General features: G+C 54.2%; 3 protein-coding genes across 7 annotated transcripts; 2 read left to right on the top strand and 1 right to left on the bottom strand.

Moving 5' to 3' along the window:
* Window positions 1-47,452: 47,452 nt before the first annotated feature.
* On the top strand, window positions 47,453-95,744 carry ACSF3 (acyl-CoA synthetase family member 3). 2 transcript variants are annotated; one of them, XM_070388541.1, is made up of 10 exons: window positions 47,453-47,599; window positions 54,018-54,714; window positions 55,845-56,000; window positions 58,517-58,671; window positions 59,513-59,658; window positions 63,584-63,696; window positions 81,836-81,962; window positions 88,967-89,101; window positions 89,433-89,544; window positions 91,709-95,739. In XM_070388541.1, exons 2-10 carry the CDS (start codon window positions 54,046-54,048, stop codon window positions 91,854-91,856), a joined length of 1,761 nt encoding a protein of 586 aa, XP_070244642.1. In that variant the 5' UTR covers window positions 47,453-47,599; window positions 54,018-54,045; the 3' UTR covers window positions 91,857-95,739. The 2 variants fall into 2 exon arrangements, with proteins under 2 accessions (XP_070244642.1, XP_070244643.1); XM_070388542.1 differs by lacking the exons at window positions 47,453-47,599; window positions 54,018-54,714 and adding an exon at window positions 54,758-55,107 and having other exon boundaries at window positions 91,709-95,744.
* A 6,272-nt stretch (window positions 95,745-102,016) lies between these two features.
* Window positions 102,017-121,053, top strand: CDH15 (cadherin 15). Its single transcript, XM_070388535.1, has 14 exons — window positions 102,017-102,155; window positions 108,218-108,376; window positions 108,542-108,697; window positions 109,740-109,884; window positions 115,237-115,397; window positions 116,077-116,205; window positions 116,597-116,782; window positions 117,662-117,915; window positions 118,546-118,688; window positions 118,849-119,085; window positions 119,309-119,548; window positions 119,716-119,852; window positions 119,971-120,138; window positions 120,436-121,053. Exons 1-14 carry the CDS (start codon window positions 102,114-102,116, stop codon window positions 120,634-120,636), a joined length of 2,358 nt encoding a protein of 785 aa, XP_070244636.1. The 5' UTR covers window positions 102,017-102,113; the 3' UTR covers window positions 120,637-121,053.
* Window positions 121,054-121,200: 147 nt separating this feature from the next.
* On the bottom strand, window positions 121,201-125,770 carry SLC22A31 (solute carrier family 22 member 31). 4 transcript variants are annotated; one of them, XM_070388537.1, is made up of 9 exons: window positions 125,443-125,770; window positions 124,216-124,319; window positions 123,973-124,127; window positions 123,520-123,688; window positions 123,200-123,345; window positions 122,992-123,100; window positions 122,665-122,879; window positions 121,998-122,109; window positions 121,201-121,633 (listed from the first exon to the last, which is right to left on the bottom strand). In XM_070388537.1, the coding sequence occupies exons 1-9, from the start codon at window positions 125,743-125,745 to the stop codon at window positions 121,327-121,329; spliced, it is 1,620 nt and encodes a 539-aa protein (XP_070244638.1). In that variant the 5' UTR covers window positions 125,746-125,770; the 3' UTR covers window positions 121,201-121,326. The 4 variants fall into 4 exon arrangements, with proteins under 4 accessions (XP_070244638.1, XP_070244639.1, XP_070244640.1 ...); XM_070388538.1 differs by lacking the exon at window positions 123,200-123,345 and having other exon boundaries at window positions 122,665-122,896; XM_070388539.1 differs by lacking the exon at window positions 123,200-123,345 and having other exon boundaries at window positions 122,996-123,100.
* Between the last annotated feature and the right edge of the window lie 13,818 nt (window positions 125,771-139,588).

Genomic DNA, 139,588 nt, shown 5'->3' with positions numbered 1-139,588 from the left:
CCCCGCCCTCCAGTCAGATGCCTTCTGTCTCCAGCAAGCAGAAATGGCCTGGGGGTTCCCGCCTCCTTGGGGCCGGGCCACTGGCTTCGTGACGTTCCGGGAGCTGCTTGAGGCTCCCTCGAGAGGGAGGGTTTGGCTGCTGGGACACGGTGGTGAGGGGAGGTGGCAGAGCCAGCAAAGAGGGCTTTCACGGGCTGAAGTGCGAGCTGCTTTGTCCTGAGGGGCTCACGGGCCCTCCGGATGGATGTCTTCGACAGCAGGTTCAGAAACGGGCATGAGATCCTTTAGAGGGAGACTCCTGGGAAACGTGCTTCTGGCTCTTCAGGGAGGTCCTGGGAGGACCACCATCTTTCTATGTGAGTCACCCATGTTTGCATGTGATGCCTGGATTGCCGAGGCTTCTCAGACCAGCCCCAACCACTGTGGGGACCTGCAAAGGGTCTGAGGGTCATCAGTTACTCCACCCTGGTTTCGAAGATGCTGGCAGGACACTAGCATCCTGGACCAGAGCCAGAGGGCTGTGTCACCCACGGCACAGCGGGAGCTGGAGTTTCCTCGCGGCCCTGATTTCCCTCCCTGGACGTGGTGCAGGTAGGTGTTGTGCATGCCGGGGTGCCTTAAGAATGGTGAGCCAAGGAAACCTGAGAGCATCGTGTGGGCTGCAGGTAAATGGGCCTGTTCTTACCTCAGAGAACAAATCACCCTGCCCTCCACTTGGAGGGGTGATTTCTCTGTCAAGGCCGCTTGATGGGCCAAACAGGCATCCTGTTTGATGCCCATGCCCGTAGCTGTGCTGGTGAGATGTGCACATGTGTGCAGGGCCAAGGCAGAGAGGGAATGGGGACTCTGCTACCCAGCCCGTTCGTGGGCTTCCATTTGGGAGGAGACTTTTCCTTATTGTCTCAACGTGTTTCCGCAACCATCAACATCGGCAGGGATCTGATTTTCTCTCCATTCAGTTAGTCTTACCTGCTCTTGACAGTGTGACCTGGGCAAGTAATGAAAACTCTGCTTACCATGCTAAGGGGTGCTTAGAGTCCAGTGGAATTTTGTTGGCAAAAGCATTTAGAAAACTACAGATTGTGTCAGGAGACACGTGAGTGTCTCCATTTCTTCTTTTCCTTCTGGTCAAAGATTGGGATCTGGATTCATTTCCTGGGTGCTTTGTTCCAACAGCTGAGATAAGTGCACAATCAGAGGGAGGAGCCCCTCCTTTCCCGCCATCCCCACTACCCTTGGTAGATGTCTGTCAGAGCAACCCTTGGCCCAGCCAAGGCAGAGGCTGAATGTGGCCGTGCAGGCAGAGAATAAATGTGCTGCCGGAGACTGAACACTGTCTTCCCAGATTCACGTTTTGAGACTCGACCCCTGGTGTGATGGCATTAAGGGGGCCTTTGGGTTGATGAGGTCATGGGGGAGGAGCCCCACATGGGCTCCCTCCCCACTTCCTGCAGGTGAGGGCACGGACAGAAGGTGCTGTCCTCAAGCCAGGAAGGGGCTTTCACCAGACCCGGAGTGGACTTCCAGCCTGCAGAACTGGGGGAGCTCCATGATGGTTGTTTGAGGCCCCCAGTCTGCCGTATTCTTGTCATAGGGGCTAAAACGGGGGATGGGGTGGGGGTGCTGGGTAGGAGAGAAGTGAAGACAATCCTGGGCACATTTGTGTTCACCACTGGCAGGTGATGCAGGGTTTTGCTGAGCAGTGGCAAGAGGGTGAGCCCCGCAGGGCTAACTAGCACTATCTTGGTGGGCACAGCGGCATCCCCAAGGCTTCTGTTTGAGTGTCACCCATTTGCAGATCTTCCTTGTATAGAGTCTGTCTGATCCGTTGCCTCTTTTCCTACTGACGTGTCAGGGTTCTTCATGTATCTGAGGAGACAGCTTATTTCATAGCAATGGGGCAGGAGGCAACACAGGTCACTGTGCACCAGCCTCTCCTACATACGCAGCGAGCAGGGGACCACGCAGAGCTCTTGATCACAAGAGGGGCTCTGACATGTCCTGGGGGAACAGACCGGCTCAGCCGTGCTCCACCCGGTGCTCCGCGCTCTCACTGACCAGCTGTAGGGAATCTGTGAGCGTCCTCAGAAGGCTATGAGGTATGTTCTGAGAAATGAGTGGGAAATGCTGACCCAGCCTGGTCCTACCTGGAGCAGGACTCATGGACAGGCTTATGTGTACGTCACCCACCACACACACAAATACACATGCACACACCACAGACACAGCACGCACACACGCACACACAACACACACACACACACCCACACTGAGCCCTCCAGCGAGCATCCTGGGGCCCCTCCCCAGGGGCTCAGGGCACCCCTCCTCCTCAGCCCCTCCCCCCCCCCGCCTGAGGCTGGCTCTGCCACGCGTCACGTCCCCTGAGCTCCACGACAGCTGGCTGAGCTTAATGAAGCCCCACAGCACGCCAGGGTCCACCTGGCGAGGAATTACCAACAATAACAAAATAGCAGACTCTCGAGGCGGGGTGAGGAGGCCAGGGGTGGAGCCTCCCGAGTAGCCCTCAGGTCCTGGCTGCACTGACCCACTCAGATACCACATGCCAGCCAGGGTGGTGGACCTGGGTCTGCAGGCCTCCCATCCTTCACTGTGCAGGGAGGAGGAGGCTGTGGTGCCCATACCTGGGTGCTGCCCAGGGCACAGGCATGTCCCTAGCTCACAGGGTCCAGGCAGGATGACACGAGAAGACTGAGGCCTATTTCTGGAGGGGGTGGAAGGGGCTCTAGATTTGTCATGAAAGTGGGGGGCCTCCCTCCACGATGTCTTGTCTTTCCACAGGGAGTCAGGGAAAGGTGGTACCAGCAGAAGGGGTCCAGAGTGGGGGCTTGGAGGAGCAGTGAGGTCCCCTGGACAGCTCATGGCCTTGGAGATCCTTTAGCTGACAGATCCTGGGCTCAGCAGAGGGCCTCCAGCGGAGGGTGTGGGGATCCTGAGTGCAGCCTGCAAGGCTGGAGCTCTGTTCACTGCCCCTGATGCACCCGCCAGCCCCCCATGATGGAGAGGAGTCTCTTCCTGGCTTCAGGCACTGTGTTGACTTGAGAGAGGAGGGCACGGGGGGAGACCCACCTGGGAAGGCACTTTGCAGGAGCCTCAGTGCTGGGCAGGGCTGGGCAGTGGAGCTGGAGGGCCACCTGTGCACCCAGGTTGGTTCCTTTAGAAACTGTATTTATGACCTGCACCCCATCTGCTTCCAAAAGGGCTTTGGGGAAACAAGAAAGCGAGAGACTGTGGAGCAGAAGTGGCGGGTTGACACTCGATCGACTTGGGGTCCTGGCATCTAAGGAAAAAGGGCGGCAAGGATGTGGCAGCTACAGAGTCATGTTTGTGATTCAGATTTCCCAGGGAACTGTATGAGATGGAATCGCTTTCAAGGGAAAGCCCTGTAAGGCCTGGAGTGAGAATGACACCGTCCACCTGCTCCCCAGGTGGTGGGTGGGCACAGGGCTGATGGCCAGAAGCTCAGTGAAAGTGGTGACATGGCTGTCACTGCTGTGGTTATTGTGTCCTGTCGGATCCCTGGAGAGCACCTCCTGCTCAGGCTGGTCCTGGTCTGTGCCCGTCGTCCTGAGGTGACCACCAGTGGTGCCCCTTTCACTCTCCAGGAGTCTTGGTCTGGTGGATAAATGATAGGGTTACCATACGTGTGTAGGGCATTTATGTTTCTGCTTTATTACCAGTGCAGTAATAAAACGGAGCCCCTCACCTCCAGGGGCACTTGCTACCAAAGAACCGACAGGACACAAAGTCCAGAGAGCAAGAAGGGGTGTCGCTGTCAGAGGGGCCTCTGTCCTTGGTCTGGAAGTCGAAGGTGAAATGGAAAGATGCAGGAGCCCAGATTCGGCAGCTCCACGCGGCCTCCCTGCCACGGGCACCGGGAGAGCTCTGCCCACGCTGCGTGACTTTGGCAGGAAATGAAATCTCTTTGAGCCTCTTACCTCTCATTGTGAACCCAGGTTGCCGGGAGGGTGAGCAGTGGTGGGTGCATCCCCAGGTGGTGCCCATGGCAGATGCAGGGGGAAAGCCACAGGCATTGGGCTCACACCACCGTCCGTGTATCGACCCTTCCCCTGTGCCTTCCTCAGCAAAACCCAATGACTCACCTTCCTGGCTCCAAACAGCTTCCAATTATGAAAACAAAAAAGTTTTATTTATTGTTTTTTGGCTGCATTGGTCTTGGTTGCTTTTCGGGCTTTTTTCTCTAGTTGTGGCGAATGGGGTGCTGCTCTCCAGTTATGGTTCATGGGCTTCTCATTGTGCTTCTCTTGTTGTGGAGCATGGGCTCTAGAGCACACGGGCTTCGGTAGTTGCAGCATGTGGCCTCAGTAGTCGCGGCTCCTAGAGCACAGATTCAATAGTTGTGGCACAAAGGCCGAGTTGCTCTGTGGCACATGAGATCTTCTCAGACCAAGGATCAAACCTGTGTCCTCTACATTGGCAAGCGGATACTTTACCACTGAGTCACCAGGGAGCTCCAGCCTCCAATTTTTGCCATGTGGAGAGGGGTTCAGTCATGAAATTCATTTTAAAAAATCAGATGTACATCTCTTCAGAGTTTCTGTTTTCTTCTTGTATCAGTTTTAGTAATTTGTGTTTTTGAAGGGGTTTGTCCATTTTCTCTGTGTCAAATTTATTGGCACAAAGTTTATAATATTCCTTTGCTTTATTTTAATGTCTGTACAATCTGTGATGATAGCCTATCTTTAATTCCTAGTATTCATAGTTTGTTTCTCTTCTCTCTGTCTCTGTTCCTCTTCCCTTGAGTAGTACAACTTAAGTGAAAGTGAAAGTCGGTCAGTCATGTCCAACTCTTTGTGACCCCATGGACTGGACAGTCTATGGAATTTTCCAAGCCAGAATACTGGAATGGGTAGCCTTTACCTTCTCCAGGGCATCTTCCCAACCCAGGGATTGAATCCAGGTCTCCCACAATGCAGGAAGATTCTTTACCAGCTGAGCCACCAGGGGAGCTACCAGAGAACCGAACCTTAGATCACTTATTAAAAATCATTCATCTTTTCCAACATAAACATTTAAAGCTGTCAGTTCAGTTCAGTCGTTCAGTCATGTCCGACTCTTTGCAACCCCATGGACTACAGCACAGCAGGCCTCCCTATTCATCACCAACTCCCAGAGCTTGCTCAAACTCATATCCATCGAGTCAATGATGCTATCCAACCATCTCATCCTCTGTCATGCCCTTCTTCTCCTGCCATCAGTTTTTCCCAGCATCATGGTCTTTTCCAATGAGTCAGTTCTTTGCATCAGGTCACCAAAGTATTGGAGCTTCAGCTTCAGCCTCAGTCCTTCCAATGAATATTCAGGACTGATTTCCTTTATTATTGACTGGTTTGATCTCCTTGCAGTCCAAGGGACTCTCAAGAATATTCTCCAACACCAAAGTTCAAAAGCATCAATAGTTTTCACTTTAACCACTGCTTCGGCTCTAGCCTACAAATTTTGATATGTCATGTTTTCATTGTTATTTAGTTCAACATATTTCCCAGTGTCCTTTGTGATGTTTTATTCATGGGTTATTTAGAAGTTTTTAGTTTAATTTCCAAGCATTTGAAGGCATTTTACAAATATCTTTATCTAATTGATTTCCCGCTGTACTAGGCTAGAGTATATTTCATATGATTTTAGTGGGGGGTTTTTTTGGCAATTATTGAGACATATTTTATGGTGAATAATCCATGTTCATTTGGGGAGAAAAGTGTTTGTTCTGCTCTGGCTTGGTGGAATGCCCTATAAATGTCACGTAGATCATTTGGTTGATGCTGTTGCTGAAGTCTTTAAACCCCTTGCTGACTTTCTGTCTCCATGGCTAATCACTAACTGAGAGAGGAATGTTAAAATCCCCAGCTGGAGTTGCAGATTTGTCTCCCTTTAGTCTGTTAGTTTTTGCTTCACAAATTTTCAGGCTTCTAAGTGCATACTCACTTACGATTATGATGAATTGAAAACACACTGTATTTCACCTGCAGTTTTAAGGACTTTTTTGTGCAAGATATAGACTACCAGGCCCACAGATGTCACTTTTTGTACTGTGGACTGCATTATTTTGATGAGGAGTCAACTGTATTTCTCATCCTCGTCTCCTCGTGATATGCTTCTTTTTGAAGTGATCCCTGTATAGTTGGTTTTAGTATATTCCTGGGTATGAGTAGTTGGGTTTTTGTTTTTGTTTATTTTTCTTGGTTTTATTGATTTGTGGGTTGATATTTTTCATCAAATTTGGGAAATTTTTTTTTTTTCTGCTCCACTCTCTTCCCTCTCTTTCTGGCACTTAAATTGTTTATATATTGAACTGCTTGATATTGTCCCATCGGTCACTGGGGGTCTTTGTTGTTTTTTTTTTAAAGGCTTTATTTTTCTCTCAGCTTAAATTTGGATTGTTGTTATTGGACCTGTCTTCAAGTTCACACGTCATTTCTTCTGTAGTCCAATCTGCTATTAGACTCATCCAGTGAATTTTTCATTTCAGACTTTGTGTTTTTCAGGTCTACATTTACCATTAGATTCCCACCATTATAGTTTCCGTTCTGTTGAGAATCTCCCTCTCCACACTCATGTCTTTCTTTTGTTTGAAATCTTTCTTCTGTAATTCCAACATCTGTGTTATCTCTGGATCTGTTCTACTGACTGCTTTTTTTTTTTTTTTTTCTGGTTACATTTTCTTGCTTCTTTGCATATCTAGTAATTTCTTTTTGTGTGCTGGACATTGTGAATCCTATGTCGTTGAGGGTCTGAGTCACACTGTGTTCTTTAAAGAGTGTTAAATTTGTTCTGGCAGAGTTATTTTACTAGCAGCTTGGCCTGATCTGTCAGGGCTTGGCTTGTGGCTTTTTTAGGGCAGGAGCTCAAGCAACCCTTACCCTCAGACTGGAATAGCCCTGCTCCTGAGAACTGTCATTCTGGGATATTCAGCACATTCCCTCCACTCAGCTGTCTGGACTGCTCCGTGCCTCCCGGCACCGCATCAACTCTAGACTCTCCAGTCGACTTGCAGTATAGTGGTTCTCTGCTGGGTCTTGTGCATCCCCTCCCTGCACATCTATGGCTGACTGTTCAAAGACTCAGGGAGCCGTGCAGGCTCCTGGGCCTTCTTTGCACAGCTTCCTCATCTCTGTACTCTGCACGTTGCAGACAGCTCAGAAGCCCCAATTTTACCTCTCTCTCCTCTCCTGTTGAGACATTCAAGTATGTTGGGGCTCTGCTTCAGGAAGCTGGCGTGAATGTGGAGCTATCTATTGTGCAACATCTGGAGACAGTTTCTGCTTGTATTTAGTGCAGTTCAACAGGTACTTATAGCAGGAGTGTAAGCCTGTGCCCATTACGTGTATCATAACCAGAAACAAGAGCCCAAGCTCTACTTTTGCAGCCTGTTGCCTTCCATTTGTATTGGACTTCCCAGAGACACCCCCACCCCAGGCCCAACCAAGCCCTTCTTTTCTCTGGACACCATTCAGATGCTGTGTCATCAGTCACACTTCCCTGAGTCTCATCACATCCTCACAGGCCTCTTGTTGGCTGTTTGCCTACCTTCTTCTGGACCGTGAGCACCTCGAAGGGACCGTGCACTGCACTCTGTAGAAACCATTTGCGGATCCTGGCACAGCACAGCTTCAGTAAATGTGGGGGTTGTATTATTGCTAAAGCAGGGACCCCTCTATCTCTGTTGCTGACCTCTTAGTTGAGCTAGAGTGGATGTGGGAGAGACCAGGGTGACAGTCCTCAAGGACAAGGGACCTGTGTCTTCGATTTCTCTATGACGTATAGGCCCAGAGAAGATTTGTGATGTGTTTCAATGATGTTATTCATTTATTCACCCTTTAACAAAAAGTTTTGGAGCACCAACCATACATGAGGGAGGAGTTTGTGGAGGGGCCAGGGACTTGGCGGGTAGTGTCCAGGGTGCAGGGTGGGCTCACCTGCAATTTGGGGTAAGGGCTTTGTGGCCAGAATAAGGAGGGTGGATATAATCTGTGTGGTGGTGAGGAGCCGTGGGGAGAGGGTGGGCTCAAGGGGGACTGGGAGGTGGATGGGAAGTGCTCGCCAAATGCCAGCTGGATGTCTCCAAGCTGTACCCTGCAGGGTGCCCTGTGTGGACAGATGGGCTCACAGACAGGCGGTGTCTGACCCAGGTCCACGCAGCTGGCCTCCTAATTCCAAGCAAGGGCTTTCTGCACACGCATTCTGGGCATCCACCCCGCACTGCAGGGCTGTGCAGCCACTACTGCACACATGTGCTCACAGGTGCACACCCACATGAGTGTGCACACATTCACTCTGAGTGCAGGTGGAGGGGCGTCAGGGGGTTGCCTGGCCCTAAGCCTAACCCATAAGGTGTGGCCCCTTGTGCACGTTTCAGGCCAGCCTCCTGTCAAGCGATGGCAGGTAACTGTGCCAGGGCACCGGGCCAGCCCTGCACAGAGGTTGGTGAGATGGAGGTCCCACAGCTGCGCCCCACCCTGCGCTCGTGGGAAGACAACTGTTGTGACTGTGCTCCTCAGTCTTTGGTGCCTGGGGCCACATGGCTTGTCCACCAGAGAGGGCCAGGCAGAGCCAGCATGCCTCCTCAGCACATCCTGGTCCCAGGGTGGCTGCACTCTTGGGGTGCAGGGTGTGTCCCCAACCATACACCCCGGTAGGCCCCGCCTCTCCCTCACCCCCAAGTTCCTTCTCTTTCTCCCTCGCCTTATTCTTCCCTGTCTCCCTCCCTGAACACCCTCCCTCTCCTCCTGCAGCAACAAAGAAATCAACTGTCAGCCACCCCCCACCCCACAGTTCACTCCCTCCTGAGATGCTGATGCACAGACCTGGTCATTAACCTGCCATCTCTCTCCCCTCCTGCGGACAGTCCTCTCTCTCTTTCTCTCTCTGTCTCTCTTTCCTTCCATCTCTCTCTGTCTCTCCTCATCCCCCTTCCCCACCTCCCCTCTTGAAAAGCAAGAGCAATGGGAGTCAAGATCTTCTCTTGGTGATAATTGTTGAAAAGTTCAGTGTAGACAGAAGCGATGCTGTGAGGAGGAGAGGAGGGGAGAATATTAAAATGCATGTGCACAGCTTGGCTTTGCAGCAGATGTTGGCATAATTAGAGAGGAAAAATTATGAAATTAATTTGTGGTTCAATGTAAATTTCAGCGATGGGGGAAAGCTGGGCTCCAGTCACCTCATGTGCACGGATAGACACACACACGCATGCACACACACACACGCATGCAACACACCCCAGCTGCCAGGGAAGTGGTAATTGTCAGAACCCATCCAGGGGGAGAAACTGGCATGAAAGCCAGGGAGGGGGCCGAGGGTGGGATTCGTCCTCTTAAAGGCACAGTGGCTCACCGCAGGAGGAGGCTGGAACTGAGCAGGGACCTTCTGGCTAGTTGGGGTCTGAGCTCAGGCCCCGATATCACAACAGCCCGAGGACGACCCTCTGGCCTCAGCTGAGGACAGATACACCACAGGGTGCTGGGCCCTCACCCTGTGGGCATCACTTCTCCCCACATGTGGCCTGTCCTCCAACTGTGGGAGGCGAGGGTGGGTGGTACCGTCACACAGGGCCATTGCCGGATCAGAACAGAGGGTCCCTGCTGGGGGGCAGCAGTCCACCCGGTTCTGTGAGCTCAGGGATCCCTGAGCAGAGGCAGGGGTGCCAGCTGAGACATTGCTGGAGTGGCACGAGGGAGCCAAGGAAAGTTGCTGAGCAGGGGAGGGGTGTGGGAAGTGTGAGGCCCCTCTAGCCAAGCCTCCCAGCCTCTCTCTCTTGTACTCTCTGTCCGCCACCATCCCAGTTCCCTCTCACTTGTCAACTCATCTCTGGGGGCACCCCCCTTCGAGGAGTCGGGGGGGTGCCTAGGGCAGGTGGCAAGGCAGAGACTCACCTCCTGCTGTTCCATGGCCAGGCTGGACCAGCCTTCCCCTCCTCCCCCTACTGTGCTGGGCCAGCTGAGAGACCCTCTGGGCCTTGGTGTCCGTATCAGCCCAGGGAGGGCTGGCCTGGGCTCTCCATCTGCATCCTGGGTGCCGCTGCCCTCTGCCTGGCTGCCACTGCGCCCCCGCCCCCTGCCGTGAAGCCTGCCAGTAATGACAAACGATTGTGAATGTGGCCCCTGCCGCCTGCTCACCACATCCCCACGCTGAGGAAGGACCTTCAGCCCAACCTGGGGGCTCCAGCCAGAGCCTCAGACCCCCCAGGCCTGCATCTCCACCTGCTTGGACCCTGAGCCCTCCTGTCACCCCTCCTCAACTGGGCACATCCCTTCCAGGTGCTCTGGTGCTTGTCCCTAAGGACATCGTGCCCTGTGGCCCTTGTGAGCTGTTCCTGCCTGCAGCGGGCCTCCCCCCTGGGCCCCATCACCCCCCCGCCCCCGCCATCTTATCCTCTGCCACCTTATACACTAACCTGGGTCATTTTGGCCCCTGTGTCCCCCTGGTGAGCCCTCCTCCAGGAAGTCGTCCCTGACCACCCTCTGTAGGCATTGTCAGAGATGTCTGGGCCCCTCCCCTCAGGACCACAAGCCTCTTCAAACAACTCCAGGTACACTGCAGGCCCAGAGTGCCTGCCCACAGGCCCCTAGGGGTGCCCCTATCCTCCTGGGAGCCGTGTCCACACGTCCTAGATTCATCATCAAAGTCACTGACTCTCCTTTGACCCTTCTGGGACCTGAGGAGATGGTTGGCCTCCCAAGCCTCAAGCATTGGTGTTGATGAGGACCTGCCCACGGGCATCTGAGCTGTTTCTGTGGGACATCCAGCAGTGGCTCCACCCCAGTTCCATGGGTGGTCACTGGTCGCAGAGTTGCCCAGTGGCAGCTTCGTCACAGTGCAGGGCAGAGGGGGCCACCAGCCCCAGACAGGTGCAGAGGAGACAGCTGGGTGGCCTAGGGGCCCCGTGGCTTGTCCATAGCCTTCATGGCTGGAACCCACATCCATGTGGACAGAGCACCCGTGTGTCTGCTGCCTTCTCTGGACGGGGACAGACCTTGTGCAGGACTCTGGTCAGAGCCAGAGCCTCTATTGAGAATCCCAGTGAGTCTAGCCCTGCCTGGGACCAGGGCTCAAAACCCTGGGGCCAGGCAGGTCTCTAGCCCTCCTCTCACACCTGGTCAGCTGGTCAGCATCAGGCTGATGCCACCTCCACACTCAGAGCATGAGGAGAGAGAGGCAGACAGACCAACTCCCATGCCGTCCTAGCAGGACCAAACCATGTGGCCCGAGCTGACTGTGCCCCCCAACTGTCTGAGGCCCCCTCGGATCCTGGGAGGCAAAGGGATGATGATGGAGTTGGGCTCCAAGGGCCCAGGTGGAGCAGGTGACTCCCCCTGCCCGACCCCAGCGGGGCTGCCCCCAGTCACAGGCAGGGAGTGCCCAGCCTCCTTGTCGCTCTGTTTCTTTGTTTCAACCTCTAAACTTATATCCTTATTTATAAGATAAGTAAGAAGTGGCAGGGAGGCTGGGGCTTGGTGAGAAATGTCTGTGTCCATTCTGGTGGGATCCTGTAACGTGTGTGCAAGTGGCCGTGGTGGGGGCTGCGTGTAGAGGGTGCTTGTGCAGCAGCCACGGTCTGTGCACCCATCCTGTGCGTCTGTGTCGTGTGTGGACTTGCCTGTTCTGGGGTTACTCCCAGCAACCCCCACCCACTCCACCCCCCATCTCATTAAGGCTCTCCCATTATTCTGACATTTGTGCGCGTCACGTACCGGCAAGAAGTAATTTACTTAGAAGAAATTAAAAGTTCATTTTAATTGAGCGCACACTGCAGTATGCAAATGAGCGCATTATGCACCCCAAGCAGAAGAAATAGATGCAGTGCTTAACCCTCCGCTCGCCAGGCTCCTCAGCTCAAGGCTGGGGTGCTCCCAGCCTTTCCAAGGCCTCCCGTCCCCAGGTGCCCAGGTGGGAGGGGGCCGGCCACACAGGGAGCCATGCGTCCCTCCTGAGCCCTCTAAGAACTTTTTCCAGAGGTAACAGCTGCGTGAGCACCGGCGCCCAGGGGCCACATGAGTTCCAGCACCCTTGGGAGACACCCCAGCTCTGAGCCCATGTGGGCTCAGCCAGGTGCCAGGCTCTCTGGGGCAGGGGCTAGTGTCACCCCAGCTCCAAGAGGCCCCGAAACCAGGCTGAGTGCAGCAGAGTATCCCCAAGACCCGACTGCAGGGGGACCCCAGCATAGGGAGCGATCCTGGCCCCCCCAGATCTGTGACCGGGACTGGTGTCCAGCATGTGCTCCAACCCTGTGAGCTGAGACCCCGAGAGCTGGCACGTCACCACAGCCCAGGGTCTGGTCAGACAGGTCGAGGGCCGGGCCCCCCATGTAGACCCTTCCCCGTGCCCAGGCCAGACGCACACACCTGCCTCCTGCCATTTACAGTTGTGGCCCCCGAGGTTCAAAAGGGACTAGCAGCTTGTCCAGATGATGAAAGAATCTCAGGAAACAGGGCTAGTGTCCATCCTTGGGGCCTGCTTGAGTGCCGTCGCGGCCATGTCACCCAGTTAGGGCACCAGGGACGCCTCTTGTGACCACGGAAAGACACATTGGCTACTTCTCTGGGCCCTGGGGACCCCCCCATGGGTGCCTCTCTTGCACCCAGGAGGGCAGCAGGCCTGGTCTCCAGCACAGGCCTCTACCAGGAGGTCTGGTGGAGGTCGGAGGCGGGTGTCAAGTTCCAGCTGGGTGCCGGTGGCATGGGGCACCTCGTTTGTCAATGGGGTGTGTCAGGCTACCCACCATGGTGTCCAGCATCCCGCAAGGCCTGAAAGTATGGCCTGGGGCTGGTCTCTGCCCCCATGCACGTGCTTTCCTTCTCTATCCCTCCCTCTGCCTTGCTGTCCCCTGTTGTCCAGCCCTAAGGTGGGGATGACAGGTCAACACTTACACAGAAGGGCAGGGGAGGGCAGAACCTCACCCCCGACCCCGGCTTCCAGAGGGGCCTGGCCCCTGCGCCAGGAGCCAGGCTTCTGCTCGAGCTGTGGTTGGTCCCTAGGTGGTTGTTTTTATGTTGGATTTTCCCTACCTGTCAGACTTGGGATTTTTAATGACAGTGAGAGTGAAGCTGGCTCCCGGGTGTGCACTGACAGCAGCTGCAGGAGGCACACAGAGCATCTCCCGACCAGCCCACAACACCCACAGACGCAAACAAAGGTGCCATCATGGCGCACATGGATGCGTGGGCACAGCAGGGCCGAGCAGGCTGTTCCTGCCGTCCCCGGGTGTCTGGCCGACTGGGCACAGTCCCTCGGGGCCACTGACCACCTGGCTGCAGCCCCCTCCTGCCCTGCCACTCCACACGTGGGAGTCTGTGCTCCCCCCAGCAACGGCCACTCACCTCTGCCCCGCCTCCCAGTCCAGAGCTGTTTCATCTCACAGGTTCCTTGAAGAGGGAGGTGCAGGAGTGGGAGGCCGCCACCCCCAGGTGAGGCTCTCAGGCCCTGGGTGGCCAATGACACTGGGAGAACCCCACCAATCAGGCAGGGGGACCCTGGAGGGTGGGGTGGCTTCACAGGGCCTGGGAGTCTGCATTCTGAACATGTGCCTTGGGAGCAGGTGAGGCTCGCCAGGACCACCCCGAGAAGCCCTGTGAGCCGCTGGCCTGGGGTCCATGGCGAGCTCTCCACCAGCTCACCCCTCCAGGTCACCCTGAGGGGTACCCTGGCGGGAGCACAACCAGGAACCCATCAGCACCTTTTCCTGGAGGCTGAGGGAGGGGGCAGTGATCACGGGCCCATGAGAGATTGGGGTCAGCCTTGGGGCACCTTCCTTCTTGTTCTGCCAGACACAGTGCTGAGTCCCAGACCCTCCTGAGTTCTCCGGGCCCCTAGTTGGGAGGGTGGCTGGTTTCTCTGTAGCTGCTGGGTTCCTGGTTGTGCCCCTCGCCAGGGTACCCCTCAGGGTGACCCAGAGGGGCTGGGGGCAGGCAGGCCTGCTGCTCAGGCAGTTCCCGTGCCCCATGTCTCCCAACCCAGAGCGGGGAGCTTGGCTCATGGGGGCCCGTCGTGAGGGGCCAACCCTGGGGCCTGTTCGACTAGGAGACTGAGGACTTATCAGGACCACACCACGTGTGGCCAGCTCCCCCCACTTACTGCAACTGCAGCTCCCAGGCGCCCACGGCTTCCGGCCCATTGGTGCACACCCACCACCTGCCTCCCTTCCCGCAGCCGTGCCCTGTGTCCTCGGGCCCCCCGAGCTGGGCAGTTCCCACCCTGTGTGCATCACTGTGGCCCTTGCACTGCAGCTCCTGGCACCACAACCTTCCCGTGTGGGCGTATTGAGCTGTCCCGAGCGTGTGCAGCGTGCCCTGTGGAGGCATCTCATCTGTGGCCCTGAGGCCTGAGTTCTTGGTCACATGCCTAGCTCAGAGGGGATGGAGGGGATGTGTGGCTGGGGAGCCCCCCCCGGGGCAGAGTGCCGGGCAGACCTCACACCCCTGCAGGTGCATCTGGCCGCTGTGAGGGAGCTTGGTGGGAGCAGGAAGTTTCTCTTCTGTGCTGGCAGCCACGTGGGCTCCCTGATACCTGACGCGGGGCAGAGACTCACCCTGAGGGTCATCCAGGAGCTCATCCAGTCCAGGTGGCCAACAGCTGGCGGGCAGTGACTCCCTGGAATTCCCATGGGTGGTGGGAGAGGCTCTGTGATCGGTTAATGATGTTTGCCCTGACTCAGGAAGGGGCCAGGCCTCTCGTCAGGGACAACATGGCCAGCCTGGCCTGAACTCTCCCTGTGGATGCTGGTCTCTGTCTCTGTGGCCAGCCCTTCGCTCGGGCCTCCCAGGTCTTGTGGTTCACAGGCCAGTCCCGATTCTGAAGACGATGAAGTCCTGCGTGGTCCTGCGTGGTTTGGGTGGTGTCTGCACCCATGATGAGGAACAGCCTGAGGCAGCTGGTTGCCACCAGGCATGTGGCAGGGCCCCTCCAGTCCTGCTCACCATGTGGGTGGGCCGACTGGCCTGTGGTGCACACTGGGCCCCAGGGGTAGGAGGCTGGTGTCCTCGGGCCTTTGCTGTGTGAAGAACTGGCTTCTGTGAGCTGTCACTCCTGGGGAGCCGGAGCTGCTCATGTGGCTCTGGTGCATTTTGCCCTTCTGAGCGGGTATGCTGCTGTCCATCTGAGTGGGAAGTGACCGCAGCGCGGGGCAGGGTCACCTGAAGACACCAGCCGTGCCAGCCGTGCTGGTCGCACTCAGTGTCTCGTTCTGTTCTGTGACAACCTTTGGAATATTACTGTCCCCCACAGATGAGATGGGGCTCAGAGCAAAGCGGGTGGATCCACGCCCCGCTTCGCTTGGTCCATCACTGGGTGCCTGCGTAATCCCTTCTGGCTCTTGAGACCTCAGAACTCAGCTCCCCAAACATCTCCCTCCTATGTGCCCCCTACCCTAGCGCCCTCCACTCACCAGTTCACTCCTACAGGGCCCTCGGCAAACACCACCTCGGCCTGGAAGCCCTCCCACCCCTCTGTGCATACCAGCTTCTTGCTCTAGTTGGGAGGCAGCTGTGGGTACCCTCCATAGTCCTTGGCACTGGGCAAATAAACAGGTGAAGGTGGGGGGGTGGCTCAGGGGCCCCAGGAATCTCCAGTCCCGGAAAAGCATGGGTCAGGGTCAGTGGGGAGGGAGTGAGGTCAGTTCCCATGTTGTCTGGCCCCTGAGGAGCCTACATGGGCCCTGCAAAAGGAGGAAGCTGCAGCCTAGCACGTGCAGGGGCCGCCTGGGGTGGGACACAGGGGAGGCTGGGGGTAGTGGGGGCCTTTGGGGGGCTGATTGCGCCCCAGGCATGCCCTCCTGGCAAGGCTCCAGACAACAAGCAGGAAAGAGTTAAGTCCTCTGTGAGCAACTGAGAGAAAGAAGTGGTAAACAATTTTTCTCTCCCTCGGCTAAATTAATATGCAAATTCCTAAACCCCCTCCACTCCCTTCCCCTGCCTTGAAATTAGCGAGGTAGGATGCTTGGGCTAATTACGCATTCAAACGAGCGGGCTGTTCGGGCGCGGAGAGGATGCTGAAATGATTGTGCGAAGATGGGCGACATTCGAGCGGCCCTCCTGCTGCATCTGGAGCAGCTCTCCTGTGCTGTGTGGGCAGATGCCCCCCAGCAGGGGCCGAGCCCCCAGGAGGGACCCGCCGGAGACCCCACACCCTGTCCCTGCTCCACCCTCCCCACAGCCACAAGCAGGATTGCCTGCAACCCCTGTGGGGCTGGCACCCGGGCTCAGGACCCGGGCTGAGGGGCTCCAGTGATGGCTGCCACACGGCGGCTGGAGTGGGCAGGGCAGCCCGTTCTGCTGGCGGACAGGGCCTCCGAGCAGGGTGGGCAGGTGGCTGAGCAAGCAGGCCTCTCACTTGCAGCCCCTCTCAGCAGGGCTCTCACAAGCTGCTTTATGTACTGTGGCTCTAGGTTCACCTTCATCCCCAGAAGGTGTTTCTCTGCCAAGTGGGCATCTACATAACTGGAGAGGGAACAGGCACCAGAAGTGGGCGGTGTGAGCAGGAAGCAGGCAGGCCCAGGAGATGACAAGGGCCAGAGCCGGACCACTCTCCTGGTCCTTCCTCTGCCCGCGAGGCTCAGCTCGCTGTCCACCAGCCCAGGCCATCTGCCCCATCCTTCCAAACACCGCCCCTCCCTCTCGGGTACTCACATGAGACCCCTTTTTCCTGCCTCCTCCCCCACTCCACTTCAGTTACCCCCCAGGGCCCAGCACCAGAGCTGGTGCCTGAGCCCCCTAAACTCTGGGCCACTTCTGAGAAACCTCTCAGAGTCTGAGATGGTCCCCCCAGTTTGCCTCCAAGCCCTGCAGGACAGCGCCCCATGCTGGGCTCTGTGGCTCTCCTGGTCCTTGGCCCCTGACTCAGGGCTTATAGATCTGCTCGGGGGTAAGCCAGTGAACAGGCTGACCAGGTACCCTGCTTTGCAGGACCCCAGGAGTCACAGAGGGGAGGGAGTACCCATTCAGGAGTTTAGAAACTGCAGCAGGTTAGGAGGAGGCTAGGTGCGGGCAGATGGGTGGATGGGCACCAGCATCCTTGCCAGGCAGGCAGAACAAGGATCCCCAGGGCCCGGGGGCTGCCCTAGGCTGGACAGGGGTGCAGACCCTCACTTTCCCCACCTGGATGCAGAGGCTGGGCCGGGTTCTGAAGGGCATGGGAAGGGTAGTGGACAGAGCCTGTGCATGGTAGGCTGGTCAGCTCATGCCCTCCACACTGGCCTGTCTCCACATCTGGGCTGAATTAGATGCTGTCCCGAAACCTTGCCTGGTATATAGGTCTGGACCCAGAACCTCTTATCCCACTCGTTAAGCACTCGCCGAAGGCCTCAGGGTGCCCAACACCAACCTCAACAGAAAACGCACAATTCCAGGGCAACCCTTCTCCCGGCAGAGGAGAGACAGGAGGCAGAGGGGACCAGCAGACAGGCAGACACCCCGGCCCTGCACACCTGCCCTCTCTCTGCCCATCCCGAGGGCAGCCAGGTTTCCAGAGTTGTGGGGTGGGGGGTCAGGAAAGCAGGAGCAGGGCTGCAGGGATGGATGGATGGAAGGGTGACATCAAACATTCAGTGGGGGTGGCAAGGATGTGGACCGCGGTCTGACCTTCCCTGACCCCAGAGGTGGTACTCACTGGGTCAGAGGGCAGGGCGGCTGAGGAAGGCAGATCACCCAGGGGAGGCAGCGTGTCTCAGTGTGGTCACCTCAGCTGGGAGCTGCAGCGATGATACTGCAAGTGGACGGGGACTGATTAGGAGAGAACCCCAGGGGGAGGAGAGCCCAGAGGTGGGGTGTCCTCGAGGCCTGAGAACACAGGGTCCAAGGCAGCGCTGGTCATCCACCCCACCACGTGTGACCTGGGTTCCTGGAGGAGGGGTTAGGGTTAGGTAAGATGGCCGGCCGCACCTGACCCCAGCCTGGACCCCACTCCTGACGCAGTGCTGGGCACTGGCTGCCCTGGGCAGGGATCTCCGGGAAGGGGGAGGGGCCAAAAAGCCGATCCTTTGGCTTCCTGGAGCCGGCCTCCTCCTGGAGGTGAGGGCTACCCCTAGGGGCCCAGGGGCTTTGTCCCTCTGACGGTGATGCATGGCCCCAGTAACTCCCCGAGCGAGCTTGTGGCTGAGAGTTCTGGCGCAGCTGCTGCCCCCCCACCCCCACCCCCAGGCGCTCAGTGATGCCAGGCTGCGGTGCAAATTAACACCATTTGTTCTGCAGAATGTGCTTCATTTCTGTGCTCCACACAGAGCTCATTACCTCGAGGCAGCTCCTCCATCCCCAGCCCACCTCCTGCACTGCACGGGGGAGGGTGCTGGGCCGGGTTCTTGGACCGTGAACTGGAAGGCTGGTGGGCTCTGGGAATCGTTTCTGGGGGCTCCCGACCTGACACTCCTGCAGCATCATTTCTGCACCTCCCAGACCTGTGGCCTTTGGCGGGTGGGAATAGGGGTTGGGAGTGATTTGACCTCTCAGTCCCTGCACTGGCCTCCCAGACAATCAGACCACTTGGCCAAACTGGAGCTCAGCTCTCAGGAAAAGGCATCGAGTCTTATTTTGTCACTGTGGGTGACAGTTGTCAAGGTCAGAGCAGGCAGTTAGACAAAGACTCCACCCAGAGGCCAGGCCAGGCAGTCAAGGCCCGGGTGGGTTCGGGGAAGGCTGGCAGCCCTGGAGCCCCTGCGTGTGGCACAGTGGGTCCAGGAACTGGCCACCCACCTCTGACTCTGGGAGGTCTCCAGGATGGGACCCTGAGGGCACTGGAGGGGGCTGGGGGTGAGTACCTGATGCCCAGGGAAGGCCTAGGGGCAGGACTCAGGCCCCAAAGGGCACAGCCACCCTGTGGTCACCACCTGCCATGGGAGCCTGGGGTCTTATGGACCCCCTCACATGGCGACTCTCACCATGGTTCCCTGCTTCCAGGGGGTCTCAGGGCAGCCACTTGCCCCACCAACTGTCCCTCCAGAGCTAGGAGACTGGGCTAAACAGAGGGACCCAGCGCAGGATGGCGGCTGGACCCCATAGAGGATCTCGTTAAAGACCTGCCCTGCACTGGCTTCCCCGACTTAGACCTGGGCCCACAGGACCGCCTCCCATGGGCCCCATGTGCTGGCCTCAGCCTTCCTCCACTGGGCTTCCTCACCACCTGCCCTGCCCCAACCTGGGGGCTGGGGTCCCAGGGAGGTGCACCTGGGGAGCTCACACTGTGTGTAGAAGCTGCTTATCCCCAGAGCATCCCCTGACCAGGGCAATTCCCCCTGGGGGCTCCAGAGTTCTGGAGTTCTTTCCCTGATAGTAGTGACATGGAGGCCACTGGGCCAGAAGGTTCCACAGGGCTCCCAGGGCTTCTGTGGTCCACCTTGAGGATGGTCCGGGGATAGAGGTGGCAGAGGTTTGTGTAGACCCAGGGTGGCCAATGGCAGTGGCTGGCCTTGGCCAACTGGAGCCTGGTCCCTGACCACTGGCTTTTCCTGGGGGCAGTTGGGGTGCAGCACCACCCTTCCATGAACTCAGATTTACAAATGAGAAAGTGGAGGCTCAGAGAGGGCAAAGGTCACACAGCAAGATGGGAGCTGAACTCGGCATCGAGCACTTTGCTGCCCCCCCGCCCCACCTCCACTCCACCCCCTGCCCCTGATGAGCCAAGACCAGGTGGTACAGGCATCGGTGTGGGGGAGCCACCTGAACTCCAGGCCTGAGCTCCGCCCACCTCACCCTCCTCTCCTGTCTGTCCAGCCCCCACCCCATCACCCAACAACCCAGCCTCCAGCACCAGCAGAACCTCGGCTTCAAGCTCAGACCACCACAGCCTTGTATCTGAGAGGTGGGAGGAGTGCTGTCCCGCTCAGGAGCCAGCGTCAGATCAGGGAGCAGAGGAGGGGCGCCTAGAGGCAGTCACTGCCCGAGTGGAGCTGCAGAGGTGCTGGCTGTGGGGCCGCTCAGGTGGGGAGAGTGACAGGGGTGGGGAGTGTCAGGATGTGCCTGGCACCGTGGGAGGGCACCTGCCCAGGGCACCGCTGGCAGGAGGCTCTTGGTAGCCGTCCACGGGCTCTGACAGTTGGGCAGTCAACACCTGTCCCGAGGGATTTGGCTGGGTTGTTTGGTTCTCCCATTTCGTAGAATGCTACACTGGGACTTGGGGGATCAGGATCCATGCATGTGGAGCACTTGGCCCATCTGTGAGCAGTGGCTGAGGCCACTCAGGGCCAAGCCCTGGGTCATGAACCCCCAGTCATCCTGTCCTTGGTCCCACCAGACATGGCTGGGGCAGGGTGCAGTGACCGTGACTCTGTCCATTGCGACTCAGGGACATGGTGGGGAGACCTGGGGGCCCCCTCACAGGCTGAAGATGGCAGTTGGGGTTCTGTGTGGACTTTCCAAAGGTCTGGGGATGCCCAGTGTGACCAGCATGGGGTAATGTAGGTGTGCGTGGCCCAGAGCATGGGGTTGGGTCCAGTCTGCTCCATTATGAAGCCATGTCTCCATGCATGGAAGCCAGCACATAGCTGTTTGACTGATACAGAATAAGCAAGTGGATGGACGGATGGACAGATGGATGGGTGGATGGCAGGTGACCAGTGAGGCCACACACAGCAGGTGGGACTTTGTTGGCTGTGCGCTGGTCTTGGTGTGAGGCAGGGGGCCATCAAACACCAGAGCAAATCATTGAGGGGAACTATAGATGCCTTTCTAGCTGGGGCCGCAGAGCAGACGGCTTGTCCCCATGGGGCAGCTGGTGCTCACGTGAGGTGGCCAGGGTTTGATGCAGTGGGCGGAGGATCTGCCCAGCAGACGCCCGCTCATTCCCGGGACCTTTCTGGGAGGCTCAGTCCCAGGCTCACTTTCTGTGATGTGGGAAACTGCAGAGCCTGTTCTGTCAAGAAACAGAAAGACTCCATGAATATTTCATTAGGGGGTGCTGTGCTGGCCTCCAGGAATGTCTGGCAGGGTCTCCAGGGAGCTGGGAGCCCCCTGCAGGAAGCAGGACTGTGAGATGCTGGGGGCGGGTGGGGCTTGGGGACAGTGGGGGAGGGGTGGCGCCAGCCTCTGCCCCTGCAGGTGGCTCTCATGTCCAGCCGACTGGGATCCTTCATGCTCTGCCTGTCACCGTGCTGGCTTGAGCACCAGCCCATTTCTGTGGACAAAGACTTGCTGACGTGAGGGCAGAGGTCCTGGGCCAGCTTCCTCATTGCCCGCAGCACAGCTCCCACGGCCCACACCCTGCCCCACCCAGGCCCGTGGCCAGATCAGAGCTGCTTAGGGAGCAGGGGATCCCAGAGAGGGGCGAGACCTGGTGAGGCCATGGAGCTGGAGCAGCACTGGGACCAGGGTACCCAGAAAGGCTTGATGGGGAGGTGGGCTGTGGTTGGGGGGGGCTTGCACCCATCACTGGGAGCACAGTGGATGAGCACAGTTGCCTAAAGACCCTGGTGTTCCGAAATCCCCTGCTGGGTGCTCAGACTAGGGCTCACCTCTGCCTGATCAGCACCTGGCCTGCTGGCTGGAGTGTCAGGGAGGGCGATGGAGAGACCTGGGGCTAGACAGGTGACCCCTCAGCCTCAAAGACCCGGCCAACCCACAGAGCGGGGAAGGCTCTCCACAGGGCCCCGCTGTCCCACTGGCAACTCACCCAGGGGGCTGCCCACTGAGGCCGGGAGCCCTTGCTCTCCTGCTGCTTCCAGGAGCCCCTAGAGTGCTACCCACCCAGTGCACTGAGGCTGCTGGCCCAGTTCCCAGAGATGGTGGCTGGGCTGGGTGCCTCCTTCAGACCCCCATTACGCGCCCCATTACCCACCCAGTGAGGGGGACAGCCTGCCATTGGGAGCCCCTTCCCTCTGCCCAAGTGACTACTTGGAGCCCAGACCCCTCTCTGCCCCTCAAAGCCAGGCCCCTCCAGCCCCGCCAAACCCTGCACTTGGCTTTTCAGTCTCTTCCTGACTTGGCAACACTGGGACCAGCTGCTACCCCGGGTGCAGGCACCAAGGGGGAACCACCACACCCTGCCCTGCCACTCCCCTCATGCACCTTCTGTCTAGGTCTATAACTGGGTGCTCTGAGTGTCAAGGAGAACAGCGTCCAGCCCAGTGGTCCCTGGGGTGGCAGTGGTGTCCTGCCTGCTCCTGTGCCCCCGGCCAAAACCTGCATCCCTGTGCCCCTCGACCGAGGTGCTCAGGGGCTGCCCCCCACCCACCACTACCACGGGTCTTGCCTAGGGAAGGGTGGCCAGGCACCTGCAGGGCTTTGTCCAGGGAGCCTCTGACACGAGTCCTCCCCAGCCAGGCGGCTCGCCCCCACCCCATGCCCTCGACAGCTGGGCTGCTTGGCACCGCCATCCGAGCTCCTGTGATGGGCATGCTTGGCCATGGTCCCACGGGTCTGCACACAGCCCTGCTGCGCCAGGCAGGCGGTGGGGCTGTGCAGACGGGAGGAGGGAGGGGAGTCTCGGGATCGCCCAGCCCCTCCAGGTGTCGCCCTCCAACCACCTTTCCCAACCCTGCCTGATTTCCCTGGGTTGGTCTCCAAGAAGAAACAGACATTCAAGGACGGTTTGGGGATGTTCCAAAACGGGGGACAGAGAGGACCTGGCCCTGAGAGCCGCAGGGCTTCTCGGAGTGGAGATGACACAGCCACAGGACCCCGGAGGGAGGCCCGAGCACCAGAGCCGGTGGTGCTGCCACGCGGAGCCAGGGACCCGGGCGTGGCTACTGGCCGCTTCATTCCCTGCTACAGGGGCGACCGGCCCACTCCCGCACCCAGGACAGCGCTTGGGGAGCCTGGGACTGAGAGAGCCAACTGCACTGGCCCGGACATGGAGGGCCCAGACCCCCACCGGTCCCCGAAAGCTGGTGCCGTGTCATCCGCACCCAGGCCAAGACCTGGCCACCTGCTGGATGAGCCCCACGCGGCTGTTACCTGTGCTGCGCTGGCCGCCTGCTCCCAGCCGGTCCTCCGTGGCTCCTCTGCCAAGCGGCTGCCGCCTTCAGGATGGGCTGCCAGCAATTTGCCGCGGGTTTTGTTTGTGAGTATCGGCCCCGCGCGCCCGCTGGCACCCAAGAGGCCCTGGCCCTGCCGCTCTTTGTGGCAAGTGTCCATCCTCTCCTCCTCGGCGGCCCCTCACCTCGCCCTCCTCCCTTCCCCACCACACCAGCTCGGACAGAGCCGGCCAGCCTCTTGCAGCTGAGTGCAGCCACGCTTCCTTTTTCCATATTTTAAACGCACACACATACTCTGGCACATGCACACGCGCACACGCCAGGCCCCCGCCCCTGACGACACGCATCCCGTCTGTCGGGAGTAGCTCCAGCCAAGACAGCCTGGCAGTGGGCGGTGGAGACCCAGCTTCTGCACGCCTCCTCTTGCCATCGCCTCCCTCTTCCGCCAACCAGCGGAAAGGAGACAGGCCTGAGTCACACCACCCTTCAGAGACCCCACACAGGTCCACCTGGTCAGCAGCCTGGTCCCTCCGCACCCCGCCCGGCCCCAACATCCCACTGTCCTGCTGTCCCAGTGATCACGCCCACTCCCCATCCTTCCCTGAGGGGTGCCCATTTGCGGCGGGCCGACCGCGGGGCTCATGCTGGGCAGCCAGCTGGGCAAGCGTGGGGCCAGCCTCCTGGAGCCCAGTGTAGCAGACATGGTGAAGCGTGGCTCTGGGGACACACGTGTGCTGCGTGGGGATCACTGAGTCTGCCTGAGGGGCCAGGGCGGGGCCCCAAGTGGGCATGAGTGTCTGGACCGACCTCAAACCAGGACCAGAGAGGCAGGAAAAGGGGCCTCGCTCCAGGGAGAGGATGGCAGGGTAAATACCCTGCTGCCAGCTCTGAGCCTGCCCTAGGTCACTCCTGGAACCCGACGTGGTCGGCACTTAGCTACTTCTGACCCAGGAGTTGGCCGTGGCTGCCAAAGGCAGGGGGTATGGGCAGGTGCAGCTCCCATCCCGACCTCAGGACGCAGAGCAAGGAGTTGGGCTTTAGTGATGCCCCAGCAGCTCTTTCCCCTGGGCCTCCCACCTCTCTCCTTCCACCACTGAGAAAACAACCCCTGCTGGACCAAGCCCCTAGCCACGGTCTCAGGGAACCTGCAGAGACCACCGTGCCCACAGATGCAGGTGGGAAGCAGGCAGCTCTTAAGATTGTTCCTGCCCTCCTCTGGCTGGGGGTCTGTTTGGGTCAAAGATCACCCAAGGAAATACCTGCCATCCCTAAGCACCTGCCCTTGCCAGGAACCTCTCTGATCTTCTGTCTCCAGGCCTTGCTTTGCCCTTCTCTCTATGAATTCTTTTCCTACCAATTATTCTAAGCACTAGAAAACTGTAATTGGCTTCAAAACTCCTTGAAGAGCCCCAGGTGGTCAAGAAGGAGAAGTTGCTGCCGGACAGTCCTTGTCTGTGGGGCTGAGGCCCAGCGGCCCCTCTGCTCTGCCTGGGCCTGGCCCTCCGCACCATCCAGGTGGCTCCAAGTTGACCTCCAGGGCAACCTCTTGAGCTCACTGGGTTCCCTCTATGTAGGGTGGGCCCAGCCCCCACTCCCCACCCTCGTTCTCTGGAACATGCCAGCAGCTCCTACTGAGATAGCCCTCTTCCCTCCCTTCTAAGGGCCCTGTTTTAAATTGTGTTCAAACACTCATACAAGTCACCATTGAAACCACCCGGGAGAGCAGAGGTCAGTGGCATCTGACTGGTCCCCAGGCTGCGCGGCCACCAGCTCTGTCCACTTCCAGAAAGTTCCGTCACTGACCCCAGCACGGCCACGTCCGCTTCACGCCTGGGGTTCCCCACAGGGTACCACCCACACACGGCTCCCCTCTGGGGCGCTTCGAGGCTGCTCCGCACCATGGCCTGCAGCAAGCCGCCTTCCTGTGGGGCTGATTGGCTCCTCCTTCAGCAGCCCTGCCTCCTCCTGTGCAGCTGGTGGCCCTGTCCACAGTAACCATAGGGTACGACCTAGTGGGGCTGTGACAAGAATGAAGCTTTTTAGTGACTCAGGATGGCTCTTAGCCTGGTGGGATAGGAGGAGGCGTGATTCCCTGAAAACAAGCCCGTCTGTCTCAGTCAGGTTGAGGGTCACCCTGCCCCGGAACCCCCTGCCCCTTGGATGAGGTCATACAACTGACTGCTCTTTGTCCAATTGGGTGCACCCAGCCCCAGGGCCCGAGGCCCACGGCCACCCTAGCGTCCACCCCTGTGGGGTGAAACAGCTGCCATCTGTGTGTGGTTGTGGGAGCCAGGTCCTGTGGAATTGAAGAAGCGAAGGTTCCAGATGTCCTGCTGACCACTGAGCAGGGAGAGCAGGTGTGGCCGCGGGATGATGAATCCATTGTGGGCCTGAGGCTGGCGTGCTCAGGGCAAGGTCAACAGGAGGGCAGCCCATCAGGAAGGTGGACCGGCAGCCTTGGTCTGACCACCGAACTACACTGGCAAAATGGCCCCAAGCCCAGCGTCCTGGGGATGCCTGTGTGTGCAGTTCCCGGAGGCCCAGCCTCCCCCCCAAGGCCCACCCCCAACTCGCCGGGGCTCCATCTGTCACGCTGATGGATGGGCTGAGTCAGGGGACCCCCAACTGGGGTCAGTGCCCTGCTGCCTGTGGGACTCATGCCTCATCCACCACCAGGGGCTCCTGGTGGGCTGGGTGGGGCAGCTGCACAAGAGCCCAGCACGTGCCTTCAGAGGCCACCAAGTGGGCCCCTCCTCCCCATCCAGGGCGGATGGGTGCATGGCCAGCCTACATCTGCCTCCCTCAGCTTCCAGAACCCTGGCCAGGCACCACCTAGCACTGTCTGCCATGGCAGAGAGGCTTTTGGCAGCCTGGCTGCAGGAGGGGCGAACCCCGGGGCCTGTGCAGTGGGCAGAGCCAGGAGTGGGGGAGGCTGCCTGCAGCCGCACCTGGTGACTGCACACGCGAGACGCAACCAGCAACCTCAGTCCAGGTTCAGCTCTCCCGGTGCGGCCTCGCAGTGTCGCACCTTCGGTGGCCTCTGGGCCTTGGCCTCCAGGCGGCTCTGACAGTGCTGCTCCTGAGGCCTCCAGAGGCTGAGGAGAGCTTGGACAGAAGAGGACCACGTGCAGGTGCCGTCTGCCTGCCTGTGGGTGCTGTGGACACACTGAGCGCATGGGCTCCAGGTATGCATGAACCCACAGGCCGTGTCTGTGAGTAGGACGGGTCCCGAGTCCTTCCACGGCCCCCTTTCCACCACCGGGCTCCCCAGGGCTGGAAGTGATCTCAGGGTCAGCCCGTCCAGCCCTGCGGTCCGTCCTGAGTCCTGGGACCCCACGGCTTTCCCAGCTCTGCAAGGCTGACCAGTGACACACGATTAGACGCTGACACCAGAGCCTTGATATGTCTCTCCCACCCTCGTTGGTTCAGGTTGGCCTGGCTGTGTGGTCTTGTGTCTGGTTCTGTCCTGATTTGCCCTTGGCCTAAGGGAACGTCATGCACAGTGAATCCTGGAAGCAAATGGCAGGCATTTCCTCTCCTTTCATATCTTCTCCTGCTGGCCCCTCTAGCCTGCCTGCTCTCCCTGGAGCTCGCACTGGCTTCTGCCCCAGAACTTTTGCACTGTGGCGCCATCAGCCTGGAAGTCACTTCCTCACCAGGCTTCCTGGGGAGCCTCCAAGAACTTTTCACATGCCCACACCCCCTGGACTTTCTTTGAGGTGCTGCCGCTGAGAAGCGCAATGTTACTGACCCCCAAGAGACTGGCAGCTCCATGAGGGCAGGTGCATGGTCACAGACCGAGCTGCAGCTGGTAGCTGAATGAGGCAGTGGATGGGAGGGAGCTCCCTGCCCATCCATCAACTGTCTATCGGCTTCCTTCTGATGCTGGAGGCCTCTGGCTCCCACTGAGGGTGCCCTGGGACTTGCTGGGATGAGGCCCAGAAGTTACCCCTTGGGGCCTGCACTGAGGCATGGTCAGGCAGTGGCTCTTACCATCTGGGGGCTCCCTGTGTGCCAAGCCCCACAGGTGAGCGTCACCTGCAGTCCCTTCCCCAACAGCCTGGGATGTCCACACAGCCTTCTCCACTTAGACGAGGAAACCCAGGCTTGGACATGAAGTGCCCACAACTCAAACTCCAGGGGCCTGATTGTGACATGCACAGCCCCCTGCCCCGCCTTTGTGGGTGAGTGGGTGGGACCTCCCACACCCTGTCCCCCAGCTAGGGTGGGTGTGCGTCTCTGCACATGTGCTGGGCCATGTGAGCTGTGCTGGGGAGTGTGCAAGTAGTCAGGCTGCCAAGGACCACCAGGTGCTGCTTGGCGGTCCTGCCAGTTTCTAAGACATCTGTCCTCCCACCTGGCAGACACCCAGCCTGCTTGTGAGATCACTGGACTCAGGGTGGGGAGACGGTCAAGTGGTGCTGGGAGTTTAAGTTGATTTTCATTAAGGAAGGAGGTGACATAGATGTTTTGAGGGGTAAGAAAGCATCGTGTCTGCAACTTCACAATAATGTAGAGAGAATGGTAAAGAAATGTCAAATATTAATAATTGGGGGAACCAGGAAAAGGTGTGTGACATTTTTCCTATGATTCCCCCCAATTTTCTGTCAGTTTGAAATTATTTCAAAATGAAAAGTTACAAAATAACAAACATGATAATGTTATCAAGTGGGATTTTCTCCTCTGATGTGTTGATGTGAGGAATTCAAAAAACAGGTCCCATGTGGAACTACCCTGGGGTTTCTAAATGGACTACACTTGGAAATGTGCAGTGTTCTTTCAAATACCATGAGATTCAATCTCGAGTATTTGTTTTCAGTGTGTTGCTTTCAAAGAGCAATCTGTATTTTCTTTTCTTTCTGTGTTATCTTTATTTGGTTTTGCTCTCAGGGTTAAGCTATCCTTGTAAAATAAATTGGGAATTGGTTTTCCTTGACTCTTTAGAAGAACTTGCCTGTAAAACTTTCTGAGCCTAAGGCCCTCCTCAGAATAACCTCTAAATTATTTTTTCAGTTTCTTCTTTGGTTGTGTTTATTGGCTTATTTGGATTTTCTACTTTTTTAGATCAGTTTTGATCACATACATTTCTAAAAAATTATGTATTTCAGTAATATTTAGAGTATATTGGTATAGAATTGCGCCTGTTCTCTTGTAATTTTTAAAGTTTTCTCATTGGTTATTTTGCCCCCTTTCTTAGGCTTTGCTCTGTGTTCCAGTTTCTTGTTTTCTGGATCAGATTAAGTTGAAGTTAAGATACTTTACTGTTTGCTTGTTTAATCAAGAAATATCTCTCAGTTAAATCTACCAGTATGCATTTTTCTGTTTCCTAATTTATTATTTTCTGCCTTATCTTTCTTTTATTGAAACTTTCTTTGGGTTTATTTTTCTCTTTTCTAACTTTTGATCTGAATGCCTTATCAGATCAGATCAGATCAGTCACTCAGTCGTGTCCAACTCTTTGCGACCCCATGAATCGCAGGGGTCGCAAAGAGTCGGATATGACTGAGCGACTGATCTGATCTGATCTGATAAGGCATTCAGATCAAAAGTTAGAAAAGAGAAAAAAAAAATTATTTAGCATAGTAATGTAAGCTACAGCAATCAGACAAGGAAAAAAAAAAGAGGCATCAAAACTGGAAGGGAAGAGGTAAAACTGTCACTATTTGTAGGTCACATAATACTCTATGTTGTTGTTCAGCTGCTCAGTCGTGCCCAACTCCCTGCGACCCCATGGACTGCAGCACCCCAGGCTTCCCTGCCCTTCACCATCTCCCAGAGCTTGCTCAAACTCACGTCCATTGAGTCAGTGATGCCATACTCTTAATGTAGAGAACCCTAAATTCTTCTCACAAAGACTATTAAATGAATTCAGCAAGGTAGCAGGATACAAGATTAACATACAGAAATCTGTTGCATTTCTTCACACTAATAATGAAATATTAGAAAGAGAAAGTAAAAAAAAAAACCATTTAATATCCTGTCATAATATCAAAAATATCAAAAACCAAAATACCTAGGAATAAACTTAATTGAGGATGTAAAAAACCCATACACTGAAAATTATAAAATATTGATAATGAAAACCGATGGTGATTCAAATAAATGGAAAGATAATCCATGATCTTGGATTGAAGGGATTAATACTGTTAAAATGGCAATACTACCCAAAGCAATCTGCAAATTTAATGCAATCTCTATCAAAATACCCATGATATTTTTCACAGTACTAGAATAAGAAATCCTAAAATTTATATGGAACCACTGTGTAATAAAGAAAATATTTCATAATAATGAAAATATTTCAAGTGATGTGCCTTTCTTGCCTGGAGAATTCCCATGGGCAGAGGAGCCTCCGGGCTACAGTCCATGGGGTTGCAAAGAGTCGGACATGACTGAGCAACTAAGCATATATGCCTTTAAGTTCAGCTTGAACTGTATCCCATAGGTATAAAAACTTAAGAATTTCATTGTTATTTTCTAGATACCCTGTAATTATAGTTTTGCTTTTCTTTTTGTTAAAGTAGTCAATTAGGTTATGTTTTACATTCTAATAGAGAATTGTAACAAACATTTAATTATCAATTTTAATGTGTTGTGGTCTCTGGATTCTGTATGGATAGTATCTGGGTGTCCAGCCATCCTGGTTTTCTTGAGACTGAGGGGCTTCCAGGACTCAAGTCCTTTGATGCCAAGCAAACCAGGATGAGCTGGTTTCCCTAGCCACCATGGCTTTCTTTGTTGCCAAAAATGTGACTTGTATTAGTACTTGCTGCAAAGGAACTTGTGAAGAACATGTTTCCGGATTGTAGGGTGCAAAATTTAAATTTAGATCTACTTAATTAACTTAGTTAATAATATTTCTCAGTTCCTCAATATCTATTTTTTTGCTAATTTGATTAGTCAAAAATTAACAGAAGTGCATTAAAGTATATCACCACTGCTGTTGTATCTGTCAATTTTTTCAAACATATTTTGCCTTATAGATTTCACTGCTATTATTTTTCACTTAAAAGTTTGTTATCACAAAATTGATAAACCCCTAGCAAGACTGATGAAACTAAAATGAAAGAAGACTCAAATCACCAGTATCAGAAATGAACCAGGGGACTTCCCTGGTGGTCCAGTGGCTAAGAATCCACCTGCCAATGCAGGGGACATGGGTTCATCCCTGCTCCAGGAAGATTCCTCATGCCGCGTGGCGACTAAGCTCGTGCACCACAACTTACTAAGTCTGTGCTCTAGAGACTGCAAGCGGCAGCTGCTGAAGCCTGAGCGCCTGGAGCCCGTGCTCTGCAACAGGAGAAGCCACCGCAGTGAGAAGACCACACCACAGCGAGAGAAAGTCCAGGCACAGCAACGAAGACACAGCACAACCAAAAATGAAAAATACAATAAATTTTAAGAAAGGAAAATGGGAAAAAGACATGAAGAGACATTTCCCCAAAGAGGAGATGGCAAATAAGCACCTGAGAAGATGCTCAAATCTTTAGTCTTAGGGAAATGAACACTAGAATCACTACACATGTACATATCCCATATCTATCAGAGTGATTAAAATAAATAGCAACCACACCAAACGCTGGTGAGGATGCAGAGAACGTGGACCTCTCCAACGTTGCTGCCCTGGGAGCGGGTCATGGTGCAGTCTCTCAGGAGGGCAGTGTGGCAGCCTCCCACAAAACAGTATGAGCAGCTTCCACATGACCTGGCAACTGCACTCTCCAGCATTTACTGCATAGAAATGAAGACTTACACTAAAACCTGTCCATGAATATTCACAGCAGCTTTATTTGCAACAGCAGAAAACGGAGAACAACCCAGATGTCCACTGACAGGTGAATGGTTAAACCAATTGAGGTACAGTCACATCAGGGAACACCCTTCGGCAAAGGAAGAAACAAACCACGTGTTCATGCAGCACCTTGGGTGGCCGCCAACAGAGTCCCGAAAGGTTGCATACTGTGGGGTCCATTTGTACCCCATCCCTGAAATGACTTGCCAGGGGTCACGGAGAAAGTGGGGCGGGAGGGGGGCTACCAAGGGCAACAGGAAGACTCCCCACCAGGGTGGGGATGTTCTAGGTCCTGAGTGCACTGTGCCAGCACCCCAGTGGTGACGTTTTTATGTAGTTTTGCATGATGGGATAAAGGCCACACAGGGTCTCTGTGTTATTCCTTACAGCTGCATGTGACTCTCTAATTATCTAAAAAAAAATTTAGGCAAAAAAAAAAAATGACGGTAAGGACTAGAAAACCTTGGGAATAGGCCATCTGTGATGGTTTGAGGACTCTGCCATTAGGACTTAGACACAAGTATGTGGTCCGTACAACTTGTTTGTCCATTTGCTACATACCAGTGAGCGCCTTTGAAAGGATTACTGCTGTGGTTTGTACACTTCATCAATAAGAAGTGGGCTTAGCTGCCTCAGGGCGTGTGGGATCTTAGGTCCCTGACCAGGGATCGAACTGAGTTCCCTGCACTGGAAGGCAGATTTCTTAACCACTGGACCACCAGGGACATCCCAACACTGAAACTTTTATCTCCTTTGCTCTGCACTCACTGGCCTGTCTTGTCTCATGTAAATTTAACCTTTCTGATTTCCTTTCTTTTAGATATTCTCTTATAGAATTCAACCGTATGTAATTTTTTAAGACCAAATCTAAGCTCCTTTGTTTCCCTGGTGTCTCAGACAGTAAAGAATCTGCCTGCAATGCAGGAGACCCAGGTTCGATCGCTGGGTTGGGAAGATCCCCTGGAGGTGGGCATGGCAACCCACTCCAGTATTCTTGCCAGAGAATTCCATGGACAGAGGAAACTGGCGGGCTACAGTCCATGGGGTTGCAAAGAGTCAGACACAACAGAGTGACTAAAATACACACACGTACACAGTCTCCTTTGTCTTTTGGAAAAAGCACCAAGTCTGTTTCTGTTATTGATACACAAGCCAGTGACGTGTTAGTCATTTCTCCTCCATCTCACCTCGGGGTACTTGTTCTGGTGTTCTTTTCACCGTGTGTGCGTATGAATGCGTGCATTTGCAGATTGACTATATTTAATTTATTTTCAGTAGTTGCTTGGGAGATATTATTCCTGTTCTTAATGTTCTTGGAGTTACCATATTTAAAAAAAAAAACACATTTGACTCCTGTGTTTCTGTCCACTGCATCGGTTATGAATCCTCTCTGGGCGGTTTGAGGAAATTCGCCCACATCGCTGCCCGCTCCTGCCCCCTCACCCTAACCCCACCCTTCCTTGTTTTCACTGGCACATTAGGCAAAGAAGGCCGGGCTGGCGGACAGTGTTTGTTTTAGCATGTTATATTTTCTTCTTGAGTCATTTCTGGCAATTTTATCCTGTTTGTTTTTTTAAACCACATTGTAATGGTGACCTGGATTTGCCTCTAAGAGTAGGCATTTGTTGCTCAGTCTTCCTTATTCTTATGGGTGTCCCACCTCACCTCTCATTGGACTGGGGTCACCTGGGGCATCATTTTGGGGCTTTTGCATGAGTGGAAATGTCTTTCTGCTGCCACCACACCAGGGAACACCTCGGTTTTACATAAAATCTTGGACTAGAATCATTTTCTCTGTGAGCTCTCACAGTGTACTCCCTATTCTCAGAATTTATTATTTTGAGGAAGTGATGAATTTAACGTAATCATTTTTCTGCCTAGAAGTTAATAGAATTATTTCTTTAGTCTCAAGACTTAAATTTTTTTTTCTTTCTGAGAATCACCTAAGGCTTTTTCCTTTCATTAGCTTCACCAGCTGCAAGACGCGGGGCTCCACTTTGATGGGAGGTTTCCCCGTCACGTGACACACGCTCTTCTGCCCCCACTCTCGGCCCTTCCATGGATGGCAGCCCCTGCCCACCCCCGACATCCTCCGCCCCTCCCTCACTGTCCTCCTGGCGCCCCAGCTGCTTCTCCTTGCTGTCCAGGCACTGACACCACTTTTTAAACAGATTTATTGGGACATAACTGACACAGGATGAACTGTACACATTTAAAAGATACGATTTAAGTTTTGACATTTGCATCCAGTTGAGACCATCACCACAACCGAGATCATCACCCACCAAGCTTCCTGTGCACCTTGGGGACGCCGGGGGCCGGGGAAGAGGAGGCTATGGAGGGGACGAGGGGAGGGTCCTGAGAGTCCAGGGCACAGAAAGTCCCAGAGGTGGGCACCACGGGGGTGCTGTGGACACAGCCAGATGGGACCCTCAGGACAGAGATTCCCCCACCCCGTGTGTGGTCACTGGGGCCATGATGCCCAAGCGGCCCCAGAAGGTCCAGGATAGGTAGATAGAGAAGAGGCCGGGGGACTTCCTGGCACAAAGGCCTTAAGATGCTTTGCAGGAGTCCATCTGTCCTTTGGTGCTCCCGGCTGCTCCGACCTAAGGACAGACCCAGGACCCCTACCATAAGGGTTAGCTCCCCACACCTGATGGGCCCCTTCTGGGACAGCCCCCCTGGGTGGAGGGAGACCACCAGCCTGAGGGCTGGAGATGCTGGAGGCTCTCGGGTTGCAGGAGTAAAGCCCAGCCCGCCAGGGAGCACAACGCGGAACCCAGAGGCCCGGCCCCTGGCCTGGCCTTTGGGCCTGGTGGTACCTCCTCTGTGGGTCACCGGCGCCCGCAATAAGGCCGCCCAAGGCCCCACACTGTCTGAGCTGGGTCATTGTTGGGCTGCTCACTGGCCGTGTGGCTGGAGGCCAGCTCTGGGCCAATGAGGAGCATGGGGGTCTCCGAGAGAGCCTCACCTCACACCCCCTCCTTATGGGAGGAGGCTGCTGGCTCTTGGGCCCTGGGATGCGGGGGCGTCCACAGGAGGAGGCACAGTGGGCAGGGCCGGAGCCCAGGTGTCCGACCAGGCCAGGCCGGAGGAAAGAGGAAGGCGGGCGGGCGCGGGGAGTTTCCCAGCCACACAGCCAACCCTTTAGACGCTTCCGGGGACCCGGAAACACGGGCTGGCCTTCAGTCGAGCCGGGCTCGTGACCCACCCCTGCTGACCGGCCCTCGACCATGCGATGGCAGGACAGGCTGGGGCCACGTGTCACCTAGGGAAGGGAGGCCACCCCAAAGCTCTCATGTGGACCCGGGATGCCACAGTCTGCTCACCAAGGGGCTGGGAAAGGAAGGGACCTGGGGGCTCCTCTGAGACTCAGAGTCCAGTTGTTCACATCAAGCCCCAGAGTGGGCCCTGAGCAGGGCAGGGCTCAACTGGACAGGTGATAGTTGGAGTCCAAGACCTGCCACCCGCTGGCTGTATGTGTTCCTCTCTGAACTTCAGTCTCTTCTTCTTCTGGCTGGGAGTGGGGGTCCCTAACACAGCTGGTCCGTCTGAGAGGACCCCCGTGCTAGTTCCTGTTCCTTCCCTGACCCGCACAGCCTTCATTTCAGGGCATGAGAAGCTGTCCTTTCTCACCCAAGAGTGAACTCCCTCTTGGGGGGCCATGTGGTGATTCTAGAAGACATTTATCAAGGAAGTGTCTCCTAGGCCTGTTACCCGTGACCCTCGGAGCTTTACAAGCATTCGAGTGTCAGGGCTGTGCAGTGTCATGGGTGTTACTCCTAAGACACCCACGCAGAGCCCTTGGCCTCCCCTTTGCCAAGACCCCTCTGGCCTCTGCAGGATCAGAGTCCCAAAGCCTGGGTGAGTTGACTGCTGGGTGGACACTCAGTTCTGAGGATCCTTGATCCTGTGGAAACAGCAGAAGCAAAGACTGGCCCCAGGGGGTCAACCGCTGCCCCCTGGGTCTCCAGGACTGATCGAGGCAGCCATCCCACAGGGAGTCAGGCCCCTGCTGCCCTCTGCCGTCGTCCTGGCGACCCAGAGAGCTGAGCGCTTGTCCTTGTCCCAGCAGGTGTGCGGCCACATCTGACTGGGACCAGGCTTGCCTGTCACATAAGGGTTTCCTTCCCTCTGTCCCAGGAGGCCCTTCCAGCGGCCAGGAGGACACAGAGGCTGCAGGAATTACCCTGAAGAGCCCAAGATAGCCAAGTCCTGTGGAAGGGCTCAGCTCTGGCCACATTGCTTGGCTGCTGCTTCTGGAAGTTTCCATGAACTGAGGCATGTTAAAATGAACCATTTTCCTGTCTGATCACATACTGACCCTGCTGCAAGGAGGGTGTCCCAGGCCTAGGGCCTAGTTTGGAGGCCCTAGCCTCCCCTCCCCCAGCACAGCCCTTCTACAGCTGGTCCTGGCCCTGGGGAGTGACCATCTATGCGGCTGCAGCCTCACAGACCTGTGACAGTGGAGGGGCAATCCAGCCAGCCCACGTGCTGGCAGCCGTTCCATCAGGCGCCTTGGGCTCCGAGGCCCGCGCCCCAGCTGCACCTGCGCGGATGCGGGCGCTGCGTGGGCGCAGGGATGTTCCGCCCGCTGCGCCCTGCCCACCGGCACTGGGAAGTGAAATTGCTGGGTGGGCGGGCGAGGGGCCGGCTAGGGGCGGGAGGGTCCACAGGCGAGGCTGCCAAGGCGTCATGGGAGGCTGGTCTTCTGCCCAGGCACAAGGGTGGACTCCAGTGTCCTCCGCATAGGATCTGCAGGCGATGGACCGCTGGGCGAGTGGGAAAGAGACCCCCGCCCTGCCGACATGCCTCTGACCACCGACCAGCCCAACCACAGGGAGAAGAGGTGATTGTGCAGCCAGATCCACAATGCCCATGCACATGGGTGGCCTGTGGGTCCAGTGTCCCACATGGCCGGTCTGGGGGAGAGGGTCCACTTAGCCTCATCACTCATCACAGCCCGGAAGTGGCTTAGTTATCCATGCCCTCCCCTTGTGTAGATGAGTAATCAGGACCAGACCCAGGGCCGGCTGCCTCCTCCGTGCAGCCCATGGAAAATGAAAATTCAGGCCCTTGTCTAAAAAGTATGAAGCATTTCAAGACGTTAACAGCTGAGTCTTAACCAAGTGTAGGTGCTCCTGACCCTTGCAGAGGGCCACGGGCTTGCTCCTGCACAGCCCCCAGCAGGCCAGTGCCACCTCCGGGCACTCCCAGGCCAAGCTAGGGGTCTGAAGCAGCCTAGTCCAGGCACTCTCAAACTGGGTTCCCTAGAGAATCAGTTCCCATGGGCCTCCCAGAGGTTGCCCTGGGGGGTGGCCAAGCAAAACCTCTAGCTTCCACCACTGGACCCCCAGGAACTCCAATTCTAGCTTAGGTATTTGTGGTCAGTAGTTTTTTTGGAGGAAAGATGGTTCAAAGAGTTATATGTGTTAAAAATGTAAAACATGGATTTCATCCAAGCCCTGATTTCAACGTGAAGGAAACTGAAGCCCCAAGAGTTAGTGGGAGCTCCTGCAGGGCTGACCCAGGGTCCAGGTCTCCTGCCTGGTCACTCAGAGCTGCTTGGACAGGCTGGGAGCCAGTCCTCTGAGTCGGGTCTGGGGGTCTCCTTGCTGGCTGGAGGGCTTCTCTTGTGGCTTAGCTGGTAAAGAATCCACCTGCAATACAGGAGACCTAGGTTTGATCCCTGGGTTGGAAAGAGCCCCTGGAGCAGGGAAAGGGCACCCACTCCAGTATTCTGCCCTGGAGAATTCCATGGACTGTATAGCCCATTCACAAAGAGTCAGACACAACTGTGCGACTTTCACTTTTACTTGCTGGCTAGAGGTGCTTCAGGACTCCCGACACCATTTGCAGCACGTCTACATCCACACACGTGACTGTCGATCAAGGTCCCTTCTTGTGGGACTGTGTCACTCTATCTTGAGATGCCTGTCCCCTGTCGGGGAGCAGGACCCATGTGTGGAATTGCCTCAGTTGAGGAGGGGCAGGTAATAGGAGGCCAGCCCATTCTCACAGCTGGCTGCTGTCCCCATCCCCACCAGCCAAGGACCAGGAGCAGTGACAGTAAAGGGAAGCCCAGCAGGTGCAGGCCAGAGGATGAGTGGGGGCAGGGGGAACAGGAGGGCACACCCTACCAAAGAGACCAAACTTCCCAGACGTCACTGTGTGCTGGCCAGGCAGCGAGTGTGGCCAGGTCTGCGGTTCAGGCCCCCGCCCCGTGCCTTGCAGGCCCTCCTTCCACTGCGTGGGGATGTGGGCACACCCCACCCGCCTCATCGCTGCCAGCAGCAAATACCAGCTGTGCAGCTGTGGGCCACTGTTCTGGGGGTCAGAGCTTGGATCCCACTCTGCAGGGGGCCTGCTGTGTGGCCCTGGCAAGGTGCTGGGCCTCTCTGAGCTTCAGTGTCCCCACCTGTAAAATGGGCAGTATGCTCAGAGCGAATGAGTAGATCACACATGTGAAAGGCTGGCCCAGGAGAGGCTCATTCAAGAGGCATTTTGCTTGGGTTTTTTTTAGGAGTAAGTGTCTCCTGTGAGCCTTGCAGCTAAAGCAAGATGAGGAGTGGGCAGGGGATGGCCTCTAGGGAACTGGGGGTGCTGACCAGGTCATGTGAATGGTGCCAAAGCAGTGCCCAGGCTCTGGACTCTAGCTGCCGTGGAGGCTATCTGTCATCTGGTGTGCACCTCCAGTGCAGGGGCCTGGTCTTGCTGCTGTGGCAGGGGCCCTGTGTGCCCAGGCAGATGTGTGGCAGGCTGCCACCTAGCCCTGCCCCATCACTGTGGCTCTTGTCTGAAGAGTGTGTTGCTCAGAGTGGCCGGGCCTCTCTGTGGCAGCCCTGCCCCGATCGTGATGCCCAGGGCTGCAGGCCAACCTTTAGTGGGCAGCTGCAGCCCTTACCTGTTCTGTCCTCTACTGGGGCTGCCAGGTCCCCTCCCATGCAGGAACTGCCTGCCACTTACGCAGCCCAATGTGCTGACCAATGAGGGGTGATCACCGAGTCCCAGGTACCATGGGAGACTCGGGGGCAGGGGGTTGGCCCAGTCCCAACACTGAGGTTGTGCAGGGCTCTCAGCTGGAACACTTAAGTCCCAATGCCCAGGCTCAGCCAGACCAACCCATCAGAACCCTCATCAGCCAGTGCCTGGCATCACTGACATGCACTCAGAACTGAGACAGAGCGATGAAAAGACGGTTAGGAAAGCATATGAACAGAGTCCAGCCCTGGCCAGTCCCAGGGTGGTTTTCCAGGTCCATCACCCACCAGCTCCAAGGCCTTAGCAGATCCCTGCCTTCCCTAGTCCTCAGTTTCCCCATCGGTAAAACAGACGGGAGTACTTTCACCCTCCTGGATTCTTGGGAAGATCAGACAAGAAGTCAGCCACCTGATATGTACTGTGGTGTCATCCGCAGAGGCCAGAGGCTTTGATCCTCACAGCTACCTAAGAACAGAGGCACTGTTACTGCCACTTACAGGAAAGGGGACAGCGCAGAGGCTCAGCAGTTCACAGTTCATGAAGCCATGCAGCCAACAGAGAAGGGAGCTAGGGATTCAACCAGGATGATGATGGTGACGGCAGTGATGATGGTCGTGGTCGTGATATGTAACACGTGCGTGTGTGCTAAGTCCTTCAGTCGTGTCTGACTCTTTGTAACCCTATGCACTATAGCCCGCCAGGCTCCTCTGTCCATGGGATTCTCCAGGCAAGAATACTGGAGTGAGTTGCCATGCCCTCCTGCAGGGGATCTTCCCGACCCTGGGATGAAACCTGCATCTCTTATGTCTCCTGCATTGGCAAGCGGGTTCTTTACCATTAGTGCCACCTGGGAAGCCCATGTAATTCTTCCATAGCATTTACTCCACACCTGTCACTGTTCTTAGCAATTTATACGTGTTAACTCCTTTAATTCTCACAACTAACCAATGATCATCTCCAGTTTACAGGTGAGGACAGGGAGGCATAAAGAGGGGGAGTAAATCACCTGCTTAAAGCTACACAGCCAGGAAGTGACAGCAGGGATTCAGAGCAACAGAATTTGTAGTCTGTGTCAGGAGCTCCCCGGTGAAGCTATCCTGCCTCCCACAAAGGTACCCAGTGAGAACAGCATAGGGCTGAGCCTGGAGTTGAGAGTGAGAACCCCGTGGAGGGGCCAGGGTTGTGCAGGAGATAAGGTTTGAGCTGTGTTTTGAAGGATGCATATAGGGGCTAGGTGGGAGGGTCTGCCCGGTATGGGCGGGGCTCTCTAATGGGCCCTCACAGAGGGAGTCCCGCTCCAGGGAGCTGCAGCCCCCCGAGTCACTCATCCCACTGACCAGGAGGTTCCCTCCTGGGCTTGGGGTTTAGGGCCTCTCTGCCTCAACCCTCCCACCCACCTGGAGTCTTGCCTTCAGACCTGATCTGGGCCACACCTGGTGCCAGATGCGCTGGAAGTTACTGGACTCAGGCAGGGAGAGTGGGCCCCCGAGGGGGCACCACCAGCAGGCTCAGGCCTTGGATCCCCTGCCTCCAGAGCCCAGGCTACCCACCTCCTCCCTGTGTCTCACTGTTCCCTTGGCCACACCGCAGGACACAGCCAGAAAACTCCAGACTTGGGAAGAAACCTGGACTCCTCGCCCCCCACCTCAGTTCCTTTTCCTGGATATACACCCGCATTCAGCAACCACCACTGGCTGTCTCGTTCTCCCTCAGCAACCTGGCCCAGATCTGCCCCCTGGAGTGACCACCCTGGCTCAGGTGGCAGTGTGGCCGCTGGCCTAACTGGCTGTTAGTAGGACTGTTTGGCAGCAAGGCCTGGGGTGTCCATTGGGGGTTTCCATCTCTACTTCTGCCAGGGAGCACTCTGGGGAGGTCAGCTGCTCTGGGTGAGGGGCAGAACAGGTTCCCAACTCTTAGTTCTTAGGCCGGTTAGTCAGGCTTTTGGCTGCTTGCACCCATGGCCACCCCATCACCTTCTTGTCCCGAAGATCAGTGGGACAGGGGTGGGACACCTGTGTTGGCTGGGAGGCCGGGCCCTCGGGCTCCTTCCTGAGTTCCTCTTTTCCAGTGGGACTCTACTCGAGAGACAGAAGGAAAGACAGAAGCTGTGTCTGTCGACAAAGCTTGCCTCCTTGATGTTCTCATTCAATCCCCCACCCCTCTGGGGGTCAGTGCCTCTGCTCAACCCATTTTACAGATGAGCACATTGAGGCTCAGGGAGGCTCGGTGGTAAGTGATGGAACCCGGACCCCCATGCCTGTGTCTCTCCTCTGCTGCCCCTCACAGTTCCTGAGGCTGCTTTCCCTTCTGTTGGGGCCCCAGCTGCAGCTATTTCTGTTCGGCACCCCCTTCCCTCACCCCATGGGGCCTGTCTGTGGTTTAATGCAGTGGTGTGTCTATCCATACCTCCATAAGGAGGACAGTCTCCGCTGCCTGTCACTCACCATGTGTGGCCCCCCAATCCCTGCTCTGCTTCCTGGGCTGATCTGCACTGGGCAGTTTTGTGGCCTGTGCTGAGCTTGGTGAGTTACTCGTGTCATCACTGCCACGCTCACCATCAGTATCACCCTGCCTTGTTTCTGCAGGGCCTTAAGGGCCCAGTCCATAGTGCTCTGGACCGTCAGATGACAGCCTCCTATGCCAAGAGTCAGTCTGACCCATGGCCTCTCCCGAGCCCAGGTACCCAGGGAGCAGCTCCCGTCTGAGACAGGACGGGGTCCTGCACAGGAACCGTCTGGTCCAGCATCTGGCCCTCCGGGCGGGGGACAGAGGCACCAAGGGGCGGTGGCACGGCAGGCAGGGGAGTGAGGACAGGACGGCTGTGCTGCAGGCTGGCTCGCCTGCAGCCCACTCTGGAACGACCTGGGGCGAGGGGCCCAGGGCACTCAGCTGTCATCAGACGCCCCTCCCACCGGTGCACACGTGTCCTGGGAACATTTAAATGAAAAGCACAAGGATGGAGAAGTGTTTCTAGGAACCGCGTGGGGCTGGGGCAGGGGCAAGCAGGCTGTGGGGTCTCCAATGCTCACCCCTGGCCAGTGGTCCTGGGCAGGGAGGTCCTCCCGCCTCTGCCCACTGCTTCCAGCCACTAGAACAACCCAGACCTGCTTGGCAGGAGCTGGGCAAGTGTTGAGCGTGGGCCCGGGGCCACCTGGCTCCTCTAAGGCCACCCAGGGCGATGCCTGGGTGGAGCATGGCCCCTGTGTTCTGAAGACTCTGCCCTGGGTCTGGAAATGGGGCGTTGAGCCCAAAGTGACCTGAATTCAAATATCATTCCGACAGAGAAGAGCAGAGAAGACCAGGAGCGGAGGCTGAGTCCAGGCCCCAGGATGGGGAACTTGAGGCCAGGCCCCAGCAGGTGCGGCATGTCCGCAGCAGCTCAGAGCCCGTGCTTGCTGAAGGGTCGGGCGGGGCCGGGCCCGGTGGGAGGGGAGGGGCCTCGTGGGGGAAGGTCCTCATCGGAGGGGAGGGACCTCGTGGGAGGGGTGGGGCCTGCTGGGCTAAGGCTGTGATCTGCGCTCAGCGGACCTCCTGCTCCAGGCTCGTCCTGTCTTATGACATGGACGTGAGCCGGGCAGGACCCCGGTCCAGAGCCACCTGCTGGGTCCAGACTACGGCAGAGCTGGGCCCTGGACTGGTCTGGAACCTTGCCAGGACATGGTTTTCCCAACAATAAACTGCTCTGAGGAGCTGGGGTGACCCTGGAGCCCAAGTGACCACTCAGCTTCTCATCCCCATGGCTCTGCCCTGGGAAACCCAACATCTTGCTGGACCTGGGGACACTGTGGACGAATCCCTCAGCTGCTGGCCTCGGGGGTAACTCTGAGCTTGTGACTGATGTAGAAAGACCCATGGAGGAGTCCGGGTGCATTGTCTGGTTTACTACTGCCCTCCGCCTCACTCTTCCTGCTCCATCCTCCACAGACTCCTAGCACCACTCACCTTGCTGCCACTGCCACCTCCGTCCCTGCAGCTGCCCAGACTCCACCTTCTTATTCTCGAGTGAGAAGCTGAGACTCAGATTAACTTACGCGCTATCACTATAATTAGTGGAAGCAGGGTAGTGGCTTTCTGTTACTATGTTCAAATCACCCCACACTTAGCAGCCGCCATGGCACACACTTATCATCTCACTGTTTCTGTGGGTCCAGAGCCCAGAAGTGGCTTGGCCTTGAGTGAGGCTGTGTCTCACCTGGAGGCTTGACCAGGGCTGGAGGCCCGATTCCTGGGAAGCTCTACCCCTGGCTGTGGGTGGGGCCTCAGTTCCTCCCATGTGGATTCTCCCTCAGGCTGCCTGAGCACCCTCACTACGTGGCTCCCCCAGATAAGCAATCTGAGAGTCAGGAGGAAGTTCAGGGCATCATGGATGTGCCCGGAGCCACTCACATTCCTGCCCAGGTCAGCCGTCTTCAGCTGGGACAGACCGTACATGGCAGGGACACCAGGAGGTGAGTCCAGTGGGACTGGACCTCCCGTCTTGGAGGCTGGTGGCCACAGACAGGGTGGAAACCCAGGCCTTGCCTGACTCTAACCCCAACTGCTGACCGGTCTGTCCTCTGTGTGTCCAGGGCCCACTTGGCGCCCTCAAACCTGTTCCCCACATGACAGCCATCCCTCTTCAGAGGGAGGCTCCATGCTCACAATCTGCAAATGTTCCCCTCCCGAGAACGCTGCTGCCAGCACATCTGTGTTTTGCTTTAATCAAGTGAAAAGGTGTGACCCAGACACCCCCAGCAGTTTGGGCTCATTAAGCTGGAGGTGTGAACAGAACCAGTGGAGGAAAAGCCTGCTGCCTGGTCTCCTGGGCCCCCAGGTGCTCCAGCTGGAAGGGTTTCCCCAGGGGAAAGCTGGAGGTCAAGAATGGAGGGGGCCTCAGGGCAAGCTGTCAGGTGGGGAGGCTCCAGTCTCAGTTGCCCTCTGTGGAAGCATCCCATTCATTCCACTCCCACTGACTGAGGACCTGCTCGAGGTCTCTGTTGAGGGGCGGGCAATAAAGATGCTGGTGATGCCAGTAGCAGAGAGTGTCCATAGTTAGCACTGATGAACAGCTTTAAGTGTCCTGGGTCCTGGATCCTCCCAGCAGGATTGAACCAGGAACGGAGGTGGGAGCTGCCATGACCTGTTTTCATAGACCAGAGTGTGCACGCCAGCAGCACTGCCACATGTCCTTAGGGCTTTCAGTTGGAGGCAGGTGCGGACTGAGTGGCCAGTGCCCCACAGCCCTGCCGAGGCTGCCCCCCACCAATCCTTTCCCCGGGCACTTCTCCTCCCAGGGTCAGATCCAAGACCAGCTCAGGTCCAGAACAGCTGGACTCCTCCAGATGCCCCAGGAGCAGGGAGGCACTCATCTTCTGTGGCCTCCCAGCTCCAAGGGGCTGCCATGCAAGGCCGCCCCCAGCACTGTACACACAGGGATGGCCCCCTCCTGACCATGTAGGTGGCCATGGGGAGATCATAGTGGCCAAGATCCCAGCAGCCTGTCTCTTCCTCTTTCCAGCCACCCCATCCTTCAGGGCGTGTCTGCGTGCTCAGCGAGACACCTAGTGCACATGGTTTTGTGTTCCAGTTTTTAAGTGTTAGTAGCTAGGAGTTATTTTATGCTATTGGTATTCAGCCAGCGATGGCTGTGAGCAAGTCTAGCATTTCTCTGTGGCTTCGCTACTGTAGTTTGCGTGGCCCTGTCGTCTTGCTGTTTTCCTCTCTCCTGACTCAGCATGCCCCAGGCAGTACTTAGCTTGTTTCCTGGTTGTGGAAGCAACACCTTTTGAGGACACAGCTGTGGAGACCACTCATTCTTGACGGAAGGAGCTGTCTTGCGCTGTGTGGGGAAGACTTTGGTTTTAAGCACAGCAACACACACCCGTTCATTCACTCAAGAATCTCACAGCCACAGAGAGACTAGACGCCCAAGACAGGGAGCAGAGCTCTGTCACTTTGTCAGAGGGAGTGTGGACACTGGGAGCCTCAGTTTCCTCATTTGTAAACTAGGGATGACGCAGTCCTGGTGTCACATGCCCTCAGAGCCCCCGCCTGGTGGTGTACCCCTCCCAGGACCCTGGGACCTCCATGTCTGCAAGCCCCCATGGCCTTGCCTGACTTGATTTTGGTCCAGGTCACTGTCTGTCTTGGCTCGGACGGCCTGTTTCTCACACTTCTGGAGGCTGGACATGTGAGACCCTGTGCCTGATGAGAACTCATTTCATGGCATCTTCTCACTGTGTCCTCACCGGCTGGACAGCAGAGGGAAGCAGGCTCTCTTGTGACTAATCCCATCCTGCGGGCTCCACCCTCATACCTCAAATAACCCCATCTCCCGAAGACCCAGCTTCTTAGCACTGTCACACTTAGCACTGTGGGGTTTCAACATGTGAATTGGGTGGAGGAGATTCACTCTACAACATCAATGGCGTATGACTTGTTTGTCTAACTATTCCCTTTTCTTCTCCCCGTGATCATGTTAAGTGACAGGAGGGCAAGGGCTCTGTTTACATCCTCAGTAGCCAGACCATACCTGCGGACACAGCGGCACCAGCACAACCACCCACTGGCCTGTCGTGAGCTGTGGGAGGCCGAGGGGTCCTGTGTTGCTTAGCTGAAGTTGGTGGCGTGACAATAAGAATTTGTGATGGCTGCTGATTAGGCTCCTTTTCCCATTGTGTGCCTGGTGGAAGGAAAACCCTGGGAATCCTAGAAGTGTTTTGAGGACTGGAAGTGAGAGTGCAGCCACGGAGACTCAATGATAGGCAGAGGCTGCCTGGAGACGGAGAGGAGCCATGTTCTTGTGGGCATTCTTGAAGCGTTTCCCTGTCCCCTCCCCATTTAAAAGTTACTTTATAGTCTAGTTGAACTTTTATCTTTATCGCAGGCATACGCAGCTATTCATCCACACAGTTGAAGAAACCACCCTTCCCTTCCCAATCACCAGAGGCACGACTTTTGGCTGATTCCTTGATATTTACCACCATGTGTCCAAAGAGTCTCCAAGGTCGCCCTGTTACAGTTTGCTTCTGCGATGGACACCTGGCTTCACTCTGTCCCTCCATCCCACACCCTTCCTGTGTCCCCATCCCTCCAAGGCAGGCTGGGGGGGAACTGCCTAAACTCAGATAGATCAGTGTCAATGTTTGCATTATTTGTTGTCATTCAGTTGCTCAGTCATGTCTGACTCTTTGCGACCCCATGGACTGCAGCATGCCAGGCTTCCCTGTCCTTCACCATTTTCTGTAGACTGCTCAAACTCGTCCAGTGAGTTAATGATGCCATCCAACCATCTCATTCTCCGTCACACCTTCTCCTCCTGCCTTCAATCTTTCCCAGCATCACGGTCTTTTCCAATGAGTCAGCACTTCTCATCAGGTGGCCCAAGTGTTGGAGCTTCAGCTTCAGCATCAGTCCTTCCAGTGAATATTCAGGATTGATTTCCTTTAGGGTTGACTGGTTTGATCTCCTGGCTGTCCAAGGGACTCTCAAGAGTCTTCTCCAGCACCACAGTTTGAAAGCATCAATTTTTCGGTGCTCAGCCTTTATTGCAGTTCTGCAAATGCTGTCTGAACCAAGCCTCCTAGAGCCACAGGATACTTTGCCTTTACTGCTGTTTTCCCAGTATTTAATTATCACCTATTTCCTCTTGACCAGTTTTCTACATATTTATCCTTCTTCTACCCCCAAACTCTCCCTCAGTGCTTCAGATCTTCTCTCAGTAGAGCAAATGCACCCATTATTGCCCCAGCTTCACCTTCCTGAGGATGACTGGTCCTGTCTGTCTGGTGGGAGACCCAGAGTCCAGGATGCTAGGATCTGACTCAAGTGGTCCCTGGACCACTCCAGTTGCTGTGCTGGGAACAGACTGAGGGGGTTGGGTGTGCAAGCAGGGAAGCCAGGAGGAGGCTACTTTAGTAATTGGGGTAAAGGACCAGGCTCCCTCCTCCTCTGTGGTTGCAGTGCTGGTGGTGGTGGAAGTGGCTGGACTCTGAAAGATGCTGAAGGAGAAACCAGCAGAACTGCACATGAGGCGGGAAGGAAGGAGAGGAGAGGAGTGTGCCTGACCCCACAAATGATGGATGCAACACTATCAATGATTAACATCCTCAGTCAGTCAGTCAGTTCAGTCGCTCAGTCATGTCCGACTCTTTGCAACCCCATGAATCGCAGCACGCCAGGCCTCCCTGTCCATCACCAACTCCCAGAGTTCACTCAGACTCACGTCCATTGAGTCAGTGATGCCATCCAGACATCTCATCCTCTGTCGTCCCCTTCTCCTCCTGCCCTCAATCCCTCCCAGCATCACAGTCTTTTCCAGAGTCAACTCTTCGCATGAGGTGGCCAAAGTACCGGAGTTTCAGCTTTAGCATCATTCCTTCCAAAGAAATCCCAGGGCTCATCTCCTTCAGAATGGCTGGTTGGATCTCCTTGCAGTCCAAGGGACTCTCAAGAGTCTTCTCCAAAACCACAGTTCAAAAGCATCAATTCTTCGGCACTCAGCCTTCTTCACAGTCCAACTCTCACATCCATACATGACCACTTGAAAAACCATAGCCTTGACTAGACGGACCTTTGTTGGCAAAGTAACGTCTCTGCTTTTGAGTATGCTATCTAGGTTGGTCACAACTTTTCTTCCAAGGAGTAAGCGTCTTTTAATTTCATGGCTGCAGTCACCATCTGCAGTGATTTTGGAGCCCCCCAAAATAAAGTCTGACACTGTTTCCCCATCTATTTCCCATGAAGTGATGGGACCAGATGCCATGATCTTCATCTTCTGAATGTTGAGGCGCAAGTTCTAGTCCATCCACACTGTTATAACAGATGCCACAGGCTAGGGGGTGGGGCAGGGAAGGGGGATAGTTATTCCAGTTATGGATGCCAGAAGTCCAAGGTCAAGGTGCCAGCAGACTCTGTGTCTGGTGAGAGCCCCTTCCAGGTTCATGAACAGGTCCTCTCACTGTGCCCTCACCTGGAGAAGAGGTGAGGTAGCCCTGTGGGGTCTCTTTTCTAGGAACACTGATCCCATTCATGGAGCCCCTGCCCTAATGACCTAATCACTTCCCTGAAGGTCCCCACTTCCTGACACCATCACATTGAGGGGTCCGAGCTTCAACACACGAATTTGTTCGGGCACAGACATTCAGGTCATAGCAAGGAAGATCCCAAGTTCAGGTGGGGCCACGTCCACGTGGCTATCAGGTCAAGCGGGCGGTTAGGATCGTCCCCACCCCTAGGCTCGGAAACAGCCCCGTTGTTCGCCCAAGGGCTGTGGGTCTATTGCCACTCATTCCCACCAGGAGGTTCTGCTGATTTTCTTGAATTTCTTCGGTGATTCCTCCTTTGTCTTGTCTGCGGTCCCTTCCTGAAACTATTACACTTTTCTTACTGGACCGCTCGGAGGCCCGGGGATCTTGTCATTTTTCCTCTCCATCGCAGTCGTTCTGCTGCTCCTGGGAGATTCCCAGCCTCTCTTCCCTCAGGCTCCCGTCTTCAGCCCCCCGGGGATTCACGACCCCGAGGGTGCAGCGGCCCAGCCCTGAATCGGCCCGCCCCGACCCGCGGCGCCCGGGAAGGAGGCCGGGAAGCGCGCTGGCTCTAACCGTGTGTCTGCAGCCCCACAGAGTGCGTGTTTATTGATTTGTTACTTAGGAGAAGTCTCACGTTTCAGTCAAGTGGACTTCGTGCCCAGCTCCGCCCCACAGGGACTTAGCACACCTGCGGCGCCTGATTCCCAGCCCGCTTTGAGGCCGGGAGCGGCGCCGACCCCCTGAGGGGAACGTTCGCACCCGGAACCCTCGCCGCCGCGCCCCGTCGCACCGGGGGAATGCGCTTGGGTGCAGGACGAACGGTGCGCGAGTACCGCGGTTCCTGTTCCGGTTTTGACCCGGCTAGGAGGAGGTGCGCGATCCCGGCCTGCGGAGGTAGAGCCCGCCCCCTCACCCCTCACCCTTCACCCCCCTCACCCCGCCCACAGCATCCCGGCCCGCCCCGCCCCCTCCCACGCAAGGGCCGCGTCACGTGGGGACCCTGCCTGGCGTTCTCGGCGCTGAGGCGACGTCCAGGCCCCTTTGGTGTGGAAGGGAGTCGAGTTCAAGTTCAGCCAGCGTTGGAGGGGAACTTGATCTGTTGTGACGGAAGTAGATCCATTTCCTTCCTCTTTGGCCGCTGGACTCCTCCTCGAAGCACCCCGCCCCACAGTCTTTTACACTAAAGAGGAGGTGGTAGTGAGGGGGACTCTGAAGGATGATTAGGAGTTTACCGAAAAGGGGAAGGATGACAACGTAGAGGTGGAAAGAGGAATCACGTGTTTGGGAAGTCTGTAGCTTTCCAGCCCGGGGAAGGGGCGATGTTTGTCTGGAGGCCTAGGCAGGGACATTTGTGGGTAGGGAGCACCGGTGCTGAGCCCAGGAGCACACAGGTCCACAATTGGCTTCCGAGGGCCCCTGGCGGTTCTGATGTGAAACTTGACAGACTAGCAAGTCTAGCGACCTTTTCTCAGCCCCTGCTGGGCCCGGGCAGCATGCAGAAGATCCACTCTTCAAGGCAGACAAATTAAACCACGGGCCAGGGGTCATAAGCTTCTTCCCTCCAGCTGGCATCTTTAAAATGGTATTTTATGTCCAAATATGGATATGAGTTTAGCATTTGTTTTCTTCCTTTTTTTTTTTTTTAAATACAGTGTGAATGTCTGTTACTTAAAAATGTAACTTTGAAAACAGCTCCCAAACCGCAGGTGGCGTGCTGAAACAAGTGTTCCACCCCAGAGGGAGAGTGTGGTCCCCTCTCCTGCCCCACACTTCCACCCAGGCCTCAAGACAGCAGGCAGGAGGGTGGGGGGAAGGTGATGCTGACCCATCAGGTGCCATTTTACTCATTTCGAAACCAGCCGCCTTCATTTGAATGCAAGTATCATTCTTATCGTGTAATTTTTGTCACACGGCTCCGTGGTGAGCAAGGTGCTGAACATGGCTGGTCCACTTGCCTCCCCCCCTCTGTCGGTTCTCACAGGAACTGAAGGCTCAGACAGGTGAGGAAAACTCAAAAGGACCAGTGAATGTTTCAGTCTGGGTCTGTTTTGACTAAAATCTGTGCACCCGGATTAGGACATGAAAGATGTTATCATCTTCCAGGTGTCAGGCTCGTGTCCTAAGAGGGCCGTGCGCCTCAGTGCTCTGACCCAAGAACCTGATGGTCAGAGCACCGAGTGGCCTCTGCTGCATCTCTGCTGGGCTCCAGCCACCTGGCGGAATCTGAACGCAGGGTGGCCTTCCCAGGAGCAGGCGTCTGGCTCACCACAGTTCAGGTTTCCGTGCTCTTGGCTGGGATCCTTTCTTGTTGCACACCGTGACAGTGGTCTCATGATGTCGGTTGACTGAGACAGGGAAAATTCATGGCCATGTTGCACTTACTTGGTGGCAGCATCGCTCCAGTCTGTACCACGGTGGGTGAGGGCAGCCCGTAACAAAGCGCACCTGTGGTTAGGAGGCAGGGCTCTTCCTGAGGCTGCTGGTCTGTCTGGACCTGGACCTGCTCAGGACACAGTCCTCTGCCCTGACCTGATGCTTTTTGCTGCTCCCCATTACCTTGGACACGTCTGTGACCATGGACAGAAGAGCCTGGCAGGCTATAGTCCATGGGGTCGCAAGAGTCGGGCACGACTTAGCAACTAAACCACCACCATGACCTTGGAGGTTTTAGCTCTGTTGAATGACTGGAAGATGAGTGGCTTCAAGAGCACATGAAGCTGTTCTGAAGGGGTGACCCCTGTTCCCACACATTTGGCTGGAGATAAGTTAGTGCAGCCTCTGTGGAGGCCACCTGGGCCATATTTACCCATTTGAAAGTCACTGTTGTGAGGCTCAAGGGTGAGCAGGAGGGGCCCTTCTCAGCCTCTGCTTCACTGACACCCCCGGGTGACCACAGCTAAACATCCCCCCAGCTTTCTTCCCTGCAGGCTGATGTGACAGGTTCCCTGTCTCCCCAGCTCCAGCCACCTGTCCCACTGTGCCACGGATCACCCGTCTCCACATGGAGCCAGCGTACCTCACCACCTCCCAGCCCTGGCACTGGGGTCAGGTCACTGCTGCTGGATACCACCTGGCGGTGTTCTGAGCGCCAGTGTAGCAGCCTTCCAACTGACTTGATAACTGACTTCTTTATTCTCCATGTGAGACTTCCGTGAACCGCTAGCTTTAATTAAGAGAAGAAGGCCATTGTCTCATTTTTATTTGCTTCTGTCATTTTGAAAAATTGAAGAGTTATCGACAATTACAAACACCCTGTGATACACCATCCAGAACACATAATTTTAATATTTTCCTGTTTCTTTTCTGTATCAAAATGTTTGTGCTGGGGTTGAAATAGCTCCATTTTAAAATATAAGCATCATTTACTAAGTTTTTATTTTCTTGGGCTCCAAAATCACTGCAGATGGTGACTGCAGCCATGAAATTAAAAGATGCTTGCTCCTTGGAAGAAAAGCTATGACAAACCTAGACAGTGTATTAAAAAGCAGAAGCATTACCTTGCCACCAAAGGTGTGTATAGTCAAAGCTATGGTTTTTCCAGTAGTCACGTATGAATGTGAGAGTTGGACCATAAAGAAGGCTGAGCGCTGAAGAATTGATGCTTTTGACCTGTGGCATTGGAGAAGACTCTTGAGAGTCCCTTGGACAGCAAGGAGATCCAACCAGTCCATCCTAAGGGAAATCAGTCCTGAATATTCATTGAACGGACTAATGCTGAAGCTGAAGCTCCAATACTTTGGCCACCTGATACGAAGAGCCAAAGCCCTTGATGCTGGGAAAGATTGAAGGCAGGAGGAGAAGGGGATGACAGAGGACAAGATGGTTGGATGGCATCACCGACTTGATGGACATGAGTTTGAGCAAGCTCTGGGAGATGGTGAAGGACAGAGAAGCCTGGAGTGTTGCAGTTCATAGGGTCGCAAAGAGTCAGACACGACTTGAGAGACTGAACAACAGCTAGACTTTTAAAATCTGATCACAAAAGTCATACATGCTCATTGCATAAAAACTGCAGAGAGTGGAGAAGCACGAAGAAGAAAACAAAAGCCACCTGCCACCTGGGGCTCACCTTCCCATCCCGGGGTGGGATGTCCCTCCCCTGGGCCTCACTGAGAGCTGTGTGGTCAGACTGTGGCCCAGCCCCACACACATGTGTATGCCCTGCTCCCCTCAGATCTTCCGGATCACCCAGGTCAGCCCCAGTTTTTCAGTATCAGAAATAATGCTACAGTGAAGACCCATGGTGAACTTTGACGTACATCGCTGATTATTTCCTTAAGATGCATTTGAAAAGCAGCCGTAGGAACAGAGGGCCTGCATTTCCTATGTTCATGTTTCATCTTGAAGGGACTACTGATGTCCACTCAGATGGCTGGGCAGAGGCCCCAAGCCTCACTAGGCTGGGGTGCTGGCCAGTTAACGTGCAGTGTCTCTTGGGGCAGCTCGCAGCATGGTTTTGACCTTCCTCGCCCAAGGCCTTTCTCACCACTCATGGTGTTGCAGAGTGGTCAGGGCCTGTGGGCCAGCCGGGCCTGGGTCTGGGAGTTGCTTTTCCTGCTCCTCTGTGGCCCTGGGCAGGTGGCTTCACCTCTCTGTCTTCCTTGGAGGCACTGCTCTGACCGCCGGCTCACTGCATCCATTCCTGCCTGCCCCATGTGCAGTCAGAAGTCAGCTAGCCCTCCTGCCCTGGCCAGGGTGGGGGGGTGGGCAGGGAAAGTGGGGTTCAGCCCTGTTTTTTCCAGTTCAAGTCCTAGAACCCCAGCTTTTCGCTGGGGTGGTGCAGCCCCTGATTCCCCAGAGGGAGCAGGCAGACGGCTCGCCCCTCAGCCCCTTGTGTTAGAGGAAGGCCGCTCCAGTGGTCTCGCTGGCAGCAGTGTGACACTGCCCATGATGCCCTGTGAAGCCTGGTAGGTAGATCGGTGGGAGCAGTGGCCACTCCTGGCCGTCCATCTGTCTGCTCCTCTGCACCCCAGAAAATGCTGCCACTTCAGCAGGCATCCCTGAACATCTCTCTTGCATTGTCACCAGCAAAAGTCAGGCCTCGGGCCGTAACCCAGAAACAGGCAGTTCGTTTTCTGTTTACGGTTTCCGTTTGTTTTCGTTTCTCTGCCCTTAAAGCAAATAGAGAAGGATTTGCTAGAAGTGAGAAGGGGAAGCACTGAACCCCTGGTTTGCTTTTCAGTGGCTCACTTTCTCTCTGAAACTGTCACGTCCCACATGTTCATCACATTTCTTGTTTTCTCTGGTCCAGGCAAGCTGTTTTCTTAGAACTTGTCATATTTATGGTAACAAAAATCCAGAGGTGTGAATGGCTATGAGCCCACCTCTGAACCCTGCATAGAGGGTAAGCCATAAGACACTCCGGCTTTTGGTTGCTGCCTCTGAAAGGGACGTGGGCCACGTGCCCTGGAGGGGCCATGATGGTGGAGGCCTGGAGCCTTCCGGAGCAGCTGCTGGGCCGGGCAGGCGTCTCCCCTATTCCAGGCTTCTGCCTGCTGGGCCTGGAGGCTGGCAGACCTTGTGTCAGGAGCTCCTGCTGCGGGGAGCAGGTGGCCAGCAGGCTGCACAGGGAGGGGCTCAGGACAGGCCTTTACTGCTGGGGGCTGTGTTTGTTTTGTTAGGTAATTATAGAGTGCTGTGTGTAATCTTTTTTTAAATGAAAAACAGGGCAAAACTGTTTGGTGTGATATAACAAACACAACATATTCTCTTTCCCCTGGAGCAAGTTAGTGACAGAGAAAGTGAGGCTTGTCAAGAACAGGATGCCTGAATCCAGGGCAGGGAGGAGGGGGCTGGGGTGGGGGGCAAGCCACCAAGCCGTGGGTGAGGGTCCACCTGCTCATTTTAGCCTCTGACATTCAGAAGAGCCCTCTGGGGTGCCTGCGCCTGTCCTCTGTCCCTCGAGCACGGAGAGATGCTTCCCCCCACAGTGCAGCCAGGATCAGGCCATTTCCTTGTGCTCTCGTGGGCAAGGAGGATGTGGGGCCTGGCATGGTGGCTGATGGGGAACGATGGCTGGGGGTGAAAGGCTCTGGCTGGACTCTGGGCTCTGATTTAGGAGCAGGCCGACTTGGAATTTTCTCATGGGTGAGATAGGGTTACCAAAGGTTGCCCTGTTTACTGAACAAGGCAGTTGAAGATGAAAACACATCATGATATATTAAGTGTAGTATCGCTGTCAAATAACACTTGTTAAAAAACCTTTAGGAGGACTTCCTTCGTGGTCCAGTGGCTAAGACTCCACTCCCAGTGCAGGAGGCCTGTGTTCAATCCCTGATCAGGGAACTAGATCCTACATGCTGCAACTAACACCCACTGCAGCCAATTAAATAAATATTTTTAAAAATCCTTTGGGAACAACTCGGAAAGCTGGTCTACCCATCATCTCCTAGTCAGGGGCGCTGCTCTGGCCAAGAGCACTTAGGTGGAGCAGAGGTGGGCCTTGAGACAGGGCAGGCAGTGGTCTGTGGACCTCGCAGGCTGCCCTGGTGCTGGGAGGGCACCATCTTCAGTGGTACTGGGTGGCAGGCGGGTTCCTGACTGCTCCAGTTGCGGGGAGGTGTGGAGAGGGTGTGCCCTGGTCCCTGGCCACCCAGAGGGGTGGGGTCCTAGGGCAGGGCTCAGAGTCCGGCTGGCCCTTCCCCAGGCTTCGTCCTCTCAAGCAGTCTGATGAATTCCAGGTGCGTGTGGCGGGTCACGGCCCTCCTTCTGGCTGTGCTGGTCGTTGTTTTGTCATCAGGTTGTGGGGAGAAGGAGGGAGTTCTCTTCTAGCTTAAAGAACAGATGCACAGACTGTGAGCATGCTGCCTCTGAGGGTCTGCTCTGCTTTAGACAAGTTGCTGGGTGACCTCAGCGGGGTGAGTGTCCGGAGCAGAAGTGAGCCCTGTGTCTGTATCCGGCTCGCTGGAGCCTCCAGGCCCCTGCTGAGGGCGAGGGGGCACAGTTTGGGGGCTGGGGTGGGGGTTAAGGCACCAACCCCACACAGCTAGAAATCCAGGTAACCTCACAGTCAGCCCTCCTGTGCATCCCCAGTCTCCATGTTCATGTTGTGGAAGGACGTAAGTAGTTGAGTTCTGTTTCTCCTTGACTTAGCTAGTTTAATTCATTGTTTTAGAATCTTGTGTTTTTAAAATCCTTAACATAATGAGATTAAATAAAAAGCCATTTAAGTTCCAAAGGCATGCATCGAGAGGGCGTTAGTGTTTCCTGTCTTGGGACGACCCCCCGACTGGAGGTGAGGCCGCCTCTCCTGGCCACCATGGGAGTCAGGCCAGGGCAGGCTGTGACCTCAGTGCCTTCTTTTCCCGCCCAGGTACCACCAGCTGGCGTCTGCTGCCGCGATGCCATTGCCATACGTGGGGATGGCCCTCCGGCGCCTAGCCTGGGCCGTGGCTTCCTGCCGGCTGGCCCCCTGGACACGTGGAGCAAGTGGCCCCCTGCACTCGGCCCCGGCCGCACGCTCGGACTGCAGTGCCCCGGTCTTCATCCGCGCCCCAGCCTTCGGGGACAGGCTCGCCCTCATTGACCAGCACGGCCGCCACACGTATAAGGACCTCTACTTGCGCAGCCTCCGCCTATCCCGGGAGATCTGCCAGCTCCGTGCGTGTGCCGATGGGGACCTCCGGGAGGAGCGGGTCTCCCTCCTGTGCTCCAACGACGTCTCCTTTGTGGTGGCACAGTGGGCCGCGTGGATGAGCGGCGGCGTGGCCGTCCCCCTCTACAGGAAGCACCCCCGGGCCCAGCTGGAGTACTTCATCCAGGACTCGCGCAGCTCTGTGGTCCTTGCCGGCCCGGAGCACGTGGAGCTTCTAAGCCCGGTGGCCCAGAAGCTCGGAGTCCCGCTCCTGCCTCTCCCGCCCACAGTCTACCATGGGGTGGCCGAGGACCCTGAAGAGGGCCTGGTGCTGGAGCGGAACTGGAGAGACCGGGGTGCCATGATCATCTACACCAGTGGGACCACAGGGAGGCCCAAGGGCGTCCTGAGCACCCACGACAACATCAGGGCCGTGGTGAGTGACCTGGCCACCACCTTCAAGAGGGGTGAGCTGAGTCCCTGTGGTCAGTCCCTGCAACAGCCATGGCCGGACAAGTGACTTCCTGGTGGCCTTCTCTTCACAGGCCTGTGACAGCTCTCATCATCACCCCCACCCTGCTGGAAGCACCCAGAAATGTAGGGCCAGGGCCGTGGGACCACCAGCCCCACTGGCCGTGTAGGGGCGCTGTGCCAAGGTGCCAGGGTTATGGGCCCCCCCAGGCTCCTCCAGCACAGGATGGGCCACTGTACGTGGGGGAAGGTTTTCAAAGAAACCAGCTGCAAGTGAGTACCAGGACGGTGCCCTCAGCACCTGGAAGCGTAGCTTCTCTGGGAAGCAAGAGAGCAGGAGGTGCGTGCCACAGCTCAGGTATTACTCTGCATACTCAGTTACCGTCTTTGTAAAGCTTTGCAGCTGCTTTATTCATCTGTAGTTTATACTCTTCGTGCTTCCAAAAAGTATATGCGTGTACAGCAGGAGTGGGAAACAGAAGTTCAGACCCACCAGAGGGAGGCCAGAGATCTGGCTAATTCAGTCCGTAAGTCAGCGTGAACCGAGTCGGGCTGGCTGCAGGCCAAGCGAGATTATAGACTGTCTCTGTCTCCCAGGAGAGGCCATCTCTGGGCCAGTATTTCTGGGGGGTGGCAGTCACCGTGGCACACGTGAGGACAGGCTCGGCAGTGACTCGGGAGTTTTTGGTGGAGCTGGGGAGAAAGAGGTGCTGGAATCAGCAGGGTCAGACTGGCAGCTGGATTCAAGCCTGGGCTTGAATCTACAAGAAGCACATGTAGATTCTCTGACCGCCTTGGGGTAGAGCTGCCCAGAGTCTGCAGAGGCCTTGAAACCCCAAATCTAAGGTCCTTTTAAACTGGCTGAAGCCCCTGACTGCATGCAGCCCTGCTCTCCAACAGAAGGGCTGGTGTCTGGACAGACAGCCCCAGGTCATTTCATTATCAGCTCCCCGGGATGCGCCAAGGGCAGGCCAGCCGGTCTCCCCATCCCCCGCCCGCCCCTCCCCTTCCCCTCCCCCTGCCACCCTCCCCCCCTCCGCACCTTGGCTAGGGAGGCCAGCCCTCCTGCCCTGAGGCTGTGCTGTCGTCCTGCAGGTGACGGGGCTGGTCCACAAGTGGGCCTGGACAAAGGACGACGTGATCCTCCATGTCCTCCCGCTGCACCACGTCCATGGCGTGGTCAACAAGCTGCTGTGCCCACTCTGGGTAGGGGCCACCTGTGTGATGCTGCCCGAGTTCAGTGCTCAGTTGGTAAGTTGGGGATGAGCTCTCAGTGTTGCTGGCTGGGCCCCTATGGACCCGGCACCTCCTGGGGGCGCGCAGGCACCCAACGGGGAGTTTCCTGTTGTTGTTGGAGCCAGGGATCCCGAGTCAGGGCTTCAGGCAGTACAAGTTATTCTGTCAGTTCTGGAAGTCCACGTCCAGAAGGGTCTCACGGAGCTGGGGTCCAGGTGTCCCAGGCCTGATTCTGTCTAGAGGCCTCAGCAGGATCTGCTCCCGCCTCTCCCAGATGGGGAGGCACCTGCATCACTCGAGCCTCCGCTTCTGTGTCCTCGTGGCCGCCGTCCCTTCTGTGGTCAGACCTCCCACTGCCCCCCTCCCATAAGAACCATGTGGTTGCATCGGGCCCACCCAGCGTCTGGTCCCCGTGCTGTCGTCTAGCGTGTCTCGCCATCCCTTCTGCTTCTAGAGGTGTGATGCCAAACTGTCTCCCGGAGTGGCGGTAGTGTCCACGTTCTCACCAACACTGCACGAGGACTCCAGCCCCCCATTCTCACCAGCATCGTTATCTCACTGTGGTTTAAGTTTGCATTTCCCTGATGACCGAGGAGTGTGAGCATTTTCTCGTGGTCTTATTTGCATCTGTGTATCTTCTTTGGTGAGCTGTCTATTCAGATGTTTTGCCCATTTTAGTCAGGTTGTTTGACTTAAGTTTGTTTATTCTGGATGCTAGTTCCTCATCACACAGATGGTTTGCAGGTATTTTCTCCCATTTTGGCTTGTCTTCTCATTTTCTTAATGACATCTTTTGAAGCACACATGCTTTTAATTTTTTTGATGAAATTCATTTTATCAGTTTTTTTCGTTTCTTAGATCATGGTTTTGCTGCCATACCTAAGAAATCTTCGCCTAACCAGAAGTCATGAAGATTTTCTCCTATGTTTTTTCCTTCAAGTTTTATGGTTTTAGCTGATACGTTTAGGTCTCTGACCCACTTTGGATTAATTCTTAGGTATGGTGAGAAATGGGTCTAGAATTCCTCTTTTTGGACCTGGATATTCAGTTGTCTCTGCACTGTTGGTTGGAAAGATTGTCCTACTGGAGTGATCTGGTGCCCCTGTCACAGATCAATTGGCCATCATCGTGGCGATTGTTTCTGGAGTCTCGTCTGCTCCAATGGTCTGTGTATCTGACCTTACACCGGCGTCACATGCTGTTGAATGTAGCGCTCTGGAGTCAGTTTGGGGGCATCCTCCACTTTCCTCCCTCCTTTTCACATTTGTTTTGACTCCTCTGAGTCCTCTACCTTTTCCTGTAAATTGTAGGGTCAGCCTGTTGATTTCTGCAAAACAGAGTGTGCTGGGGTTTGGGGAGAACTGCGGTCTTAGCAACACTGGGTCTTCCCATCCGTGGACGTGGACGCATCTCTACTGACCGAGCGCTCTGCCTCTCCTGACGCGTCATATTATGTCATCTCGGCCTACACATGGTGACACTCTTCTTTTTCCTCTTCTCTCCTGTGTGTATTTCTGTTTGGATCATTTCCATTGACTTGTGCCTGACTTCTGTCTTTTCTCTGCTGCGTCTAGTCTGTTACGTGTTTGCAGTGAATTCTTAGTTTCGCGTAATGTACTTTCCAGCTTGTAATGGTTCTCTTATATTTCTACTTCTCTGAGGAAATCCTTGATCATCCCCCAATTCATTCATCTTCTCCAAATTTCTGAACCTAAGAATTTATACTCCTTGCCATAATTTCAACATGTGTATTCTGAGGCTCTGCTCCTGTTGACTTTTCTTTTTTTCATACAGGCTTTATAATGGGGCAGGGTTATCTGTAAAAGAACCATACAGTTTTCTCCCTACAGAGGCACGCCTTTCCTGTGGAGTAGCTCAGGTGAGGAACTAGTTACTAGCATCTGATTAGGAACCGGGGCGGGGACTGCCTGTGGGGGAGGCTATCTGTATGGGGTGTGCTGAACCCCTGTCCCACCCTGACCACGTGCTGGTGCAGTGGCTCCATGGAGATGAGGGTGAGCACACACGAGCACTTTGTCAGCATGAGCTGAAAAACTCGAAGCCTCTCTATATTAAAATAAGAAACATCTGTTAAAGAGAGTAAAATACAAAATTGACGTGACTTCTTCGGATACAACAGCACCACTCTCTGCCCCCGTCGTGCGTGGTCTGTGCTGCGCTCCAGCCTGCATGGCCCCTTGCCCAGCTGCATCCACGCCCATCTGCATGGCTGGGAAAGTCTGAGGTGCCACCTCTCCCCTGATGGTGGATCTGAGGCCAGTCCCTGAGTCAGGACCCATCCCCTCCCCCCACCATCCTCTTCCTCCTCAGACCAGACGCCAGGGTCCCCTGCACAGTGACTCCACGAGGGCCAGGAGCGTCCGTCACCCTGTGAAAGTGAGACCCTCTGACACTTGAGAGAAGGGGGTCCTCTGCTGAGAGCACTATTCCTGGAACTGAAGGCCCACACACCTGTTTGTGCAGATGTGTCTTCTAGTCTTTTTGCTGTCTGCGTCCTCTTCTCTTTTTAGGTTTGGGAGAAGTTCTTAAGTTCTGAAGCTCCCCAGATTAATGTATTTATGGCAGTGCCTACCATCTACAGCAAGTTGATGGATTATTATGACAAGCATTTTACCCAGCCTCATGTCCAGGATTTTGTGCGTGCAGTTTGTGAAGAAAAAATCAGGTCAGTGAGTATAGTCCACCTTCCCATCTGGAAAGTCCTAAAGATCAGCAAATGTAACTCACTTTTAGTGAGTCAGTTCTACTAAGTTTAGGAAGCACTGTGCTCTTTGTACTTTAAAATGTGTCTCTACGTCTCTCTCAACACACCTGTATTCCCAGCGCAGCTGCCTGGGTTCTGCATCCATGTGTCTGTTCTGTCTCTGGGTCCCTCTGTCCATCTATCTCTGTCTGCCCACCCATCTTCCAGTGGAGTCTGAAGGATGAGGGTGAGAATGTCCTATCTGAGCCCACATCTGCAGGCTCTCAGCAGCCCCCCAAGGCCCACGCAGACACCCTTCCTAATGGACATGCTAGCTCTTTGGCCCCTTTGGTGGCGCGTTTGGTCTCCATGTACCCACGAGTCTGCAGACCATGGCAACTCTCCGTTTGTAGTTGCTCGGTTCACCTGAGAGTGCAGGTACGGAAGTGACTAGTTTGGCAGGTCTTTACAGGTCTGTGCAACGAAAGATGCACAGACATGTGCAACGAGAGCCCGAACAGCCATGAACTTCGCACCCTCTGTGCATCTGATTCCTGGTCCTTACGAGGAGCTCAGAAAGGGTTTCCTGGAGAGAGTTCCCAACTGCCCAAGATGAATATCTGATCTGGGCCTCTGCTCCCGTTTAACCGCTCTCTGCTCCTCTTCTGTAAGATGCTTGGTGGAACTGGAGCCCTCTGTGAGGGTGCCACCCTCCCACGAGGCACTGCTCTGGGGCCCCCAGGACAAGGATGGCGTGCTTGTCACTGTGCTGAAGCAGCTGTGTGCTCCTGAGAGACTGAGGTGCCTGTGTTGTGCTGGGCAGGTTGATGGTCTCGGGCTCTGCTGCGCTGCCCCTGCCAGTGCTGGAGAAATGGAAGGGCATCACCGGCCACACTCTGCTGGAGAGGTACGGGATGACGGAGATTGGCATGGCCCTGTCCAACCCCCTGACCGCAGCTCGCCTGCCAGGTATGAGCAGCGCCCGCCAGCTGTGTCCTCTCTCTGCTCTGGGTCCTCGGGTGAACCAGTCTATAGGTGATGCTGCCCTGTTGGGTTAGGGGAGCCTTCCCAGGTGACCCTGGATTCCACGTGACCCGGAAGCCATGTGCTTGGTAGAGCACCTCCAGGCTGGGTGCTGCTTCCTCCAGACCAGGTCACCTGTGGCCCAGAGCCTCCCATCCAGGTGCCCTGAGCCACACAAGGGCAACGACAACAGAGGAGATGGCGGGTGTGGGGGGCAAGGGAGGAAGGGCCCCAACCTGTGCTTGGTGACCTGCGTGCCTCTGGATGGCCTGCTGCTCTGGGAGGCCTCCTGCCCTTTGGTCTTCCTGTCCCTCCTTCTCTAGGGCATTCCACACAAACAGCCTTGAGGTCTTGGATCCCTGAGAGGGAACCTGAGGGCAGAGTCCAAGGCCTGAGACGTGAGCCTGTTCTGTTCTGGGCTCTTTTCCAGCCCTCGTGGTCTGTCTCCTCCAGTTTTTCCAAAACACAAGAGGAGTCTCAGAAATAAGTCTAAGGTGATTCTGCTCCTGTACTTCTGTCTGTCCATTCACTTGTCTTGCATGGACAGTAAAAGGCACCCTTCTTGGGGGGTGGTCTGTGAGTTCTCAGTATGCCCATCACTGTCAGGTAGACGACTCTGAGTCACCTCAAGAGCCTCCCCATTTTGTGGTCAGCACCCTGGCCAGCGAGCAGGTCCCTGGTTGCACTCCCTGTAGCTGTGCGTCTCCTGGACCGTCACACAGACTCAGCCTCTGGACCTGCCTCTGGAGTCTGTCTTCTCTCACGTGGCAGGACGAGTCTGAGACATCCTGTGCCAAGCATCATCGATGGTGTGCATGGGCTGCCTTTTGCTAACCTGTCCACCACCGATGGATACTGGATTGTGTCCAGTCTTGGACAGTTACTAGTCAGGCTGTTGTGAAGGTTTGTGTGCAGGCTGCTGTGTGAACATGTCCTTACATCTCATGGGCAGATGCCTCAGAATGCAACTTCTAGGTGACGAGGTGGGTGTGAACTGTGCACAGAACAGTCCCGAAGCAGAGCTGATCTTACCCCCAACAGATGAGGACCCTGAAGCTTGAGCAGGTGTTCATGCTCTGTTGCCACCAAAGACAGACGGGTCTGGGGTAGGGGGCCAAGAGGTGGGCAGGGAATCTCCTGGTCAAGACCAAGAGCAAGCTCAGGGTGGGAGCTGGGACCAGGGCCAGGACAGGATTCAGCAGCACAGGGCCACCTAGGGGTCTGTGGGAAGGTGTGGAACATGCTTGGGGTGGAGGCAGAGGCCGGGGACAGAGGGACCTGCACCAGCACCCTCCTAGGGTGAGGCCCCGGGGGTGACCTGGACACGCACTGACAGGAGGCTGCCAGCACTTACTGGGCCCGGCCGAAGAGGCACCCCAGGACCCAGTGCAGTGCGGCTTCCCACCCCAGAAACCAGGAGGGGCCATAAGACAAAGTCACCCGGACACAGCTGACACCCATTCTAAAGGGTAGCGGAAGGACGGAGTGACCCTGACCACAGCCAGCATGCTCCTTGGTGGACACGAAAAGTCCATGCAGTGTGAGAGGGGCTACGTCACAAGTCAAAGAGAGGGGCTATGCCTCCATGTTGTGAGAGGGGCCATGTCCCTGCTCTGTGAGAGGGGTGGTCACACCGTGTGGGAGGGCTTACGCCTCATGCTGTGGGCGGGGCTGTGTCATGCAGTCATGCAGTGCTGGAGAGGTCACATTCCGTGCTGTGGGAGGGGCCGCATCCAAACAGTGTGGGAGGAGTCATGTCCCATAGTATGAGAGGGGCTGCTTTACGCCCTGTGGGCGGGCCCACGTCCGTGCAGCGTGGAAGGGCTTTGTCACGCAGTGTGGGAGGCTTTGTCACACAGTATTGAAGGGGCTGCGTCACACACTGTGGGCAGGCCGGTCATGTTCACGGCATGTGGGAGGGGCTACGTCAACATCGTGTGGGACAGGTTTCTTTCTGGGCTGACAGAAAGTTCTGGAACTAGATAGAGGTGCTGCTTGCACAAAGTTGTGAATGTGCTAAATGCCACTGAGTTCTATGCCTTATACTAAATAACTGCATCATATATAGATTTTGCTTCCGTTTTAAAAACCTTTGGGAGCAAAAGAGGAGGAGGCCCCTAGAACCTTAAAAGACAGGCTGAAATGAACAAGACATCACCATCTAGCAAACTGAGACCTGGTCACAGACTCTCCCAAGAGTGTGGATCCCAGAATACTGGGCAGCTCATGGAATTTGCCAACTGGGTTTCCTGGGGGTTTTTCAGTTCAGTTCAGTCGCTCAATCGTGTCCGACTATTTGCGACCCCATGGACTGCAGCACGCCAGGCCTCCCTGTCCATCACCAACTCCCGGAGTCCACCCAAACCCATGTCTGTTGAGTCAGTGGTGCCATCCAACCGTCTCATCCACTATCGTCCCCTTCTCCTCCCGCCTTCAGTCTTTCCCAGGATCAGGGTCTTTTCAAATGAGTCAGCTCTTAGCATCAGTTGGCCAAAGTATTGGAGTTTCAGCTTCAACATCAGTCCTTCCAATGAACACCCAGGACTGATCTCCTTTAGGATGGACTGGTTGGATCTCCTTGCAGTCCAAGGGACTCTCAAGAGTCTTCTCCAAAACCACAGTTCAAAAGCATCAATTCTTCGGCCCTCAGCTTTCTTTATAGTCCAACTCTCACATCCATACATGACCACTGGAAAAACCATAGCCTTGACTAGACGGACCTTTGTTGACAAAGTAATGTCTCTGCTTTTCAATATGCTGTCTAGGTTGGACAGCATAACTTTCCTTCCTAACTTTCCTTCCAAGGAGTAAGCATCTTTTAATTTCATGACTGCAGTCACCATCTGCAGTGATTTTGGAGCCCAGAAAAATAAAGTCTGACACTGTTTCCACTGTTTCCCCATCTATTTGCCATGAAGTGGGTTTTTATCCTGTGACAAATATTAAAATAAAGGGCCTAAAACCTTGAAGTGAAGGCTCAGACACCAGGCCTCTGGCCCTAGAGGCTCTGTCCCGCCTTAGCTGTTCATTACAGTGTCATCACGGCCACCACCTGCCCTCACTTTTGCAGGTTCAAAAGTTGATTGTAACTATGTGGAGGGATGCCCTGAGCAAACTACAGGCATCTAATAAGTGAGCCAGGATGCTAGCTGCATCACCCCTGCTGTGAGGATGCCCACTGCCCTGCCCCGCACCCATTCCTCTTTTGCCCCTTCACCAGACAAATTACAGTCACCTAGGCTCTGACTCGGAGAAGGCAATGGCACCCCACTCCAGTACTCTTGCCTGGAAAATCCCATGGACAGAGGAGCCTGGTGGGCTGCAGTCCATGGGGTCGCTAAGAGTCAGACATGACTGAGCGACTTCACTTTCACTTTTCACTTTTATGCATTGGAGAGGGAAATGGCAACCCACTTCAGTGTTCTTGCCTGGAGAATCCCAGGGATGGGGTAGCCTGGTGGGCTGCGGTCTATGGGGTTGCACAGAGTCGGACACCACTGAAGCGACTTAGCAGCAGCAGGCCCTGACTACCCAGACAGGTGCTCCAGTGAAGCAGACGTGCCCTGCATCCAGCTCTGGGTGCTGGGCGACCACCAAGGTGACCTAAAGACCTGGGGCATTTGGGGCCCCAGCTGCTGCTCTGTGGTCCCACCTAAAGCTCTGCTCTTGGCTGCTGGTGCTTTGCCCCTCGGTGTGCACCTGACCCTAGGTGGGATCCCCCTGTCTGTGCACGAGGCGGTCCGCGGGTCTCCCCCCACCCCACCCTGGTGTGCCCACATGACGTCAGGCAGCTCCCAGCACCTCCACGTGCAGGCACTCTCCAGAATCCTACTGACCGCCTCTGTTCCTCGTGCCTCCCCACCCTTTGCAGGCTCTGTGGGGACCCCGCTGCCCGGCGTTGAGGTGCGCATTGTGTCGGAAAACCCACAGAAGGACAGCTCCCCCTACCTTATCCACGCAGAGGGAAGTGAGGAGAATACCAAGGTGAGTCTGTTCGCACTGGTGGCACGTGGGCATTGCACGGCCATTACCACCCAGCAGGCCGGTGGCAGAGGTGAAGTCCCCACCGCACGGGGCAGCCCCCGGACCACAGCAGTGCTAGTGGGCCTTGACTCCGGGCACTGCTGGTGTTTAGGGCACCGCCCACCATGCAGACAGTGCAGAGCAGGGTGAGGCCAGGCTTCTCCCCAGCTCCTTCCTCTGAGCCGTGTTGAGGGGGGTCAGGAGGGCCTCAGCTAGGACAGCCCGAGCTGACGGTGAGACCGGCCCCCCAGCCTAACAGTCACCCTTTTGGACAAATTCACTGGAAATGGAGATTCCTGCTTGGGAAGCCACTGTCTATTGTCTGTTTTTCTAAGATCCGGAGGTGAAGGGAAGCAAGGACTGTGGTCTCATTTCAGTGAGGACTGTCACAGCCACAGGCCTGCTGGTCACAAGTGATCAGGGTCACAAGTGATCAGGGTCACAGAAGAGGTCGGGATTGGTGGGAAGTGGAATTTTTAAGAGATGGTTTTATCTACAGCAGCTCTTTATACTGTGGACTTCTGTTAAAGCTGAAAGTAGCAGTGTTTCCTCATTTCAGCGTTTTTTTCCTTCCTGCCCGTACTCTAGCATCACCCCCGCGCCCCCCACCCCACCCCTCACCTGTGCCTGGAGGGGTCCTGGCATCCCTGCCCTTGTGGACCTCGATCTCATCATGGGAGATGGCAGCATCCAGGAGATGGTTGTTGAATGTCTGAGATCGAGCCCGTGGGGGGAACTTGGGTCGTTTTTACTGTAACTTTATGAAAAATGACATCAATGCTGTGGTCTGGGCATGGGTTGGAAAAGAATTTTCAGACAAAAGGCAGAATGAGAGGAGAATGGAGTTTATTAAGATGGGAGACAGTGAGCTGACACCTTTCGTAGGCTAGTAGCCAGTTTTTACAGCCTCAAGACAAAGCTCCTGCTGGAAGAGTGGCATTAGGTGATTGGTTAGGGTGCTATAAGGTGGGTATTTTTAGCTAATGTGAGGTCAGGGAGCTGCTGGTTTAGATCCTGGGGGCTCACGGCAATGGTTGCTATGGGACTCGGTTGTTCTGGAGATGACCTTGGTATAGGGCTCCACAGTCAAGAAGTATGTGTTCCTTTAACTCAAGAACCTCTCACCTGGGTTGCTTTTGCTGGGCATGTGCCCTCTTGGCCTCTCCTCCCAGGCATGATGGGCCTCTAGACCAGCCTTGCTCATGTCCACAGTGTTTGGGCAGATTTCAGGGTGGCCTAGAGGTCCCCAGCCCTGGTCATCACTCCCTGACCAAACTCTGCCTGGGCTCTAGCGTCAGCCCAGCTGCAGGGCCACACTCACATCCACAGGATCCTTTTTTGGCTCTTGGCCTGTTCCCTGAGGTCCCCTCTGCCTCCTCATGGACTCCTGCCCACACCCGAGTCACCTGCCCCAGCGTCCAGCCCTCCCTGCAGTATCGGGGCAGCTTCCCCCCACACCCTTCTCCCCGCACCACCCCTCCAGACGCTCAGCCCGCCCCCATTTTTGGTGTTTTTCCAGGGACCCCGCACTGGAGGAGGTCTCCCCAGCAGAGGAACAGTGTGGATAGCTGGGCCCATAGGCATCAGCAGCACAGACAGCATGGGGGCCCTTGCACCACCCTCCTCCGGGTGCCTGAGCACCTTTCTGCGAGATGTCTTGGGACCTGCTGGAGAGAACACGGGGTGGGGAGCAGGTCCCTTCTCAGTCACAGCCAAGCCTAATGACTTCGTGCCTGTGGGGCGAGCAGCCCGCCCCCTCCGCCAGCTCCTGCTCCAGCCTGTAGGGCCTTCCTCACTGAAACATGCTCAGAATAGGAGGCTCTGAAGTGGCAGCCCGGGCCCTGAGCACCTTGACAGTCAGAGAAGGAAATGAGTGGTCCACAGGGGTGGGGCTCCAGGGCCCTGGGGACAGTAAGGGTGAGGAAGCTTGGGACTTGGAGCTCTAGGCGGCGTGCTCTGGAGCATTTCCAGTTCAGTCGAAGGGCCTGTGGGAATGGAGCTGTCTGGATGGCTCACCAACAGGTCTTTTGCCCCCTCGGCCACGCGCCGCCCCCCCCCCATGCTTGTGCTCACGAGAGGGGTGGCAGTGCCCCCACTCCAAGGCTGGGCTGGTCTCTGGATACTTCTCACCGCCCTGCCCCTGTAGGGACCCTGTAGAGAGAATAAAGCGAGTCTCCACACGGGGGCAAAACCTGCATGGAGCCTCCGCCCAGCTCCCCGCGCTTAGTGGGACAAAGTGGCAGGGTGAGGCCCAGAGGCACGGCACCTGGGCTCAGGCCTTGCTGGGGGAGCTGGACGCAGGTACTGTGCACTGCTGGCGGCGGTAGAGGAGGACGCGGGCTCCCAGGTACACACCTGGTCTGAACACGTTGCTGAAAAGTACTGGTTATGTCCCTGACCTGGGACTCGCAGCAAAACCCTCCAGCTCTCATCTGATGGATGCCCACACTCCACACAGTCCAGACAGGAGGGACTGTAATGTTCAGAAGTCAGGGGGCCTACTGGTGATGTGGTTCAGGGGTTTTGTTAACATCTAATTGGAAATCACTTCAAACTTAACGGAAATTTGCAAAAATACCTGAGTCAGGAAAGCCCGCTGGCCTGTGCCCAGTGCACCTGTCCTTCTCCACGCATGCGGGCTCACCCTCCTGACGGTGGCCCCAAGTGGGCGTCCACTCCTGCCGGTCCTTGGCTCACTGCCTGCACACCCCGCCACCCCACCTCCGTGCAGTGACACCATGTGGTGACTTCCCCCTGTGCAGGCTCATCAGGGGTCTTATTTTGTCCATATGGAGGTCCAGTTGTTCATATGCTATTTGCTGAGAAGACTACTCTTTCTTGTTTGTAAAGTATATACCTATTTGAATATATGTGTTGTTTAGTTGCTCAGTCCTGACTCTTTTGCACCCCAAGGGTAGCCTGCCAGGCTCCTCTGTCCATCTCCTCTGGGATTTCCCAGGCAAGAATACTAGAGTGGGCTGCCATTTCCTTCTCTAGCCGATCTTCCACACCCAGGGACCGAACCCACGACTCCAGCATTCCAGACGAATTCTTTACTGCTGAGACCCCAGATATATTTTCTTCCACTGTATGTGTATCTGTTCTTCTGCAGTATCACAGTCTTGACCACTGTGACTTTATAGTACATCTCAAAATTGTAGTGTTAATCTAGCAACTTTATTCTTATTCAAAGGTTTTTTGGCTGTTCTAGTTCTTTTGCTTGCCCATACCATTTTAGGAATAGTTTGCCTATATCTACAAAAAATCCTTTTGGGAGCTTGGTGAAAATTGCATTCAACTATATATCAGTTTGGGGAGAGCTGACATCTCTACTCTGAGGATTCTTTCGATCTGTAAACCTGGTACACCTCCCCATTTAGTTCTGCTTTGGCAGGGGTTGTGTGAGTGAGATCTTCAGCATGCTGCTGCTGTACATGTTCTGTTAGATTCATACCTGAATATTTCCTCCTTTCTCCATCTCTTACTCCTTTTTCTCTTTTTCAATGATTGTAAGTAAGGTCAGAATTTTTTGGGGTTTTGTTTCTAATTTATCACTAGTATATAGAAATACGGTTGATTCAAGCTATTCACTTTGTATCTTGGTAAATTCATTTTTTAACTTTCAGTTCAGTCGCTTAGTTGTGTCTGACTCTTTGCGACCCCATGAACTGCAGCATGCCAGGCCTTCCTGTCCATCACCAACTCCTGGAGTTTACTCACACTCATGTCCATTGAGTTGGTGATGCCATCCAACCATCTCATCCTCTGTCCTCCCCTTCTCCTCCCACCTTCAATCTTTCCCAGCACTGTGGTCTTTTCCAGTGAGTCAGTTCTTAGCATCACGTGGCCAAAGTATTGGAGTTTCAGCTTCAGCATCAGTCCTTTCAATGAATATTCAGGACTGATTTCCCTTAGGATAGACCGGTTGGATCTCCTTGCAGTCCAAGGGAGTCTCAAGAGTCTTCTCTAATGCCACAGTTCAAAAGTATCAATTCTTTGGTGCTCAGTTTTCTTTATGGTCTAACTCTCACATCCACACATGACTACTGGAAAAACCATAGCTTTGACTAGATGGACCTTTGTTGGCAAAGTAATGTCTCTACTTTTTAATATGTTGTCTTGGTTGGTCATAGCTTTTCTTCCAAGGAGCAAGCGTCTTTTAATTTCATGGCTACAGTCACCATCTGCAGTGGTTTGGGAGCCCAAAAAAATAAAGTCTGTCACTGTTTCCATTGTTTCCCCATCTATTTGCCACGAAGTGATGGAACCATATGCCATTGATCTTAGTTCTCTGAATGCTGTGTTTTAAGCCAACTTTTTCACTCTCCGCTTTCACTTTTATCAAGAGGCTCTTTGATTCTTCTCTTTCTGCCATAAGGGTGGTGTCATCTGCATATCTGAGGTTATTGACATTTCTCCCAGCAGTCTTAATTCCAGCTTGTGCTTCACCCAATCCAGTGTTTCTCATGATGTACTCTGCATATAAGTTAAATAAGCAGTGTGACAATATACAGCCTTAATGTACTCCTTTCCCGATTAGGAACCAGTCTGTTCTTCCATATCCAGTTCCAACTCTTGCCTCTTGACCCTCATACAGCTTTCTCAGGATACAGGTCAGGTGGTCTGGTATTCCCATCTCTTTAAGAATTTTCCACAGTTTGTTGTGATCCACACAGGCAAAGGCTTTGGCATAGTCAATAAAGCAGAAGTGGATGTTTTTCTGGAAATCTCTTGCTTTTTTGATGACCCAATAGATGTTGGCAATTTAATCTCTGGTTCCTCTGCCTTTTCTAAATCCAGCTTGAACATCTGGAAGTTCATGGTTCATGTATTGTTGAAGCCTGGCTTGGAGAATTTTGAGGACTACTTTGCTAGCGTGTGAGATGAGTGCAATTGTGTAGTAGTTGGAGCATTCTTTGGCATTGCCTTTCTTTGGGATTAGAATGAAAACTGACCATTTCCAGTCCTATGGCCACTGCTGAGTTCTCCAAATTTGTTGGCATGTTGAGTGCAGCACTTTCACAGCATCATCTTTCAGGATTTGAAATAGCTCAACTGGAATTCCATCACCTCCACTAGCTTTGTTCGTAGTGATGCTTCCTAAGGCCCACTTGACTTCACATTCCAGGATGTCTGGCTCTAGGTGAGTGATAACACCATCGTGATTATCTGGGTCATGAAGATCTTTTTTGTATAGTTCTATGTATTCTTGCCACCTCTTCTTAATATCTTCTGCTTCTGTTAGGTCCGTACCATTTCTGTCCTTTATTATGCCCATCTTTGCATGAAATATTCCCTTGGTATCTCTGATTTTCTTGAAGAGATCTCTAGTCTTTCCTACTCTATTGTTTTCCTCTATTTCTTTGCATTGATCACTTAGGAAGGCTTTCTTTCTCTCCTTGCTATTCTTTGGAACTCTGCATTCAATTGGGTATGTCTTTTCTTTTCTCCTTTGCCTTTTTGCTTCTCTTATTTTCACACCTGTTTGTAAGGCCTCCTCAGACAACCATTTTGCCTTTTTTGCATTTCTTTTTCTTGGGGATAGTCTTGATCACTGCCTCCTGTACAATGTCACGAACCTCCATCCATAGTTCTTCAGGCACTCTGTCAGTCAGATCTAATCCCTTGAATCTATTTCTCACTTCCATTATATAATTGTAAGGGATTTGATTTAGGTCATACCTGAATGGTCTAGTGATTTTCCCTACTCTTTTCAATTTAAGTCTGAATTTGGCAATAAGGAGTTCATGATCTGAGCCACAGTGAGCTCCCGGTCTTGTTTTTGCTGACCGTATAAAGCTTCTCCATCTTTGGCTGCAAAGAATATAATCAGTCTGATTTTTGTGTTGCCCATCTGGTGATGTCCATGTGAAGTCTTCTCTGGTGTTGTTGGAAGAGGGTATTTGCTATGACCACTGTGTTGCGTTCTCTTGGCAAAACTCTATTAGCCTTTGCCCTGCTTCATTCTGTACTCCAAGGCCAAAAATGCTTGTTACTCCAGGTATTTCTTGACTTCCTACTTTTTAGCTTTAGGACTTTTTAAAAATTATTTTTCCTTGAGGTTTTCTATATACGCAGTCGCAAATAGAACAAATTTGTTTCTTTTACAATCTGTATCCCTCATTTCTTTTTCTTTACTTATTGCCCTGACTAGGATTTCCCATATGATGTCAAATAGGAGTAGTAAGAGTGAATGTCCTTATCTTATTTCCGATCTTATGGGGAAGGTATTAGGTCTTTCACTGGAAGCATGACAGTAGCTAGACTTTCTGTAGATCCCATTCCATTTTTTATATGCTGAGAGTTTTTTCTCATGAATGGATATTTTCAAATGTCTTTTCTGCATTAATTTCTTCTTCCTTATTTGGCTGCTAATATGATGGATTATGGCCTTCCCTAGTGGCTCAGATAGTAAAGAATCTGCCTGCAATGCAGAAAACCCGAGTTCGATCCCTGCATTGTGAAGATCCCCTCAAGAATGGAATGACAGCCCACGCCAGTATTCTTGCCTGGAGAATCCCCTGGACAGAGGAGCTTGGCAGGCTGCAGTCCACGGGATCAGACACAACTGAGCAACTAACTCACATGGTGATTGCACTGAATGATTTTTCTTTTTTTAACATTTACTTATTTATTTGGCTGTATTGGGTCTTAGTTGTGGTACTCGGAATCTTGGTTGCCTCATGCGACAGTCTCTCACTGTGCTGCACGGGCTCTGGCTGCAACCCCATGAACTGTAGCCCGCATGTGGCACCTTAGTTCCCCAACCAGGGGTCAAACCCTTGTCCCTTGCATTGCCCAGTGGATTCTTAACCAGTGAAGTCCCTGCATGATTTTTCTAATATTGAACCAGCCTTGCATTTCCAGGACACACCCACTTGGTTATGGTATATCATTCTTTCTATATAGTATTGGATTTGCTTTACTGACATTTGTTGAGGATTTTTGCATCTGTATTCGTGACGGATTTTAGTCTGTAGTTTTCTTATACTTTTTTTGTCTTGCATATGAAGGTAATGCTGGCATCATACAATTAGTTGGGAGGTGTTCCCTCTTTTATTTTCTAGAGAAGATTGCATATAATTGGTGTTACGTATTTTATAGAATTTCCACCTAACCATCAGGCCTAGTGGTTTCTTTTTTTTTATTTTTGGAAGGTTTTAACTATGAATATAGTTTCTCTAATAGTTATAGACGATTCAGATCATCTGTTACATTTGGGGTGAGTTTTGGTAGATTGTGGTTTTTGAGAAATTGAATACTTTATGCATGGCGTTTTTCACAGTATTCCTTTATTGACCTTTTAATGTCTGCTTAGTATAAAGTGATACCCTTCTCACAACACATATTGATAATTTGTCTATTTATTTTTTTCTTTGTTATTCTTGCTAGAATTTTATCCATTTTTAAAATGTTTTTTTTTTTAATTCACTTCAGAATTCCTTGATTTTTCTCTATTTCTTTTCTCTTTTCAATTTTAATTGGTTTCAGTTTTTATCTATATTGTTTCTTCTACTTGCTTTTGGCTTACTTTTCTCTTTTTCTTTTTTCTTAAGGTAAAACATTAGGTTATTGATTTGAGACTCCCTTTTTTCTAATATATGCATTTAATGATATGAACTTCCCTTTAAGCGTTGCTTTAGCTTTGGTGGTTTAGTTGCTAAGTCATGTCGGGCTCTTGGAACCCCATGAACTGTAGCTCACCAGGCTCCTCTGTCCATGGAATTTTCCAGGCAAGAATGCTGGAATGGGTTGCCATTTTCTTCTCCAAGAGATCTTCCCAACCCAGGGATCAAACCCATGACTCCTGCATTGCAGGTGAATACCACTGAGCCACCAAGGAAACCTTACCTCTGAAATTTTGATACATTGTATTTTAATTTTCATTATATTCAAAATATTTTCTATATTCAAAATATTTTCTAATTTCTCTTAAAACTTTTTCTTTGATTGATGGATAAGTTAGAAGTATGTTGTTTATTTTCCAAGTTTTAAAATTTTTTCTTTTATTGATTTCTAATTTAATTCCACCGCAGTCAGAAATGAAGGAAATGGCACCCCACTCCAGTACTCTTGCCTGGAAAATCCCATGGACGGGGGAGCCTGGTAGGCTACAGCCCTGGGGTCTTGAAGAGTCGGACTCGACTGAGTGACTTCACTTTCATTTTTCACTTTCATGCATTGGAGAAGGAAGTGGCAACCCATTCCAGTGTTCTTGCCTGGAGAATCCTGGGGACAGAGGGGCCTGGTGGGCTGCTGTCTATGGGGTCACACAGAGTCGGACACGACTGAAGTGACTTAGCAGCAGCAGCAGTCAGAAAACATACTCAGTGTTATTTCCGTTTTTATAAATTTGTTGAGATGTGTTTTATGACTCAGAATGTGGTCTTTCTTGGTGACTGTTCTGGTGCACTTGAACAGTGTGTATTCTGCTGATTTTGGTTGGGGTGTAAATGTCCCTTAGATGAAAACGGTTGATGATGGTGTTCAGGTCTCTCTCATATCTGTGCTGGTTTTCTGACTACGAGTTCTAGTACCACGTGAGGAGTGTTGAATTCGCCAGCCAGAATTGTTTGTCTGTTTCTCCTGTCAGTCATGCGCAGCTTGTGGGATTTTAGTTCCCTGACCATGGATTGAACACAGGCCCGCAGGAGTGAGAGTACAGAACCCCAGCCCGTGGACCCCCAGGGAATTCCCTATCGGTCTTTTGTTTTGTGGACTTTGAAAGTCTGATGCTTGGTGAATACACATTTATAATTGCTCTGCCTTGTTGGTGAATTGACTTTTATCATCATGTAAGGCCTTCTTCAATAAACAATGCAAAGAAATAGAGGAAAACAATAAAATGGGAAAGACTAGAGGCTCTTCAAGAAAACTGGAGATACCAAGGGAACATTTCATGCAAGGATGGGAATAATAAAGGATAGAAATGGTATGGACCTAAAGAAGCAGAAGAGATTAAGAAGAGGTGGCAAGAATACACAGAAGAACTATACAAAAAAAAGGTCTTAATGACCTGGATAACCACGATGGTGTGGTCACTTACCTAGAGCCAGACATCCTGGAATGTGAAGTCAGTAGACCTCAGGAAGCATTTTTACAAACAAAGCTAGTGGAGGTGATGGAATTCCACCTGAACTATTTAAAATCCTAAAAGATGATGCTGTTAAAAGTGCTGTGCTCAATATGTCAGCAAATTTGGAAAACTCAGCAGTGGCCACAGGACTGGAAAATGTCAGTTTTCATTCTAATCCAAAGAAGAAGCAGTGCCAAAGAATGTTTAAACTGCTGTCCAATTGCACTCATTTCACATGCTAGTAAGGTAATGCTCAGAATCCTTCCAGTTAGGCTTAAGCAGTACATGAACTGAGAATTTCCGGGTGTACGAGCTGGGTTTAGAAAAGGCAGAAGAACCAGAGATCAAATTGTCAACATTTGTTGGATCACAGAGAAGGCAAGAGAATTGTACAAAAACATCTACTTCTGCTTACTGACTACACAAAAGCTTTTGACTGTGTGGATCACAGCAAACTGTGAAAATTTTTTAAAGAGATAGGAATACCAGACCACCTTACCTGTCTCCTGAGAAACCTATATGCGGGTCAAGAAGCAACAGTTAGAACCAGACCTGGAACAACTGACTGGTTCAAAATTGGGAAAGGAATACGACAAGGCTGTATGCTGTCACCCTGCTTATTTAACTTATATACAGAGTACATCATATTAAATCCCGGGCTGGATGAATCATAAGCTGGAATCAAGATTTCTGGGAGAAATATCAACAATCTCATATAAGCATATGATACAACTCTAATGGCAGAAAGTGAAGAGGAACTAAAGAGCCTCTTGATGAGGGTGAAAGAGGGAAGTGAAAAGGCTGGCTTAAAACTCAACATTCAAAAACTGAGGTCGTGGCATCTGATTCCATCACTTCATGGCAAATATAAGGGGGAAAAGTGGAAGCAGGGACAGATTTTCTTTCCTTGGGCTCCAAAATCACTGCAGATGGTGATTGCAGCCATGAAATTCAAAGACGCTTGCTCCTTGGAAGGAAAGCTGTGACAAACCTAGACAGAGTATTAAAAAGCAGAAACATCACTTTGCTGACAAAGGTCCATTTAGTCAAAGCTATGATTTTTCCAGCAGTCACGTATGGATGTGAGAGGTGGGCCATAAAGAAGGCTGAGCACTGAAGAATTGATGCTTTCAAATTGTGGTGCTGGAGAAGACTCTTGAGAGTCCCTTGGACTGTAAGAAGATCAAACCAGTCAATCCTAAGGGAAATCAATCCTGAAGATTCACTGGAAGGACTAACGCTAAAGCTAAAGCTCTAATGCATTGGCCACATGATGCGAAGAGTCTAATTATTGGAAAAGACCCTGATGCTGGGAAAGATTGAAGGCAAAAGGAGAAGGGAGCAGCAGAAGATGAGATGGTTAGATATTACCACTGACTTAATGGACATGAATTTGAGCAAACTCCAGGAGATAGTGGAGGACAGAGGAGCCTGGCATTCTGCAGTCCACGGGGTTGCAAGAGTTGGACACGACTTAGTGACTGAACAACCATGAAGCTGCTGGTAACATTCTGCTGTTAAATTTATTTTGTTTGTATTAATATAGACTCTTCCTGATCTATGGCTTGGTTTCTTCTGATTGATGTTTGCATGGCATATATTGTTCTATCCCTTTGCTCCTAACCTGCCATGTAACTGTATTTGAAGTGAGTTTCTTATAGATAGCACGTGTGTGTGTGAGTCGCTCAGTCATGTCCGACTCTTTGCGACCCCATAGACTGTAACCTTCCAGGCTCCTTTGTCCATGGAATTCTCCAGGCAGGAATACTGGAGAGGGTTGCCATGCCCTCCTCCAAGGGATCTTCCCGACCCAGGGATTGAACCAGATTCTCCCGCATTGCAGGCAGATTCTTTACCTTCTGAGCCACCAAGGAAGCCCTGTAGATAGCACATAGTTGGATCATGTATGTTTTTTAATCTAATTTGAAGTTTGTCTTCTAATTGTTATATTTAGAGCACCATGTACATTTAATGTGACTGTTGATATGTTTGAATTTAAACCTCTCATTTGTTATTTGCTTACGGTTCTGGCCCTCAGTTTCTCATTGCTTGGCTTTCATCCAACTGCCCTGTTTGGGGTCATTTTTTTTAGTATTCCATTTTAATTTGTCTGCTGAGTTTTTGAACATACATCTTGCAGTTTTTAGTAATTGGTCTAAGGATTACAAAATACATGGTTCACGGTTTGAGATCTACTTAGACTCAACATTGTGACACTTCCAGCAGGACACAGAACTCCTACTACTGCAAAGAAAAGGTAATCATCGCTCATGTAAGTGCTGAGGCTGACAAGGACCCACATGATGGGCGTAGGGACCCCTCGTGGGATATGCAGAAGGCAGAGAGACTGGGCTCAGCCCTGAAAAGAGCATCAGCAAGAGGGGGTGACAGCCAAGGAGCAGTGGGGGTCACTGGATGGAAGTTTACTAAGAGGAAACCTCATGGGTCAGGGGGATCCTGGCTAAACAGGATCCTAACAGGATTTGTACTGAAGGCTGGCTGGGTGGGTGGTCAGCCATCACCAGCGAGGTGGCAGGGGACGAGGAACCGGACAGATAGGAGGGTGAGCAGATATCCAAGTGGAGGGGCCTCTCACTAAACTGACTTAGCTGAGTTCTTGCTAAAACTGGCTTTCATAGGAAGTACACTTTAGCTCAGTTTGTAAAGAATCTGCCTGCAATGCAGTTTGATTCCTGGGTCAGGAAGATCTGCTGGAAAAGGGTTAGGCTACCCACTCCAGTATTCTTGGGCTTCCCTTGTGGTTCAGCTAGTAAAGAATCCACCTGCAATGCAGGAGACCTGGGTTTGATCCCTGGATTGGGAAGACCCCCTGGAGAAGGGAAAGGCTACCCATTCCAGTATTCTGCCCTGGAGAATTCCATGGACTGTATAGTCCATGGAGTCACAAAGAGTCGGACACGACTGAGCGACTTTCACTTTCACTTTCACCCTGATGGGCCCAGGAGAGGTTTAGGAGGCTGACTGCAGTTGAATGGAGCAGTGGGTCTTTGTCATACCACATGGGTCACTGTGCCTTCTCCCTTTTAGGTTATCGTTGTCATACATAATGGCGCCGTGTATGGCAAGCTTCCTTAGACAGTGGTACAATTTTTGCATTCAGTGGTCAAAAATTCACAATGAAAAGAAGAGTCGGTTTTATTCAACCAAATATTTACCAATTCTGTTGCTTTTCCTTTACTTCTGATCTCCCAGGTTCAATCTGGCTCAGGAATTTTGTAGTAACTTTTCTAGGTCAGATCTGCTGATAAAAGATTCTTTTCTTTCTTCATCTAAGACTGTCTTTTCTTTATCTTCATTCTTGAAAGTTCACTGGATTTGGAATTCTGGGTTGTCAATTATTTCAATGCCTAAAACATGTTATTCTGTTTTGTTTTTTCTGGTCTCTACTGTTTCTGCAGAGAAGTCAGTAGTTGTTTGAATGCCTCAAAGTTATGCCCTGATGTCAAGAGTTTTGTCTTTCTTTTTAGTTTTCAGTGATTGGATTATATGTCTTGGCTTGTATTTCTTTGGGTTTATTTGGGGCTCATGGAGCTTCTTGAGTCTTGAATCTTGAGCTTCTTGAATACATTTATGTATTTCACCAAACTTGAGGGATTTTAAGCCAAATTTTATCAAATATCTTTGTGTCCCTAGCTTTTCCTCTTCTGGGAATCTGATATCATGACTGTTAGCCCTTGTGATACTGGTCTTGGCTTCTCATTACTGGTTTATTTTTTCCGGTAGTTTTTCTCCTATTCAAGTTGAGTAATATCTATTGCTGTTTCTTCAGGTTCTACGATTCTCTCCTTTGTGCTCTCCATTTTGCTACTTAGCCCATTCAGTGTGTTAGTCACTTCAGTTCAGTCGCTCAGTCATGTCCGACTATTTGCGACCCCAAGAATCACAGCACGCCAGGCCTCCGTGTCCATCACCAACTCCTGGAGTTCACTCAAACTCATGTCCATCGAGTCGGTGATGCCATCCAGCCATCTCATCCTCTGTCGTCCCCTTCTCCTCCTGCCCCCAAGCCCTCCAAGCATCAGGGTCTTTTCCAATGAGTCAACTCTTCGCATAAGGTGGCTGAAGTATTGGAGTTTCAGCTTCAGCATCTGTCCTTCCAATGAACACCCAGGACTGATCTCCTTTAAGATGGGCTGATTGGATCTCCTTGCAGTCCAAGGGGCTCTCAAGAGTCTTCTCCAACACCACAGTTCAAAAGCATCAATTCTTCAGTGCTCAGCTTTCTTCACAGTCCAACTCTCATATCCATACATGACCACTGGAAAAACCATAGCCTTGACTAGACCAACCTTTGTTGGCAAAGTAATATCTCTGCTTTTCAATATACTGTCTAGGTTGGTCATAATTTTCCTTCCAAGGAGTAAGCGTCTTTTAATTTCATGGCTGCAGCCAGCATCTGCAGTGATTTTGGAGCCTAAAAAATAAAGTCTGACACTGTTTCCACTGTTTCCTCATCTATTTCCCAAGAAGTGATGGGAACAGATGCCATGATCTTCGTTTTCTGAATGTTGAGCTTTAAGCCAACTTTTTCACTCTCCTCTTTCACTTTCATCAAGAGGCTTTTTAGTTCCTCTTCACTTTCTGCCATAAGGGTGGTGTCATCTGCATATCTGAGGTTGTTGATATTTCTTCTGGCAATCTTGATTCCAGCTTGTGCTTCTTCCAGCCCAGCGTTTCTCATGATGTACTCTGCATATAAGTTAAATAAGCAGGGTGACAATATACAGCCTTGACGTATTCCTTTTCCTATTTGGAACCAGTCTGTTGTTCCATGTCCAATTCTAACTGTTGCTTCCTGACCTGCATATAGGTTTCTCAAGAGGCAGGTCAGGTGGTCTGGTATTCCCATCTCTTTAAGAATTTTCCACAGTTTATTGTGATCCACACAGTCAAAGGCTTTGGCATAGTCAATAAAGCAGAAATAGATGTTTTTCTGGAACTCTCTTGCTTTTTCTATGATCCAACAGATGTTGTCAATTTGATCTCTGGTTCCTCTGCCTTTTCTAAAACTAACTTGAACATCTGGAGGTTCACAGTTCACATACTGGTGAAGCCTGGCTTGGAGAATTTTGAGCATTACTTTACTAGCGTGTGAGATGAGTGCAATTGTGCGGTGAGCATTCTTTGGCATTGCCTTTCTTAGGGAGTGGAATGAAAACTGACCTTTTCCAGTCCTGTGGCCACTGCTGAGTTTTCCAAATTTTCTGGCATATTGAGTGCAGCACTTTCACAGCATCATCTTTCAGGAGTTGAAGTAGCTCAGCTGGAATTCCATCACCTCCACTAGCTTTGTTCGTAGTGATGCTTTCTAAGGCCCACTTGACTTCACATTCCAGGATGTCTGGCTCTAGGTGAGTGATCATACCATTGTGATTATCTTGGTCGTGAAGCTCTTTTTTGTACAGTTCTTCTGTGTATTCTTGCCACCTCTTCTTAATATCTTCTGCTTCTGTTAGGTCCATACCATTTCTGTCCTTTATCGAGCCCATCTTTGCATGAAATGTTCCCTTGGTATCTCTAATTTTCTTGAAGAGATCTCTAGTCTCCCATTCTGTTGTTTTCCTCTATTTCTTTGCAATGATGGGTGAGGAAGGCTTTCTTATCTCTCCTTGCTATTCTTTGGAACTCTGCATTCAGATGCTTATATCTTTCCTTTTCTCCTTTGCTTCTCACTTCTTTTCTTTTCACAGCTATTTGTAAGTCCTCCTCAGACAGCCATTTTGCTTTTTTGCATTTCTTTTCCATGGGGATGGTCTTGATCCCTGTCTCCTGTACAGTGTCACGAACCTCCATCCATAGTTCATCAGGCACTCTATCTATCAGATCTAGTCCCTTAAATCTGTTTCTCACTTCCACTGTATAATCATAAGGGATTTGATTTAGGTCATACCTGAATGGTCTAGTGGTTTTCCCCACTTTCTTCAATTTACGTCTAAATTTGGCAATAAGGAGTTCATGATCTGAGCCACAGTCAGCTCCCGGTCTTGTTTTCACTGACTGTATAAAGCTTCTCCATCTTTGGCTGCAAAGAATATAATCAATCTGATTTTGGTGTTGACCATCTGGTAATGTCCATGTGTAGAGTCTTCTCTTGTGTTGTTGGAAGAGAGTGTTTGTTATGACCAGTGCGTTCTCTTGGCAAAACTCTATTAGCCTTTGCCCTGCTTCATTCTGTACTCCAAGGCCAAATTTGCCTGTTACTCCAGATGTTTCTTGACTTCCTACTTTTGCATTCCAGTCCCCTATAATGAAAAGGACATCTTTTTTGGGTGTTAGTTCTAAAAGGTCTGTAGGTCTTTATAGAACCATTCAACTTCAGTTTCTTCAGTGTTACTGGTTGGGGCATAGGCTTGGATTACCACGATATTGAATGGTTTGCCTTGGAAATGAACAGAGATCATCCTGTCATTTTTGAGATTGCATCCAAGTACTGCATTTCGGACTCTTTTGTTGACTGTGATGGCTACTCCATTTCTTCTAAGGGATTCCTGCCCACAGTAGTAGATATAATGGTCATCTGAGTTAAATTCACCCATTCCAGTCCATTTTAGTTCGCTGATTCCTAGAATGTCGACATTCACTCTTGCCATCTCCTGTTTGACCACTTCCAATTTGCCTTGATTCATGGACCTGACATTCCAGGTTCCTATGCAATATTGCTCTTTACAGCATCAGACCTTGCTTCTATCACCAGTCACATCCACAACTGGGAATTGTTTTTGCTTTGGCTCCATCCCTTCATTCTTTCTGGAGTTATTTCTCCACTGATCTCCAGTAGCATATTGGGCACCTACCGACCTGGGGAGTTCCTCTTTCAGTATCCTATCATTTTGCCTTTTCATACTGTTCATGGGGTTCTCAGGGCAAGAATACTGAAGTGGTTTGCCATTCCCTTCTCCAGTGGACCACATTCTGTCAGACCTCTCCATCATGACCCTCCCGTGTTGGGTGGCCCCACACAGCATGGCTTAGTTTCATTGAGATAGACAAGGCTGTGGTCCTAGTGTGATTAGATGGACTAGTTTTCTGTGAGTATGGTTTCAGTGTGTCTGCACTCTGATGCCCTCTCACAACACCTACCATCTTACTTGGGTTTCTCTTACCTTGGACGTGGGGTATCTTTTCACGGCTGCTCCAGCAAAGCGCAGCAGCTGCTCCTTACCTTGGACGAGGGGTATCTCCTCAGGGCTACCCCTCCTGACCTTGGATGTAGAGTAGCTCCTCTCTGCCCTCCTGCACTCGCGCAGCTGCCTCCCCTTAGACGTGGAGTTGCTCCTCTCAGCCGCCTCCCCTGACCTCGGGCATGTGGTAGCTCCTCTCGGCCGCCGTTAGTCACTTAGTCATGTCCAACTCTTTGTGACCCCATGACTGTAGCCCACCAGGCTCCTCTGTCCGTGGGATTTCCCAGGCAAGAATACTGGAGTGGGTTGCCATTTCCTTCTCTAAGGGATCTTCCCAAGCCAGGGATTGAACCCGGGTCTCTGACATTGCAGGCAGCTTCTTTGCCATCTGAGCCACCAGGGAGCCCATTCAGTAAGTTTTCCTTGTTTCTCTTGTAGTTTTAGTTCTAAAATTTCCGTTTGGTTCTGCCCTGTGTCTTTTATTTCTCAGCTGAAACTTTGTATCCCCCGTATTTGCAGTGTTTGCTCTTACCTGTTAGAGCATGTTGATAATCTGTGCTTCAGCGTCTTTCTTAGGCGCACCGAGTACCTGTGCCATCTGGTGCTGTCCCATACTGATGCCCTTTTCCCATAAGAGTTGGCACTTTCTTGGCATTTCACGTGCTGAGTTAATTTTGTATTGTGTCCTAGACACTCTGTATTGTGTTATGAGACTCTGGATCTTGTTCACGTCCAATGGAGAGGTCGGTATTTTTCTGTTACTGTTATCTAGTTGGTCTAAGTCTGCAGCCTGCCATCTCTGGGGTTGGTTTCCATGTCAGTTTCATTTTCACAGCCTCTGTTTACTGTGCATACCAGCCCTGCAGACGTGGCACCCCGTGGCCAGGCCGACGTTAGCAGTGCAGCAGATGAATGATGGCAGTGGGAAAAATGGTGAAATTCAAATAAAGTCTGTGGTGTAATTGAAAAAACAAACACCTCCTCTGAGCAGACTGGATGGCAGAAGCCCCTCTGGCCTGGAACACGCAGCCCAGTTCCCCTGGGTGACATCAGTCCTGTGTGGGAGCCAGGCGGTGGGGAGGGTCCCCTTGCTGTCCACCCGCTGTGTCAGTCCCAGGGGCATTCAGCTTTCCATCCAGGCCTCAGACAACTCAGACAATTTTACAGCACATTTCCAAGGGTCTCTTTTCTTTAAAATAGGGGGATGTTCTCCCCCACGAAAAGTTCATCTCAGGTGGGACCTGATGAGCCAGGCAGGGTTTTCCAGGGGCACTTGGTCTCATGGATCATAGTTACATTGCTGTCAGGCAAGCCATGAGTGTGGAGCCAGTGAGGCCCCACTGAACGTGGTTCCGCCTTTGCTCTGTCCTTTTCCAGCATCACAGACCCCGACTCCATGTCTTAGAACACCCAGACCCCTTCCACCCTCACTGTGCCCATAGCTGGGAGACTGTAGGGTCCCTGTTCATGACTGCCTGGCTCTCCCAGGCACCCGGCTCCTCCCACCATAACCCCCATGGGCCCCCTTCCCGCCCAGCAAAGCTGCTGATCCTGAGCTCTTCCCAGCAGCCATGGCGGATGTGGGCAGCTGCCCACTTCTCCCGTGTCCAAGGTCGGTCTAAAAGACACCCTGAAGACAGTTTCACAAGAGCGTGGCCCTCAGAAGTGGACAGACAGGCCAATCAGGCCAGGCTGTGAGCTCTGGGACGGGGTGGGCACAGAGGCCTTGGGCAGCGTTTCTGAGTGGGGCGTGGAAGCTGGTTGGTGCTTCCCATCAAAGCATCTAATCTCAGGAGAGCATATGGGCCTCGGGAGGAACTGGAGTGGTAGAGATCAGCCTGAAGGGGTGAACTCTGATGCCTACCTTTGTCTTTCACCACAGGTGACCCCAGGGTTCGAGGAGAAAGAGGGCGAACTCCTGGTCAGGGGGCCCTCTGTGTTTCGAGAATACTGGGACAAGCCGGAGGAAACGAAAGCCGCCTTCACCTCAGACGGCTGGTTCAAAACAGGTAGGCGGGTGGGTCCAGAGGGGACGAAGAGGAGCCAGTACCGCTGCAGCAGGACACCCCCAGAATCCTCCCTAGAGAGGGGAAGGGGGCACTTTGCATCTCCTGTCTTTAAAGCTGTACCCCCGACACTGTACCCTAGCCCCCCGCAGCCTCTGGAAAGAAGATCCTGAGGCTGTGAGCTCCGGGGGCCAGCTTCCCCCAGCCCTGTGGCCAGACTCTGGCCCTGTCCCTTGCCCAGCCGCCCTGCACATGGTGGTCCATCTGCCCCTCAAGGGTCAGGATTCCCCTCCTGAGGGACCGCTTCTCTCCACATCAGAGACCCTCCCTGCCTTCCCATCCCCACTCCCCCTGCTTTGTAGCCCCTCCCCCACCCCCACAAAAGGAGTTTGCTTGCGGTTTGGTTTGGTCCCCTGAAGTCTGCTCTCTGTCACCTGCCTGCACAGTGTGTGTAGCCAGAGCCTGGGGCCCTGTGCAAGGGCAGGCAGGGGTCCCCCGACGTCCGTGCACCCAGAAACTGCTCTGAGGTGCCTCACCACCCCCCCGCCCCGACCCCCATGCCCCTCTCCTTGGTCCCATTGGTCCCATCGAGTATGAGGCCAATTCTGCAGATACTGGAAGTGTTCGAGTTTGTAGCTGCACGGGATTCACTGGTGTGTGCTCACACAGGACACTCCCAGCAGTTCCTGACAGCCAGGAGAGGGGCTCCGGGCATTTGTCCTTTGCTTGTTGCCTATCTGAATTTCTAAAACTTGCATGCTGAGCACGCATTATGTCACAATTATCTTAATAATCTTAAAGCAATATTTTCCCAAAAGAAAGGCCTGCTCCTCTGTCATTATGAGACGGCCTCCTAATTAGAAACGCACCTCTTGACAGTTCCTCTGTGGGCAGCAGAGCGGAGGAGAGAGTGATGCACAGCCGTGAGGGCACACGGGTGCGTCTGGGGGTGGGAGAGGCAGTGGTCGTGCCCTTGGCCTGGTGGCCCCCTGGGAACCACTCCAGGCCGAGGCACACACATGAGTCTTCATGGGCTCAGGCAGCGTGGGTTCTCAGGGTAGAATTCACTCTCTAGTCTGCCACCATCGTGGGCCTCAGGTCACTGGGTGACAGAGCAGGGCCATGCGCATACCCCCCAGCAGTCCTGGGGTGCTGGGGGCCGTCAGGTGGGGCTCGAGGAGGGGAGGGGGCAGATGAGAGTTCCCCAGAGCAGAGCAGAGGCCTGCTCCAGGGGCCCTGGGTGGTGCCGGCAGAGAGCTCAGTGGTTGAGCCCCGGGGCTGGGGCAGCTGTTCATGCATTCCAGCTTCCCTTTGTAAACGTTGAATTCGTACAGGCCGGCCTGGTGGCAACAAGATTACCACTGCCCTTTAAACGCAGGGTTTAAGAAATACAACTTTAGGCTCATCCTGCTTTTGTGTGTCCCTCCTGGAGCCCTCTGAGCATCCTGACTTGGAAATCTGACTTCTTTGTGGGCATCTTCCTTTATTTTTAAACTCAGCTAAAGCTGCAGTCTATTTCTTTAAAAGCACAGGAACCAAAGCCCTGTGGACTTTGCCAATAGCAGGGCTCGCGCATGCTGGGCCAGCAGCGTGCAAAGTGAGGGGCAGTCAGCATAACACGTCTCAGTCCCTGGTCGTGATGAATATTTCAGTTGAAAGGAATAGCATGCATTAATTATCGTAAAGAGATGTCTTTAGGAGAAAATGATTTTGAAATTCAGTTTAATTTCATTGTAATGCGCAGCAAACAGGAAGGGAGTCTGTGTGTTTAATTGGCTCTCGGGGGTGAGGCCTGGAAGCCGCGTGCCTTTGTCACAGGCCATTAGTGATACAGGCTGCATAATGTGCGCGGCAATCAGCACACAGCTGCCGCTCCTGCGGGGCAAGCGAGCGGGATATTAAGTAGAAATCAGGATGAATTAAACTTAACCCTTTCCCCGACCAGCCCTCCTGCCACACACATTCTGGCCCAGGCTGCAGGGGGCTGTGTCCGGGGCTTCTCAGAGGATGAGGGGAGAGAGGCCGCCCTCCCCGGCCTGCACAGAGCTCAGTTTCCATCGCCGGGAGCTCCCTGCCAGCCCCTGGGGTCCTGGCTGCTGTTCAGGCAGGAAATCAGAGCCTCTCTTCTGGAGCACCCCCGATGATAACCCTGACTGCATCCCGCCTTCCACGCGTGCGTGTGCACAGGCTCAGTGCTGGCCCCCGGGGAGGGGGGGAACGGTGATGCCCGAACTCCCTCCTCAGGGCTTTACACTGACCCCGCTGTCAAAAACGAGGATGCGGGACAGATGGATGTAAGGACACAGGATGAAGCTAAAGATAGAGATAAGGACACAGACAACCTGGGACAGAGACAATGACCGAGACAGAGCCGAGGACACGGGACAGACATGGGGACATGGCACGCATATGGGAATGCAGACCTGAGCCGAGCCAGCGCCGCAATCGTCCTGCCCTCTGGACGCAGTAGAGTGACTGGCAACTGAACAAGGAAACAGAAACATCACCTCTGCCTTATTCTAGAGAAGATCTCCTGGGGCTTCTCTGGTGGCCCAGGAGTAAAGAATCTGCCTGCCAACAGAGACACGGGTCCATCCCTGACTCGGGAGGATCCCACATGCCGTGGAGGAGCTGAGCCCATGTGCCCTAGAGCCCAGGCTCTGCAGTAAGAGAGGCCACCACAGTGAGAGGTCTGCTCGCTCGCCACAACTAGAGAAAAGCCTGCCCACCAGCGAAGACCCAGCACAGCCACAGTTAAATTAAGCGTATGAAAAAAGAGACAAAGTCTCTACCCTTTAAAGGTTTCATCACACAGTTTGCTGTTAGTGACATAGGAGATGGAGCATCCCTGATGATAAACCCACACATTTGTGGAAGGAGCTCAGGTAACTGGGGTAGGGTGTGTAAGAAGCCCACCAGGATGTAACAGGGTACCTGGCACTGAGTTGATGATCCCTTTTTCTTCTGTTAACGAAAACACAATGATATTATCAGAGAAAAACTTTAAAGGGTATTTATCTAAGAAAGAAGGTTCACCAGCAGAAAACAGAAGGGAGCCGTTCCGTGGCCCTCTGCACACTCGGCTGAGCGTGGGGTCCACTGAGAGGTTGGGGAGCCTGGGACATGAGGGCTGACCCAGGCTGAGAGAGTGGCCCCCTGCGCCCAGAGCCCAGGAGGAAAATAAGGCCACAGGCAAGTGGAGGGGAAGTGCGGTCGGCCATAAAAATGCAGAAACTGTTTCACTTCCCAGTGGTGAAAGGCAAGTATGGAGACAGACTCCATCCACCAAACTGGCAGAGACTCTTCTGGAGCTGACGCTCAGTGCTGCGGGGTGGGTGCTTGGCTCCCGCGGGCGGGGTGCATGTCAGGAGGGCTCCTGGGAATCCATTCACAGACAGAGGTGTAGGCTCCGATGTTTACAGACCCCTCGTTTGCTGCTGGGTTCATGGGCGCCTCGGGTGCGTCCAACCCGCAGAGGATTGCGAGCCTTCCACACCCACGGCCCGAGTGATCCCGGCCTCAGGGAGCCCTGTTGGCATGTGCCACACACGCGTGTCTGCGGGCATGCACAGCCGTCACGGACGGGTTTGCGCACCACGCGCAGGACACTGGCTGCTGTCTCTGCATGATTCCCTCTAGGCCTTTGTTTCTCTCAGCAGAATTTCCTGGGTGAGCTCCGCCGCCACAGGTGAGGGTGAGACGCTCTCAGTTGTGTGAGACGAAGGCCCCCCCACCCCGCCCCTCCCCGGCGCTCACCCTGCGCCAGGCTCACCTGCGCTGCGCTCACCCGGTGCACACAGCTCTGACACATTTTTTCCGTAACCTGTGCATCCGTTGTGACCAACAACAGTCAGGAATCAGGCAGCATATTGATCAGGCAGGGTTTCTTGTTAGGGTGTGACAGCGTGTGTAGCTGGAGGATGTCGACCCCTTTGCGGCTGCTGACCGTGAATGATTAGCACATGCCCGCCCCCCGGCAGGGCCCTCCAGACCCCCAGGACGTGCGGTGCGGGCAGACTGCTGACCCACTGGCCCCGGCCACCCCGCGGGGCACAGCCCATGTGGCGGACTGTGGTGCTGCCTGGCAGCCGTCCCTTTGTGTGGGCTTTACTTTGTGTGTCTCGTGAAACCCTTTGTTCCCCGGTGGTCGCCGAGACCTGCTTCTCTGTGTTCTTCTGGCACACCCTGCTTTGCTTCACCTGGCAAAGCTCCTGTGCGGACAGTGGGTCCCATCCCATCTCACTCCTGCTGGGCCTCGGTGCTGCCCTTTGGCCTCCGTGTCTGCCCAGGCTGGCCCAGGCCTCTGGGCAGAGGGTCCTTGTTTTCATCAAGGTCCCATACGGGCAGCTGGGAGACTCCAGCCGTCTGTCAGGTTTGGGGAGGAGCCCTCGTACCCCAGCTGTGTCCATGCTGGCGGCTGGAGGCCATCCAGGGACTGCCAGACAGTGGACACACTGTTCGGGGCTTCCTGAGTTGGGGTGCTCGTCTGTCCAGCCCCACCAAGAGAGCCCCCAGTACTCCCCCTCCCCCACACCAGCATACAGCTTCCACCCACCTCCTTCCTCCAGGGTCACGTCTGTCCCTGCAGCCCTGAGTCGTCCTCCTCGGCTCGGGCCATGTTCCCAGGAGCCTCTGAAGTGGGCAGCAGGAGGTGCACTCCGGAGAGCTGTGTCACCGGCATACTCGTCTGGCTGGGCCGGGCTGGGCACAGAGCTCTAGTGTCCAGCTTTCACGGGCACTGCTGGCCGCAGCCGCGTTGCTCCTGGTGCATCGTGACCTTTCCCCCCTCTTGAGTCCCTTTGCCCTGGGAGCCCTTTGGTCGACAAGCCCCCTGCCTCTGGGGCTCTGACTGTCCTCGTCTCGCTAGTGCGCTTGATGGCTGCATTCTCCTCTCCGATGTCCAGCGGGGGTCGGGGGCTGAGAGCAGGAGGTGGGTTGGGGGTGGGCTCCGTGCTGCCGTCCACCCGCTCTGTCCCCAGAGCGTGAGCGGCAGCCGTGGACTGAGGGCCAGTGCCCCTGCGCCCTGCTCTCAGCCATCTTCTGAGCCTCCCCCAGGGTACCTGCCAGCCTGGCTGTAAATGGTCCACAGAGTCTGTCTACCTTCCTTCCAGCTGCCAGTCTTCTCCCCAACACGCCCTCTCCCATCCCCTCTGCTTTGGTGCCTTAAAAAAACCAGTTGCTGTTGACTTTATTTCAAGAGGGAGCAATCTGAGCTGTGTGTTGAGGCAGGCCCCACTCAAGGGAGGTGTCGTGTGTCCGTTTTCCTTCTGTTCTTCTTGGCCTCCTGCTGGGCTATGCCGAGGGGCGCAGACCCACCGGGACCTTCTGCCTCCATCCTCATGTTCTGCGTCCGTCTGTCTGTCTCAAATCTCCGTCTTCCTCCCTCTTATGAGGATGTTGTGACCAGTTTGAGGCCACCAGGGAATCAAGGACCTCCATGACGTGTATCCTTACTTCCTGCCTGACGGTGACCCCAGGGAGTAGCAGGGCCTCCCTCACCCAGCACACAGGCCCGGGACCTCCCCGGTCCATCGTCCGTATGTCCTTGCACCAGCCCTGCCATCTCGGGGCTGGCTTTGCTCAAAGACCCTATCTCAGTGCTCTTCATGTGGCTGGAGGAGGTCAGTAAGTGGACCACCTGGTGTGCAGGGTCGAGGCGGGGTGCCAGGCAGCTAGTGAGGCCATGGGAGTGATGTCTGAGCAGAGCGGCGGGCGGACAGGTGGAGAAGCAGACGCTGCAGGTGGGCGGTGGGTGTGAGCGCCCCCGGGCAAGGGGCGTGGCTGGGGGGTCTGCCAGAGGACGTGGGTGTGGCCGTTGGGAGCTCTCGCCCTGGGTTTAGTTGACATCAGAGCAAGGAGGGTGCAGGTGTTGTGGCCAGGGGCCCTGAGGCCACCTTAGCCTTGGTGTGGGCATTGGGGGTGTCCCTGGTGGGACTAGGTGTGGGATGCGGAGCCCAGGGCAGGGCGGTGACCCCCACACCTCTGGGTCTCTGGCAGGCGGAGGCCAGTGGGAGCCAGGTCTGGAAGCCACAGGAGGGACCACCCTGGGCTGGGGTTGATACTCAGGGATGGAGGAGCCGTCCTGTGTGGAGGGGACATGGCCAGAGCCAGAGCCGCGTACCAGGGCCCTGGTGGGCCTCGGGGGGTGGGGCACCCTGCGTCCTGTCCCTGCAACCTGCCTGTCACTCCTGTCACACGCGTCCTTCCCCGCCATCCACCTACCCATCACGCATCCGGGACCGCGGTGGCTCCCAGGGCCTCCCCTTCATCCTGCTTCATGTTGGGCAGGAGGGCCCCCACCTCAGGAGCCCAGCTCCCGCCACGGCCAGCTGGGCACAGCCATCCATCTTGTTTAATAGGCTGGAGCGCCCCGCGCGGCTGGGCTCCGGGAGAGCGAGCTGATGGATGGGCCTCCTGCGTTGGACGGCAATGTATCATGAAATATTGATTTATTCTAGCTAATCACCCGCATGAAGTGTGTGAGAGCAGACGGTGGTGCGTCAGTGCGGCTCTCAGAGCACGGGCGGGCGTTCCCATGTGCCCAGTCTCACACATGCGTGCACACTTGTGTGAGTGCGTTCACCCTCAGCCCTGCTCCCCCTGTGCCCACGATGCCCCAGTGGGCATGTGCCCTGTGCCCTTGCTGGGGTGGGAAGCACCCACACTGAGCATGGCAGGGGGGGTCCCTTCCTCCTGCCAGATCCCCCACGTGACACCATGTGTGGCCCACGTCCTGTCGGGAAGGGTCTACCCTGATGCCCACGCCAGGCCCTTCTGTGGCTGGAACCCAGGGAGGCCCCATGGCTTGTACGTCCTGCCTCTGTGGTCCTGGGAAGCTGTGGGCTATTTCACGATGGTCCTTGTGGGATGTGGCCACATAGGCGTCTGTGTGGGCATCACGCAAGGCCCCAGCTGTCCACGTGGCACTGGCCGGCTTGTTCCAGAGAGATGTAGACACCCTGAGACACAGGGCCACACCCAACCAGCTGACCCAGGCCTCTCCCCAGGTGACACAGTAGTGTTCAAGGATGGCTGCTACTGGATCCGTGGCCGCACCTCTGTGGATATCATCAAGAGCGGCGGCTACAAGGTTAGCGCCCTGGAGGTGGAGCGGCTCCTGCTGGCCCACCCCAGCATCACCGGTGAGTGGCCCTGTGACCCTGCCCTTCGGCTGACACAGCTGCCCTCGGCTTCCCAGGCCATCTTGGGACCGGTCCAGATGTGGCTTCCTGTGTGTGTCAAGGCACACCATCCGGTCCTCTGCTCCCCTCGCAGCTCCCCGTCTCAGGTCCAGGCTGGCCAGTGCAGGCCATGACCCCGTGGTCAGGAGTGGTGGTGTCCCGGGCTGTCCTGACACCCTAGGGGTGCCCTGTGCCCACGTTTCTAGCCACTCGGGCTTCTCTGGGCCCTTCCTGCAGCCTTCAGTGCTCGTCCTCTTGTGTCCTGAGATCCCTCCCTCTGCTTCCTCCACAGACGTGGCTGTGATTGGAGTTCCAGACATGACATGGGGCCAGCGGGTCACCGCAGTGGTGACCCTTCAAGAGGGCCACTCGCTGTCCCACCGGGAGCTCAAGGAGTGGGCCAGGTGAGGGCTGAGCTATGTGGTCCTTATGGGAGCTGCCCCCCAACCCCGCCATACACACAGACACTCGAGGTGTGAAGGACCCCAAGACAGCTGTGTAATGATGGCTAGTGGGCAACATGGTCCTTACAAGAGCTGCCCCCACATACATAGACATAAGTGTGAAGGTAGTCCTTAAGGAGCTGCTCCCTCCCCCACACGGACACATGTGAGGCATGAAGGACCCCAAGAAGGCTGCGTTGTGATGGCAGGAGCAGATGTAGGACCCTGACCCCTGGCTTAGGTCTGAGCTTCCCAGGCAGGTTCTGAGGCAGACAGGGGACCCGTGAGCGCCTGCGTCCTCTCCTGGGTGTAGGAGGGACCTCGTCAGGGAAGGTCCATTCACAGAGCCCAGCTCAGAGGACGCTGGGGCAGGCTGAACAGGCTGGGGGCACCGCTGAGCTCAGGGCATTGCAGGGGCCTGTGGGTGCTCGCTGCCAGCTGAGCTCAGAAAGAAGCTGTTAGTTCTGTCCCCAGGTCCTCTATCTTAGATGTAGGAGGTTCCTCCCTCTCCCCTCCCCACCCCACCCCCTCCTTCTGCTGCTTCCTCGACACTGAAGATACTTGTGGCTCTCCCAGCGGGGTCTCGGGAGCAGTCGGAGTCCTTGTTTATCGGGCAGCACAGCTGGGCCATTAGATTCCCCTGGATTTGCAGAATCACAGCTGGAACGTTATAGTTTCACAAAGGCGTGAGCAGGATTCTAGTTGGCTTTGCTGCTTTGGTTAAACAGTTGCTTTGTTAAAAGGCAGAGCTCACCATCCTGTGCTGAGAGCGGGTCTCCTGGCATTAGAGGGGCTCCTTGTCGCCCCAGGCTCCCGGCATCCCTCCATGGGGTCTGCTGCCTGCCGAGAGCTTGGGGTCCTGGGAGATGCTCCCGCAGGGTGGGCCTGGGGCAGCTGGGACCCTGGGCTTTGTGTCTCACACAAGCCAGCCATGGATAGTGACCCCGCAACTGCCCACCCCATGGATGGAGAGCAAAGGTCCTCCTCTCAGAGGGCAGGGCCGGCTCCAGATCTGTCTACACCCCTGGTGGGGGAGTATGCAGGAGGGGCCTCACTCCAGTCCTTCTTGACACTGGCTCAGTGAAGCTGCTGTTCCTATGTCATGTCTGTTGCCATATAAGGGTCTTTTTTAAGATTATTTTAAAATCATGTTTTCCCTTCCGCTGCTATTTTTCATTCTTGAAGATTCTTGCTTCACAGTCTGTCTGCCCCCCAGTAAAGGTCCGTCCTGCCCCTTCCCCCAGACTGCTGTGCTCCTAGAGGAGTTGGGGGAAGCTGGCAGCCACGCCCTCCCCAGCTCAGGCACTGTGAATCTAGGGGTGCGCGTGGCTTGGGGCTGGGCGGCAACACCACATTCCCGGGTCTGGACATGGCCTGCCCATCACACTGTCCAGTCACAGAAGCCCATGTGAGGCTTACACCCCCTGGGCAGGGGCGGGGGGTTAGTTCAGGAATCCCGTGCCCAGATGGAGCTCTGCGGGATCAGGTATCAAGCAGGGACGATGCTCCCAAGGCACTGAACAGTGGGGATTTCCCTGCAGGGAAGCTCTGGAACAAACAGCTCAGCTCTGCAGGGTTCCCACTCAGGCGGCACTTTGCCCTGACCAGTTCCTCCCAGACCACTTGCTGAGCTGATGCTCTCCAGAGGAGAACGGGTCTGTTCTCAGAAATGGCGAGCTCACAGGCTTTTAGACTGCTCCTCTCCATGCCTGCGACTTCTGTTCCCGTTTTGGTGACTATGGGTTGGGGTTCGGGCTGTGCGTCCTGCCTCTGTTGCCCCCCTGCCCCAGGCAGCACCTGTGCTTCTGCTGGTCTCTTACAAAGGGGCCCGTGTGCGGCCATGGCGCAGGGAGCTCTGCCCAGGATAGCCGCGGTGCCTGCAGCCTCAGCGTGGGGTTCAGAGCTGACCGCGGCTATTCACAGGAGGATGCCTCATCAACGGGGCCCCTCCCACTCTGTGGGCTTTGGCTCTGGCGTGGGCGGGGCAGTGCTGGCCAGTGTGCATGCATGGTCAGGACACCCAGAGGTGTGCGAGGTGCCAACCACCCCCCTCCAGTAACCTCCCACTGGGGAAAGGTGCCAACCATCCCTGCGGCCCCTGCACTCAGGCCCCTTGTCTCTGCAGAGGCGTCCTGGCCCCATACGCTGTGCCCTCGGAGCTGCTGCTGGTGGAGGAGATCCCGCGGAACCAGATGGGGAAGGTCAACAAGCGAGACCTCGTCCGGCAGCTTTACCCGCATGAGAAGGGCGCCCCCGAGGCCGGGAGCCAGTGAGCCAGCCTCCCGCGCAGCCAGAATGAAACCACCTTAAACCCTGCAATGGCATTGTGGCTGTAGCCACACCCCACAGTTCCATATGCTCTGCACCCCTAACCCCCAGGTCCCAGTGTGTCCAGAGGTGTCTCGGGGAAGCCGGTCTCCCTGGAAACTCAATAAAGGCCTCACAGAGAAGCCAGTGCCTGTCCGGCAATCCCGCCTGGGTCTCTGTGGTCCCTGCCCTCGCATGGGGAGGGCGCGGTCTGCATGTGTGTGCACACTGCAGGGCAGGGTGAATGGCAGCCCTGGGCGTCCAGGGGAGGGCGTTTCCCACAACAAGAGTGGGTGGCTGTGGGGTCACCCTGTGACCCTGGCCGAGGCTCACTAAGCCTTCAGGGCCAGGGCCGTGGCTCAGGCGACCAGAGGGCAGGGAGTGCCTGACTTTTGGCCCCAGAGTGGCCACCTAGACCAGGGTCGGGCTGGGAGCCAGTATCTGGGGCTCTGGGGCCAGTTTTTCCCAGTTGTGGCTGCAGCCTGTATCCCACCATCCTCAGGGTCCAGAGTGCTCAGTAGCCAGAGGTTGACCACAAACGGCCCCACTACTGCACCCCTGACCCTTGACCCCTCTGTTCCCCTGTACTGTTCCTCTGCAACACCCCCAGCCCACTCCGGTCTTTGTCTGGATGTCTCTCTCTCCTTCCTAGACCCCCACCGGCCCCTGCTGCCCGGCCCCAGGCCCCCCTGCCCTCCCCAGCCAAAGGCAGAGGTGCCCTGGGAGGCCCAAGGGTCGGGGGGAGGCTGAGCAGGAACCAGGACAGAGCCGAGGCCCAGGTGGGAAGCATGTGGGGCCAGGGGCCCTGTTCCACCCTGTGTGCACGGCCCGAGACTGCCTGAGGCCAGCCCCGGGCACATCCACCTCAGCACCCTCTGGCGAGAGGCCTGGCCATGCACAGTCGCCGCCTATGCAGCAGGCTGGCCTCCCCGGCTGGGCGCTGGCCGGTGGCCAGTCCTCTTAGGCGGAACTGGACCTCTGGGTCCCGCTGTTTCTCACGTTGCCGGCTCTTCACCTGATCCCACTGGCTGACTCTGGCTGAGGGGGCTGCGGGGTAACAGCTAGTCGTTCTTTAAGTGCTTAGTTCTTTAGTGCTTACTTCTTTTTGTCCAGAAAAAGCATCGGCAGGTTGGACAAGGCGTGGTGTCCACTCAGGAAAGTGTGAATCAGGAGTCAGTTTCGGTTGCCTAGTGATGTCACTCCTATAATTAGGTTCTTGTAAGGTTAGAGGGAGAGGAGCTGCCTTCACCATGCCAAACCTGCCACAGACACCTGGAGATGGACTCCCCACACGCTGGCCAGGGGTCTCACTTAGGGCTCTGAGGGAGGGTGAGGCTGGCCTGAGACCCCCAGGGCCAGTGGTCTCCTCGGTCGGGCTGGGCTGTCTTTGGTGGTGGATTTGGGCTCTTCAGGGGTTACTGGTTTATTCAGAGTTCTTACTTCCATTTCATGACCTGAATCTTCTATAAAGCTATTTACTTCATCCAGGTTTCAGACCTCCTGGCACGAAGTCACTCACCGGTCTTGCTGGTGCGTCTGGTTGGCTCTCCTTTTTGTTGGCTCATCCTCCTCCCAATTTCTTCTGTTTCATTAGCGTCTCTTTTCCTGGTGGCTGACTGGACCTGCCCCGACTGTCTTCACCTGGCTGTTCTCCTAACCCCTTCCTGGGCACCTCCCTCCCCATCCAGCTCCAAACTCTGGGTCACTTCTGCTTTGAGATTTTTCCTTAATTTTTAAAATTTGCTTTGTTTTTGGCTGCACTGGGTCTTCGTTGCTGCGTGAGGCTTTCTCTAGTTTCAGCGAGCCAGGGCTACTCTCCAGTTGTGCACGGGCTTCCCGTGGTGGCGGCTTCTCTCATTGCAGTGGACAGGCTTGAGAGCACAGACTCAGTAGTTGGGGCTCCCGGGCTTAGTTGCTCCACAGCACGTGGAATCCTCCTTTAACCAGGGATCAAGCCAATTTTTAATCACTGGACCACCAGGGAAGTCTGCTGCTTTGATTTACTTTCTTAACCCGTGAGTGATGAAAGCATGTCCTGTGTCCACCATTTCCCCACTGGTCTCTGCCGTGACCCCGAGAATGTGGGCCATGGGGCTCCAGTGCTTTGGAGTTCCTGGTACCTCCTGTGCCCCCTTCACAGCAGCAACTTCTGTCCCTTCAGGAGGCTGCTCTTCTGATGTGTTTCAGCAGTAGGTGCTTAGCCCCTGGTCATACTCCATTATTACATATCAGTTCAATTCAGTCGTTCAGTCATGTGGCTGACTCTTTGCGACCCCATGGACTGCAGCACGCCAGGCTTCCCTGTCTATCACCTACTCCCGGAGCTTGCTCAAACTCATGTCCATCCAGTCGGTGATGCCATCCAACCATCTCACCCTCTGTTGTCCCCTTCATTCCTTCCAATGAATATTCAGGACTGATTTCCTTTAGGATTGACTGGTTTGATCTCCACAGTCCAAGGGACTCACAAGAGTCTTCTCCAACACCACATTTCAAATTACATATGGAGTCTCTCTTTATCTCTGTTTGAGTTTCCCTGTTAAGTCACACACTGTCTGAGTTCAGTACTGCCGTGCGGCTTCTGGGGTTGGCGTTTGCTCTGTCCCTGCGCTCCTTCACACCCCACCCCCTGTAGCTGTACTGTCTGCTGTACTGTCCTGTGAGCAGCGCAACTAGGTCTGATGTTTTTACTCCAGTGTTGTCTTTAGTGAACAAGTGCAGTGCATTTATTGTTACTGTTGATGTCTTTGGATTTATCTCCACAATCCCTAGTTGTGTTCTCTGCCGCCACCTTAGGAATGTGGGGTTGCTGTTTTGCCTTCTCTTTCATTGTAGTAATAAACTTCTCTACTTTTTTCTCTTTGTTTGTTTCGAAATTATAAACTAAAGTTCTGTTTTTTGAGTACCCTTAAGACGTTTAAATACTTGCTAATATTAAAAAGCAGAGACATTACTTTGCCAACAAAGGCCTGATAGTCGAAGCTATGGTTTTTCCAGTAGTCATGTATGGATGAGAGAGTTGGACTATAAAGAAAGCTGAGTGCCAAAGAATTGATGCTTTTGAACCATGGTGTTGGAGAAAACTACTGAGAGTCCCTTGGACTACAAGGAGATCCAACCAGTCCATCCTAAAGGAAATCAGTCCTGAATATTCATTGGAAGGACTGATGCTGAAACTGAAGCTCCAATACTTTGGCCATCTCATGAGAAGAACTGACTCATTTGAAAAGACCCTGATGCTGGGAAAGATTGAAGGTAGGAGGAGAAGGGGATGACAGAGGGTGAGATGGTTGGATGGCGTCGCCAACTCTATGGACATGAGTTTGAACAAGTTTGGAGAGTTGATAATGGACAGGAAGCCTGGTGTGCTGCAGTCCATGGGGTTGCAGAGTCAGACACAACTGAGCAACTAAACTGATAAAGTCTAAGTTCTTCACGGTTTTGCGGCACTGGGCTCCCCCATGGCCAGGATGATGCCTGCCAGTACCTGCCCCGCTGCCATCTCAATAGGTTTCTATAACAGTTCAGTTTTGTTTTTGATACAAAAATTAATAGGCTTCAGGGCTTCCCTGGTGGTCCAGTGGTTAAGAGTCCACTTGTCAGTGCAGGGGCATGGGTTTGATCCCTGGATCACTGGACTGAGAAGATCGCACAGACCTAGAGGCAACTAAGGCCGTGTGCCACAGCTACTGAGCTTGAGCTCTGGATCCTGAGAACTGCAGCTACTGCGGCTGCACACCTAGAGCCTGTGCTCCACAACAGGAGAAGCCACAGCAGTGAGAGGTCTGCACACCACAACCGGAGAGTAGCCCCTCCCTGTGACTAGAGAAAAGCCAATGCAGCAACTAAGCCCAGCACAGACAAATAAAAATTTTAAAAATTACTATACTTTTCCATAGTCAGTCATTAGGTTTACTGAAATTTTATCCACTTCTTGGTTTAATGGGATTTCATTTTAACCAGAAATTCTCTGCAGTTGTTTCAAGAACGCGGCTGAGGGTTTTTACAAGTCTCTACTTTTCCTCACTCTCGAATGACGGACGGGCTGTCTGCTCCTCTGGTGCCAAAAAGGTTTTCCTTGTCCTGGACACCAGTAAGTGTCTGCCTCACTCACGCCTAGGACAGAGCCCTGAGGGCCTGGGTGGGGGCAGGTCCAGAGGACTGGCAGGAGGGGAGCGACAGTCTGGGAAGTTCTGGTCCCAGCAGTCGGGATGGAGAACGTGTGGGGAAAGGGGCGGAGGTGGGGCTGGGATACCTGCCAGGTACGCACAGGCTCTTAGCTTTCAGGAGCGAGCGGGACTTCAGGACCAAGGAGAGTGGCCGGAATGTAAGACTCTTCTCCAGTAGAGGCTAGAAGGCTGCTAGCTGGGCATTGCTCAGTAGGGCCCGGGCCTACAGCTCCAACCAGTGCAGGTCTCTCCCTGGACATCCTGCCAGGGTCCTGTGTCTGGAGGAGAAAGGCCGACAGGAAGGGCCCAGGTCCCCAAGCCCACCCAGCCCGCATCTTCCTTCTCAGGCGGGTACCAGGAGAGGGACGGCCTGCTGAGTGGGCGGGGCAATGAGCTCCCGCCCTTGGGGGTGGGCGGGGCGGGGAGCTTCCCCGCCCTCAGGGTGGGCGGGGCGGAGTCCTCTTACAGTGGCTGATTTAATCTGAATGGCGGTTAATGTGGTTTACGTGACAGTTTGGGATCCTTTGCTCCCAAGTTTGTCACTAGTCCTCTTGGTATTGATTGAGAGAAAGTGTTGCTGGTGCCCAGTTGGGCGGGCTGGGGACAGGGGGAGAGAGTCTGCCTGGGCAGACGGGAACCCCACGTTCCTTCTGGAGGTCCCTCCTGGCGCACCGCATGTCCCCCTCCCATGCCAGCACCCCTCCATTCTTCCTGGCCCTCACCAGTTCTGATTGGGGAAGTTACCAAGGAGCAGCTGCACTGGTGGCATCTCTGGAACGCCTGGGAAGAGCCAAGAGGCAGATGAAAGGACTGGTACCCTGCAGCCCAGGGAGCCTGTGGTGCCCGTGGCGCCCGAAACAGCCCCTGACCTTCCCTCCCCTCTCCCCAGGCCAGAATGATCAGCCACTGAGCAGCCTCATTTGCCAGAGCCCATTATTGGATCATAGAGAAAGCAAGGGTATTCCAGAAAAACATCTGCTTCATTGTGTGGATCACAACAAACTGTGGAAAATTCTTAAAGAGATGAGAATACCAGGCCACCTTACCTGCCTCCTGAAAAACCTGTATGCAGGTCAAGAAACAACAGTTAGAACCAGACATGGAACAATAGACTGGTTCAAAATTGGGAAAGGGGTATGACAAGACTGTATATTGTCACCCTGCTTATTTAACTTACGTGCAGAGTACATCCTACAAAATGCTGGGCTGGATGAGTCACAACCTGGAATCAAGATTGCCAGGAGAAATACCAACAACCTCAGATTTGCAGATGATACCACTCTTGTGGCAGAAATCAAAGAGGAACTAAAGAGCCTCTTGATGAGGGTGCAAGAAGAGAGGCCTCTGCTATGGCCCCAGGAGCTCCACATTGGAACCAAGAGCCCCAGGCAGCACCATGGGTTTCGCCTGACATTTTCTTCATGCCCACCAGGAGCACAAAAAGAAAGTGAAAAAGCTGGCTTAAAACCCAACATTCAAAAAATTAAGGTCATAGCATCTGATCCTGTTACTTCATGGCAAATAGAAGGGGAAAAAGTGGATGCAGTGACAGATTTTCTTTTCTTGGGCTCTGAAATCACTGTGGACAGTGCCTGCAGCCACGAAATCAAAAGATGCTTGCTCATTGGAAGAAAAACTTTGACAAACCTAGACTGCATATTAAAAAGCAGATACATCACTTGGCCAACAAAGGTCCATATAGTCAATGGTTTTTCCATATGGTTTTTCCAGCAGTCATGTATGGATGTGACAGTGGACTGCAAAGAAGGCTGAGCGCTGAAGAACTGATGCTTTCAAATAGTGGTGCTGGAGAAGACTCTTGAGAGTCCCTGGACTGCAAGGAGAGAAAACCAGTCAATCCTAAAGGAAATCAACCCTGAATATTCATTGTAAGGACTGATGCTGAAGCTCCAATACTTTGATCACCTGATGCAAAGAGCCCACTCGTTGGAAAAGACCCTGATTGCTAGGAAAGATTGAATGCAAAAGAAGGGGGCGACAGAGAATGAGATGGTTAGATGGCATCACCAACTCAATGGACATGAATCTGAGCAAACTCCGGGAGATAGTGGAGGACATGGAAGCCGGGTGTGCTGCAGTCCATGGGGTCCCACAGATTTGGACAGGACTTAGGGACTAAACAACAACATCCCCCCAATTTCTTCCAGACGAGGACCCTCTCCAGCCCAGGCTGGCACCAGGTGCACATGGCATGCACAGGGCGTGGCTTATGAGGCTGTGACATGACGTGTGTGCAGGACATAGGCTCACTGAGGCCTCTGAGTGAGCAGGATAGAGGAGTGCACTCCTGCCTGAAGTCTTAGGGTGCAGGGGTGCCCTGGCCCTGCCCACTTGGTCGAGGTTTTTACTGGAGTGGGATTTTCCATGAGAGCCACCCTCTGGGGGTGCCAGTTATGTTTACGAATTGCTTTCAAGCCTGACAATTTGAGCCCAGAGACCTCTGTTCGCTGGCCTGTCCTGCACTGCATCAGTGTGGCTGGGCCTGCTGCCCTGGACCTTGCAGGTCCTCGCTGTGGCCTGAGGCTCAGGCTGGCCTCAGGAGCTTGGGATTCTGGCGGGGCAGCCTGGCTCGGTCATTGAAGATGCCACTTGGCAGAGGCCATGCCCCCTAGACTCAGGGCCGGCCCCTTCAGGGAGGACCAGACAACCGCCTCCACCTTACCTGGAGCCACACTGCCCTCTGCTGGTGTTTCTGGGCATAGCATGGATAGAGGAGAGATCCCGGCCCTCCTACTCCAGTACCTGCTGGGACACTTCATCCCTTGTGTCAGGACTGCTGGGCAGGAAGGACCCTGGTCCCAGAAGCTGGAGGCGGGGAGGGGGGGGTGGAGGGCGGCCGCGGCGGGGGGTAATTTGAAACTCAGAGACAGCCCTGGGGATGGCTGGTACAGAGCCTACTGCCCCAGGGCCTCTAGCCTGGCTCCCATTTTCTCAGGGCTGTAGGGCCAGTGGGAGCTGCCAGTACCCCCAGCTCCTGCTCTGTCTTCTGTCTCTGTCCATTTGTTTGTCCAAAGTCTTCTGTGCACCCAATACTTTAGAAACAGTTTGAGAATGACCATTCAATGTGTGTTTGGGAGCCGTCACTGGGCTCCAGAATAGGCAAGGCCCCCCAAACTTGCCTGCAGACACTCATACCTGTGCGGTCCTGGGAGGCCCTGCCTGGCTGTGCTGTGGCCGCCAGGGGGCGCGCAGTCTGGACGGGGTAGTGACACCCTGCGCTCCCCACGCTCCAGCCCACCCCGCTGTCCTCTCTGACCCTGGGCCCCATTTAAAGGACAGGAAGCCCTCTTCAGGGCCCCACTGCTGCATCCTGGCCATGGGGCCAGGCAGCGGGTCAGGACCCTCCCAGATCTGCCCCATTGTTTGCCTGTCTCCATGACGACCGCCCCCCCCGACCCCACCCCCCACCAGCCCCGCAACACTCATGCTGCCTCACCATATTGGGATCTGTTGGTGTCTGACTTCCCAGGGAGGGCAGCCTTGGAGAGCTGATGCCCCAGAGCCTGGAAGGGGCCTGGAAACCGCACGGTGGGAGGGTTGGGAAGGGGGAGACAGGGAAGGAGGAAGAGGGGAGGGAGTGTCTGCCTCCACCCAGCCTCTAGACCAGGCTTGAACTTGGAAGGGGCGAGGGCCTTGCTGCCTGTTGCCTGGGATCCTTCCCAGACCCCACCAGGATTGGCTGTGCCACCTTGGCCTCTGGCTCCTTGCCTGGTAAAGTGGGGTCCCAGAGGGTCCAGCCACTGTGAGGTGAGGTCAGTGCCTGGCCCCCTGGAGTAGCACTGCCCTTGACAGTTGTTGCCAACAGCTGCCCCTGGGCACCTCCACCTGGATGACCACAGGCACTCCGTTCTTGTCCACGAGGAACCTGTCCTCACCCAGGTCAGTGCCTGGTGTCCAGGTCACCTCCTTTCTGTCCAATTCTCCTGAACCCCCAGGCATTCTCCCTCCCCCCTGTATCCCCATTCTGGACACAGAGCCTGAACCCTGGGTGGGTAGGGGGGCACCGCTCTGTGCAGCCATCTGTCCCCTTGCCACACGACCCTAGCTGAGCCTCTCTTGCAGAATGGGCATGTGCACCATGGAGCCCTGGGCAGACTGGGCCAAGGGTGGGAGCATGAAGTTATCCCAGGGAGCCCAACAAGCAAATGCCCACTGAACACCAGCCGTGCAGCCCAGTTACACACCCGACTACATTGCCAGAAAGTTACTGTAAACTTAGCAGCTGAAACAACTTTATAACCTCACTGTTTTATTCTTTTACACATAATAATAATCCTTGTTACACTATCATTACGTTATTATTGATATAACTACATTATTTTTTAAAGTTATAGGAGCTTCACTTCCCTGCTGAAAGCCTCAGTGCCTCTCTTTTATCAAGAGAAAGCTGCAAATCCCTAAACAGGTGGATGAACCTCCCAAGGTTTGACCCCCACCTCCCACACCCCCTACACCTACTCCCTCCCCCAAGGCTCCCCCTAGTGGAGCCTCTGCCCTCCACCCAGTTCACAGGTGCCCAAGCCCCACCAAAATCAGGGGAGACCACCCCGGGGAAGGGGATCCAGACCCCTTGGAGCTGGGTGAGGGCACCCACACCTCAGGCCCCCCCACCCCATTGACACAGGACCCCAGGGAGGGTCTGCTGGTGGTGAAGGGTTGAACCCTGGGGTTGGCAGCCTGGGGCCTGCAGAGTTGGGAAGGGGAGGGGATGCCCAGAGGGTCAGTAGCCTTGAGTCCACTGGGAAAAAGGCCGACTAGCCCTGGCACCCTGGGGTGGACCAGTGCTGGATAGGCCCTCGAGGCTCAGACACAAGCAGTCAGCGGAGAGAACTTCCTGTGCAAGGGCCAGAGCTGGACTGGGCCCAGGCTTCTGCATCTCTTGGGCCACCCCACCCCCAGACCAGATCCAGCTCACCCTCCCCCTGGAGCCCCCATCCCGAGGCTGTTGAGCAGATAGATGGCGTAGAGCAGGGATGGACTAGAGAGAGGAGAGGGTGCCTGAGGGTAATCAGGGGACTTGGGCACTCAGGGCCCCCCTTACCCCCTTCTACCTCACCTATGGGGGCAGAAACCCAAAAGCATTCAGAGGGCTCCTCCTCCATTCGGGTTTGGGTCCCTGACCTCAGAGGCAGGACAGTGGCCTCCAGGAACTATTCAGCATCAGGGCCTCGGAGCCTGCAGATGGAAGGGACTCCCGCCCTCCACCCCCACCTTGGAGCCCTGAGTGCCAGGGATACAGTCACTGCCAGAGCCCCCGCCCCACCCCGGCAGCCTGGCCTCCTTCCAAGCAGGCTACAGGCACAGATGGTGCTGCACCTGCTCAATCTAGAGAGGAGGGCAGAGGCCCCATGCCTGCTTCTGCCGCGGAGACCAGCTCCCGCACAGGATACTCCTCACTCCCCTGCTCGAGGTCCGCAGGGCACCCCCTACCTCCCTACCTCCTGCCCTCCCTGGTTCTGAGCGACACACCAGGAGGTAGGGGTTGGGAGGGGAGAGACAGCCTGCCCCTACCACCCAGCAGTTTCCGACCGACGAGGAAAGAAAGGAGGGAGCAGGCAGGGCTGGGCTCTCTTTCCTGTATGCTATCCCTAGAGGGCAGCAAGGGTCAACCCGCCCTGAGGAGCTCCACCCACAGCACGAACACTAAATGAACACCGAAAAAGTGATCGAGCCCTCAAGGTGGCAAGCGCCTTGCCTTGGGACTGGAGCCTGACGGCAGTCCGGGTAAAGACATGGCCAGTGCAAAGGCCCTGAGGCAGGAGCACGAAAGTGCCCAGTATGAGGGAGAATGTTCGCAGCCTTTCTGACAGGCCTCCTCTCCCCCACCTGACCCGGAGCCCAGCTTTCGGCTCCGCCCTGGACACGTGCTGTCACTCAGCCGCAGGCCCCGCCCAGGCCCCGCCCCTCCTGCCCCCGCACACGTGCTGTCACTCCCTCGCCCGTACACTTGTGCTGTCACTCACCCGGGTCCTGTCCCAGCAGAAGGCGCCACTCCCGCCGACCGACACTCTGCCCGCCGCCTGCTACCGGCCCATGGACGCCGCGCTCCTCCTCGCCCTCGGGCTGCTGGCCCAGGTAAGGCCGGGGGCCGCGCGGGGATCGCTGGCCCCTGTGCTAAGCGCCGCGTCTCAGAGTGGGGCAGCCCGGCCTCAGGTCTCCGGGACCGCTGGCTCTGGGCTCCCGTGGGCGGCTGTGAGCTGAGGGGCCCTGGGTGGGTTCTGGGTGGGGCAGCCCTGTCCAGCGGGCTCTGTGCCCTTGGGGGAGAGTAGTGTAATTGCCCCCAGTGGACAGGCCGGGGAACCAAGTTCAGGGACTGCCAGGAGAGAGGACCCAGAAGGCCGCCCTCACGCTGGAGGTGCTGGCCTCAGCCCTAGGGTCTTGGGGTATTCAGTCTTATGGGGTGCATGGGGAGAGGGGGCAGCAGGAGCACCCCTGGCTGGGAAAGCCTGGAGGCCAGGTTCCAGGCACGTCGACCCCCCATGAGTTGGCCGCTGACCCGCCTCGTTGGATGGAGCCCAAGGTCCCCTTGTGTCCGGTGGGGAGGGGCAGCTCTGCCCTCCAGAAACCCATTCTCCCTGGGGAGCCCCATGCCCAGTAGAGACAGGTCCCAGCACACATAGCCGCTGCCTCCACACTTCCTGCCAGCCCCCTAACCCCCACACCCTGAGGTCTCTGCAGCCTGGGAGCCAGCAGGCGGGGGGGAAGCACAGAGCCCCCACTCCGCACATGGGCACCCCTAGATATGACCACATCCTCACACCCCTTAGCTGCTGGGAAGGCACTGGGCTGGGCCCAGGAGTACAGTGTGTGAGCCAGTGCCACTGGTGAGGCCGGAGGGGACGGCCTCAGGCCTGTTAGACTGGACAGGTGATGATCAGGAGGGCGATGAGCCACGCTTAGGACCCGTTGCTTGTTGTTACACTTTCACACCCACCAGGGCATCCCCTCTCATCCCCACAGACCCTCCCACAGTTCTGGTGTGCCAGCTTGGGTTTCAGCCCCTGGCAGCTAAGTGCCTGTCATCTGGACCCTCCAGCGCCTGGCCTCCAGCCCCCAGCTCCAGCCACCTCCACACCTGCCTTTGGGCCCTTTCACTGACACCCCCACCCCCTGTAGACCATGCTCACCACTCCCCACTGTTGTGTCTAGCTAGCTCAGAGAGGCCATGGTCACCCTCTGCCCAGCACAGCCCAGATGCCCATGACCTGTGCCCCTCAACCCCCTGCTAGGAGCTCATTGGGTGCAATGGGCTCTCTGCTCCTCCCAAGCCAGGCCCAGATGCCCCACATGCTCCAGAAGGCTCCACTCACTCCAGAAACAGCGTTCCAGCCCCTGGTTCCCAGAGACCCACTCCTTTAAGACTGAGGGTATCATCCCCTGACCAGGTCCCAGAGGAGGGGAGGAGAGCTCAGATTCCTCTCCCCTCCCCCAGGGCTAGTACAGAATGCACCCCCTCCCAGACAGCTGGGACTGCAAGGATTCTGGGGGGCGGGAGTGGGGGGGTGGACCAGTCAGTGGGCCTGGCCGCTCATGTTCCTGCACTCAGCCCAGCTCGGATCAGCACCCAAACAAGGGGAGTGTCCCCTGGACCAGCCCTCCCCAACCCAGTTCAGCTTTAAGACTTTTGTCCCTTCCTGTCCAGCCACAGGGGTCCTGTGGCCACTTCCTGGACACACCTTCCTTCCCCTCTGAGAGGCCCTGAGCAGGGCTGTCTGGGGTGGGCCCCTGGGGTAGGGGCTGTTGACCAGACTCTGTGTAGGCCCAATGCCAGCTTGGTGGGCTTGAAGGAGGCTCACCTCCCCCCTGCCTATGTCTCCTGAAATCTCAGCCAGGGGGCTTCGCGTGTGTCTTTTCAGAGCCGGCCTCTGTCAGTCCCTCCCCTGTGCCTATAGTGTCCCCAGTAGCTGGGTCCATACTGGGACCCCACCCCAGGACCCTGCCCCACCTGGGGAAAGGGAGCAGATAGTTCAGAGCCGACCCACACACTGCTGGAAGGGGCCCCCAGCTCCGGTGAGCTGCATGATAGACCTTGCACTTGTGTGTGGGGACACCCCTCCAACATTACTTCCGAGCCTGGGTTCCTCAAATTCTAGGGACCCAGGGGAGGCCTGGAGCCTTGGGTCATGTGGGTGCGGTTTGCCTGGGCCAGGGAGAGGCCGAGGTACATTGTGGGCAAAACGTTTCCAGTCTGGTTTCCCCCGCGAGCTTCCCAGGCCTGAGCCCCTTCCCCCAACCTCCTCGGCTGGAATCCAGGCCACCCCGTTCCTGGATGGCCTGGCAGGCATCAGGCATGCCAGGAATGGAGCCAGCTGTCCGCCTGGCCCAGAGGCCCTGTGGTTCTCCCTTGAGCCCCCCTCCAGCTGTTGCAGGCCTCAGCGGAGGGACAGGATGGTGAGGCAGAGGACAGCTGTTCCCCCCACCCCCACTAGGGCAAGCACCATGCTCCCTGCTGTCCCGCCCACCGTGCGAGGGCGGCACCTCGGCTTCCCTCCCTGCAGCCCTGCTTACTGTCACGCTGATGTGGGGCTGATCCCCTGGCCTGCTCTGGAGGAGACCGTGTGTCTGCTGTGGGGGCTGCCCTGTTCCAGGACTTTCCTTTTGCTAGGGGGTCTTCAGAGTTTGCAGAGCCCCCGGGAGCATGGCTGAGGTTTCCTCCCAGAGGCCACGTGACTCAGCAGAGCCCCAGAACCCCTTCCCCTGTCCGCAGCGGCCTCTGATTGCACCAGGCAGGGAGATTGAAAACACCCTTCTGTCAGCCAAGACGCATGGGGATCCCCTGCTCACCACTCACAGGGGCCCCAGAGGCCACAGGGCCAGGAGCTGAAGCAGGCTCTCCCTGCTGTCTCTGGTCACCAGGGTCTCTACCCAGCACGGAAGAGTGTCCAACTCTTTTCCCTGGGCCCCTGGGAGACAGCCTGCCTTGTAATTCTTTGTTCTGAACCCGAGGGTTGGTGAAGACAGCAAAGAGCTCTGCGGGCTGCCTCCAGGCCCCTGGGCAGGATGGACCCCAGCGGAGGTCAAGGGCAGCTGGCCGCCCCTCTGGGGCTCTGGCACTTTTTTCCTTCTGTACAGTCGATGGTAGGGATGGATCCACCAGGGACCCCAACGCCACCCCACACCAGACCCTCTGAGAGGTGGGGTGGAGCCCAGTCCGGGTCTCCCAGTCCCACCTCTCAGCCCTGTGCCTGCCTGGATTCCCAACTCAGTAGGTCTGGGGTGAACTGGTGGAATCTGTCCGTATTGGTTACCAATCCTGGTTGGTTCTGATGACAAGTCAAGCTGAAGTAGCCCAGCTGCACTGTGGCGGCCAGGTGGAGAAGGCACCCCACAGGTCCCAGGGGATGAGCGGTCCTGAGCCAGAAAGGCCCCACAAGGAGGTTTCGGCCTCGGGGCCTGGCCCTTGGTAGCCCGCAGCTGGACAGTGTCACCCACTCCAGCCCTTGCCTGGTCTGGGGTGGGCAAGGCCGTTCCTGCCCTTGTTGCCGGTTTGTGGGGTGCTCACCATATGGCTGGGCTCCACGAACTCCAAATGTGGCGGGGAGCTCTTTTACTCAGAAGCCTTGGGATTGGGGGCCCAACAGCAGGGCAGGGGGCCCGGCATCCCTAGGAGTTCCAGGTGTTGTCTTCAGCTCTTGGTTAAGGGTGGGGCTGAGGGTAACCCTTGGGGAGCTGCAGGACCCCACTGGGGGAAGGGGGTCCCTGACACCCATTGCTTCTGTGTGGCACAGGGGCTTTTATGAGCTTCTTCCGATCAATGTCCACAGTTCTGTCCACGTGGCTTCGTCCCGGCCCTGATGTTTTGTGATTCCTAGGCAGCTCCCAGGCCTTCACTGACCACCATTGTCTCTGAAAAGGGGGTGTTGGGAGAACAAAGGACTGAGACACATTCCCAGAGTGGGAAATGGGCTGCAGGCCAGCCCAGGCCCCCACCCCTTGCAGCCTCTCATCTGGGTAAGGGGCCCCTGCCAAGGCTCCATAGCTTCTGCTGACCTTGTGACCTTGGGCTGGGGAGAGTCTGGTGGCCGGGAATCCCACAGCCCACCCAGGCCACTTGCCCTATGCCAAGTTGGTGGGCATCATGGGGTGTCGCCAAAGCTGGGGGTGGGGAGGGGTCAGCCAGAGGCTCGATGGGGGGCTGCAGGGGGGTAAGGGCCAGTGCAGGTGTGGACAGGGCAAAGTGTGTCCCTCAGGGTCCCTCCAAGAGCCTGAGGTCAAGAAGCACCTGCTGACTGTCCCCCACACCTGCCCACCCCAGCCCTCCACCACGCTGAGGTCAAGGCAGGGCCTCTGTGTCACTGGGCAGCTCAGAAACTCTCTTGACAGAGGTTCCAGCATTGGTGGTGCTGGGGCTCCCGGCTCTGCTGCTCCCTGAGGGCCATCGAGAGGGGCAGGAAGAGTGGGGTAGGGGAGCAAAGGAGCTGCTGCCTTGAGATGCCCAGGAAACAGATGCCGTCCCCCGAGCCTGTGACAAAGGCCAGCAGGTCCTCGCCTGGTGGCAGTGCCACACTGGCTTGTGCTTGGTGAGAGGCCAGCAGCCAGGGAGCCTGGAAGCTTCGCGGCCATCTGTCAGGCCGCGGGGAGTTTGGGGGCCTAGTGAAATGGCTGGTCCTCTCTCCTAACCAAGTTTGCTACTTTCTGGACCGTAGGCTCCTGGCATTTCAGGTGAGAGGGCAGGACCGGGAACTCAGAAGTATGGAGGTGGCTCGGGGCCCCTGGGGAGGTTGGTCTTAGTCCGGGTGTCACTGTGGTTCTGTAAGCAAAGTGTGCGAGGACCCAGCTAGGCAGAACAGGGAGGCTGTGCTGGGGAGCGGGGCACGGGCCAGAGGTTGCCCAGAACAGCAGCCTCCTGGCTGAGGGGCTTCTCCTCCCTCTCAGCCCCCACCCCGAGACACCACACTCACCAGTCACCTCGCCCTCCTTTCCTGAAGCCACCAGCCCAGTTGAGGGGCTCATAACAGCCATGAATGGCACATTGCTCACATTCTTCTATAGCCACGCCAAGCTGGGTCCCAGCAGTGCCCCCACCAAGCCCCGCCTCGGGCCCTGACAGCCCTCATCCAAGTCCAGCCAGGCTCTGTGTCCCCCAAGACTGCACCAGCCTCAGCCCCACTCACCACTCGGGGGGTGTGGAGGACCCCTAATACCTCTATGCTCAGCTGGCCACAGTGCCTGAGCCCAGGCTCAGACCAGCCGCTGCTCGATCAAGGAGCCGACACAGAAACTGCATGCTTCAACCAGGCCTCAGGAAGCCCTGGGTGTTAGCTGGGGCTGCTGTCAGCTCTGCGTCAACCCCCAACCGGGTTCCTTCTCTGGGCCTCAGCTTCCTTGTCTGAGTGTGGCAGTGGGGTGAGCTCATGGTGGGTCTGGGAGCATTTTGGCAGGTGCTCTGTCTCCCACCAGGCCCCTTACTGGCGCGGTTCTGAGCCCAGAGCTCAGTAGGTGGCAGCCAGGCAGGGCCTGGGAGGTGGGTGATGTGCCCACTTCTGCCTGTTGGGTAGACCTGGGGAAGCATGGCAGCCTTACACAGTAGCCCCACACGCTGTCCTGCCTCCCCTGGCCTTATTCCTGGAGGAAGAGGCCTGTGCAGGGGGGGACCCTGCACCCTCCCCAGTCTGGCAGAGGAGGCCTGCGGTGTGCACAGCTGCCCTGGGTGTGGGATGGGTGCCCCCGCCTCTTAGGACAGAAGCGTTGGCCTGGTCAATCTCGATCAACCCTCAAGAACTCAAACAGTGGTGAGGCTTGGGATGGCCGTGTGTCACCCCCATGTCCCCAGCCAGGAGCTCCACAGTCACCTCTGGCAGATCAGCCATGTGCGGGGAGGCTGATCTCCTCCTGCCCCTCCACCCCGTTATCGGCACTATTTACCCACAACGTAGGGGGAGGCGTGGGAGGGCTGCCCAGCTTGGCCCAGCTGTCTTTTCTGAACAACCCACCTCCCCCACCCCCTGCCTCCCCAGGATCCTGGGAGCCAGGCCACCTTCTGTCCTCCTGAGCTCCCCATGCCACCCAGGTCCTTGCACCATAGCCTCCCCTGGCCACATGAGGGAGGGCCTGGTATTCAGGGAGGGGATGTCGGGCCCTGGATGGGGAGCCCTGGGCACTGCTGTGCCGGTGATGGCCGTTCTCCTTCGTTGCAGAGCTTATTTCCCTCAGCGGGGATCCCCAGGCTGAGGCGGCCCCGCACCCTGTACCCCTGGCGCCGGGCACCCACACTGGGTCGCGTGCGGAGAGCCTGGGTCATCCCTCCCATCAGCGTGTCCGAGAACCACAAGCGCCTCCCTTTCCCCCTGGTGCAGGTGAGGGGCCAAGTGGAGGGGGGCCCTGAGGGCGTGTGCTTTAGGAAGGGGAAACCCTGGGGCCACAGGCCGAGCGACTTCGTCCCAGCTGGGGGAGGGGCGGAGAACTAGGGGAGAGACCCCCTGCCCTGGGGGCAACTCCCCAGCCCATTTCCTGGCCTGCAGATCAAGTCGGACAAGCAGCAGCTGGGTAGCGTCATCTACAGCATCCAGGGGCCCGGTGTGGACGAGGAGCCGCGAGGCGTCTTCTCCATTGACAAGTTCACGGGGAAGGTGTCCCTGAACGCGATGCTGGACCGGGAGAAGACCGACCGCTTCAGGGTGGGCCCCGCCCCGCCCCGCCCCGCCCCGCCCCGCCCCGCCCATTCCTGCACCATTCCCGCAGGGGCCCCGCCCACACCTCCGCCTGCGATACTAGCGTCCTTAGTTGGGGGCAGCGGGCAGGGTTTGGGACCCGTTCCCACAGAGGCAAGTGTTCAGGGTCGCTCGCCCATTGGACAGATGCGCGTGAGCAGGCTGAGGTCTGCGTCCTGCCTGGGAGGACTGGGCAGCCGGCAGCAGGGTGAGCGTCAGCTTTCCCAGGTGTGGAGGATTCTCCCCTCGGCTTGCTAAATGTGGCGGGGACGGGACGCTGTGGGGGTATCCCACAGAATAGGCCACCCACGACGCAGCTGCCCCATAGTGACCGTCAGGGTGGGGTGGGTGGCATGGGACCTGCCCCTTGGAGGTCTTGGGATTGTGGAGCCTGAGAGGAAGGGCGTGGGGAGGGGAGTCAGGACTGGGTGAGCCAGGCGTGGAAGAGGGGAACCTGGAACTCACCTGAGTCTCCTATAAACTGAGGATCAGCCCTCCAGCCTGGCCCAGGGAGGGAGCTTCAGACTTTGTTTTCATGTGCCCCGAACCGTCGCCAGACTTTGAGAGGCTGGTTCCCTTACACTGAGTCAGAGAGCGTATTTCCCTGGAAGTTGTATCAAGTCCATCCTCCAAAGGGACAGGAGGTGGCTTAATTTAAAATTTCACGTGGGGAGAGGAAACTTCAAAAGCAGCCCAAACCGTTTACAGAAAAAGGGCTCCGAGACCAGGAGCACTTAGGAAGCGCTCCAGCCACACTTAACACTAGGCTCTGACTTCCCGGAAAGTGGGCAGGCTTGGTGGCCGGCCGGCCTGCTGAGAGGACGCAGGCGCCCCCTGGTGGGGATATACCGCTTGCCCAGCACCGCCGGGCCGCGGGCCGCGGGCCGCGGGCCGCTTCTCACCTGTTTGCTGCGGGAAGCAAAATCGGCTCTCACTGTCCCTGTCGCCCTCGTGGGAGCTACTGGAAATTGGGGGCCACAGTGCCAGCCCTTGCTGTCTGCTTCACTAGCTCAGGGCCTTTGCTCTGGACCTGGGGGGGGCCACCCTGGAAGAGCCCACGGACCTGGAGATCGTGGTTGTGGACCAGAACGACAACCGGCCTGTCTTCAGGCAGGAGGTGTTCACTGGCCGGGTGCTGGAGGGTGCTGTCCCAGGTGAGCCGGGTGGGGTCCCAGTGGGGGAGGGGGCTTTGCCATGGGCACTGGTGGGTCAGAAGACCAGGATTTCCCGTCAGCGAGAACTTGAGAGGTCCTTCAGAGAGTCTCCAGGATGGAGGGAATTTCCATGGGTCGACTCAAGGCACTTCCTGTTGCAGTATAAATTTCAATGCCCTAGTCTTCCAAAATGCAGAGGTGGCAGATCCTGGATGGCAAACCTCTGGTGGTTTCTGTTGCACTCCCCTCCCGCTTCTGCCTCCTGCCCTTGTCTCCCCCCCACCCCTCCTTCCTCTTCCCCACTTCCCTTCTAAATAGAGGTGAATTCACATAATGTAAGAGTACACATTTGGAAGTGAACATTCAGTGGCGTTTACCACATTCACAGTGTTGTGCAACCAGCACCTCTGTTCCTTCCAAAACAGTCTCAGGCCCAAGAGGAGACCCCCTGCTCATTATCGGCACTGCCTTTGCTGCTTATTAATTCTACACTTTGATTGCGGAACCCCCCACCCTGTATCCCTCATGAGTCCTCACAGGATGGACTCGCTGGCCTGAGTCTGTTCCAAGGAAGATAGACATTGCAGACAGCAGTCTACCCCTGCGCCTCCCACCCTGGTCCCAGGGGCTCCAGTCTGATCCCCAGGCAGTCGTGCTGCAGAGGTGGGAAGGCTCAGGGTCACCACCGAGGCATGCCCCTCCTTTGTCACATGCGTGTGTGTGTTTAATCTGACTGTGCTGGGTCTTAGTTGAAGCATACAGGGTCTTCAGTTTCTGCACTGAACTCTTACTGGTGGCATATGGAATCTAGTTCCCCAACCAGGGATTGAACCTGGGGCCCCTGCTTTGTGACCCGAGAGTCTTAGCCACTGGACCACCAGAGAAGTCCCCACATGTGTTTATTTCATCCCATTTTGTGCTTTTCAAGACTTAAAATGACAATAGTTTTTTTTTTTTTTACTTCTAATTTCTCCTTCTGACATGGTTCCATAGTTTTGGGAAAGTGGCCCCAAATCCCTCTACAGGCTTCAGAGAGGTGCACATGTTTGCCTCAACCACTGTTTCCTTGTTTCCCATCCTTCCTGTCTGGACCTGGTTACAACACGAGGCCTTCAGAGCACACACTCCAGTGACTTAGTGTCGCCATCATCAGGAGGGCGACACTGACAGTAACATCTCGCCTACAGCCTCAGTGGGTGGTGGGGAAGGGCACAGCCCCCCGCGCGGGCACCAGTGGCTGCGACGACCTTGGCCCCTCTTCCTGCTTCCACGGGGGACTCCTCCTACTGTACCAGGGGAGCCCCCGTGTGTACACCTCCCTGGGGACCACTCACACCCTGGACCCCCAGAACATCAGGTCGCCTGTGTCCCATCATCTGACATGCTCACACAGGGGTGATCTTGAGGATTCCCCCTTGTTCTGCTTGTGGGGCAAGACTGACACCCCCACCTGCTCATGCGTCCTTGTTGGGGACAGTTCCTGGGCCACTAGTCTTCACAACGCTGCCTTTTATTTTGCAAACTTTTATTGTAGCAAAATGCATGTAAGAAAATTTACCCTCATAACCATTTCTAAGTGGCTTTAAGTCCGTTCACATCGCTGTGCAACTACCACCACCATAGAATTTTCTCATTTTCCCAAACCAAAACTCTGTCTCTATTAAATACTAGCTCTCCATTTCCCCTCTTCAGCCCCTGGCACCTACTGGCTACTTTTTCCTGCATGATTTGGCTGTGTATGGGTGAAATCACACAGCATTTGTCCGTCCGTTTCTGGCCCATTTCACTGAGTGTCACATCCTCAAGGTTCCTCAGTGTGGTGCTCGGGTCAGGCTTACCTTCCTTTTCAAGCCTGAATAATACTCGCTGGATGTTTGCACCACATTTTGCTGATCTGCTTATTCTTCAGTGGACACTTGGGTTGCTTTCACTTTTTAGCTGTTGTGAGTAGTGCCGTACTGGACATGGGTGTGCAAATATGTCTTTGAGACCCTGCTTTCAATTCCTTTGGGTACGTACCCAGGTGGGATTTCTAGATCATGTAGCAGTTCTATTTTTAACTTTTTGAGGATCTTCCATCTCCATCATGGCTGCACCATTTTTCATTCCCACCAGCAGTGTAGGAGGGTCCCAGGTTCTGCACATCCTCACCAGCACCTGCTGTGTTCTGTTTTGTGGTTGTGTTGTTAGCAGCCATCCTGTGAGGCTGCTAACAAAGCAGGGGCCCCAAGTTCAATCCCTGGTTGTGTGGCTGGTGTGAGGGGATATATCATGTGGTTCTCCTTTGCTTTTCCCCAGTGATTTGTCATGTCGAGCATTTGTTCATGTGTTTATTGACCATTTGTACATCTTCCTTGGAGAAAGGACTGTTCAGTCTTTTGCCCATTTTTGAACAGAGTTGTTTGTTTTTTTGTGTGGTTGAGTTTTATGGGTTCTCTACATATCCTGGATATCAGATCCCTTATCCCTTAACAGATAGATGATTTGAAAATGTTCTGTAGATCCCATGGGTTGTCTTCTTGCTCTGTCGATGGTGTCTTTTGATGCATTTATGATGCATCATGAAGTCCAGTTTGTCTGTTTTTGTTGCTGTTGCCTGGGCCTTTGTTGTTGTAAACAAGAAATCATCACTAAATCCAGCGTTGTAAACTTTTGCCCTGTGTTTTCTTCTAGGAGTTTTATAGTTTGGGGTTGTACATTTAGACTTGATCCACTTTGAGTTGTTTTTTGTATGTGGTGTTAAGTAATTCCAGGTCCAGCTCCATCCTTCTGCAGGGGGATGTTCGGCTTTCACAGCACCATTTGCTGGGAGACGGCCTGCTCCCTGTTGAACGGTCCTGGCATCCTGTGTAGACTCACCTGCCCGGGGGGTGAGGCTTATTCTTGGGGTCTCAGTTCTGTTCCGCTGGTCTGTGTGTCTGTCTTGAGGGCAGATGTGCACGGATTACTGTACCTGTGGAGAAAGCTTTGAAATCAAGAAGTATGTCCTCTTAACTTTGTTCTTTTTTCAAAATTGTTTTGGCTGCTCAGGGTCCTTTGAGATTAGACAGGAACTTTAGAATGATTTTTTTTTTAATGTCAAGAAAACATCCTTGGGATTTTGAGAGGGCTTACATTGAATCTGTAGGTCACTCTGGGTGGTACTGACAACTTGGCAGCAAGTCTTCCAACCCATGATCATGGACTGTGTGTCCATTTATTTATGTTTTCTCCAACTTCTCTCACCGACGTTTTGTAGTTTTCATTGTGAAAAGTCTCTCGCCTCATTGGTCACAACACTGACATCCTGAGGCATGTATAGTCGCTGTGAACCTTGTCTCTGAATGAGGCTGTGTGGCTGGACCCCCTCAGGAGGCACACAGGTCCTGTTCCCAGAGATGCCCGACTTTGGCCCGTAGTTAGGAGGGTGTCTGCCAGGCGTCTCCGCTGTGATTGTACTTCTCTCTTCATGGAGATCCTTTCGCAGGTGTCCCCTCACGCTGGCGCAGCAGCTTTGGTGTCCCTGAGGCTCCTGCCTGCCAGGAGTTAACTGTCCTGATGGTTGGGAAGTGACGGGGTTCTAGTCCATCTTTTCCTCTTTGTCATCACTTGGCTTTCTATTACGTAATAGAACTTTCAGTCCTCCCTTTATGAATGTATGTGTTTATGTGTCACCCACCAAGGTGCTTGGCCTCCTTAATCAATAGAAGTTATTCAAAGGCCAGGCAAGAAATTCAGGCAAGGCTTTACGGAGGCTCCCGCAGCCACAGGAGGGGGGCAAATACAAGAAACAGGTTTCCTTGCTCACTCCCCAAGTTGGGGCAAGCTTGTTCCTTATATGGGGTGAGGGGAGGGGTATCCAGGGTTCAGGGACCAGGCGGGAGGTTGTGGCTTAAATGGTTTGCCCACCCCTTATTGGGTGTTGAGTGCAGGGGGCATGTGCAGTACCCTGCTTTTGCTTCCAACCCCGTTTTTGCTTTTCAGAAGTGGTAGTTGGGGGGTTTTTGGCCTTTTTTTAATCTTGTCCGTAATTTGACCCACTGCACATACACACAGGCATGCAGCTATTTTCAGTCCCTTATAGTTTTTTGTATTTGTTGATTGAGGAGAAGTCTGTCCAGATGCAAGCACTGCAGCCCTGGGTCCCAGGTCCCAGCCTGTCTCATATGTATTTTGTTTTTATGTATCAGTATGCCTTTATGGAGCCTCACTTCATTCAATGAGTTATAATTCTTTGCATCATTCTTTTGAAGCTGAAAGCTTCGCTGATCAGAAACTCATCAAAGCAGCCCAGGCCCTTTCAGCAGCCAGAGCTGCTCATGTATATAGAGTCCAGAGTGTGCGTGCTTGGATGTGTGTTTGTGCATATATGTGTGCTCACTCACAGCCATGTTTGTACGTGTTTCTACCTTCATCACAAGTCACGAGTCCTCTCCGGCACTTCCACTTCCAGTCCAGCTCTGCGGGATCCCTTCTGGGTCCCCTTCTCTGATGGTGAGAAGCTGGGCTCCTTTTGCAAGTTTGCTCACTTGCTCGGTCGTAGAGAGCATGGCAGGTGCTTTAGGAAGCACTCACTTGCACCCCAGTGCCTGTTCTAAGCATTCTTTTTGGCTTCAGCCTGGGGTCCAACATTGTGCCAGGAGTTACCTGGTTGGTAGCCCCCCACCTCTAAGGCTAGGCCAGTGGTTGGCATTTCTGCTCATCAGACACCAGCGTGACTCTCAGATGACCCGACAGGGCCCAGGAGGGTCTGCGGTGAGCCCAGTCACAGGTTGTGGGGCAGCTCCCCCGATGGCCCAAGGCCAGCCCGCCTCACTGGGCTCACTTAATACACCTGAGCTGGGCTGGGGGGGTCAGGCCTGAATCACTGCAGAGGAAAAGCAAGGTGGGCACAGATGCTGAGATGTCTCCAGGGCCTAGCAGACCCCCCCTCTCCTGAGATTGGGAACACAGGTGGACACAGGTGCCGAGTGCCTGGGGGGCCCACGTGCCCCTGTCTCCCGAGATGTGGGGCCATGTTTGCCCCAGAGTGCAGATACAGCCTGGGTACTGCTTCACTCTGAAGGTGGGGCTGAGGTCAGGGCCTGATCAGTGGCGGGTGCACCGGCTACCTCCCCAGGGGCTGGTTCCCAGTGAGCTCGCCTGGTCTATCTTGGGGTCCTATGGGAGACAGCTGTCAGCTGTGTGCACTGGACACCCGCCTCCTCCCCCACAAGCAGCACAAGCCAGGATGCTGGGACGTTCGTGTGTGCACAGGCTGACCGAGAGCCTGGAACTGGCACAGTTGCATGCCACAGGGGAGCAGGCGACGCACCCTGGAGCTGGAGGCTGGCACCCCTGGGCATCACCCCTGCACATCCCTGCCCTTCACAGGCACCTACGTGACCAGGGCTGAAGCCACAGATGCGGATGATCCGGAGACAGACAATGCAGCGCTGCGGTACTCCATCCTGGAGCAAGGCGGCCCCCAGCTCTTCAGCATCGACCCGCTCACGGGGGAGATCCGCACGGTGCAAGTGGGCCTGGACCGCGAGGTGAGGCCACCTGGCTGTGCCTCGACAGCTGGACAGGGCGGTCCGGACACTCCCGGTTGCCCTGGGCTCCCGCAGACCTGCCCCGTGGGTGGCTGTGCCGTTGGATTCAGAGACAGCGTGAGGGGCCCTCAGCTTGTTTCTGTTCAAAAATCTCCCTCACCCCACTGCCTGCAAAGCAGTTGGGCTCCCCAGCCTGGGTTAGGTCCATCAAAGGAGCCCCTCACCTCTTGGGCTCCACAGTGCCTATTTATTCACTGTGGGGCCCCTGCAGCCGCTCACTGCCTGGCTTCTGTGTGGCTTTGGCACCTCCAGGAAATCCTCCTTGATTTCCCCAGGGCCAGTCACTATGTTAGCTGATCTCTGTCCCCTCTTGGCCATTGCTCCTGTCTCTCCGGGGCAGAGACCAACCCCCCATATGCAGCACATGCCCTCCAAGCATTTATCCAATTCGGCAGCTGACCTCTTGCCTACTCACAGGCTGGGGCAGAGTCTGGGGTCAGCAGTGGTGCCGTCCAACCCTGAGAGGACAGGCAGTCTGTTTTGCTCCAGAACTTGGGAGCAGGACAGGAGCTGGAGCCTCCTGGAGTATGCCTGCCCTTCCCCCAGGCCCTAAGGTGGCCAACCAGCCTTGCCCTGCGCTCCACCTAGGTCTCCTGACCCTCTGTCACTGTGCCCCCAGGTGGTCGCCGTGTACAATCTGACTTTGCAGGTGGCGGACATGTCTGGAGATGGCCTTACCGCCACCGCCTCAGCCATCATCACGCTGGAGGACATCAATGACAACGCCCCTGAGTTCACTGGGGATCAGGTGCCACCTCTACCTGCTGTTGCCCGGGGCTGCCCTCCCCCCATCCTGGTTGTCGGAGGACGGGGAGGCTGGGTGCTCAGAGGAGGCACCCTGAGTGGGTTGTGCAGGACCCCCAGCTAGAGGCCAGCATGGGGCCTGTGAGCATATCAGGAGCTGGAGGGCCCTGGAGGGAAGCCACTGAGACCCTGGGTTAGGATGTGTCCCCAGTTCCTCCTGGGTGGGAGTGGGGGCAGCCCTGCCCCCCGGGTAAGACGCACCCGGGGCATGGCTGAGCCTGGAGGGGGCTCCCTGGGTCCTGGACTCCCCGAATGTAGGTAGCAGGAGGGTGAGGCCCCAGGGGACCATTACCCACCCCTGCCTGCCAGTGAATAATGGGGCTGGGTTCCCACAGTTCTTCATGGAGGCTGCAGAGGCTGTCAGCGGAGTGGAAGTGGGACGGCTTGAGGTGGAGGACCGGGACCTGCCCGGCTCCCCCAACTGGGCAGCCCAGTTCACCATCCTGGACGGTGACCCTGACGGGCAGTTCACCATCCGCACTGACCCCAGGACCAACGAGGGTGTGCTGTCCGTGGTGAAGGTGAGCTGAGGAGGGAGCCTCTCCTCACACTCTGGAAGCCTGTTTGGACCCTCTGTGCACCCTAAGAAGGGAGCCAAGGGGATCGGGAACACGGACTGTGGGCTGGGGCCACGCTGACCACAGAGGACCGGCGCTGGAAGGAGTGGGCAGCCCCCAAGCCCATGTGTTATTTCTGGTATTTTGCCTCTTAATGCAAGTGATCAATGTGCACAAGTACAGACCTCATGTGTCAGCCAACCAGAGACAAAACCGGCAGGAGATATGTGTGCACACATCCACATACACACCCATGCCTACAAACATGTTCCTACACACATCTGCAGAGAGACACAGATGTAGCTATCGATATATGAAGACCTTTCTTGTAAGAGACTGACTAGAGCTGGCCACCCAGTTTGTTGTGAGGGCAGCTGATGAGTCCAGAGTCTGCAGGGCTGTGAGAAGCTGCAGAGTCAGGAGCTGAGGCTGTGTCAGAGGCAGGATCCTGCTTTCCCAGGAGAAACCTCAGGTTTGCTCTCAGAGATTTACCCACACATGAGACCCACCCAGGTTCTCCAGGATCATCGCTGGTCGTACAGGTCCGTTCAACCACATCCATCAGATACCTTCTTAGCCATAAGACCCAGATCACTGCTTGAGTCACTGAGGAGGAAGCCTGGCCAGGGGATGGAAATGGACCTCACAACACCTGACAGAGGCATTTGAGTGTCCAAAGTATTTTCCTGTTATTCTCTCTGCATAGTTTTTATCTTTCCAAAGCTACAAAGGAGAAGGAAAGAAGGCGCTCCGAGGACAGCCCAGGAGAGGCCTCGCCAGCATGGGTGCCCTGAATGTGGGGTCCAGATTCCTGACGGGCTGCCACCTTTCTTCCCCCTACAGCCCCTGGATTATGAGAGTCGGGAGCGGTATGACCTCAAAGTGGCCGTGCAGAATGAGGCCCCCCTGCAGGCAGCTGCCCCCAGGGCCGAGCGGGGCCAGGCCAGGGTCAGCGTGCAGGTGCGGGATGTCAATGAGGCGCCTGTGTTCCAGGAGAACCCTCTGCGGACCAGCTTAGCTGAGGGGGCCGCCCCAGGAACACCTGTGGCCACCTTCTCTGCCCGGGACCCTGACACACAACAGCTGCAGAGGCTCAGGTAAGGGCCCGCCCCTCTGCCTCCCAGCCAGGGTAGGAGCACAGCTAAGGGTAGGCAGCCCTGTGTCCTGAGGATTCTCTTCCCATGAGAGACCCAGTCAGAGGGTGGAGGGCTTCTCTGCATGGTCACTGAGGGCTCAGGGGCTCTCAAGGGCCTGTGTGCTTGTTCACACGACCTCGTCCTGTAGGCAGGGCTGGGCTCCAGATGGCACACACCTACACAGCCAGCCTGTGTTGGCCGCCTCTGGGCGTCTGGCCCTGTCCATGCCAGGGAGCCCTTGCTCCCTGGGACTGGCTGTCACTGTGTTGGATTTCACCCCCTGCCCTGGCCTTGTTTGTCTGTGTCTGTCTCCACTGTGCCCACCACTGTGTCTTGGTGTCACCTGTGGCCATGGGGCCCTGGGCAGCTCCCCTGCCCTCCCCAAGCCTCTGTTTCTTCGTCTGTTGATTGAGTCGGAAAACACCAGCTTAAGGCTGTGGGAGGACTATCCTTAAAGGGGGCATGTGTGTGTGTGAGAGTGTGTATGTGTGTAAGTGTGTGTGTGAGTGTGCTCCCATCTACACATGACCACCCACCTCTGGGAGTCCTGCTCAGGCTCTTTCTGCACCCTCCTCCCCTCCTTGCCAACAGCTACTCCAAGGACTATGACCCCGAGGACTGGCTGCAGGTGGACGGGGCCACCGGCCGGGTCCAGACCCAGCGAGTGCTCAGCCCCTCATCCCCCTTCCTCAAAGATGGCTGGTACAGGGCCATCATCCTGGCCCGAGATGATGGTGAGTGGGGAGCCCAGCCTGGTTCCTGGGCTCCCTAATCCAAGCTGAGGCCCCTGCTGCTGCCCAAGGGCCGAGAGCCAGGTGCTCCACTCAGCAGACTTACAGGGTGGGTGGGGGCTCCGCAGGGGCCAAAGGCCCACTAGGCCTCTCCCGCCTGCAGCCTCCCCACCCAGCACGGCCACTGGGACCCTGTCCATTGAGATCCTGGAGGTCAACGACCACGCCCCTGAGCTGTCCCCGCCGTGGGGCAGCCTGTGCAGCACACCAGACCGGGGTTCCGGCCTTCTCTTGGGGGCCACGGATGAGGACCTGCCCCCCCACGGGGCTCCCTTCCACTTCCAGTTGAGCCCCAGGGTCCCAGAGCTGGCCCGGAACTGGAGCCTCAGCCAGGTTAATGGTGAGCCCCCCACACACACCCCTGGGGTTCAGAGCCTGGGGGAGGTTCCCGCTGGTGCACCCTCAGGCCCGGCAGGGATTGGTTATCAGACGCAGAGGACGGATGGGGAAACCGAGGCCTAGCATGCCAGGAGCGCCGCCCAGTCGGCTGCTGCCCAGGGCACAGACACGGGAGGAGGTACGGCCGCCCCCGGCCCCTGCTTGACCGCAAGCGCCCTCCGCAGTAAGCCACGCGCGCCTGCGACCGAGGCTCCGGGTCCCGGAGGGGCTGCACCGCCTCAGCCTGCTGCTCCAGGACTCCGGACAGCCGCCCCAGCAGCGCGAGCAGCCCCTGAACGTGACCGTGTGCCGCTGCGGCCAGGACGGCGCCTGCCTGCCGGGAGCCGCGGCACTGCGGGCGGGTGGCGCGGGCATTAGCCTAGGTGCCCTGGTCATCATGCTGGCCAGCGTCATCCTGCTGCTCTGTGAGTGCCGGCGCCCGCAGGCCCTTGCCCTTGGACCCCAGCCTCTTGGCAGCCCCACCCGCCCTCTAGCCCCGCCTCCTGGCAGCCCCACCCACCCTCCGGCCCCGCCCTCCACCCTCGCGCTCCACCCCCACCCGACCCCGACCTCCGCCCCGACCCCCACCCAGTGCTCGCCCTGCTGGTGGCCCTCCTGGCGCGGTTCCGGCAGCAGTCCTGGGACAAGAGGCTTCTGCATGGACTGCAGGATGACCTCCGGGACAACATCCTTAACTACGACGAGCAGGGGGGCGGGGAGGAGGACCAGGTGAGGGGGCCGGGGCGGCTTACAAGTGCTGCGGGTAGGGCCAAGGGCCCCAGCTGGCCTGCATCCTCCCGACCCGCGACGATAGCGGCTGACCGGAACGCGCTCCATCCGCCCTCAGGACGCCTACGACATAGACCAGCTGCGCCACCCAGCAGAACTGGCGGCCTTCGGCGCCCCCTTGGGACGGCCGCCGCTGCGCAGAGACGCCCCGTTCGGCCGAGCGCGCCCCCAGGTGACCCGTGCGCTGCCCACCAGCCCCGCAGACATCGCTGACTTCATCAACGACGTAGGTGCCCCGGGGGCGCCCCGTACACCCTCCTCCGAAGCCTGAGGCATCGCTCTGGAGTGGGACAGGGAGGTGGTGGCTACAGACTAAGGAAAGAGAAAGGCCCAGAGGAAGCCTTGCCTCTACCTACCATCTGGGGCAGGGGCAGCGCGGGGCTCAGAGCTGCTCCGAGTACCCTCGGCCTCCACTTAGGCCTCCTCTGCCCCCTCCCCTTCCCGGTTCCAGGCCTCGCCCCACCCGGTGGCGGAGGTCACCAAGCCGGCATGTGCTGGTCCTGAGACCCGGGCCTCTCCACAGGGTTTGGAGGCCGCAGACTGTGACCCCAGCGTCCCGCCCTATGACACGGCTCTCATCTATGACTACGAGGGGGACGGCTCCTTGGCGGGGACACTGAGCTCCATCCTGTCCAGCCTGGACGATGAGGACCAGGACTACAGCTGCCTCCGGGAATGGGGCCCCCGCTTCTCCCGCTTGGCTGACTTGTACGGGCCCCCGTGAGGGCACCAGAGAAGGGCTTTCTGATGGGGACCTGCACCGCCCTGTGAAGGGCACAGCCTCCTGGACACAGAGGGCAGACCTGAGGGGCCAGAGCGGACACACCTAACTGGGCTGTGTGCCTAGGAATTCCAGCGGACCTCCATCAAGGTGGAAGATGGCTCTGGGCCCTACCCTGGCTCCTTGGTCCGTCTGGTTTCCCCCAGGGAAGGTCAAGGCTCAGAGCTCGAGTGGAGTGGCCAGAAGGAGGCACCCATTCTGCCCCCGTCAGTCACCTACCATGGGGTCAGGCCCCGTTCCCAGCTGTGCCTCCCACCCACGCTGACCTTATCTCTGTGTGAAAGGACGCAGCCCTGGGGCAAATGTGAATTAAAGTGTGCTTCTCTCTTCCTTGCACAGTTGGCCTCCGCCACCTCAGTTCCACCAGAGCTGTGGCCCCCAGCTGTTCCTGGGGTGGGGGGCTGTGGGAGGGGCTATGGATGCCTGGTTGTGAGGGGGAGGTGGATGCCAGAAGCCCCTTTCAGCCAAGAGTGGGGCCTGAGGGAAGAGCCAGAGAAGAAGCCAAGTTCCACACATACCTTTATCTTCCTCACTTGGAGGGGGGCCAGGGCGCCTGGAAACAGGCCGGCTCCCCACCACCCTCCCAAGTCCCTTCCACCAGCACTGGTGGGTGGCAGTGTCTCTGCAGCCTGGTCACCCCTCCTGGGCCAGCTGTGTTCCTGCCCCAGGGAGGGAGGCTGGCAGCAGAGGCAGGAGGTCTTGGCGTGGGCAGCCCCGGAGGAGCGGGGAGCGGCACAGGCGGTCAGCCTCCTGCAGCGATTGGGGCAGCGTGCGGCCGCGGCTCTCCGGCAGCAGCAGGACACACAGCAGGGTGAGGAGGGCGAAAGATGCGAAAAGCACGTGTTGCAGGAAGAAGCCATGCCGGCCATGCATTGTGGTGAGCGGGACAGCTGCCTGGCCCAGGAACCCAGCTCCCAGCACCAGGCCCAACCCGGCCCCCCTGCAAGAGAGGGCGGTAGGACATGGCTGCACAGGGTGCGCAGTGCTCCCAGGGTGGGTACCCTTAGTGGGGGCCAAGGTGTGGGGGTCCCAGGACAACACCTGAAAAGTCTGGGGGAAAGCTGTCCAGGAACCAAAGTTGTCCTTTCCGTTAGAAAATCCAGTCAATTTTCCCCTGGAATCCCACCCTCTCTGGGGGCTCTCATCTCTGACTGCCCTGTCCTCCACTCCCGAGCTGATGTGCAGACCATTCTGTGACCAGCGTGCCCCTCATCACCCAGGAAGAGACAGCTGAACTCCTGTCCTGATGGCACGAAGATGGGGAGTGTGGGGAGCGTTGGGGTGTGCTGGCAGGGCCTGCTCACCTGATCACCGTGGGGAAGATCTCAGCTGAAAAGAGGCTGCTGAGAGCGGACACGGTCTGGGAGGCCAAGAGCCCCAGGACAGAGAGGAATAGCACCATCCAGCTGGGCAGGTCTGCAGAGGAGGAGAGTCTCCCACGCTGCCCACGCGCCCTCCCTCCCCTCACCGTGTCTCGAGGCTCTGGGCCTCACTAGCTTTCCCTCTCTGCTCCTGCACTTGGAAGTTGGCCCTCATTCAAAATTGTTAGTTGATCAATCGTGTCCAACTCTGCAACCCCATGGACCATAACCTGCCAGGCTCCTCTGTCCATGGGATTCTCCAGGCAAGAATACTGGAGTGGGTTGCCATTCCCTTCTCCCAACCTAGGGATTGAACCAGGTCCCTTGCATTGGAGGCAGATTCTTTACCATCTGGGCCACCAGGGAAGCCCTCGTCCAATCCAAACCCTTACATTAAACCCCGTCTACTGAATATTTTGGCCCTCAACTCTTTTGGCCTCAGTTTCTCTGAGTGCACAGTGGGGAGATGATGGATGGGGTGAACAGCAATGTCATCCTGCCTCCCCAGCTCTGGGAGGGGGCTCATCTCAGGACTACCCCCCACACACACATTGGGCAAACCCCTGGCCAAACATGACAGCCCTGCCAGCCTGCAGGGCCCCACACTCACACTGGGCCCCTGCAAGGAGCAGCTGGGATGCCAGGACCAGGACCAAGGTGCTCAGCAGCAGGACTGAGCGGCGCCCCCAGAGATCTGCTGTCAGGAGCAGGAAGACGGTGGCTGCTGCCTCCAGGCCAGCTGCCAGGAAGTAGGGCCAATAAAAGCTGGGCTCACTTGGGACGAGGCTGTGCAGGAAGCTGGCTCTGATGCCCCCACTGATGAGCCTGGGAGGGATGCAAAGCTACAAGCCCAGCCAGAGCCGGGTATCTCACCCAGGGGGAAGGTGAAGACCCCTCCCTCCCTCCCTTAGCCCGCCCACACCCTCCCCCTCCTCACGAACTGAAGCCCAGGATGAGTGCGTTCCTCCAGGTGACGTGTGTGTGCCGGAGCTCCAGGACTGAGTGGTGCCGGGGCTGGGGGTGTCCCGCGCACAGCACATCCAGCTCTGTGGACCGGGAGACATAATGGGGCACCAGTGAGGGGATGATGCCCTTCCTTCTTCCTCTAGCACTCAGGTCTCTCTTCTCCCTGGCTGGTCTATTACCCATAGCCAGGGAGCTCTCCTCCTCCGTGCTGTTCTCGGGGTCCACACCGCTGGCTTTGGCAAAGTGCCACAAGATCCTCCTGGCTCGGGCTGGCTGCCCTGTGGCCAGCAGCCAGCAGGGAGACTCGGGGAACATGGCTGGAAACCTGCAGGGTTTGGGTGAGGATGTTGCAGGACCTCCACGTAGGGCAGGAGCCAGTGGGGATACATAGCACATGACTCTCTGTGTCCCTGTCCCGTGCCCATCTGCATGGTGCTGAACGGTCAAAGGAAAGTGATACACATGGCCTCTGCAGTGGACATGACCCCAGCTCACTTACCCCCAAAAGAGCAGCAGCAGTCCCGTTGCCAGGGCGCTCAGTCCCTGCAAGAGTTGCCAGTCCTGGGCGAGGAGGGCCAGGCCAGGCAGCAGCAGTGTGCCCACCACTGAGAAGAGGCCAGCCCCCATGGAGAATGCCAGGCGGTTTGGGGGGTCACACAGCTCCAGGCCTGGGCAGACAGGGAGAGCCTGAGGCCCAGGCCTCTCAGGAGGACTGCTTTGTCCAGGGAGGTGAGGGCCAGTGGCTGGAGGACCAGGACCTGGACGTCTGAGGCCAATGTGTGGCCTGTTCTGTCACCCAGGCCTGCCCACGAAAAGCAGAGCCCACAGAGTAAACAGCGTCTCTCCTGCCTTCTGGAGAAGGGCCCTCAACTGGAGTGCCGGAAAGGCACCCTCCAATGGGTCAGAGGCCTAGCCTGAGTGGGCGCCTCCCAGGGCCCCCCATGGTACTCACGAGCCACATAGAGGGCGAGGGAGGCCCCTGCCAAGGCCCCCCCTCGAAGCAGCCGCAGAGTCAGCAGGGCGGGAAAGCTGGCAACCAGGGCCTCGCCGACCCCCAGGCCCGTGGCCAGCACCAGGGAGCCCACAAACACAGCCCGGCGGCCAAACCTGGTGGGCAGCAGGGGACAGCCGTCGATTCAGTCAGGAGAGCTCAGGGGAGGGCTATCTGAGCAGGAGGGAAGGGGCAGCGCCTCACCAGTCACAGCCCAGGCCCAGGAGGACACAGCCCAGCAACCGGCCCAGGAGGTGGTCCACCTGCTCCAGGGGCACCTTCCAGCCATCCTCACACACGAGATTCCTCTGTTGGGGACACCAGTTACCCGTCAGCTAGCCAAGACCCTCCTTTTCCTCTCCTGCCGGAGTTCCCTGAATGTCAGGATAGAAAGGACCCTAGAGGTCCTGCCCCAATGCCTCCCTGGGCGGGGCTGCACCTGCTTTCTCCAGCCATCACCCTCCCCCAGGCTGGCCCCAAGGCCTCTCCTGCACCTCCCCCGCCCTCTGCACTTCAAGAGCCACTTCCAGAACAGGCTGTGGGGCCTTGCTCACCGGCTTGTCCCAGCCAAGGGCCCTTGACCCCAGCTTTGCAGCTCTCGGCCTACCCTGTTCCTTCTCCCTAAGCTTAACATTATTTTGGGTCACACTACATCAGAGATTTTGTTTTAAAATCTGACTGCTTGTGAAAGCTGGTAGACAAGGATATGTCACCACACCAAACAGGTGGGCAGAAGGAGAAGGCCCAGAGGGTTCAGGGCCCCAGAAGAGCCTGAGCAGAAATGTGGCAACCCTGTCCCAGTTTCCAAGCAGATGCCCTTCTTCCCTGGGCTGGGGTGTGGCTGTGGGGCATAGGCTGCCAAGAGGGAGGTAGGGGTGGGCAGGCCCTAGCTGGGAGGGGGGTGAGGGGGTGGGAGTTGGGGGGTGTGTGAGTGGGGGGTGGGGGTGGGAGGTCCCAGTTACCCAGTTACCCTCCCAGGTGCCTGGGATGTCTCCATGGCACCCCTACCTCTAGGCCAGCCTGCACACACCTCACAGTGGAAAGACCTGCTCTTCAAAACGGAACTGAACAAATCACTCCTTTGATTCAAAGTCTTGGGAACCCAGTCTGGACACCTACACAGCCCCAAAGTCACAGGCGGCTGGAATGTTCATGGCACTGCTGACCTCTGTAAACTCACCGGCTCAACTTCAGTTTACTGCCTCTGCCTCCCCAGACTGCCTGCCGTCCTGGGCAGCCCCCAACCTCAGACTCTGCCTTTAGGCCTGGCACCCTGCCTATTTGGACATCTGCTACACCGTCAGACAGGAGGGGGCTGACCCCCCAGTCAAAAGCCCCAGGATGACAGTCCCGTCGACCGAGGGCAGAAGAGCGAGGAGAACCCCAGGAGGGGACAGAGGGTGGGGGAGACAGAGCAGTGAAGCAGAAGACCTGGGTGACCGGGCTGCGCAGCAGGTCGGCGGCGGGCTGCGCGTAGTACCAGCCGCGTAAGCAGGGCCGAGCGCCGTCGGAGCCGGCGCGGGTCACGGACTCGGGGTAGCTGAGCGGCAGGCAGGTGCTCGGGGCGCGCGCGGGGTCTGAGCCGCAGTGGTGTGCCGGCAGCGCGGTGAGCAGGAGCTCCGAGCCGAGCGCCAACCCCAGCGCCACGCACGGTAGCCACGAAGCGGCGGCCAGGAGGCACCGGGCCCGGCCGAAGCCGCCGGCCAAGCGCAGAACCCGCGCCTCGTGCTCCATCCGAGGCCTCTACGCACTATGGCGGTGGCGGCGGGGCTTGAGAGGGACAGTGTGTGAGGGGCGGGGCCTTATAGGGGCGGTTTAGGCGGGGCGGGGTCTGAGAGGGGAGGTGTCTGCGCTCCGGCTGTTAGAGGGGCGGGACCTGGGCGGGGCACGGAGAGAGGTGGGGCGGGGCCTTGGACGGCAAAGGCGGTCTCTGGGCGGAACCTGTGGGGAAAGCGCGGGTGAAGGGCGGGGCGAATGGGGATGTGGCCTGGAGTTGACGGGGGCGGGGCCCTCGAGGACCTGGCAGGTGAGGGGCTTGGGCCCGTGGTTTCGGGGGCGTGGTCAGCGAGACGTCCTGGCGCGGAGCGTGGTTTGGGGCGTGGCCGTAGGGGCGCTCACGTGCGCGCGAGGTCTGAGCGGTGTGAGGCTGCAGGCGACTCGCGAGGCGGCTTCTTCGTCGACCCCACAGACCCGGGGCGGACTCTCCTTCAGGAGGTTCCGAGCTTGGGCGACGTGCGGGGGTCGCGGGCCGGATACTTCCTGGACCCGATGCCGACGTGAGACCAGGCCTGCGGAGCGCGGGCCACCACTGCTCCCCGGCGGCCGGCCGCGGCGCTGCAGCGTGCGAGCGAGCGGCTCCGGCCGTCCAGCTCCTGTGGCTTGCTCTGACCTTCCTGGGTGGCCACCAGGCTGCGGCCCCGGGGGAGCGTGGTGTCCGGAATGGAGGGACCCCGCTCGGTGCTGTGCGCCCTCAGAAGTTTGAGGCTTATTGAAGGCTTATTGAACGAGTTCCTTCGTCCGGTGCTGGGCTTCCCTTGAGATAGGCTCGTATTCGCTGCGCTTCGGCTTCTCCCGTCCCGGGAACAAGGTAAGTCGAGTTTGTTTTTCATTTTCCTTTTTCACAGGAAAGTTAAAACAGGTCCTATAGATTACGTTTAAATTTTTTTTTTTTTCTCCTGAGGAGCAATTCACATCACATAAAACTAACCATGTTTGGTACCGCCACCTTTCTCACCACGGAAGAAAACCTGGTACCGATTAAGTAACGGCGGAGTAATCACCGCTGTCCCAGCGCCTCCAGCCACCTGGCGGCCGCCCGCCAGCCCGCGCGTGGCCTTTGGGGTCTGGCTGCTTTCACTTAGAATAATGTTTTCCAGGTTCACCCACAGTGTCGCAGGTATCAGGACGTCATTCCCTTTTGTGGCTTCATAATATTGCATTATGCAGATTCGTCACATTGTGCATGTCCGTTCATCCTTTGGCGGACATTTAGGCTGTTTCCACTATTTGTTGTGACTAGTATTGCCGTGAAGATTTGTGTACAAGTGTTTGAGTCCCTGTTTTCACTTCTTTCAGGTGTATATACCTTGGAGTGGAATGGCTGGGCCCTGTAGTGTGTCTGTGTTTAATTTTTTGAGGAACCACCAGGCCATTTTCCACAGTGGTTGCGTATTTTGCATTCCCGCCTGCGATATATGAAGGTTCCAAGTTGTCCACCTCCTTGCCAACACCTGTTTTCTCTTAAAAAAAAAAAAAAAAAAAAAAAAAAGATCTATCTACGTCCTGGTTATGTGAGATATTTCAATGCGGTGTGTGTTTTTATTTTTTGTTTTGGCCCTACTGCAAAGCTTGCGGGGGTCCAGTTTCTCCAATCAGCGATCAACCTTGGGCCCTGGCAGTGAAAGCTCACTGAGGTTTTTTTATTTTTTAAAGTTTATTTATTTATTTTTGCTACGCTGGGTCTCTGTTGCTGCAGGCGGGCTTTTTCTAGCTGCAGCAAGTCGAGGGGTACTCTCTAGTTCCGGTGCGCGGGCTTCTCCTTTAGGTGACTTCTTAGCTGTGCAGCGCCATCTCTAGGGCGCACGCTCAGTACTTGTGGCGCCCGGGCTTGGTTGCCCCGCGGCATGTGGAATCTTCTTGGGCCAGGGATCGAACCCGTTTCCCTGGCATTGGCAGACAGATTCTTAACCACTGGACCACCAGGAAAGTCCCTGTTTTTGTTTCTAACTATTTATTTATTTGGCTGCCCCCGGGCTTAGTTGTGGCATGTGGGATCTGGTTTCCTGATCAGGATGGAACCCGGGCCCACTCTGTTGGGAGCAAAGTCTTAGCCACTGAACCACCAGGGAAGTCCCTCAGGGAGGTTTTGATTTCCATTTTCCTAATGGCTAGTGACCGGAGAAGGCAGTGGCACCCCACTCCAGTACTCTTGCCTGGAAAATCCCATGGACGGAGGAGCCTGGTGGGCTGCAGTTCATGGGGTCGCTAAAAGTCGGACACGACTGAGCGACTTCACTTTCACTTTTCACTTTCATGCGCTGGAGAAGGAAATGGCAGCCCACTCCAGTGTTCTTGCCTGGAGAATCCCAGGGACAGGGGAGCCTGGTGGGCTGCAGTCTATGGGGTCACACAGAGTTGGACATGACTGAAGTGACTTAGCAGCAGCAGTGACATTGAGCAGACTTTCATATGCTTGTTGGATGTTTGTCTTTGGAGAAGTCACTGCTGAAATGTTTTGCCCGTTTCTTACTTGGGGTGCCTGCCTTTTTGTTGTTGAGTTGTATGAGTTCTTTGCATATTATTCTGAATCCTTGCATTATTAGATATATGTGCAAATATTTTCTCCCATTCTGTAGGTTGTCTTTTCACTTTCTTTATTGTGTCTTTTGATGTACATATGTTTTTAATGCTGATGAGCTTCTATTAATTTTTTCCTTGAGCTCATGGTTGTAGTGTCATATGTAAGAAGCCATTACCAAATTCAAGACCATGAAGACTTATGACTTCTGTTTTATAGTTTCTGCTCTTGACTTAGAGCTTTAATCTAAAGTAATTTAACTTAATTGTATATATGTGATAAGGGTCCAACTTCATTGTTTTGCATGTGAATATCCAGACTTCCAAGCATCATTTGTTGAAAGATGTATTTTTTTCCCATTGCATCATGTTGGCACCCTTGATTAAACCAGTCATGTAGTTAATATATGGACTCTGAATTTTATTCCACTGATCTATGTCTGACCTCATGTCAGAAACATAATGTCTTGAAAACTGGAGCTTTGTGCTACAATTTTGAAATTGAGAAGTGTGGGCTCACCAATGCTTTTTTTTTTAAAGGTGATTTTGACTATTTGACTATTTTTCACTAGCAACTCCATATGAATTTTAAGATCACGTTTTCTGTTTCTGCAAAAAAGAATGTTGGGCAGTCTGTAGAATGCTTGGGGAATATTGTCCTCTTAACCATATTAAGTTTCACAAGATGTTTTTTCATTCATTTAAGTTGTCTTTAGTTTCTTTCAGAAGGGTTTTATGGTTTTGGTTTATAAATCTTGGGCGTGATTAAATTTATTCCTAATTTTTTTTAATGCTATTGTAAATGAGAGGTTATCTAATAAATTTCCTTTTCAGATTGCTTACTGCTTGTGTATGGGCTTCCCAGGTGGCGCTAGTGGTAAAGAATTCACTTCCCAATGCAGGAGATGCAAAAGACGTGGCTTGGATCCCTGGGTCAGGAAAATCCCCTCGAGAAAGGAATGGCAACCCACTCCAGTATTCTTGCCTGGAGAATTTCGTGGACAGAGGAGCCTGGCGGGCTACAGTCCATGGGATCGCAGAGAGTCAGATACGGCCAAGCACAAAGCACAACAAGTGTATAGAAATACAAGTCATTTAAAAAAATAAAAACTGGTATCCAACAATTTTGCTGAACTTCTTTATCAGGACTTTCTATTAATACATGGGATACCAAGTCATCTGCCTATAGAGACAGTTTTACTTCTTCCTGTCTAATTTGAATGCCTTTTATTTCTTTCTCTGACTAGAATTTCTATTATAGTGTTGAATGTGTGTGTGTTAGTCGTTCAGTTGTGTCTGACTCTTTGTGACCACAGGAACTGTAGCCTGCCAGGCCCCTCTGTCCATGGAGTTATCCAGGCAAGAATACTGGAGTGGGTTGGCCATTCTCTTCTCCAGAGGATCTTCCCGACCCAGGGATCGAACCCAGGTCTCCTGTATTACAGGCAGATTCTTTACCGTCTGAGCCACCAGGAAATAGAAGTGGTGAAAGCAGTCCTCCTTGTCTTGAACCAGATCTCAGAGGGAAAGTTTTCAGTCTCTCATCACTGATTATTGTATTAGCTTTGGGTATTTGGGATGTTAGCTTGGAGACATGTTGAGGTACTCTCCTGCTATTCCTGGTTTGAAAAGTGTTTTATCATGAAATGATGCTGGATTTTATTGAATGTCTTTTCTGTATTAATTGAGATGATCATGTGGTTTTTTCTTCCTTCTAATCATGTGATATTATTATGTTGATTGATTTTTGTGTGTGGAACCACCCTTCTATTCCTTGGATAAGTCCCACGTGATCATAGTGTATAATCATTTCATGCTCTAGTGGATTCAACTTGCTAGTATTTTCTTTCTTTTTTAAAAGAATTTTATTTATAGATGATTTATAGTGTTGTGTTAGTTTCAGTGTACAGCAAAGTGTTTCAGTTATACATATATCCATTCTTTTTCAGATTCTTTTCTCATAGAGATTATCACAGAATATTGAGTAGAGTTCTCTCTGCTATACAGTAGGTCCTTGCTGATTATTTATATTATACATGGTATTTTGTGTATCTTAATCCCAAGACCCTGATTTATCCCCACCCCATGTCTCCCCTTTGGTAATCACAGATTTGTTTTTGATGTCTGTAAGTCTGTTTCTGTTTGGTGAGTAAATTCATTGGTATAATTTTTAAAATTAGATTCCATGTGTGAGTGATATTTGATAGTATTTTCTTGAGGATATTTGCATCTGTTTTCATAGGATCCTGGCTTGTAGTTCTTTGCTTTGTTGTTTTTGACTTTGGAACCAGGGTTGTGCTGTCCTCATAACTTAGGGCATGTTGAGTAACTTTAGTGATGTTCCTTCCCCTTCTACTTTTGCAAGAGTGTGGTATGGATTGGGGTTAATTCCTTAATGTTTGGTAGAATCCACCTGTGAAGTCATCTGATTCTGGGCTCGCTTGCTCGGGCTGTTTTTGTTTCCTGACTTAGCCTCTCTATTTCTTATAGGTCTATTTAGACTTCTGTTTCCTCTTCAGTTCGGGTAGTTGTGTGTTTCTAGATATTTGTCCTTTTCGTCTGGGTTTTCTAATATGCTGGCATTGTTTATTGTATAACCCTTCCTTGTTTCTGCAAAATCCATCGTAATGCCAGCTTGTTCACTCCTGTTTTTAGTAATTTGAGTCTTTTTTCTTAGCTTATATAGAGGATTGTTCATTCTATTGAACTTTTCAAAGAACCAACTTGTTTTGCTCTGTTGTTTGTTTCATGTATCTCCACTCCAGTATTTATCCTTTCCCTCTTCTAGTGGCTTTGGGTTTAGTTTTCTCCTCTTTTTTCTTGTTCCCTAAGGTGTGCTTATTGACTTCATTGTTTTTTAGGTAGCAGTCGTTTACAGCTGTAAGAGTCCCTCGGTGTTCCTCTGCATTCACTGCATCCTTTGTGTTTTTTCATTTTCTATAGTCTCAAAGCATTTTTTAAAGTTTCCTTGTGATTTCTTCTTTGACTCGTTGGTTACGTAAGTGTTCTTTAATTTCCATGTGTTTGGAATTTTCCACTTTCCTTTCTGTTATTGATTTCTAGCTTCATTCCAATATGGTCAGAGAAGATTATTTGTGTTGCTCCAGTCATTTCAGATTTATTGGGCATTGTCTTGTGCCCAGTGAGTGACCTGTTCCTTTGAGATTGCTCCACGTGCACACTAGAAGAGTGTGTTCCGCTTCAGGTGAAGTGTTCTCTATATGTCTGTGAAATCTGACTAGTGTATAGTGGTCGGGTCCTCTGTATCCTTACTGAATTTCCATCCATTATGAAAGTGAGAAGTTGAAGTTTTCAACTACTGTTGAGGAACTGTCTATTTCTCCCTTCAATTCTGTCAGTGTTTAGTTCGTGCATTTTGGGGCTCTGTTATTTGGCATGTATATACTGTTATATTAACTCCTTGATGGGTTGACTTTTTAAAAAATCAATATATAATGTCATTCTTTGATTCTGGTAACAATTTTAGGTCATATTCTGTTCTGATTTTAGTATAACCACCCCAGCTCTCTTCTGGATTTCCTTCTGCATTTATTTATTTGTTTTATGTATGTCTTGTGTTTTTGTTATGTTGCTCAGTTCTTCTAGTACTGCCTGCTTTTGTATTTAGTTCATTTTTTTAAGCATACGTCTTGATTCCATTCTCTTTTCCCATATTTTTTTAGTGATTTGTTCATGGTTACCTTGGGAACTACAGTTCATATATTATGGCAACCTTAAACTTACTTGAATAATATTTAAATGGAACTTAATAATACCTTGTTTGTATTATTTGAATAATACCAGTTAGTTTCAGTATATACTTTGTTCCTGTGTGTCTCTATCTCTCCTTTAGATTGTTACTTTAATACATTACATCTTTTTTACAGATTACATCTTTATATATTTTAAGACTTATAATGATTGCCTTGTGCATTTGTCTATTAAATAATACAAGGAAAAGTGGAGTCATAAGCCAAAATACAGTAATAGTGGCTTTTAAAAATATTTTTTTATTTTTAGCTTTTCTTCATTTAATATTCATTGCTAATTTCTTGTCAGGACTTTACACCAGTAGTGTCCTTTTTTCTTTTTTTAATTTAATTTTTAATTGGAGGATAATTATTTTACAATATCGTGTTGGTTTCTGCCATACATCAACACGAATCAGCCATGTGTGCATGCTCAGAAGCTTCAGTCATGTCCAACTCTGCTACCCCACGGACTGTAGCCCACCAGGCTCCTCTACCCATCAGATTGTGCAGGCAAGAATACTGAAGTGGGTTGCCATTCCCTTCTCCAGGGGATCTCCCTCACCCAGGGACTGAACCCAGGTCTCCTGTGGCTCCTGTATGGCAGGTGGATTCTTTACCGCTGAGCCACCGGGGAAGCCCCAGTAGTAGTGGCTTTTATGCTTACCTATGTGTTTACCCTTACTGTTTGCTGTTGACTGAATTGTGTCCCCCAGAATGCATGTGTTGAGGCCCTAACACCCAGTGGGATAGTATTTGGGGTGGAGCATTTGGGGGCTATTTAGTATTGAGGGTAGAGCTCTCAGGATGTGACTGCTGCTGCTGCTAAGTCACTTCGGTTGTGTCCGACTCTTAGCAACCCCATGGACTGCAGCCTACCAGGCTCTTCCGTCCATGGGATTTTCCAGGCAAGAGCACTGGAGTGGGGTGCCGTCTAGTCCTCTTAATAAGAGGAGAAATGAGAGCGATCTCTCTCTCTCCCCACCGTGTGAGGACATAATAAGAAATTGGCCATTTGCAAGTCAGGAAGAGAATCCTCACCAGTCTGCCAGCACTTTAATCTTGGGCTTTGCAGCCTCCAGAACTTGTGTTCTTTACTTTATTATAGCTTTGGATCATGGTCTGCCATCCTTTTCTTTCCACCCTCAAGGACTCTGTTAGCATCTCTGTAGAGTGGGTCTACGGGGAATTAACTTTTGCTTATCTGGAAATATCTTAATTTCTTTTTCACTCTTTTCTTTTTATCGATATATATTTTATTGAAATATAATTGACTTACTATGTTGTGTTAATTTCTGGTGTACAGCAAAGTGATTCGGTTATGTATATATGTGTATGTGTCTATATATACTTTTTAATATTCTTTTCCATTATGGTTTATTATAGGATATCATGTAGAGTTCTCTGTGCTATACAGTAGGACCATGTTGTTACGCATTCTATATACAAAAGATTACATCTGCTCAACCCTGACCTCCCCTCCATCCCTCCTCAAACCCCCTCCCCCTTGGCAGCCACCCGTCTATGTCTGTGATTCTGTTTCTGTTTCACAGATTCATTTGTGTCACATTCAGGATTCCACATATAAGTGATGCAGTATTTGTCTTTGTCTTTCTAACTTATTTCACTGATAATGAAATGAAATGAAATATGATAATCTCTAGTTGCATCCATGTTGTAGCAAATGGTATTATCTCGTTATTTTTTATGGCTGAGTAGTATTCTGTTGTGTATATATGTACCATATCTTCTTCATCCACTCGTCTGTCAATGGACGTTGAAGTTGTTTCCACGTCTTGGCTGTTGCGAGTAGTGCTGCTGTGAACATAGGGGTGCGTGTGTCTTTTGTAGTTCTCTGCAGATGTGTGGCAGCAGTGGGGTTGCTGGGTCACATGATAACCGACTTTACTGTTTAAGGAACCTTCATACTGTTTTCCGTAGTAGCTGCACCAACTTACGTTCCCACCAGCAGGGCACAAGGGTTCTCTCTTCTCCACACCTTCTCCAGCATTTGTTACTTGTAGACTTTTTAATGATGGCCGTTCTGATTGATTTGAGGTTGTATCTCATTGTAGTTTTGATTTGCATTTCCCTAATCACTAGTGATGTTGAGCATCTTTTCACGTGCCTATTGGCCATCTGTATTTCTTCTTTGGAGAAATGTCTATTTAGGTATTCTGCCATTTTTCGATTGGGTTGTTTTTTGTTGTTGTTGCTATTGAGTTGTATGAATTGTTTGTATATTTTGGAATTAAGCTCTTGTGGGTTGCATCATTTACAGATATTTTCTCCAATTCTGCAGTTGTCTTTTCGTTTTGTTTATGGTTTCCCTTGCAGTGCAAAAGCTTGTTAAGTTTGATTAAGTCTCTTTTGTTTATTTTTGTTTTTATTTCTATTGCTTTAGGAGACTGACCAAAGGAACCATTGGTACAATTTATGTCAGAGAATGTTTTGCCCATGTTCTCTTCTAGAAGTTTCATGGTGTCATGGCTTCTATTTAAGTCTAAGTCATTTTGAGTTTTATTTTGTGTAGGGCATGAGGGAGTGTTCTAACTGCATTGACTTATATTCAGCTGTCCGACTTTCTCATGCGGCTTTCAATATTTTCTTTGTCTTCCCACAATTTGATTATAATATGTGGTGGGTTGACTTTGAGTTTACCCTATTTGCCGTTCATTGCATTTCTTGGACATATGTACTCATTTGTTTACTCAAAATTGGGAATTCGGGGCCATTTCTGTAGTATTTTTTCTTTTTCTTACTCCTCTTTCAGGAATTCCTATAGTGCATGTGTTGGCATGTTTCATGGTGTCATACATGACCCCGAGGCTGTGTTCATTTTCTTCCTTCCTTTCTTTTTTGGCTGTGCTAAACAGCATGGGGGAGCTTAGTTCCCCAACTAGGAATTGAGCTTGCGCTCCCTGCAGTGGAAGCATGGAGTCTTAACCACTGGATGGCCAGGCAAGTCCCACCAAGACTGTGTTCATGTTAACTCGTGCTTTTTTCTTTCTGCTCCTCAGGCTGAATAGTTTCAGTCAACTCCACGGTTGCGGAGTCTTCTGTCTCCTCAGGTTTGCTGGTGAACCGCTTAGGTGAGCTTATTGTTTTAGTTATTTTATTGTGCTGTTTAGTTTCAGAGTTAGATTCCATTTGTAGTTTCTGTATTTTTATTCATGTTTTCATTTTATTACTATGTTGTTTTCCTGCTTTACTGTAGTTCTTTGTGATTTTCTTTAGTTCATTAAACATTTAACACAATATATTTAGTATCTGTGACCAACAATTCCAATGTCTGGGCTTCCTCAGGGATGGCTTCTGTCGAAAATTTTCCCCTGTGAATTTGACATATTTTCCTGTTTCTGTGTTTTATACTTTTTTCTTGAGAATGGGCTTTTTTGAATAATATGTTGTGGCAACTTCGAAAATCATTCTTAATCCTCAGGGATTACTGAATTTTTCAGGGCTGGTTTTATTGTGACTTTTCCAAACTATTTCTGTACATTTCTTGTAGTTACAGCCGCTAGAATCTCTGGTCCGTGATCTCTGCAGTCAGCCAATGACCTGACAAAGATTCCCTTAAATGTTTGCCTCTCAAAAGGGGGGAAAGCCAGCAAAAATAAACACTGTCCCTTGACCTCTGCAAGAATCCACCTCAGCCCATGGAAGTAAACAGTGGCCAGTGTCCTCTGTTCTGGCCCCTTAGTCATCAAAAGCAGCGGTTAGCGACCAGAACCTAGAATCCCTGTACATAGAGAAAGGGTTTGTCTTGCTCTTTCTGGCTCTGACAGGCTCCTCCAGAAACATGGGCTGCTGCCTGCATGGCCAGGATGGGAGATAGCAGCTGCTTTCATGCCACAGGCTGGAATTTACCTAAATATACCCACTTTTTCATCCAGCTCTGCCGCACAGGTACACATAGAACAGTCACAGTGCTAGACAGTTTCTGCCAGCTGATACTTAGGTGGAGGGCAGTTCCTGGAGCTTCCTGCCCTTCTGTGCTGTTACCAGAATTTAGCAGCTTATTTCTGCATTAAGCATTCCCAGGTATTGAAAATGTTCAGTTACTTTCCAGAGATCTGTAAAGGTTAAGTCTGACATGATTTTTACTCTCTGAATTGTTGCTTTTAACAGAGGGATGGAACTTTGGACTCCTGCTCCACCAGTTTTAGTGATGTCATGCCTGTGTTATCTTTTTAAGAAACTGTTTTCCAAGTAGTTGTGCCGTGTTACATCTTCATCATAAGTATACCAGACTGCCAGTTCTCGCCAGTTCATAGTGTGTTCAGGGTGTGTGTGGACCTTCAATTGGAAAGACGTCACATCATTCTAGTTTGCATGTCCACTTGTATGCTGGTGGTGGTGGTTCAGTCGCTCAGTCATGTCTGACTCTCTGTGACCCCATGGACTGAAGCACACCAGGCTCCTTTGTCCTTCACTGTCTCCTGGAGTTTGCTCAAACTCATGGCTGTTGAGTCGGTGATGCTATTTAACCATCTCATTCTCTGCTGCACCCTTCTCCTTTTGCCTTCAATCTTTCTGAGCATCAGAGTCTTTTCCAGAGTTGTCTCTTCACATCAGGTGGCCAAAGTATTGGAGCTTAAGCTTTGGCATCAGTCCTTCCAATGAACATTCAGGGTTGATCTCTTTTAGGATTGACTGGTTTGATCTCCTTGCAGTCCAGGGACTCTTGAAGAGTCGTCTCCAGCACTACAGTTAAAAGCATCAGTTCTTTGGCACTCAGCCTTCTTTATGGTCCACCTGTCACATCTGTACTGGAAAAACTGTAGTTTTGACTGTGTGGACCTTTGTCAGCAAAGTGATGTCTCTGCTTTTTAATATGCTATGTAGGTTTGTCATATTTTTTCTACCAAGGAGCAGGAGTCTTTTAGTTTCATGGCTGCAGTCCCTATTCGCTGTGATTTTGGAGCCCAAGAAAATAAAGTCTGTCACTGTTCCCCATCTATTTGCCACGAAATAGCAAATAGACGGGCCTGGATGCCATGATCTTAGTTTTTTGAATGTTGAGGTTTAAGCCAGCTTTTTCACTCTCCTTTTTCACCTTTATCAAGAGTCTCTTTAGTTCGTCCTCACTTTCTGCCATTAGAGTGGTATCATCTGCATATCTGAGGTTGTTGATATTTCTCCCAGCAACCCTAATTCCAACTTGTGATTCATCCAGCCCGGCATTTCACGTGATGTACTTCATGTAAGTTAAATAAACAAGGTGACAATATACAGCCTTAATGTACTCCTTTCCCAGTACTGAACCAGTCCATTGTTCCATGTCTTGTTCTGTTTCTTCTTGACCTGCATACAGGTTTCTCAGGAGACAAGTAAGGTGGTCAAGTTTTCCCATCTCTTTAAGAATTCTCCACAGTTTGTTGTGATCCACACAATCAAAGGCTTTAGAATAGTCAGTGAAGCAGAAGTAGATTTTTTTTTTTTAATTCTCTTGCTTTTTCTGTGATCCAAGAGATGTTGGCAATTTGATCTTTGGTTCCTCTGCCTTTTCTAAATCCAGCTTGAACATCTGGAAGTCCTCAGTTCACAAACTGTTGAAGCCTGGCTTGAAGGATTTTGAGCATTACCTTGCTAGCCTGTGAAATGAGCACAATTGTGCAATAGTTTGAACATTCTTTGGCATTGCCTCTCTTCAAATTGGAATGAAAACTGAACCTTTTCCATTCCTGTGGCCACTGCTAAATTTTTCAAATTTGCTGGCATACTGAGTGCAGCACTTTTTCAGCAGCATTTTTTAGGATTTGAAATAGCTCAGCTTTAATTCCATCACCCCAGCTTTGTAATAATGCTTCCTTGAGAGTCCCTTGGACTGCAAGGAGATCCAACCAGTCCATTCTAAAGGAGATTGGTCCTGGATGTTCTTTGGAAGGAATGATGCTAAAACTGAAACTCCATTACTTTGGCCACCTCATGCGAAGAGTTGACTCATTGGAAAAGGCTCTGATGCTGGGAGGGATCGGGGGCAGGAGGAGAAGGGGACGACAGAGGATGAGATGGCTGGATGGCATCACCGACTCGATGGACGTGACTGTGAGTGAACTCCGGGAGTTGGTGATGGACAGGGAGGCCTGGCATGCTGCGATTCATGGGGTCGCAAATAGTCAGACTCGACTGAGCAACTGAACTGAACTGAAGGCCCACTTGACTTCACATTCTAGGATGTCTGGCTCTAGGTGAGTGACCACACCATCATGGTTATCTGGGTCATTAAGACCTTTTTTTGTATAGTTCTTCTGTGTGTTCTTGCCACCTCTTAATCTCTTCTGCTTCTGTTAGATCCTTGCTGTTACTGTCTTTTATTGTGCCCATCTTTGCATGAAATGTTCCCTTGGTATCTCTAATTTTCTTAAAGTCATCTCTTTATCTTTTCCATTCTATTGTTTTCCTCTATTTCTTTGCATTGTTCACTTAAGGCTTTCTTATTTCTCCTTGCTATTCTCTGGAACTCTGCTTTCAGTTGGATTTATCTTTCCCTTTATCCTTTGCCTTTTGCTCCTCTTTTCTCAGCTATTTGTAAGGCCTCCTCAGACAACCATTTTGCCTTCTTTTGTTTCTTTTTCTTGGGGATGGTTTTGGTCACCGCTTCCTGTACAGTGTTATAAACCTCTGTCCATAATTCTTCAGGCACTCTGTCTACCAGATCTGATCCCTTGAATCTCTTTATCATCTCCACTGTGTAATCATAAGGGATTTGATCTAGGTCATATTTGAATGGTTTAGTGGTTTTCCCTACTTTATTCAATTTAAGCCTGAATTTTGCAATAAGGAGCTCATGATCTGAGCCACAGTCAGCTCCAGGTCTTGTTTTTGCTGACTGTATAAGAGCTTCTCCATTTCTGAGTTCAAAGAATATAATCAGTTTGATTTCAGTATTGACCATCTGGTGATATCCATGTGTAGAGTCGTCTCGTGTTGTTGGAAGAGGGTATTTGCTATGACCAGTGTGTTCTCTTGACAAAACTCTGTTAGCCTTTGCCCTGCTTCATTTTGTACTTCCAGAGCCAAACTTGTCTGTTACTCCAGGTATCTCTTGACTTCCTACTTTTGCATTCCAGTCTCCTATGATAAAAAGGACATCTTTGGGGGGTGTTAATTCTAGAAGGTCTTGTTAGGTCTTCATAGAATCATTCAACTTCAGCTTCTTCGGCATTAGTGATTGGGACATAGACTTGGATTACCGTGATGTTGAATGGTTTGCCTTGGAAATGAACCAAGATCATTCTGTCGTTTTTGAGACTGCACCCAGGTACTGTATTTTGGACTCTTGTTGACTATGAGGGGTACTCCATTTCTTCTAAGGGATTCTTGCCCACTGTAGTAGATATAATACTCATCTGAATTAATTTCTCTTATTCCTGTTCATTTTAGTTACTGGTTCCTAAAATGTCAGTGTTGACTCTTGTCATCTCCTGTTTGACCATGTCCAATTTACCTTATTTCACGGACCTAACGTTCCAGGTTCCCATGAAATTTTGTTCTTTACAGCATCGGACTTTTACTGTGTTCACCAC

Source organism: Bos mutus, chromosome 18, assembly GCF_027580195.1.
Source record: "Bos mutus isolate GX-2022 chromosome 18, NWIPB_WYAK_1.1, whole genome shotgun sequence".
Taxonomy (NCBI): domain Eukaryota; kingdom Metazoa; phylum Chordata; class Mammalia; order Artiodactyla; family Bovidae; genus Bos; species Bos mutus.
This window is presented reverse-complemented; position numbering and strand designations above follow the sequence as displayed.

Coding starts and splice junctions, on each gene's coding strand:
- ACSF3 (XM_070388541.1), top strand. CDS start 54,046: ATGCCATTGCCATACGTGGGGATGGCCCTCCGGCGCCTAGCCTGGGCC. Junction 54,715..55,844: donor ACGACAACATCAGGGCCGTG/GTGAGTGACCTG, acceptor GTCGTCCTGCAG/GTGACGGGGCTGGTCCACAA. Junction 89,545..91,708: donor GAGCTCAAGGAGTGGGCCAG/GTGAGGGCTGAG, acceptor TTGTCTCTGCAG/AGGCGTCCTGGCCCCATACG.
- CDH15 (XM_070388535.1), top strand. CDS start 102,114: ATGGACGCCGCGCTCCTCCTCGCCCTCGGGCTGCTGGCCCAG. Junction 108,698..109,739: donor AGAAGACCGACCGCTTCAGG/GTGGGCCCCGCC, acceptor CTGCTTCACTAG/CTCAGGGCCTTTGCTCTGGA. Junction 119,086..119,308: donor GAGCCTCAGCCAGGTTAATG/GTGAGCCCCCCA, acceptor CGCCCTCCGCAG/TAAGCCACGCGCGCCTGCGA.
- SLC22A31 (XM_070388537.1), bottom strand. CDS start 125,745: ATGGAGCACGAGGCGCGGGTTCTGCGCTTGGCCGGCGGCTTCGGCCGG. Junction 123,689..123,972: donor CCTCGCCCTCTATGTGGCTC/GTGAGTACCATG, acceptor CTGTCTGCCCAG/GCCTGGAGCTGTGTGACCCC. Junction 122,880..122,991: donor CTCATCCTGGGCTTCAGTTC/GTGAGGAGGGGG, acceptor CATCCCTCCCAG/GCTCATCAGTGGGGGCATCA.